At 48.9% G+C, this 138,693-nt stretch overlaps 8 protein-coding genes and 1 long non-coding RNA gene across 13 annotated transcripts in view; 5 read left to right on the top strand and 4 right to left on the bottom strand.

Moving 5' to 3' along the window:
- The window catches only part of DCHS1 (dachsous cadherin-related 1), a gene marked incomplete at its 3' end in the record, with an annotated part of 20,301 nt that extends 6,731 nt beyond the window's left edge, over positions 1–13,570 (top strand). The window contains exons 2-20 of the mRNA XM_082844226.1: positions 865–1,053; positions 1,144–1,375; positions 1,505–1,741; positions 2,073–3,098; positions 3,320–3,513; positions 3,724–3,820; positions 3,923–4,080; positions 4,251–5,115; positions 5,211–5,450; positions 5,545–5,670; positions 6,455–6,664; positions 7,694–8,572; positions 8,697–8,810; positions 8,982–9,193; positions 9,283–9,437; positions 9,633–9,763; positions 9,879–10,162; positions 10,492–10,630; positions 10,959–13,570. Of these exons, the coding sequence (XP_082700352.1) occupies positions 865–1,053; positions 1,144–1,375; positions 1,505–1,741; positions 2,073–3,098; positions 3,320–3,513; positions 3,724–3,820; positions 3,923–4,080; positions 4,251–5,115; positions 5,211–5,450; positions 5,545–5,670; positions 6,455–6,664; positions 7,694–8,572; positions 8,697–8,810; positions 8,982–9,193; positions 9,283–9,437; positions 9,633–9,763; positions 9,879–10,162; positions 10,492–10,630; positions 10,959–13,570 (8,100 nt within the window). The remainder of the gene's footprint in view (positions 1–864; positions 1,054–1,143; positions 1,376–1,504; positions 1,742–2,072; positions 3,099–3,319; positions 3,514–3,723; positions 3,821–3,922; positions 4,081–4,250; positions 5,116–5,210; positions 5,451–5,544; positions 5,671–6,454; positions 6,665–7,693; positions 8,573–8,696; positions 8,811–8,981; positions 9,194–9,282; positions 9,438–9,632; positions 9,764–9,878; positions 10,163–10,491; positions 10,631–10,958) is intronic.
- A 1,267-nt stretch (positions 13,571–14,837) lies between these two features.
- Positions 14,838–21,544, top strand: TPP1 (tripeptidyl peptidase 1). The gene is made up of 13 exons (XM_082843857.1): positions 14,838–14,896; positions 15,012–15,083; positions 15,347–15,486; positions 16,315–16,465; positions 16,672–16,799; positions 16,900–17,111; positions 17,293–17,491; positions 17,621–17,809; positions 18,049–18,118; positions 18,547–18,667; positions 18,752–18,910; positions 19,079–19,204; positions 19,378–21,544. Exons 1-13 carry the CDS (start codon positions 14,853–14,855, stop codon positions 19,516–19,518), a joined length of 1,752 nt encoding a protein of 583 aa, XP_082699983.1. The 5' UTR covers positions 14,838–14,852; the 3' UTR covers positions 19,519–21,544.
- Positions 21,545–22,237: 693 nt separating this feature from the next.
- On the top strand, positions 22,238–23,633 carry TAF10 (TATA-box binding protein associated factor 10). Its single transcript, XM_082844798.1, has 5 exons — positions 22,238–22,510; positions 22,650–22,804; positions 23,045–23,109; positions 23,198–23,312; positions 23,496–23,633. The coding sequence occupies exons 1-5, from the start codon at positions 22,279–22,281 to the stop codon at positions 23,583–23,585; spliced, it is 657 nt and encodes a 218-aa protein (XP_082700924.1). The 5' UTR covers positions 22,238–22,278; the 3' UTR covers positions 23,586–23,633.
- Positions 23,634–23,896: 263 nt separating this feature from the next.
- On the bottom strand, positions 23,897–30,189 carry ILK (integrin linked kinase; the record flags this gene model as incomplete). 2 transcript variants are annotated; one of them, XM_082844790.1, is made up of 13 exons in its annotated part: positions 30,143–30,189; positions 29,573–29,753; positions 26,298–26,463; positions 26,025–26,120; positions 25,741–25,837; positions 25,559–25,642; positions 25,362–25,447; positions 25,119–25,228; positions 24,881–25,008; positions 24,668–24,789; positions 24,469–24,568; positions 24,230–24,360; positions 23,897–24,046 (listed from the first exon to the last, which is right to left on the bottom strand). In XM_082844790.1, the coding sequence occupies exons 2-13, from the start codon at positions 29,659–29,661 to the stop codon at positions 23,897–23,899; spliced, it is 1,359 nt and encodes a 452-aa protein (XP_082700916.1). In that variant the 5' UTR covers positions 29,662–29,753; positions 30,143–30,189. The 2 variants fall into 2 exon arrangements, with proteins under 2 accessions (XP_082700916.1, XP_082700917.1); XM_082844791.1 differs by lacking the exon at positions 30,143–30,189 and having other exon boundaries at positions 26,298–26,491; positions 29,573–29,699.
- A 180-nt stretch (positions 30,190–30,369) lies between these two features.
- On the top strand, positions 30,370–34,140 carry RRP8 (ribosomal RNA processing 8). The gene is made up of 7 exons (XM_082844789.1): positions 30,370–30,555; positions 31,758–32,127; positions 32,331–32,784; positions 32,875–33,004; positions 33,157–33,263; positions 33,348–33,444; positions 33,673–34,140. The coding sequence occupies exons 1-7, from the start codon at positions 30,457–30,459 to the stop codon at positions 33,790–33,792; spliced, it is 1,377 nt and encodes a 458-aa protein (XP_082700915.1). The 5' UTR covers positions 30,370–30,456; the 3' UTR covers positions 33,793–34,140.
- A 22,389-nt stretch (positions 34,141–56,529) lies between these two features.
- On the bottom strand, positions 56,530–124,786 carry DNHD1 (dynein heavy chain domain 1; the record flags this gene model as incomplete). Its single annotated transcript, XM_082844993.1, is given in 44 exon segments — positions 56,530–56,880; positions 57,062–57,849; positions 58,073–58,222; positions 58,384–58,475; positions 59,277–59,478; positions 59,564–59,686; positions 59,881–60,067; positions 60,267–61,229; positions 61,362–61,540; positions 61,716–61,868; positions 62,113–62,169; positions 62,335–62,394; positions 65,673–66,144; positions 66,361–66,792; positions 66,918–67,100; positions 67,350–67,499; positions 71,274–71,376; positions 71,473–71,677; positions 71,878–72,086; positions 72,280–73,879; positions 75,041–75,329; positions 75,560–75,752; positions 75,923–76,100; positions 76,301–79,190; positions 79,295–79,392; positions 79,700–79,825; positions 81,211–81,418; positions 81,955–82,049; positions 82,421–82,619; positions 82,721–82,848; positions 88,036–88,349; positions 88,351–88,520; positions 89,002–89,159; positions 93,594–93,837; positions 93,928–94,193; positions 105,000–105,051; positions 105,185–105,322; positions 105,432–105,686; positions 111,549–111,705; positions 113,703–113,813; positions 113,893–114,096; positions 118,548–118,721; positions 122,019–122,685; positions 124,756–124,786. Coding segments are annotated over 44 exon segments (14,004 nt in total).
- A 110-nt stretch (positions 124,787–124,896) lies between these two features.
- LOC309964984 lies at positions 124,897–125,581 on the bottom strand. Its single transcript, XR_014326367.1, has 2 exons — positions 125,521–125,581; positions 124,897–125,264 (listed from the first exon to the last, which is right to left on the bottom strand). It is a non-coding gene; the product is annotated as an uncharacterized lncRNA (long non-coding RNA).
- Positions 125,582–126,488: 907 nt separating this feature from the next.
- TIMM10B (translocase of inner mitochondrial membrane 10B) lies at positions 126,489–132,027 on the bottom strand. 4 transcript variants are annotated; one of them, XM_082844130.1, is made up of 5 exons: positions 131,968–132,027; positions 131,681–131,776; positions 131,351–131,483; positions 130,989–131,077; positions 126,567–126,583 (listed from the first exon to the last, which is right to left on the bottom strand). In XM_082844130.1, exons 1-4 carry the CDS (start codon positions 132,007–132,009, stop codon positions 131,034–131,036), a joined length of 315 nt encoding a protein of 104 aa, XP_082700256.1. In that variant the 5' UTR covers positions 132,010–132,027; the 3' UTR covers positions 126,567–126,583; positions 130,989–131,033. The 4 variants fall into 4 exon arrangements, 3 of the variants coding, with proteins under 3 accessions (XP_082700256.1, XP_082700255.1, XP_082700254.1); XR_014326366.1 differs by having other exon boundaries at positions 126,489–126,587; positions 130,173–131,483; XM_082844129.1 differs by lacking the exon at positions 126,567–126,583 and having other exon boundaries at positions 129,977–131,077.
- Positions 132,028–132,236: 209 nt separating this feature from the next.
- Positions 132,237–136,826, top strand: ARFIP2 (ARF interacting protein 2). Its single transcript, XM_082843856.1, has 8 exons — positions 132,237–132,307; positions 133,111–133,251; positions 133,509–133,605; positions 134,337–134,455; positions 134,632–134,853; positions 135,372–135,529; positions 135,679–135,853; positions 136,299–136,826. The coding sequence occupies exons 2-8, from the start codon at positions 133,153–133,155 to the stop codon at positions 136,452–136,454; spliced, it is 1,026 nt and encodes a 341-aa protein (XP_082699982.1). The 5' UTR covers positions 132,237–132,307; positions 133,111–133,152; the 3' UTR covers positions 136,455–136,826.
- The last annotated feature ends 1,867 nt before the right edge of the window (positions 136,827–138,693 follow it).

Below are 138,693 nucleotides of genomic sequence, written 5' to 3'. Positions count from 1 at the left end.
AGTCTCAATAACTCTATCGGTCAGCCAGTTCTCTGATTGGAGTGATATGAGACTTGGCGATGGTTATTAACTCCCTGTGACCCACCTGGAATTTGCTATCACAGCCCTTAGCACTCTCCTTTTAAGTACAGTTGGTCCTCATCATTTGCAGATTCTGTATTTGTGAATTCGCCAACTCTCTAAAATCTATTTGTAACCCTTGAATCAATACTCATGGAGCTTTCACAGTCATTCCCGGACATGTGCAGAAGGATGGAAAATTCAAGTCTCTCGACAAGCACATTCCCGGCTGAGGTCGAACAAGGCAATGCTCTGCCTTCATGTTACAGCTCTTATATGGTAAACAAGGGTCCTTTTCGTGGTCTGTTTAATGCCACGTTTTTTGCATTTTTGTGCTTTTTGTTTGGTGATTTTGCAGTATAAAATTGTCCCCAACTGTAGTGCTGAAGTGATGTCTGTTTTCCTAAACACAAGAAGGCTGTGCTGTGCCTTATGGAGAAAATACATGTGTTAGATAAGTTTCATTTAGTTATGAGTTGTGCCATTGGCCATGAATTCAGTGTTAATGAACCAACAATATATATTAAATAAGGTGCCTTTAAACAGAAACACACATAAAACAAAGTTCTATATTGACCAGTCGACAAAAATGTTGTGATCAGAGTCTCACAGGAACCTAACGCAAGTGGTGAGGTCTGAGCTGGGTTTGGATTTTGGCCCGTGTCCTACTAGTCCCTTCTGTGTGTCCACCATCCCAAGACTCTGGGCACCAACTGGCCCAGGGCCTGCTCCTTCCAGTTGCCCCTTAGTTATGGCTTTTCTGGCCAAAAAGATGGGGCATTACTCACCCCAGCCTCTCCCCAGGTGACAGCCACAGATGCAGACAGTGGCCCATTTGGCCTCCTCTCCTATTCCTTGGGTGCCGGACTTGGGGCCTCGGGGTCTCCCCCATTCCGCATCGATGCCCACAGTGGCGACGTGTGCACGACCCGGACCCTGGACCGCGATCAGGGGCCCTCAAGCTTCGACTTCACAGTGACAGCTGTGGATGGGGTGAGTGGACAGTCTGTGGGCAGACTGGGGTAGGGCATTCAGCAGGGCCAATCAAGGGCCACCTGACTTAATGGCTGCATGTCTCACCAGGGAGGCCTCAAGTCTATGGTGTATGTGAAGGTGTTTGTGTCAGACGAGAATGACAACCCACCTCAGTTTTATCCACGGGAGTATGCTGCCAGTCTGAGCGCCCACAGTACCCCAGGCACAGCTGTGCTGAGGGTGCGTGCCCATGACCCTGACCAGGGACCCCACGGGCGACTCTCCTACCACATCCTGGCTGGCAATAGCCCCCCACTGTTTGCCTTGGATGAGCACTCAGGTGAGGATCTTCACATTCCCAGGGCTTGCCTCCCCATCTGCCTAAATGAAGCACTGCCTGCCCCCCACCCCCCAACCTTTCCAGCTCTATTCTGTTTCCTTATACCTCTCCACTTCTCCGTCCTCCCAGGGCTGTTGACGGTAGCCTGGCCCTTGGCCAGACGGGCCAATTCCGTGGTGCAGCTGGAGATCGGGGCTCAGGATGGAGGTGGCCTGCAGGCAGAGCCCAGTGCCCGAGTCAACGTCAGCATTGTGCCTGGAACTCCCATACCACCAGTATTTGAGCAACTACAGTATGTCTTTTCTGTGCCAGAGGATGTGGCACCAGGCACCAGTGTGGGTGTAGTCCAAGCACACAATCCATCAGGTATCACTTATCATTATATCCATTCGGTGCCGTACCCAGACACCCCAACATAACCCTCGAGTATCACACCACTGATAGCCCCAATACAAAACACTCTGGTTCCAATCCCCGCCACCTCCGTGGGCATGGTACAGGCACTCTGCTTCATCCCCAGGTACACGAATGTCACCCTGGTGCCACCCAGCTTCTCTGCCAACACCTGCCCCTCCCCCTAATACTTCGAAAGGCCCAGGTGTGGGCACTGCCTAGCCCTTTTGGGGATCAGAGTCTGGGCTCCAACTCAATAGGTGCCCTCCCATCTCTTTTCTGACCCTTCTTTCCTCTTCCCTAGGTCGCCTGGGGCCTGTGACCCTCACCCTATCAGGTGGGGATCCCCGAGGACTCTTCTCCCTAGATGGGGCCACAGGGCTGTTACAAACGCTTCGAGCTCTGGACCGGGAGCTGCTGGGACCAGTGCTAGAGCTGGAGGTACGGGCAGGCAGTGGAGTGCCCCCGGCTTTCGCCGTAGCTCGGGTGCGTGTGCTGCTGGATGATGTGAATGACAACTCCCCTGCCTTCCCTGCACCTGAAGACACGGTGTTGCTGCCGCCAAGCACTGCCCCAGGGACTCCCATCTATACACTGCGGGCTCTGGACCCCGACTCAGGCGTTAACAGTCGAGTCACCTTTACCCTGCTTGCTGGGGGTGGCGGGGCCTTCACTGTGGACCCCACCACAGGCCACATACTGCTTATGGGACCTCTGGGGCCTCCAGGGGGGCCAGCCCATGAACTGGAGCTGGAAGCCCGGGATGGCGGCTCCCCACCCCGCACCAGCCACTTTCGACTGCGGGTGGTGGTACAGGACTTGGGGACCCGTGGGCTGGCTCCCCACTTCGACAGCCCTACCTACCGTGTGGACCTGCCCTCAGGCACCACCCCTGGAACTCAAGTCCTGCAAGTGCAGGCTCGAGCACCAGATGGGGGCCCTGTCACCTACCGCCTTGCAGCAGATGGGCCAAGTAGCCTCTTTGGCCTGGAGCCACAGACCGGGTGGCTATGGGTGCGAGCAGCACTGGACCGTGAGGCCCAGGAGTTACACACGCTGAAAGTAATGGCAGTGTCTGGGTCCAAAGCTGAGTTGGGGCAGCAGACAGCCACAGCCACCGTGAGGGTCAGCATCCTCAACCAGAATGACCACAGTCCCCGCTTGTCTGAGGAGCCCACCTTCCTGGCTGTGGCTGAGAACCAGCCCCCAGGGACCAGTGTGGGCCGGGTCTTTGCCACTGACCGAGACTCAGGACCCAATGGACGTCTGACCTACAGCCTGCGACAGCTGTCAGAAGACAGCAAGGCCTTCCGCATCCACCCCCAGACTGGTGAGCACTGGGACCCAAAATCTGAGAGCCCATAGCCTCATCCTCTGACTGGGTGAGCACCCAGACACACTCCCCAGAGCCTGGCCACGAGGACCAGGACTGAGCTAGAGTTTTACCCGGGCATTCCCTTCCACACTCCCCAAACCCCAGCCTCTCATGGACCTCAGGCTCTGCATCCCTAGCTACCCCATACATGATCTCTGTCTGTCCTGCACTCCCAGGAGAGGTTACCACACTCCAAACTCTGGACCGTGAGCGGCAGAGCAGCTACCAGCTCCTGGTGCAGGTGCAGGATGGGGGGAGCCCACCCCGCAGTGTCACAGGCACCATACACATTGCAGTGCTCGACCTCAATGACAACAGCCCCACCTTCCTGCAGGCTTCAGGGGCTGCTGGTGGGGGCCTCCCCGTACAGGTATGTGAAGCTGCAGTACTCTGCCCTGAAGAAGTAAGAGGGTATGTGGGTCTCTGCTTAGAACTGTAGGTGTAAGTAAGAGAGTCTGCATCTTGGAACAGGTTTGAGAGCAAAAACGGGGCTCTGCCTGAACATAGGTGATGGGAACTCCATCCCGAGTTGTCTCAAGAACAGGAAGGAGACAACTGTAGATGAGTTGTGTTCCCACAGGTACCAGATGGTGTGCCTCCAGGAACGCTGGTGACAACTCTGCAGGCCAGGGATCCGGACGAGGGGGAGAATGGAACAATCCTGTACATGCTAACTGGTATGGGGGCTGGAGAGAAGGGAGTTGGTGGGTGATGGCAGGCCCTCATGACACGCCCAGCTCTGGAACCCAAGGCCTCGCCCTTCCTCTGCCTGTCCCCAGGTCCTGGCTCAGAGCTCTTCTCTCTGCACCCTCACTCAGGGGAGCTGCTCACTGCAGCACCCCTGACCCGAGCAGAGCGGCCTCACTATGTGCTGACGCTAAGTGCTCACGACCAAGGCAGCCCCCCTCGGAGCTCCAGCCTCCAGCTGCTGGTGCAGGTATGGCTGCCCTTCCTCCAATCTGTCCACGTCTCCTTGGTCACCAGTGTGGGCATCCTCTCCTCTAGTCAGGCCACTCTGACCGCCCTTCCTGCTACTCAGCAGGGCAGCCCAGATTCCCTTTTACATGGGTCCGCCTGATTCCGTACTCCCTTCTGGGTCCACAACAGGTGCTTCCCTCAGCTCGCTCGGCTGAGCCTCCGCCGGAACCCTCAGACCCAGACCCGGCCGCACCTGTGCCTGTCGTGCTGACCGTGACAGCAGCCGAGGGCCTCCAGCCCGGCTCTCTGTTGGGCTCGGTGGCGCCGCCAGAGTCGGCGGGAGTGGGCGCACTCACCTTCACACTGGTGGGCGGCGCGGACCCGGAGGGCACTTTCGCGCTGGACGCGGCCTCCGGGCGCTTGTACCTGGCGCGGCCCCTGGACTTCGAGGCGGGCCCGGCGTGGCGCGCGCTCACAGTGCGCGCCGAGGGGCCGGGAGGCGCGGGCGCGCGGCTGCTGCGAGTGCAGGTGCGCGTGCAGGACGAGAACGAGCATGCGCCGGCCTTCGCGCGTGACCCGCTGGCTCTGGCGCTTCCGGAGAACCCAGAGCCGGGGGCGGCGCTGTACACTTTCCGCGCGTCGGACGCCGACGGCCCGGGCCCCAACAGCGACGTGCGCTACCGTCTGCTGCGCCAGGAGCCGCCCGTGCCCGCGCTTCGCCTAGACTCACGCACCGGGGCGCTCAGCGCCCCGAGAGGCCTGGACCGGGAGACCACTCCCGCTCTGCTGCTGCTCGTGGAAGCCACCGACCGGCCTGCCAATGCCAGCCGCCGCCGCGCAGCACGCGTTTCCGCGCGCGTCTTTGTCACGGATGAGAATGACAACGCTCCGGTCTTTGCGTCGCCCTCACGTGTGCGCCTCTCTGAGGATCAGCCGCCGGGGCCCGCAGCGCTGCACGTGGTAGCCCGGGACCCGGACCTGGGCGAGGCTGCACGCGTGTCCTATCGCCTGGCAGCTGGCGGGGACGGCTACTTCCGGCTACACCCCAGTACCGGTGAGTTGGGCCGGGGGTGGGGGTGGGGACGAGGAGGGTGCTGATGTGGGGCGAGTGTTGAGGTTTCCTTCCAACCCGCCCTACCGCTCAACTAGGAGCGCTGTCCGTGGTGCGGTCCCTGGACCGTGAACAGCGAGCTGAGTTCTTGCTGACTGTGGTGGCCTCCGACCACGGCTCCCCGCCGCGCTCAGCCACACAGCTCCTGACTGTCAGTGTCGCCGACGTCAACGACGAGGCACCCACTTTCCAACAGCAGGAGTACAGCGTCCTCTTGCGTGAGAACAGCCCGCCTGGCACATCTCTGCTCACTCTGCGGGCAACCGACCCAGACCTGGGTAAGGCCTGGGGGGATGGGTTGAAAGAGGGATGGACTGGGTCAAGAAAGGGTATATTCACCCTCTGATCTTCCCCCACGCTGCCCCTCCTCAGGGGCCAATGGGCAAGTGACTTATGGAGGCATCTCTGGCGAAAGCTTCTCCCTGGACCCAGACACTGGAGTTCTTACAACTCTTCGGGCTCTGGATCGGGAGGAGCAGGAGGAGATCAATCTGACAGGTGCGCGTTTGCAGGATCCCCAAAACCTGAGGCGCTGTAAACAGCAGTGTTACATGGGCAGGACCCGCAAAGTACATTTTATAAGCTTACAGCACAGTTTCTATTATATATATTATTTTATTTTATTTTATTTTATTTATTTATTTTTGCGGTACGCGGGCCTCTCACTGTTGCGGCCTCTCCCGTTGCGGAGCACAGGCTCCGGACGGGCAGGCTCAGCAGCCATGGCTCACGGGCCCAGCCGCTCCGCGGCATGTGGGATCTTCCCGGACCGGGGCACGAACCCGTGTCCCCTGCATCGGCAGGCAGACTCTCAACCACTGCGCCACCAGGGAAGCCCTCTATTATATTTTTAATCCTTTTGGGGAGTCAAGAGTTTGGCAGAGTGCAAGTTGAACTGACGTCTAGGCTGTCACCAGTGTGATCACACTAACTCTCAAATGCATAATGTCGCAGCTATGCCCTCTAGGGTTCCCTCAGGTTACACTGCAGCCGTTTAACAGAGGAGCAAGTGGATATTGAGTACCAAAGAGATTAAGTAACTTGCTTAGGCTAACACAACTTGGAAGTGGCAGAGCTGGGACTTGAACTCAGATCTTTTGTTACCTCACTTAGTGCCTTTTCTGTCACACCACCACATATATGTATGTGTGCCTGTGTGCTTGTGGGGTGTGGAGAGAGGGACATATTCTGATTTTTGTGTGCACCTGGGGAACACTATGTGGTGTGGATTCCTCCATGGGATGGGAGCAGGCTGGATCTCACTGATTTTGCTTCCCGATAGTGTATGCCCGGGATGGGGGCTCGCCTCCGCTGTTGACCCATGTCACAGTGCGAGTGGCTGTGGAGGATGAGAATGACCACGCCCCAACCTTTGGGAGTGCCCATCTCTCCCTGGAGGTGCCTGAGGGCCAGGACCCACAGACCCTTACCACGCTGCGGGCCTCTGACCCGGATGTGGGAGCCAACGGGCAGCTGCAGTACCGCATCCTGGGTGAGAACCTTCCCGCACCCACTTGCCCAGGTGTACTCCTTGTTGGCCTGTGTCAGACCCAGCGTGCCCGGGTCTCCTTTTCCTTCTCTTTATGTTTCTGTGTCTCCAAGCATCTATTTCTGTGCCCCTCCAGTTCTTGATCTCCTCTTTGTCTCTTTTTATCTTTTTGTTTCTTTTCTTTCTTTTTCTTTCTTGATTGTCTCTCCCTGTAGAGCAGTTGTTCTCAAACTTTTTCGTCTCAGGAACCCTTAACATTCTTAATTTTTGAGAACTGTAAAGAACTTTGGCTTATATGATGTCAGCATTTATTGATATAATAAAATGTGAAATAATAATTTAATATATAAAATATATAGTAAACAAATTATATCAGTATTTACAATATTTGATATTAAAGATGAGAAAATTTTAAAATATCATTGCAAAACAAGCCAATGAAGTATACCACTTGCTGTATTTCTGCGTAGGCCCAAGGAAATGTTAGGGTTTCAACTAACAATTTGTTGGACAGTAATGAGGTTACAAAGATTACAGCATGTATAACCGAACGCAAGCCAGCAAAAACGAGTGAATCTCTGAAAACAACACATATTTATGCTCTAAACTTTCTACCTAGAATATTCTGGGAAACACAAGACTACACAAGCACACACATTCCATTAACCATCCAAGTCATGATGTCATCACATGTCATGTAGCATCCGGACCCCACCCTGCATTTGTGAGTTGATGAGAATGAAAAAGTCATATAATGTCTTAGTATTACTATGAAAATAGTTTTGATCTTATGTACTCCCCAAAAGGGTCTCAGGGGAATCCCTGGGGTCTGCAGACCACACTCTTAGAAAAGCTACTTTGCAGTGTCCTTCTTTACCTTCTGTGTTTCTCTTTGTTTCTCTGCCTTTATCCCACTTTCCCTCTTTTCTCTCTCCCTCTCTCTTTCTCTTTCTTTGCCAGGTTGCCTGTAAATCACCCCCACTCCCATGGGCTGACACATGTATGTTTATGTGTGCATGCCCTTCTCTGCAGATGGGGACCCATCAGAAGCCTTTGTTCTGGACCTAGCTTCAGGGGAGTTTGGCACCATGAGGCCACTAGACCGGGAGGTGGAGCCAGCATTCCAGCTGCAGATAGAAGCCCGGGATGGAGGCCAGCCAGCTCTCAGTGCTACTCTGTTTGTGACAGTGACAGTGCTGGATGCTAATGACCATGCCCCCGCCTTCCCTGTGCCTGCCTACTCTGTGGAGGTGCCTGAGGATGCACCTGCAGGGACCCTGCTGCTGCAGCTACAGGCTCATGATCCTGATGCTGGGCCCAATGGCCGCGTGACCTACTACCTGGGTGCAGGTGCAGCAGGAGCCTTCCTGCTGGAGCCCAGCTCTGGGGAATTGCGCACAGCCACAGCCCTGGACAGAGAGCAGTGTCCCAGTTATGCCTTTACCGTGAATGCAGTGGATGGTGCAGCTGCTGGACCCCTAAGCACCACGGTGCCTATCACCATCATGGTGCGCGATGTCAATGACCACGCGCCCACCTTCCCCACCAGTCCCCTGAGGCTGCGCCTGCCCCGCCCAGGCCCTAGCCTCAGTACCCCAACCCTGGCTCTGGCCACTCTGCGAGCTGAAGACCGTGACGCTGGTGCCAATGCCTCTATCCTATACCGGCTGGCAGGCACACCACCTCCTGGCACCACTGTGGACTCTTACACTGGTGAAATCCGTGTGGCCCGCTCCCCTGTATCCCTGGGTCCCCAGGATCGTGTCCTCTTCATCGTGGCAACCGACCTTGGCCGTCCAGCTCGCTCTGCCACTGGTGTGGTCATTGTTGGGCTGCAGGGAGAGTCTGAGCGTGGACCCCGCTTTCCCCGGGCTAGTAGTGAAGCCATGCTCCGTGAGAATGCACCCCCAGGTGGGTGCCCAACCGTGTCGCCCCGCTTTGTATCCCTGGATGGGTTGGGGTTACTAACTAAAAATAGTCCCCAGACTCCCTCAGTCTAGTGCTCACATTTCAACCAATATCATCCCCTCTGCAGGGACTCCCATTGTCTCCCCCAAGGCTATCCATACAGGGGGCTCAAGTGGACCCATCACATACAGCATTCTCAGTGGGAATGAGAAAGGAACATTCTCCATCCAGCCTAGTACAGGTAAGGGGCGGGAGCAGGGGGCTCTGTGAGGGGACAGGCTCCTGGCGGGGGTCCTCTTTGGGCCCGAGGAGTCTCTGGTTGGGGAGAGGCTGCCCTTGAGTAGCGGGCCGCAGACAGGAGGCTCTAGGGCAAGCAAGAGGTCTGTCGGTGATACATTCCACCTCCCTCCAGGAGCCGTCACGGTTCGCTCAGCAGAGGGGCTGGACTTTGAGGCAAACCCACGGCTGCGACTGGTGCTGCAGGCGGAGAGTGGAGGAGCCTTTGCCTTCTCCGTGCTGACCCTAACCCTGCAAGATGCCAATGACAATGCTCCCCGCTTCCTGCGGCCCCACTACGTGGCCTTCCTGCCTGAGTCCAGGCCCTTGGAGGGACCCCTGCTGCAGGTGTGGGGTGTGACGGGAAGATGGGGGGCAGGGCTGGGCGGACTTTGTCTGTGGCCAGCCCAGTGCCAGCAGCCTCCTGCTTTCCCCAGGTCGAAGCAGATGACCTGGATCAAGGCCCCAGTGGACAGATCTCCTACAGTCTGGCCGCATCCCAGCCAGCCCGGGGATTGTTCCGTGTAGACTCCGCCACAGGCACTATCACTACCACAGCTATCCTGGACCGTGAGATCTGGGCCGAAACACGGTGAGGCTTGGGTGGGTCTGTAGACCCTGAGACTCCATCCCAGGTCCATCCACTTTTGAGCCCCGCATGGAATCCCCTTCAATCCCTAGGCCACGTCTTGAGTTCCCCACCCCCCAGCCTGTCCTGAGCCCTCCTATCCCTGCCCAAGGTTCTCCCTTATCCCCAGGCCCCACCCCGATTGTGCTCTGTGTTCAGGCTGGTGCTGATGGCCACAGACAGAGGAAGCCCAGCCCTGGTGGGCTCAGCTACCCTGACGGTGATGGTCATCGACACCAATGACAATCGCCCCACCATCCCCCAGCCCTGGGAGCTCCGAGTGTCGGAAGGTGAGGACTGGGTAAAGTGAGAGGTACAAAGGGCGGTAGGGAAGCACTTTTCCCCACTCTGGGGCTCCAGCGGCCTCTGGGACCATGCCAAACACACTTGTCCCATGTATTGCAGATGCACTATTGGGCTCAGAGATTGCACAGGTAACAGGGAATGATGTGGACTCAGGACCAGTACTGTGGTATGTGCTGAGCCCTTCTGGGCCCCAGGATCCCTTCAGTGTAGGCCGCTATGGTGGCCGCCTCTCCCTCACGGGCCCCTTGGATTTCGAGCAGCGTGACCGCTACCACCTGCAGCTCCTGGCACATGACGGGCCTCACGAGGGCCGTGCCAACCTCACGGTGCTCGTGGAGGATGTCAATGACAATGCACCCGCCTTCTCACAGACCCTCTACCAGGTACTGATGCCCCCACCTCTGGGCCCAGAGTTGTTCACAACGGAGGGGAGTGACAAGGCTGGAAGGATCTGAGGTGGGCTGGATGTCAGAACTGACTTGGGGACGGATCTTTGGGGATATAAGACCAGCCTTATAAGTCCTGGGAACTGTGTCCAGGTTCTTCATCCGGTGCCCACAAATGGGGGAAGGGGCACAGTCCAAATTCTAAGGGGTAGATGCGCTCCAAGCTGGGACGGATGCCGAGCAGAGCTCATGAGACCAAGCTCCGGAACATAGGCTGAGTGGGCAGCTGGGACGCTTGGCCTTAAACCCTTGTCCTCACACCTCAGGTGATGCTGCTTGAGCACACACCCCCAGGCAGTGCCATTCTCTCCGTCTCTGCCACTGACCGGGATTCAGGTGCCAATGGTCATGTCTCCTACCACCTGGCTTCCCCTGCTGAGGGCTTCAGTGTTGACCCCAACAACGGTGCGTCCTTCCTGGGATCTACCCCTTATCCTTGACTGTGCTGGGCCATGTTTTGACCTCATTCCTGGAATTTCTTGCCTGAACTCTTAACTCCCTAGATCTCTGACCCAGGGAGGACATTTTCTGCCCTTTGTCTCTATTTTAAGCACTGTCCTGACTGCATGCCTAGAAGCCATTCTCTGAATCCTGGAGGCCCCTCTGTAATCTCCTAGCACACAGGCCACTCCCTGGAGTCTGACTTCCGAGGCCATTTCCCAGTCCTCGAAGGGTCACTCTGCTCACCCACAGCCTCTGCTGATGGCATATTTCTCTTCCCTTCTCATCTCAGGGACCTTGTTCACAACAGTGGGGACAATGGCCTTGGGCCATGAAGGGCCAGGAGTGGTGGATGTGGTGCTGGAAGCACGAGATCATGGGACGCCGGCTCGGGCAGCACGCACCACAGTGCACGTGCAGCTGCAGGACCAGAACGACCACACCCCGAGCTTCACATTGTCACACTACCGTGTGGCGGTAACTGAGGATCTGCCCCCTGGTTCCACCCTGCTCACCCTGGAGGCCACAGATGCCGACGGAAGCCGCACCCACGCCACCGTGGACTACAGCATTGTCAGTGGCAACCGGGGCCGAGTCTTCCAGCTGGAACCCCGGCTGGCTGAGACTGGGGAGGGTGATGGACTAGGCCCCCGGGCCCTGGGCTGCCTGGTGTTGCTTGAGCCTCTAGACTTCGAAAGCCTAACCCAGTACAATCTAACTGTGGCTGCAGCTGACCGGGGGCAGCCACCTCGAAGCTCGGCTGTGCCGGTCACCGTCACTGTGCTGGATGTCAATGATAACCCACCTGTCTTCACCCGAGCATCCTACCGTGTGGCAGTACCCGAGGACACACCTGTTGGAGCCGAGCTGCTGCACGTGGAGGCCTCCGACGCTGACCCAGGCCCGCACGGCCTTGTGCGTTTCACCCTCAGCTCAGGCGACCCTTTTGGGCTCTTTCAGCTGGATGAGAGCTCGGGTGACTTGCGACTGGCCCACCCCTTGGACTGTGAGACCCAGGCTCGACATCAGCTTGTCGTGCGGGCTGCCGACCCTGCCGGGGCACACTTTGCTCTGGCACCAGTGACCATCGAGGTCCAGGATGTGAATGACCACAGGCCAGCCTTCCCGCTGGGCTTGCTCAGCACCAGCCTGGCAGAGAACCAGCCTCCAGGCACTCTCGTGACTACTCTGCATGCGACGGATGGCGATGCTGGGGCTTTCGGAAGGCTCCGCTACGACCTGCTGGACGCTGGGCCGGGGCCTGAGGGCCGTGAGGCATTTGCGCTGAACAGCTCAACAGGGGAGTTGCGGGCACGAGTGGCCTTTGACTATGAGCACACAGGAAGCTTCCAGTTGCTGGTGGGTGCTACTGATGCTGGGAATTTGTCAGCCTCAGTCACTGTGTCAGTGCTGGTGACTGGTGAGGATGAATATGACCCAGTGTTCTTGGCTCCAGCTTTCCACTTCCAAGTGCCGGAAGGTGCCCGGCGTGGCCACAGCCTGGGTCACGTGCAGGCCACAGACGAGGATGGAGGTGCTGATGGCCTGGTGCTCTATTCCCTTGCCACCTCTTCCCCCTATTTTGGTATCAACCAGACTACAGGTGCCCTGTACCTGCGGGTGGACAGCCGGGCACCAGGCAGCGGAACAGGCACCTCTGGGGGTGGGGGCCGGACCCGACGTGAGGCACCACGGGAGCTGAGGCTGGAGGTGGTAGCACGGGGGCCTCTGCCTGGTTCCCGGAGTGCCACAGTGCCCGTAACTGTGGACATCACCCACACTGCGCTGGGCCTGGCACCTGACCTTAACCTGCTATTGGTGGGGGCTGTGGCGGCCTCCCTGGGAGTCGTAGTGGTGCTTGCATTGGCAGCCCTGGTCCTAGGGCTGGTGCGGGCCCGGAGCCGCAAGGCTGAGGCGGCACCTGGCCCGATGTCACAGGCAGCACCCCTGGCCAGTGGCTCTCTACAGAAGCTGGGCCGAGAGCCACCCAGCCCACCGCCTTCAGAGCACCTGTATCACCAGACTCTCCCCAGCTATGGTGGGCCAGGAGCTGGAGGACCCTACCCCCGTGGTGGCTCCCTGGACCCTTCACACTCAAGCGGCCGAGGCTCAGCGGAGGCTGCAGAGGATGACGAGATCCGCATGATCAACGAGTTCCCCCGTGTGGCCAGTGTGGCTTCCTCTCTGGCTGCCCGTGGCCCTGACTCCGGCATCCAGCAGGATGCAGATGGACTGAGTGACACATCCTGCGAGCCACCTGCCCCCGACACCTGGTATAAGGGCCGCAAGGCAGGGCTGCTGCTGCCGGGTGCAGGGGCCACTCTGTACCGAGAGGAGGGCCCCCCAGCCGCTGCCACAGCCTTCTTGGGGGGCTGTGGCCTAAGCCCTGCACCCACTGGGGACTATGGCTTTCCAGCAGATGGCAAGCCATGTGTGGCAGGAGCACTGACGGCCATTGTGGCTGGGGAGGAGGAGCTCCGTGGCAGCTATAACTGGGACTACCTGCTGAGCTGGTGCCCTCAGTTCCAGCCGCTGGCCAGCGTCTTCACAGAGATCGCCCGGCTCAAGGATGAGGCTCGGCCGTGTCCCCCGGCTCCCCGTATTGACCCACCACCCCTCATCACTGCCGTGGCCCACCCAGGAGCCAAGTCTGTGCCCCCCAAGCCAGCCAGCACGGCTACGACCCGGGCCATCTTCCCACCAGCCTCTCACCGCTCCCCCATCAGCCATGAAGGTTCCCTGTCCTCAGCTGCCATGTCCCCCAGCTTCTCGCCCTCGCTGTCTCCTCTGGCTGCTCGCTCACCTGTCGTCTCGCCATTTGGGGTGGCCCAGGGCCCCTCAGCCTCAGCACTGAGTGCAGAGTCCGGCCTGGAGCCACCCGATGACACGGAGCTGCATATCTAGCTGTGGCCCAGGCTGGGCCCCGACCTGGGATGCGCACAGTGTCCCCAATGCAGGCCCCATCTGAGCCTGCCCTGGGCAGCCTCGGACCATGATTGGCCGCGGGGGAGGCCAGATCCCCACCCCAGAGTCCTCCAGTGGGGACAGGTCTCACGTCTCACCCTGGCCCTGTCAGAGCACCAGCACCACGAGGCCCTGTTGGGCACTGACCTGTGGCCGGGTCCGGTGTGGAGAGAAAGATGATGAAGTAGGCAGCAGCCCTGGGTCCTCCTCAGTGAGGGCTTCTTGCCCTGTGCCAGCACCCTGAGATGGAGCTGAGACTTTATTTATTGGGGGGTAGGGGGAATGGGGGCAGTCCCTCTAACTTGTTTGGGCCCAGCTCCTTTGGGTTCCACTGACACCCCTGCCCCTGCCCAGAATCAAGTGCCAATTCTCACTCTGGAGCCTTAATAAACTGCAGTTTGTACCCAGTGTCCGGCTCTGTTCTGTGGGGGCCGTAGGGGTGGGGGGATGATGGGAAGCCACCTGGCACACTGTGGACACCTCAGGAGTCACAGAAGCTGGTGGACACAGGGGCATCTAGGGTGGGAGCGAGTGGGGATGGCACTGGGAGCCCGAGCCCAACCTGAGGCTATCACATCTCTCTGCAGTTGACCTTTCCCTCTAACGTGGGCAGGAGGCCAGAAGACGGCAGACAGCAGGGGCTTGCTTGTGGCAGTGACCTAGAGAGGGGTTGGCTGGCTGGGGAGAGATCTTGGAGATGACCAGCTCTAGGCCTGAGGGTCTTCAGGGAGGTGGGGGTGGGTACAAGAGCAGCCACGTGGTGTATTTGTTTTCCGTGGGGCCCCTATATACTCGCGTGTAATAAGAGCACACATTTGTTGAGCCTTTGCCATGTGAGGCTCTCTGCTGAGGGGTCCACCTGCTTTATCTCTGTAAATTTTCACTGCAACCCTCTGAGGCAGAGCACTTTTAACATAATAGTCTCCATATTCTACATGAAGAAACCTAGGCTCCGTACAGCTCGTAAGAACCTGGGTCTGTGGGCCTCCAAAGCCCCTTTCTGAAGCACCCCCTACACTGTGGTGAGTCCTGGATTCTGGCAGCAGGTGGGGAGCCCTGAGCGTACCCAGTGTTTGACAGTCCACAGAGGGAGCATCCGAGGAGCAGCCCCGCCCCTTCTTCAGCATTCAGGACCACCCATTCAAGGGAGGAGCCAGCATCGTCACTAGTTTCTAGGCAGAGACGGGAGGTGGTGCACTATAGGGCTCATGTGATCTGTCACATGACAGCGGATCTGCAGAAAGGCAGAATGGGCCCCCGAGCCTGGTAAGAAACTAGGGGGCCCTGGGAGAAGGGAATCATGTTGGAGGGAGTATATGTTGGAGGGTGGGAACATAATGACAGTCCAGCTCCTGCTGAAACCCATGTGCTGCCCCTGCAGCCTCCTAGGGCTCCTTGGCCTCTTTGTCGCCGGCAAATGCAGTTACAGCCCGGAGCCTGACCAGCAGTGGACGTGAGTTGACTTAGCACCGACAACCCCTACCCCATGGCCTCTCCTGTACCCGTTTTCCTGGTTCTAGCCTCCCTCACCCCCCTTACCAGCTCCTGGTACCCACTCCAAAGCCTTATTCCCAGGTTCCCAGATTCAGTCCCCGATAATCCACCTACTGTGATCCATATCTGCTTCTGGAATCCTCCCCAAGTTCTAGGTTCTAATGGTGAACCTTCCCATCCCTACTCTAATGAAGGCCATGTGCCTGACCCCTGACCCTACAGGCTGCCACCAGGCTGGGTGTCTCTGGGCCGTGCGGACCCTGAGGAAGAGCTGAGTCTCACGTTTGCCCTGAGACAGCAGAACCTGGAGAGACTGTCCGAGCTGGTGCAGGCTGTGTCGGATCCCGGCTCTTCTCGCTATGGTGCCTGATGGGACTGGGGGCGGGATGTGGGATGCAGTAAAGGGACACAGGACTGGGCTGAGTGTGGGACGGTGCAGGTCATGTCAGGGATGTGCTCTTGGGGCCTGTCGAGGGGGTGGTATAGGACAGATGAATGGCAGTGACCCTCATTAAAGAGTTTCTGAATAAAAAGGTGAATTGGAACTAGAGTGTCCAAAACTAATTCACATTCTTTCCTCCAAAACTTTCCACCTATGTTCATCAGGCTGAAAAACTGAAAGTGGGTATGGTTAAGAGCACAGGCTTGGTGATCAGATCTGGATTCAAATTCTGACTCTACTATTTACCAACTACCAGACAAATGGGGAAGTAGCATCCAGTACATATAAGTGCTCATTACCTCAAATTTCACCTCCCCCCACTAAATTCACTCTCATTTACTCCTCCATTCGACCCTAAGGCTGCCAGTTCCAGCTCTGAAATACTCCACTGTCTCACCATTCCTTGTTGCCACCAACTCAGCTGATTACTCTTTCACCTGGACTGCTGCCAGCCCCCTCACTGGTCTGCAGTCTCTTCCCCTCCACTCTTCTCCCCACTTTACCCCCCACTATGCTCCAGAATGTCCATGGTTTGCTCCAATGGTCAAGCTGGACGGTGGGCTTCCCCTGCTGGAAGCCCTGCGTGGTGAGGGGGGCAGTCTAGGTTCACCCGGGAGGTGTATTGATCCACACAGGAGAGCAGTGACTCGCCATCATGTTAAGCTCCAGTGTCTCCTGGTTAAAGTTCAAAAAGGGCAACTTAGAAAAGCAAGGAATGAAGGCAAGAGCCTCTACTGAATCCCTGCAGGAAAGTACCTGACCCTAGAGGATGTGGCTGAACTGGTCCGGCCATCACCACTGACCCTCCACACAGTCCAAAAATGGCTTTTGGCTGCTGGAGCCCGGAACTGCCACTCAGTGACCACACAGGACTTTCTGACTTGCTGGCTGAGTGTCCGGTAAGAGGGAATAATTGCCTCATGGAGGGCACCAGTCATCCCATCAGGGAGATTTGTCACTGCAGTGGAAGGGAGCTGAGAGCTTGCCAGGGCCTGTGGGTGAAAACACTTGGGGAGATAACGACTAACTGCCCCGTGATGCTCAGGCAGCCTCCTCAGCTCTGTTCCATGCTTTCTGACCTCTGTTCTCTGATCTCTGACTTCAGACAAGCAGAGCTGCTGCTCTCTGGGGCTGAGTTTCATCACTATATGGGGGGACCTGCAGAGACCCATGTTGTAAGGTCCCCACATCCCTACCGGCTCCCGAAGGCCTTGGCCTCCCACGTGGACTTTGGTAACACCCAGTGGGGTTGGTGGCGGGGGGGGGGGTCAGTGATAAAATGGGGGGTTGGAGGCTAAAGGATCTCTTCCTCAAGGCTGACTCCTCCCCACAGTGGGGGGGCTACACCGCTTTCCCCCCACATCAACCCTGAGTCAACGCCCCAAGCCACAGGTGCCAGGGACTGTTGGCCTACACCTGGGGGTGACCCCAGGAACTGTTGGCCTACACCTGGGGGTGACCCCATCTGTGATCCGTGAGCGGTACAACTTGACGGCACAAGACGTGGGCTCTGGCACGACCAACAACAGTCAAGCCTGTGCCCAGGTGAGCCACGCGGAGAGCCTCAGGGTCCTTACCACCTCCCCAAGGTGCCTGACCAGCTGACTCTCTGACTCTAACCCCTGGGCTCTCACCCCCAATCCTGTGATCTGGGACAGTATCCCCTCACCTGACCCTTGGGGCTGTGTCCTCTGACCCATGATATCTCCTCTGATTCCCTCCATAGTTCCTGGAGCAGTATTTCCATGAGTCAGACCTGGCTGAGTTCATGCACCTCTTCGGTGGGAGCTTTGCACACCAGGCATCAGTAGCCCGTGTGGTCGGACAGCAGGGCCGGGGCCAGGCCGGAATCGAGGCCAGCCTAGATGTAGAGTACCTGATGAGTGCTGGCGCCAACATCTCCACCTGGGTCTACAGTAGCCCTGGTACTGCCAAGGGGACTGGCTGGTGGGGATAGAGGTGGGGGTGAGTGGTGGTCTTTGCTTCCCCAAGGGAATCCCGTGAGCTCCAGGGAGATCCTGACAACCTCCCAAATGACTGCCTTTGTGACCCAGGCCGGCATGAGTCACAGGAGCCCTTCCTGCAGTGGCTCCTGCTGCTCAGTAATGAGTCAGCCCTGCCACATGTGCACACCGTGAGCTACGGAGACGATGAGGACTCCCTCAGCAGCGCCTACATCCAGCGGGTCAACACCGAGCTCATGAAGGCTGCTGCTCGGGGTCTTACTGTGCTCTTTGCCTCAGGTGACCTCCTACTCTAAACTTAGACTCCCACACCCACCCAGCCTCAGAACTTTGACCCCGCAGTGACTCCTGGACCTGATCTCTACCTCATAATCTGAACTCAACAGGGACCACTGACCTGACCTCAACTCTGACCTCTTGCAGTAATGACTAACACTTGAATTTCCTCTCCGACATCTGAACCCACATTCCAAACTCTGACCAATTAAACTGAGTGGCAAACTTGGTCTCTCTCCCAGGTGACAGTGGGGCTGGGTGTTGGTCTGTCTCGGGAAGACACCGGTTCCGTCCCAGCTTCCCTGCCTCCAGGTAAGCACCCCAGCCCACCACTTGCCTGTGGCCACCAATTCTTCTATGTCCTCATGATCTGGAACCTTTGTCTTGATCACACCAGGTGCTCCTGTGGCCCAACCCTCAACTTTACCTGCACCCCCCTCTTCTTCCTGTAGGTCGCAGGCCCCGAGTCTCCTGAGTAGGACATAGCTCCCAGTGTTCCTCTTCCTCAGTCTCCAGGCATTTTAGGGGGAGATTTGGTGGGTGTTCCGTAGGAAAAAGTGTGCAGTCACCTCAGGCCATGCTTTGAGGACCCAAGATCTCTCAGTCATCCCCATGTACATACTTTACCAGAGTGCTTCCCCAGTCCCTCCAGCAAGACCCAGACCCATACTCACCCATCCCCATGCATTTTGGAGGTGCCCTTTGGACCCTGCAATCTGAATGCTGTCTTCTGTCCTCAGCCCCTATGTCACCACGGTGGGAGGCACATCTTTCCAGAATCCTTTCCGAGTCACAGATGAGGTTGTTGACTATATCAGTGGTGGCGGCTTCAGCAATGTATTCCCACGGCCTTCATACCAGGTATGTGTGTGTTTGTGCGGATGGAGGGGGGACGGGTGGGATCCTCAGTTCAGCAGATGATACTCACTCAAGAATGCCTTTTAGGAGGAAGCTGTAGCCCAGTACCTGAGCTCCAGTCCCCACTTGCCACCATCCAGTTACTTCAATGCCAGCGGCCGTGCCTACCCAGACGTGGCTGCACTCTCTGATGGCTACTGGGTGGTCAGCAACCATGTGCCCATTCCATGGGTGTCTGGCACCTCGGTGAGAATTAGCCTGGCTCCAAACCCCCACCCAGGGACTACCCTCACCCTCCACCCCCAAGACCTTACACCCAGAACCCCTGATTCCTCAGAGACTTCTGATCCATCCCTCCCAAAAAGTCCAATCACTCTGAACCCCTAACCTCTACTTGTACCCTCACCCTTGCAGGCCTCTACTCCAGTGTTTGGGGGACTCCTATCCCTGATAAATGAACACAGAATCCTCAGAGGCCTCCCCCCTCTTGGTTTTCTCAACCCACGGCTCTACCAGAAGCATGGGGAAGGACTCTTTGATGTGAGTTTGGAAGAGAGGGGTGTGGCCACTTACGTAAGAGTATGTCGAGTGCTAAGATGAACTTGAGGACAATTCTGATGGGGTGGGATAGCCTCTGGAATGTGAATACAAGGTGAGGTGCTGCAGTCTCCTAGTATCAGCAAGCCGGGATCTGATGCCCACCTTCTCCCTAGGTAACACGTGGCTGCCATGAGTCCTGTCTGAATGAAGAGGTGGAGGGTCAAGGTTTCTGCTCTGGCCCTGGCTGGGATCCTGTGACAGGCTGGGGAACACCCAACTTCCCAGCTCTGCTGAAGATACTAATTAACCCTTGATCCTTTCTTGCTAGAAGAGTGGGCCTGTCCACTGCCCCACAGCCGGTGGCTTGGTCCCTGGTTCTGCACTGTTGGGAGCCCTGCTAAACCCTCAACTGTTGACTGCCGCAGCTTATCTCCCTAACCCAGAAATGCCGTGAGCTTGACTTGACTCCCAATGCTACCTGCTCCTTTATACTCAGGTACCCCTGCCCCTGGCCCAGGTTCCTCTACAGATGCTATAACCTGCACTGTTTGGGAGCGTCCTCCGCACACCGCCCCCTCTTCCATTTCTTCTTTTATTTTTTTTTCAACTTTTTTTTTCAGTTGTTTACACTGTCTGTGTAGTACACTATTTCACTTCATCTTCACTCCTCAATTCATTGCCATGAGACCTCTGCTCTTATTTTTCACTCTTTCCTCCCCTGAGAAACACTGAGAAATGAATGCCTCCCTGCTGCTTCATCCAGTGGACACTTCCCAATCTTTGCTTTGTGGGCTGTCACAGTAGTCTACTGCCTCTCCTTCCTTAGCGCCCAGGGCTTAACTTCTCCTCTGACCACTCCCTATTCCTCCTTCATTCCCTCTTCCCTCTTCCCTCTTTCTCTGCTTCCTCATCGAATGTTGTTGTATTTCATTGCTCCATCCTTAGTCTTTTGCTCTTCTCACTCTACTCATTGACCCTGGAACAAATCAATCACTGGCATCCACAGCCATCACCATATCAGAGTTTTTATCCAACAGTGATCTATACCTCAAAAATAATATGTGTGATACTCAATATTTCATCTCCCTTCTTCCCAATCCCAAACTGTTCTCTTCTGTTTCTTCTTTGTAAATGACACTATGCTTCTTCCAACCAAGCCAGAAACCTAAAGTGTCATCCTAGACTCCCTTTTCCTCACCTCCTCCCATCATCAACTTCAATCAACAAGTCCTGCTGACTTTAAAACTCTTAAATATATCTTTACCAATCCACAAGTCCTGCCATTTGTATTTCCTAAGTATATCTAGAACTCATCGAATTCTCTCCATCTCTACTGCTACGACATTAGCCCTGAGCCATATTCCCTCTCCTCTGAATTGAGGAGGCCCTTGCAAGAAGTGTCCTTACTTTCCACCCTTCCCTAAACCATCTACCAGAGTAAGATGCAAATCCCATAAGGTCATTTACTTGATTAAGACCCTTCAAAGATTACTGGATATAGTTCAGGCTTTTTATCATGACTTAAAAACCTAATCCCTTACTTGCCATTTGTTCCTGAGTAACAAATTGTTTTTCCTTTCCTGCCCTCCCCACAGACACTTTCACTTTTGCTCAAGATATTCTGGGCCCTAACATTACACCTGGCTCCCTTTGCCTGGTTGACTTACAGAATTCTTTCGAGAGTCAGCTCAGAAGTCACCTTCTTGTGTGAACCTTTTGGCTCCCTGAAGCTAGTTGATTTTGGTATGACAGAAAAATCCTAGATTCTTGAAAACAAACCTGTTTGATTCTTGGTTCTGATATAGACTAGGCGAGAGCCTTGGACAAGTAAGTTCAACTCTCTGAAGCTTTTTCCTCATCTGTTATGTGAGGATATTTATACCTGCCTCTAATATTCAGGGAATCATTAAATGGGATAAAGTTAATAGAATGCCTAACACACAGATACAGGCAGCAGCTGTTAGTTCCCTTCCTCCCTTGCACTGTACGCTCTGTGTCTACCTCCAGTATTTAAACCCCCATATATTGTTGAAATGGCCAGTTAACTCTTTGCCTCCCTTTCCAAGACTATTGGTGCCTAGAGGACTAGAACCTTGTCCTACTTAACTTTGTATTTGCAGGCCCTAGCTCAGGACTGGCAAATAGGAATTAAATAAATGTTTGCTGCATTGAAAAACCCACTCTTTCACTAGCTGTGATTTTTCAGATCTTGTTTATTCAGGCTGAAAGACAGCCGTCCCTCTGTATCCTCACATACCACAGCCACAGATTCAACCAACCATGAATTGAAGATATTAAAAAAAAAAAAATTCCAGGAAGTTATAAAAAGCAAAACTTGAATTTACCAGCAACCATTTACATAGCATTTACATGGTATTAGATATTATAAGTAATCTAGAGATGATTTAAAGTGTACAGTGCAAATACTATGCCATTTCATATAAGGGACTTGAGCATCCAGGGCTTTTGGTATCCATGGCGGGGGAGGGGGGGAAGGGGGAAAGGGGGTTTGGGGGGAGGGTCCTGGAACCAATACTGCCCACCCCTCACCACCTATACGGAGGGTGGACTGTACCTCCCTCCCCATCTGCAGCAGCACTTTCTCCTGTTGCCCTCACTTCTTTGGGCAGCTGCCAGCGAGAGAGGCCATCCAACTCCACTACAAACCCTTAAAAGGTTGAATAAAGGGACTAGGAAGGATGCAGACTGGCAGGCGACCAACGGTCGAGAGGTGTCGGGGCGATGGGCCCCAAAGCAAGGTTTTCGGGCGTCAGGCTGGGTGAGGGGGTCCCAGACCTACGGAAGAGACTCCTCGACATTCAAGCGTTCCCACCCCAGCGGATCAGCCTAGGAGAAATGTTCGCGCTATCGCGGTTCTCCAACACTTTGTCTCCGCCCATCGGCCTTCGTCATCTAGCCGCCAGAGGGGCCGCGGAAAGAGACGAGCAGCCTAAGGGAGGAGCGAACGTGACGTGGGAGGGGCGAGTCGCGAGGCGTGTGACGCCAACCCTGGTGCGTGCGTAACGTGAACGGAAGCGGAAGCGGTTCTGTTCGCCGCCTCTCCCACCGGCCCGATGAGCTGCAGCGGCTCCGGCGCGGACCCCGAGGCGGCGCCGGCTTCTGCCGCCTCGGCCTCGGGCCCGGCACCCGCGGTCTCGGCCCCCGCCGCGCTGCCCGCCGGCGTCGCTGCGGAGAACAAGGCCAGCCCCGCGGGGACAGCTGGGGGGCCTGGGGCTGGAGCCGCGGCAGGGGGCACGGGAGCCGTGGCGGCGCGGGCCGGGGAGCCGGCCGAGCGGCGCGGAGCGGGTGAGGGCCGGGACGGGTGAGGGCGAGGGCCGCGCCTTGGGCTGGCCCCAGCGGCGGGTGAGGGCAGAGGGTTAAGGCAGACCTAGCTGGGCCCCCGCGCCTCCCACCTCCATGTCTCAATTTGCTGGTTCTCCTCCAGCTCCGGTGACGGCGGGCGGCGCGGCGCCTCCGGAGGGGGCCATGTCTAACGGGGTTTACGTGCTGCCAAGCGCGGCCAACGGAGACGTGAAGCCGGTGGTGTCCAGCACGCCTCTGGTGGACTTCCTGATGCAGCTGGAGGATTACACGCCTACGGTGGGCTTCCCGCCTGAACAGGCTGCTGGCCCGCTGTCACGTCAGCTTCTGCCACGCCGCCTGTGTTTGCAGCGTCCTCTTGCGTTTACTCCCCTACTAGCTCTTGTGATTTATCTCTTCTGCCCACCCAAATGAGGAGCTTCCTGGTAGCCAGGCTTGCCCTCCATTTCCCTTACCCTCCCACTCTCAGCCCCACAGTACACAGGGCTAACACTGACAGTCGTCTAATTGACTTCTCAGATCCCCGATGCAGTGACTGGTTACTACTTGAACCGTGCTGGCTTTGAGGCCTCGGACCCACGCATGTGAGTAAACTCCGGGCAGGTTAGAGCCTTGGGTGCTTGTGTGGAGTTTGTTGCCCACCTCCTTCTCATACCATCTTTTTCTCTCTAGAATTCGGCTCATCTCCCTAGCTGCCCAGAAATTCATCTCAGATATTGCCAACGATGCCCTACAGCACTGCAAAATGAAGGGCACAGCCTCTGGCAGCTCCCGAAGCAAGAGCAAGGTGTGAGGCGAGGCTCGTTGAGTCAGTTATTACCTCCTACAGCAGCAGAGGCTTAAATTATACTGAAACCCCTTTGAGGGAAACTAAGCCCTAGGGGAGGTGAAAGACCTACTCAGGGTCACCCACCTGGGATTGAAATCTGGAATTCCTGTGTTCAGTTGGTGCTCTTCCCTTTTCCCTCAGGACCGCAAGTACACTCTAACCATGGAGGACTTGACCCCTGCCCTCAGCGAGTATGGCATCAATGTGAAGAAGCCGCACTACTTCACCTGAGCCACCCAATCTAAATGTACTTGTCCATCCCCTTGTCCCCACACCAGCCTGTTTTCATAATAAACTTTATTGTGACAGGCAGGGCTGATCCCTCCCATGCTGGGAGACACCGTGTGGCAAGTGACAAAGCTTTAAGCCCATTCCCTTTTTGGGCCACAGTGGTAGGGATGGGGGCAGGGGATGGGCCCCATGGCTGGGGTAGTACCATGACTAGAGGCAGGGGAGGCAACCAGAGGCCTGCTGCTTTGGGGAGGTGCACTCCCCTAACCGTGTCCTGACACCTCTGGAGTTTAGACAAGGACTTTCCAGCTCTACTTGTCCTGCATCTTCTCCAGGATAGGCACAATCATGTCAAACTTGGGCCGCTTAGCAGGGTCTTCATTCATGCAGATCTTCATGAGTTTACATACGTGGGGGGAAATGCCTGGTGGGATGGTAGGCCGAAGGCCTTCCAGTGCCACCTGCAAGCACAAGGAAAAACAACGTGGGTCTCAGAACTTGAGTCTCATGTGGGGAGCGGGCTCTAGCCCTCAGGACAGGATTCTGTATATTTGAACAAATGTAGGAAGAGCCCAGCCCCACTACAATTATTGTCACTACCACCACCATTCCCCCAACACAGGTATATCCAGTTATGCTCTCACCTTCATTCCAATTTCCATGTTGGAGAGGTCAGCAAAGGGTACCTCCCGTGTCACCAGTTCCCACAGAAGCACTGCAAAACTCCACATGTCTGCTGAGCGTCTGTTTGTGTCTTCAGGCTTCTTTTGCAGAGCTGGAGGGACAGGACTTAACTGTTCCAGCTGCCTATCCTGTCTCTGCTTCCCTTCCATTACTACTGAGCTGCCCCTTCTCTGCCTCCCAATATAATGCACTCACTCACCTTCAGGGGCCACCCAGGCAGGTGCATACATGCGTCCGGGGCACTGGAAGGAGAACTTGACGTCGGCCATACTGATTCGAGCAGTCATGTCCTCATCAATCTGAGGAGGAGAAGATAGTTGTGTGGAAGGAGGTAAGTCCTATTCTAGATAGGGAAAGGGCTTCTGGGGCCTGGGCCGGGAGTGAAGTTGTGCCCTCACCATTACACTACGACTGTTGAGTGCATGTCGTGGGATGAGGGGCTCTAGTGTGTGTAGGAAGGCCATGCCCCTTGCCATGTCCAGCGCAAACTTCACAGCCTGGCTCTGGTCCACAACGAAATCTAAAAGAGGAGGCAAGAGTTAAGTAGTTCGGAGAGGCTTACACTTCTCTCCCCTCCCCCGCCACGACGAGATTTGGCATCCCCTACTCACTGGTGCCTTCGTGTAGCACATTGTACAGGGATCCATATGGCATCCAGTGTGTGATGAGGGTGGGGTGAGGAGCAGGTGGGGACTGACAGGCACCGAGCACTGGGAGCACATTCGGGTGGGAGAAAATCCTGGAAGAGGGAGAGAGTGTCCCTGGCTGAGACCCAGCATAAAAGATCTCCCTCTGGGTGCTGGGCAGGGATCCTTGGAACCCAGGCTTCCAGTTTAGGCCTTGCCGCACCTGAGCCGGGGACACTCCTCGTTGAAGTCCCTACTCTTCCTTGTACTCCAGTCTCGAACCTTCAGCATCTTCACGACGATGTCATTCCCCTGCCAGCGGCCCTTCCATAGCTGAGGGACAGATATGGGTTAGAAGGCTTTAACTAAGGCCACTGCTTTCCTGCCCACTAACTGGAGGAAAAACTTAAAATGAGTGCAGAGCAGGTAATGTGTCGGGGGGTGGGAGGGCAAGGGCAGGGGTCACCTCTCCAGAGTGATTCTCATTGAGCTTCGCCAGGAAGTTGAGTTGTTTGAAGTCAATGCCGGAGTGTTTGTTCAGAGTCCCATTTCCTGAGAGTACGGGCAGGTCAGGTACTTCCCTCTAACCAGGCTCCCTCTCACCCAGCCCCAGGAGCCCAGGATTATTCTCTATCACCACCCCTCCCCTCACAACTGACTCACGGGGCCGAGTGCGGGTAGTCCCCTTCCAGAATGTGTCCTTGTATGGAATACGGTTCAGATTCTGGCCCATCTTCTCTGCCCGCTCTAAGGAAGAAAGACAAACAGTCTTGACCTCAGCTGTTGTGTGGTGGGAGGAGATAGGCTGAAACATGATAAGACATGAGCGGTGGGTGGGGACAGACCTCGGAGAAGCTCTCTCAAGGGTGCCTTGGCTTTGTCCACAGGCATCTCTCCATACTTGTTACAGATGCTGACAAGGGCCCCATTAGCCACGAGGTCCTGGAATTAAAAGGTGGCTGTGATGAGGGCAGTCACAACTAACCATCAATGTAGATGCAGTACAAACCCTGTGAATGTCGTGAGTACCGGGCAGTACTTATAGGATGGGTTGAGGGTTCTAGAATCTCCCACTCAAGCTTAGACTTTGCTTCCCACCCATCCCAGAACTCTGGGCCTGAGTACTCACCTCTGCCACCTGATCTTGGCCCCAAAAACAGGCATAGTGCAGGGGCACATTCCCATGCTCATTCACTGCATTGATGTCAGCTTTGTACTGCAGCAGCTGGTCCCCATGGCCAAACAGAAAGAGGCAGAAGGTACAGTCAGTCCCAAATGACAGATGTGTGTTGAGGCATGCAAGGAGGGAGAAGAGTATACATACTTTCTATGATATAGTGCCTATGGCTGACTTCCAGGCAGGTACGTCAAGTAGATGACAGAGGCAGGGGTTCATACATACCTTCTGTACAATATCACGGTGCCCATGACTGGCTGCCAGGTGCAGAGGGGTGTCATCCCCACGGTTCATCACATTGATGCGTGCCCCGCGCATGATCAGCATCTCGACCACAGCAGATCGGCCTTCTCGGCAGGCCCAGTGCAAGGGGGAGAAGCCATGATCGTCCCTTTGAGGAAGGGGCAATGGTCATTGATCTGGAGGTGGGATGGGGGCAAAGGCTTTGATACAAAAAAAACTGACAGTCACTCTGCATACTCTCCCTGAGAAACTTTACCTCTAGGACTTTGATTCTCATTCATGCCAGCAACTCCCAAAGCTGTCCAATTCAGACCTTCCCCTGAGCTTCAAACCCAACCAACCACTACCTGAAATCCCAACAAATCCACATGATTCATTGTCTCCATCACCACCTCCCACTAGCCTTTCTTCCCTGGCATGCCTTCATTACGTGGTAACATTCTTCATCTGGTTTCCTTTGCACCCCTTTTGCAACATCTGTTGGTCCTTTCTGTTTTCCACTGCATCTGGCACATCCCCCTACTACAGTACTTGTCACACTGGATTGTAAAAATCTGTTAGTGGCCTGTCTTGTCTATTAGACTGTAAGCTTCTTGAGAGAAAGCAGTGACGGCAGCTGTTCAGTGCACGTTAATGGGAAGGAGGAGTAGGTTTGAAAAGGAAAGCCGCAGCTCATGGGAGAGGAAGCAAGCTTACTGATTGGTTCTGATACTGAAATTAAGATCTAAAAAGGAAATGGAATTAAAATGATGGTTTGGAAGGGTTTATAATGAAAAGGAGAAATGCTTTTGATAAGTCATTCATGATGAAGTAGATACCACCACATAAGACAAGATTCCTCTACTCAAGCAATCCTGGGCACAGAAAACAAGAAAATGAGAATGGCTTCTTTAGAAAGAAACCTACACCTGACTTTTTTCTTTTCTCAAGAACTTGTATTTTATAAAGTAAAAGAAATGTACAAAAAACAAAAACAAAAAAAACCCAACTGTGTGGAAGCTAGGCCGGCCTGACAGCCTGGGGCCATAAAAGGAAATTCCCTCCAGTCCTGGGCTGCAGATCCAAGGGGCGGAGCAGGGGGGCAGTCCGTGGTCTGGGCCGGGATGCCTTAGTGCTGCGGTCACTTCCCGTGTGCGGGCTCTGGGCGGGGCCTGGAGCCACCACCGCGGGCCACCCAGATGTCCCCACAGCCAATGTGGGTGGTGGGTGTGGCCTTCAACTTAGATTTCCCTCCACAGCTGCCCTCATCTGCTCCCAAAGATAGCCAAAACCTTTCCTGGGAGGTGGGTATTCCCCTTCCTCTTCCTAAAGCAATCACCACCCCCTGCTTATCAGTCAGTTTTGCATCCCAGCTCTTTAATTTGTGCCTAGCTTATCAGCCTCTGGCAGTCTGTAGCCCCAGGGCAGGCCAGAGCCTGAGAGCAAAAGTATAGGCACAAGGGTTCTGCCCACTGTCAGGCCGCTGGTCACCTCAGAACCTGAACTTTAGTCCCGAAGAGGCCAGCAGGAAGTTCACCCTCACTTCATATCCAGCATATAGCCAGTTGGGCCCCCAAAGCCTATCTACTCAAACCAGCACCGGTTACGCTAATGCCACCCCTTCACCTTTTGGCAGCTGAGTCTTCCTAGATGCCAGGCTCACTGGACAACCTCACCTGACCCGTTATAACCCCACCAACAAAATACTAACTGCACTCGCTGTCTTTATCAGAGCACCCTTTGAAGAATTATATGAAAAACGGAAGGAGTGACTGCGAATTATGGAGAAATAGCATAGAAGCCTAATGGAAACCTGTAAAGCCTGGATGAAGATGACAGGTGATCCTTACCTCTCAAACCTAAAAAATAAAATCTCCCAACCTCAAAAACTAAAATTTTAAAATAAAATTAAAATCTACCATGCTGAATCAACATCACTACAGCTTTTCTTGTCCTCCTGTCTCAGCCAGCCTTAAAGAACTTGTCTACATTCACTTTCTCTACCTCCCATTCAACCTGTCACAGGGCTGCTGCCTTGAAGGCGAGCACTATGTCTGATTCTGGACCTCTAGCACCCAGCACAGAAGTTCAGTATAGTTCTTTAAATGAAGGAACCTAGTCTAGTTTCTTCACTTGTTTTCCTCTGAAACAGCCCTCACAGAGATCATCAAACATATAATTAATTGTAAATTCAGTGGTTACTTTAAAGTGCTCAAGTTCTTTGACCTCTCAGCAGTCTATAGTACCGTTGACCACTCCCCTTTTGTTGAAACATTCCCTTCTCCAGGCCTTACTAGCATATTTTCCTGTTTCTCCTTCAACCTCCAGTTGCTCCTTTTTGGTCTTGTAGGTTTCTCATCCCCTCTGTTTCACACCCTCCTCTTCAGGTGCCACCTACATGCTAATATCTCCCAAATCTGTCTCCAAGTCATATCTCTCTCTTGAAATCCAACAGCCTACTCAACATTTCCACTTCACTGTACTGTCACTTTAACATGTCCAGAGTGGAACTCATCACCCTTCAGTCTTGTCCATGTCAGTAAAAGGAACCACCATCTACCCAAGTGCCCAAGCCACAACCCTGGTCATCATCTTTGACCTTCCTCACTTCCCCCACCAAGTCTCACCAATTCTTTATCCTAAAGATTTCAGGAATTTGATCATTTTTTTCTTTTTTACCTGCCCCAATTCCAGTCCAAGCTATCACCACTTCTGGTGCCACTCTTCACATCACCACCTGCTCTTCACAAAGCATCCAAGATGACACTTAACAAATGGACAGTCTCATCATATCATTCATTACATGGCTTTAAACCCTTGTTCTTGGAATAAATGCATTATTATAGTCTAAATATTCTTGCATGATCTGGCTGACCCTTGCAGACCTTTCCAATCTTATCTCCTGTCGTTCTCCGCTTGTACCCAGTGCTTCAGCTCACAGAAGCCCACAGAGGTCTTATATCCTCTAGCCATATGGAACTTCGGACAATTTCTGGGCACCCTCTTCTGGGTGTCTTGCCCCCTAGCTTTTGCCCATGCAGTTTACTGAGGCTAGAAAAGTTCTCTGCAGCCTCTGCCTGTGAAATTCTTATTCAGTCCAGATTCAGCTCAAACAACAGCTTCCTGTGTGGAGACCCTCTGCCCCGCTGACTGGCTGTGCTTAGCCCTCATCACACTGGATAGGAAAGTCAGCAGCCCGCACCAGACGTGAGCACCCCACATCAAGGAGAGGAGCATGTCTTTACCCTTCCTCTCCCCCACCAGCCACTTCAGCTCACCCCTGGTTGAGGTCGTTCTCCGTGTTGTCCAGCCACAGGCGGACGGCAACCGCATTGCCCTCCCGGCACTGAGTGAAAATGTCGTCCATAGCAGCGTCCCGGCGCTGAGTCCCCTCGATTGGGAAAGCGTGGGGACTGTAGAAGGATCCAGGGAAGGGGGGGTGAGCCCCAAGCCTTGTCCCTTAAAGGAGAGAAGTGTTTGTGTTGGGGTGGGGGTCTGGGCACTGCGTCCCCGGCTACTGGAGGTCTGTGAAGGGGTTAGGGGGGCAGCGGGATGATCCCGTACTGTGTCCCCTGGGCGCGAGGGAAAGGCGGGTCGGGCGAAGTAGGGGGTGATTAAGAGGCAGTACCTCCCGAAGGGATGTCAGAGAGCAAGCACAGAGACCCTACCCGCGGACAGAGCTGGGGGGAGGGGGGAGTTTAGGCGCCCTATACCCTGGGGGAGGGGATCGGAGGTCCTTCCCGGGGATGGCCTTCGTTCCCCACTCAGAATGGAGTAGGCGGAGTGAGGGGTGACCGCCTGGTAGAGCTTGAGACTTGGGGAGGGGGCACGGGTGCTCCCACACTCACCGGGACTCGGGCTGGAGGAGCCTTCTCCGGGGAACTCCCGTCCGGCCGCGCCCGCCGCCCGGCCCCGCCCCTGGCCCTCTCTGGCTAGCGCGGGCCTCTTTCCCCCAGCCCTCCAGCCCGCCTTCCTTGACCTTCTAGCCCACCAGTGTCTAAACTCGATGGTTTTCGGCGCTGAGCCGGCTGCTCTAGCCGCCTTAGCTTTCACTCTTTGGTTTCCGGCCCTGTGTTGGAGGCTCTGAGCGCTTTGACTCCTGGAGACTAGCTGGGCACGTGGAGAGGCTGGTGGACCGCGCGACCTCGCTCTCCCCAACCCCATGTTCGAGGAGCCGGAGTGGGCCGAGGAGGCCCCAGTAGTCGCGGACCTCGGGTGTGTAGCCTTACGGCCTCGGACCACGGCCGACTCGCAAATCAAGGTGAGTGGACCCGCAGGGGCACTCGGAACGGACCCCGCTGGATCCCAGAGCTGGGGCGCGCCGCAGGTGTATTAGGGGGAGGGGGACGCCTGCGACCGCCCGAAAATCCCGGAACTTCCAAAAGAAAGTGACGTTGGAACTGAGAGAGACTTGGTGAGTAGAAGTTAGTGAAGCAAAGAGGGTTTCTTGGAAGGAAAAGCACGTGCAGAGACCCTGGTGTGAGAGAGCATGTTCTGCTAGGGTCACACACCTACACAGAAATAATCTGTGTAGTTGGAACGGAGAGAGTGAGAGGGGGTGCCGTAGAAATTGGAGAGCTAGATTAGAGGCTTTGCATACGGTAAAGAGAGAGAGAAGCCAGTGGAGTGTTTTAGCAGAGGAATGATTTCTTCAGATTTGCATTTTGAAAAGGTCATTGGGTGCTGTGTGGAGACTGGAGAGAGCAAGAGTAAGCGACGTTGAAGGGTTGTCAGTACTACCTTTCAAAGGGAGGTGGTGCTGAGGGGAGCTCCAAGATAAGTGCCTGGCTTAGGACCACCCAGTAGGACTTCAACCTAGAATGGCCTCCCAGACACCAGACCTTTCTCCTTTAAGCTTTTGCCGATGTGAGGGCTGCTGCACTTGCTCAGGCTCTTTCCACCCTTCGGTCAGCCTCCAACATGGAATCTGTCTGCTTTATTCCCTCCTCTTCAGCCCCTCAACCCATTGCTGTAGTCCGTGCCACTGGCCTCTGTCTACAGCTTGTCCTTTTTAGTTTGTTCTCTACACTACAACTATTAAAGGAGGCACCTTTAATACACACACGTGTGATCCCGTTACTCTTGTTTTCAGAAACCTTCCTAACTTTTATAAAAAGGTATTAGTTAGAGGTAGAAGCCTGAGATTGAGGGTTGGAACTCCTGGTCCCTGGCCTTGATCTTGTAGCTTGGAAGGAAAAGCACGTGCAGAGAACATTTCTCTGGGGAACCCCATTACCTCATCTGCACAATGAAGAAAGTGGGGTGGCTGATTTCTCTGCCCTCCTTGGGATGGCGACTTGAAAATTCTTCAGGGTCCGGCAGTCTTCATGACAAGTTAAGTTGACTGGGAATAATCCATATGCCTCTAACCAGTGTCTGAATGAGGTCCCCATCTCTCCTTTCTTATTCTCCAGGCCCCATCCATTCTCCTCGCCCCTGCTCTCATCCCTTGTTTTCCCCCAGGGCTCCAAGCACCGCCAGCTCTTGGCCACATTACGGGCCCTGGAGGCAGCATCTCTTCCCCAGCAGCCCCCCAGTTTGCCTGGCAGTGACGAGGAGGACGAGGAGGAGGTGGTGCAAAGAAAGAAGAAACGCCCAAAAAAGGTCTTGTTTGCCAGCACTTCTCCTGAAGTAAAGAAGAAAAGGAAGAAGAAACGTCAAAAACAGGGCCCACCTAGCAGTGACTCCAAGGAAGGGGAAGTGGAAAGGAAGAAGTGCCACAAAGGGGCTCTTCTTGGCAATGACTTTGCTGCAGAAGAGAAAAGAAAGAGGAAATGCCAGAAACAGGACCCTTCAAATCCTGCCCAGCCCCTGGACAATGTTGACCAAACTGGTATTAGTGCATGTGGGACAGGGAGGGGGGATCAGCTGATCCTACATATGACAGAGGTTATCTGCCACCACTAGATTTGGGGTTAGGGAATAAGAAGTACTTTCATCTAGGCCACAATCTCTGTCTCAGGTTTAGTCTCTTGCTAAGCCTCTGAATTCAGGGGATATTGCCCCAAATATGCCTTCCCATCTCACTCCCTGCAGGTTCCAAAGCTTGGAATTCTAGTGCTGCAGATGACTCCACCAAGCCAAGCCCTGAGACCCCTTGCTCTAATCCTCCGCATACCTTGAGTCGCAAGCAGTGGCGGAACCGGCAGAAGAACAAGCGTAGACAGAAGAACAAGTTTCGGCTTCCTCGGGCGCCAGAGCAGGCCCCAGCCACAGCCGCCGCAGAGGAGACAGAGGTGCCTCCTGCCTCCAGTCCAGACAGCCATGGAGCCCGGGCGGAGGCTCTGCGAGCCCGCATGGCCCAGCGGCTGGATGGTGCCCGGTTCCGCTACCTCAATGAACAGCTGTACTCAGGGCCCAGCAGTGCTGCGCAGCGCCTCTTCCAGGAAGACCCTGAGGCCTTTCTCCTCTACCACCGTGGCTTCCAGAGCCAAGTCAAGAAGTGGCCACTGCAGCCAGTGGACCGCATTGCCAGGGATCTTCACCAGCGGTGAGTGGGAGTTGGGCATTGTGAGAAGCGAGGTGTGTCAGTCACGTGCTCAGACCAGACCAGCGAGCTCTTCCTCCCTTCCGCTTCCAGGCCTGCGTCCCTGGTGGTGGCTGACTTTGGCTGTGGGGACTGCCGCCTGGCTTCAAGTATCCGGAACCCTGTGCACTGCTTCGACTTGGCCTCTCTGGACCCCCGGGTCACTGTGTGTGACATGGCCCAGGTAAACCCCACTCCTTCCACGTATCTGGCCTGTGCCCTAGGCCCAAACTTCATGGGCTAATCTCTAACATGCCCTCTCTGCCCAGCACCCCTAGCACTCGGTGCTGGCTTTCTCCTCCCCATAATGTGTGCTTCATACGATACTCTTCATAGGTGCCTCTGGAGGATGAATCTGTAGACGTGGCTGTGTTCTGCCTTTCACTGATGGGAACCAACATCAGAGACTTCCTAGAGGAGGCAAATCGAGTGCTGAAGCCAGGGTAGGAGTCCCCAGGAAACAGATGCATGTATATGTGCACGTGCGTGTGTCTGTGCATTTACCCAGAACTTTCCATCCTTTTCAGGGGTCTCTTGAAAGTGGCTGAGGTCAGCAGCCGCTTTGAAGATGTTCGGACCTTTCTGGGGGCTGTCACCAAACTGGGCTTCAAGGTCATCTCCAAGGTGAGGGCCCCAAGAAGTCTGTCCGCATTTTTGTCACATGTGTGGCCCTTCAGGGTAGTAGTGGTGTTCAGGATGGAGGTCATAATCAGACACAGACGTTTGCTCCTTGAAGGCATGACTTGTGGGAGAGCCCTGGGAAGCTTTCTGAGCAGGGACGGGATGTGGACGGAGGTGGTTTGAGGAGCTGGGGTGAGGATTTAGAGCTCACTGGGTCTTTTCTGTCCCTAGGACCTGACCAACAGCCACTTCTTCTTGTTTGACTTTCAAAAGACTGGGCCTCCTCGGGTCGGGCCCAAGGCTCAGCTCTCAGGCCTGAAGCTCCAGCCTTGTCTCTACAAGCGCAGGTGACCTCTGGACCCCCCTTGAAAGGGGAGGCAAGTCTTAAACTCCAGGCTCAGTACTCTGAAGTACTCAGGCTGTGACCCGGGGCCTGGTACCACCCTTACTCCATCCCAAGAACAAAATGTAATGAAACCCCTGGCTCAGCCCTGCTCTAATGAAGGCTTCTTGGTTCCAGGAAGCATAAAGTCATTTGGGCTAGCTAAAGAATAAGGAGTTACTGTGAGAACGCAGGAGTATCTGGGAATTGTGGATGCCCTTAGTGTCATGGAAATGACATGGTTTGGAATTCAATGCATCTCTGGGTGTGGCTCCTCTTTCCATCTCTCAGGAGCCACGTGGGCTTTCTGTCCTAGCATCTCCACTCTCCTCTATTGTCCTTTTCCTGTTTGCGCATCACCTCCTTCTGCTTACCCATAGCTTCTACAGCTTTGGTCTGCCCAGGCCTTGAAGGCCTGGGGCAGGCATTGCTTCTTGGCTCTGGGGCAGCTGGTAGCCCACCAGCATCCTGGCTGAGCACGTCAGTCTGGGCTTCTAGGTCAGGATGGTTTGATTGTCCCTGTACTGAGTGCTTCTTTCCCCTGATCCTTATCTCCATCTTTGGAGCTGTATGGCCCAAACTACTCCTAGTATCTGTTGTCCCATAGGGCCCTGGTGTGTGGCTGAGGGCACAAATTTGGAATCAGGTAGCCTGCCACTGATTGCTGAGTCTTTTAATCTTTGAATGTCATATTACTCATTTGGAAAATGGTAGGATTCTTGTCTCATGGGATTGTTGTGTGGTGTGGGTTAACGAAGAAATCTGTAGCTAGGGCTGGGTGCACAGGAGGTGCACAATAAACTGTAGCTGTGGCTGCTGTGTGTTGTAAGCATTACTGTTTTCTAAAGACCTTCTGCAGGCAGGGTTAGGGGTTGAAGAGTAAAGAATGGACTTGTTGACTGAGGAAGACTCTGGGAGAGCTCAAGATAGGCCTTTCAACAGGCTTATTTTATAGGATTTTTAGAGATTCTTGACAGATTGTGAGCTGTTCTTGGAGCGGGGGGTGGTGCAGGAGCTGGGCCTCTTCATAAATCACAACTGATTGATGCTATTTGTGGTGGAGATTGGGCTGTTCATTGGCAGAAGGGTCTGTCTGTTGTTTCTGCCTTGTAGTGGGCCCAAATCAGCATGTCTTAGGAAAGCTATGGGCAGGGAAGGCTAGTGCCGGGAGAAGATGAACTGGGATGATAGGTCCTTGGCCCCTTACAGAAGGCATCTGCCATGAGCCCAGGTATAAAGATATAGCCTGTTCTACCTATTTCAAAGAACAAGAACTGAGAGTGACCACTGGGACACAGGTTCCAGGGCTCTGAGCCAGTTGGGTGCCTCCAGTAAGGTGGGTGTTTTGAGGCAGGCTGTGTAGGCCAGAGGGCATGTTTGGAGACTGGGCTATGAACCATCCAGCAGCTACTGCTCAGTACCTTTGCATGTGCTTCTCTCTGCTGAATACTCATCTGATCAGCAGAGTCTTACTCATCCTTCCAAACAGCCTAGTTGTTTCCTACTCCGTTACTCCCAAAGCAGAACTAACTTCTTCATCCGCACTCTCAAAGCGCTACGTGAAATTTCAGCATTTAAATACTGTGTGGTAATTGCTTTGTGCATTAGGCTGCAGTCTTCTCAACTCTTATTTATCTTTGTATTCCTGAGCTGGTCACTTGAGATCCATCTAAGGCGATGATAAGGATGACAGGGTCCAGTTGAGTGGGACCGATGAGAAGCAGGGGTGTTGCAGGAGCCCAGGTTCGGGCACATGATGAGGGCACTGTGAACTAGTGACGGTGGAATAGGCGGAGGCGGTTGGGAGAACTTCAGTGAGTGGAACTGGTGGGACATTGCGGCTTGGTGAGAGAAAGGAATCTGAAGCAAGTCTTGGGTTTCTGGCTTGAGCAACTGGTTGGGCTGGTGACGCCATTCAAAAGGTTGGGTTTTTGGTACCTTGATGTTCACTTGGAAGTGGGACAGAAACTCAGCAGCCAGAGGAGGTAACTCAAGTCATAGGAATAGGTAAGATATCCAAAGTAAGATAACGAGAAGAGAAAGTGGCTTGGAATAGAACTCTCAGGAGCATTTAATGGATGAGTAAAGGAAAATGAACCAATAAAGGGGACAAGAAGAGAAGGTGGGGCCAGAGATGGAGGAGTAAAACCAGGAGAATGAATTTCTTAATGTGGAAGGAGTGGGGAGGTTTTAGGCCGACAGATGCTGTTGAAAGGTCTATTAAGATGAGAGAGAGGTCAGGTCGCAGCAGGGAGAGGATTGCTGCATAATGTTGAGGGCCTGGGGTTTGAATTTATAGTGGTATTATTCATGAATTTATAGTGAGCCCAATGCTGTGGTTCTCTCTACGTACTCAGGAATCTAGGTGTAGCTGTGGAAAAAATGAGTACTGAGGGATCACCCAGGGTTGGAAACTTGCCATGCAATTGAAATAAATGAGCAAAGGAATTTCAGACCGTTCGTAAGTAAGTGATTGCTATGCTGGACCATGGAATTTGGTAGAACAGGTGAGTGGAGCAAAGACAGGAGTAGGTTGTTGCATTGGGGGTAACTGAACAAGTAACCTAGAAGGATGGGAGACTGTGGTCAGAAACTGGAATGCCTGAATAATTCATATTGGAAGCAGAGCAGCTCCAGGCAATGGCTAAGTTTAGAGTGTAGTTATAGGGGTGAGTGCCTGAGAGGTGTGCAAGGGAGGTTGCCCGGAGATTGGTTAATGCATGGAGGCCTCAGGTATTGAGAGAGGTTCTGCGTGGACTTTGAAGGTCTCCAGGATGATGGTAGACATAAGCGTGGAACAGGTGCCAACCTCTTGAAGAAGGGGGCAGATCCAGGAGATCTGCAAAGAGTAGGAGAGGCGGGATAGCGTGAATTTCAAAGGGACAGAGGGTTCACACAGCCTACTAGAGAGACTTCCATCTTGGGGGTGATGTGAGGCTGGTGAGTGGAGCTGGCTACCAGGCAGCCAAGACAAAATACCCTGACAGTCCTCTCCAGCTTGGCGGGATTCACTGGGGATTGTTGGGGAGACAACTGTTGTGGCAGCTCCATGGGACAGGATCTCCTGGGATAACAGGGAGGGAGGCAAGCCATAAAGTCTAAGGGATGTTTTGGAGTAGCAGGGCATCTGTCTCACTGTAGTGCACACGTCACCTTTTTATAGCTCCATATCTCTGTTTCCCAAGTGTTATTTATATTCCTAGATCTTGATTAATTTTCCCTGCTCTATTATCATGCTCAGCAGGACAGCTGGGGTCTGCCTTCCTCCCTCTTTTGCTTTCCTCCCTTACTTAAAATTTGGGTTCTTTCTTTGCCTGTTCTGGCTCCAGCCACCTACGTAAACATCTTTCTGGGTCTCACTCAGGACCCCGGCTCCCCCTAACTCAGCCAAGCCTCCATCTGCGTTTCTATCAATTCTGAAAGCAGGACTTTCCTGAGTCTGGGTCCCCCCCTGCTCCATCGTCAGCTTCAGGACAAGCTGTTCTTCAAGTCCATGCCTGGGCTTCAGTGTCTAATGTTGAGAGCCTAGACTGAAGAGAGAACAATATATATTTCTTTAAGAAATAACAGCATGCCAGCTGTTTAAGGAACAGTGAGATCAGTTTAAGGAACAATTGGAGAACAGAATGAAGGAGTGCAGTCATAGTAAGAAGTAAACAAGAGTGGGAAAGAGTGTAATTGGAGATTCCACTGGGAGCATTTGGGAAGCCTGAGGTATTTATTCCTAAAGCCAAGAAATGGTGAACCTGGAATCTGACTCCTGCCCTGGAAATGCGGAGGGCAAACAGAGATTCATTAACTGTTTCAGGGGTGGAGCCAGGGGAGTGCTGCTGCTTTTGCATTGGCCTGTGTTCCCAGAATTTGCCCTGGTAAGCCATGCATGAGTGTATCCTTTGCACCTTGCAGGAGAGGGAAGTGTCAGCTGGTCTTGAGTCCTGTCCGGTAGGACCATTTGAAGAGGCAAGGAGACCTTAGCACAAAGAAGCTAGGAGTGTGCCATGTGGGCTGAGGGGGGAGTCTCAGGAAACCACCCAGAATAAAGCTGCATCCACCAAGGTAAAGGGGACTGCAGAAAAGGGACAGCATGATGCTCCCTTTAAATATCTAGCAGGCCCGCGGGGCACAGAAACACCCAGTCAAGCAAGCACTGTTTTATCCCCTTCCTCTCTGCAGCTGGGCCCAGAGCAGTCAGCAGCTCTTAGGTGGAGAGGAGGTGAGAAGAGCAGAGAGCATCCAGACCATTCCTCCCTTCCCCAGTGCAGGCTCCTTGACTTAAATGGGACAGAGCTGGGAGGCAAAAATAGGTAAAGCTACAATAGGTGCAGATTAATTATTGTAACGTAGGATTAGACATTGCAATCATCTGAGACTGGTTTTGTATCTTAAACTGATTCTAAGACATCTGTGAACTAAGAATGAGCTGAAAAGTCACAGGCTTGCTGCAGCTTTTCTCTAAATGAAAAAGGGTTGGAGGCGTGGTGAGAGACGAGAATAAAGTTGGGTTTGGCTAGCAGTCTGTGCTTATGCTTCCTCAGCATCCCTTTTAGAGGCTTATTGCCCCTGCAGTCATCGGGGTGCTCCAGCTTTTGTTCCTGTAACACTGTTCTAAGGGAGCACAGTTCCCAAAGAAGCAACGTGGTCTTGGCAGAGACACAGCTCGGCTCCAGTCACTCAACCACTTACGTAATTTCACGAAGCCCTTTACAGATTCTCACAGAGACCTCTAATTACGTTGTCCTCCATCCCTGGTGACCTCCCAGGCTGTCCACCTGGTTCTAGGACATTCGACTACTGCAGTAACCACCTTACTGGTCCAGTTGCTTCCACTCCGGTCCCCAGAGCAATTCATTTTCCACTCAGCCAAGTGAGCTTTTTAAAATGTAAGTCAGATATGTCACTTCTCTGCTGAAAATCCTTCAGTGGATTCACAGTGCTCTGAGAACAAAAGGCAAACTCCTTCCCAGGCCCTGTGTGATCTTGCCCAGGCCTCCCTCTCCAGCTGCACCTTAACCCACTGCTTCCACACGAAACTGCAGCCACACAGGCTTTCTTTCCATTCCTCAAGTGTTCCAAGCCATTTCTACTTCTGGGTCGTTACATTTGCCACTCCATCTTCTCAGGATACTTTTCCCTGGTGAGTTCATTTTCATCTTCCAGATCTTCACACCAGCATCACCTTTTCTTCTGTGGAAAAACCAGGCTAGATGCTCACCAAAATGTCCTTTTCCTGGACACACAGTTAAATTACATTTCCCAGCGCCTTGCATCAAGGTGGGGCTGTGTGCATCGTCCTCCCCAGTGGAAAGGGAGCAGAAGTGACGTTTCACTACCAGACCAAGACAGTTCAAGAGTGGACGAGCCTCCTCCGTGTTCTCCACCCCCTCCTCTGCCTTCCAGGGTGACCTTGAAGCACATGTTTTGAAGATGGAGTCAGAGCATAGAAGGAGTCTGGATATTTAAGTCCCTGCTTAGAGGAGAACTGCTTGATCGAGAATATCCACACTTCTTTGAACAAGGAATAACCTCTGTTGCATTAGTGTTTAGCATGATATGCCCTGGCTAATACAGCTTCTCTGGCCACCCTGTCCACCTTGTCTTGATCACAGAACCCTTTCTGTTTCCTTCAGGGTGCTTCAGACATTTAATTAGCTTACCAGATGCCGGTCAACACTTCCCCAGTCCTATGAATTGGGCTCCTAACTGGGGAAAAAAATGCTCACATGAGGAAATTGGGATACTGATTTTATCAGTTTATCAGTTACATTTTGATTGTGACAAAAGAAAAGCAACAACAAAAAAAGGAAATCCCCCTAAAGAATATCTTAAACAAATTAGATTTTTCTTCTTGTAAAACTAGAAACCTGATGGTTGGTGGTTGTTGGCATTGGTTCAGGAATTCAAGGATGTTAGCAGTTAGGTCTGTGTGACTCTCTTGATCCTCATGGTCACAAGATGATGTGTTTTGATTAAGCAGAGACACCCTACTTACTATTACCCTTCTCAGGAGTCGCACAGGTAGCCACAGGCCCTATCTTTTTAGCCTTACTTCAAGGGTCCTTCTACATTGTTAGTACTCTGGTGTAAATACGTTCCATTTATTCCCTATAACATGGCTGAGACCAATCTGAAATATTACTATTTTAAATATATTTGTCTCCCCCGCCCCTTCCCACATCTCAGTGGCCTGGCAGCAACTCATCCAATTCAAAGCTGTTCTCCCTCCAGCTCAGTGGGGTGGGGAAACCTTCATGGTCTGTTTATTTCACTCATTCTCTACCTCCTCTATCACTTCTAGGACTGGGATGGGGGAAGGCACGTTAGAGGCACAAAGGCTAAACTTTGATTTAGTTTAGCTTCATCAGTGTGTTCTACTGAGACAGGCATTTAAATGTTGGCTCAGTGTGTGGGGTATTGGGGTTCTCTGGAGTCCCGCCATGGCACTTGCGCACTAACTGGTTTTGGTTCCCTGCTTACAATACTCAGCCCACACTCCCCCTCGGCTCTTCAGTTCCCGACACTGACAGCGTATGCACAGCGTCCTAGTGCTGAAGTCCCTCACCCTGGCGGGCAGCCCTCCTGGGAGAGGTTCCAACAAATACCTTAGGAGTGGTTACCTTTTTGGGAGCTGTCCTGCCAAACAGCAGCAGTGCAGCCCCGCCAGCAGCTGACTCCCCTTGCCCTGTCCCAGCTAGCCTGACTCTGACCTCTCCATCTCTCTCTCTCTGGCTCCAAACCCTCACAAGTGACTCAGGTTACTTTCTCCCAAGAAGCCTCTGCCCCAGGCTCCACCCCAGTGGCCATATGGAGCCGGGTCTATAAGTTTCTGAGTGTAGCAAGCGTCTTGCTAGAGAATGTAATGCTGAATGAATATAAGGTCTCTCCCTCTCCTGGGAACATGAAATGACTGTAAGTGGTTGTGCTGGAGCCCTCCTCGCTTGATTTAGGATGGAGGGGACAGCGCTGCTGCTTTACCTTTCAGGGAGAAGTTCTCTCTATTCCTAAAAATTCCCGTCATTTCCCGTCAGTGAAGCTTGCATTTCTAACTTCATGTACAATAGGAAGGTTGGTGGGCCTGGATCAGCTTTATTACCTTAGAGTAAATTCTATGTAGGTGTATCTAGCACCCTTATTTAACGTCTTCTTACTTGTGCAAGTATTCTTGTAAAATGTGAATTGTTCTCATGCATGTGCTTTATTTATAGAGTATTGTCAACAAATCTTGTCTTCTTTTTTTCCATCACTCAACCGTGTTTTTAATATCCATCTATGTTATCAATCAGGGCCCACTCAGGGAAATAGAAACCGTACTAAGTGTTTCAAATAGAGGGCATTTAATGCAAAGAATTGATTACAAGTGTTAGAGGCTGAGACAAAAGAAGATGCTTGATGTAATTAAAAATTAAGAACTGGAGAAATCAGATAATGTCCTAAGGCCTGGGAAAACAAAAGGGAAGAAGGGAAATAATTACCAGAAACTAGGAGCTCAGAAAAGGGGCCACTTTTAACTGGTCAGTACTCAGATCTCTATGGGGAGGCTCCCTCCACATACCTGGTGCTTGGACTTCTGAGGAAGGAAATGGCCTTGAGGGTGAGGGAGCAAGGTCTGACTGTTCTCTGACTGCCGAGGGGGGAGCTGATCTGCTGCTGGTGTCTCAGAAGTGTAGCAAAGCTGCTGCTGAGTACAAAAGAAGCTAGTAGCCAGAGACAACTGTCTGCAGCTGAAATACTGTGACAGCAACCGGAAAACAGGAATGAAGACTCTCCCCCCATGTTTCATTTTCAGTTTCCCTCTATGGCATCCTTTGGCAGAACCTAATGGAACCGCCTGCCAGTGGATTCTGGGAAATACACTCTGCAGAGTCACAGCTGCAACAACACAACTCCAGAGTGTGTGTACGTGGGGGCTGAGAGGGAGGTGTGCTGCAGAGGGAGATATGGAGAGTGTAGGAGCCAAAAGAAAATAGGTAAATAGCCAGTATATTCCATGTAGCTGCTCATACATCTAGATTGTTGCTTCTGTCAGCTGTGAAGTACTTCATAATATGCATCCACCGTAGTAAACTTATATATTGGCCTGGTTGCCTCAAATTCTTTGCCATCTGGAGAAATTAAAATCCTTGCAGCTAGGGTTCTGCGTACAAAATAAGTGCCCCCGACTGGATGCACTCATTTGAGATTTGGGAGGTAAGGGTCATCTTCCTGCCGCTTGGCTGTTATTGCTGGAGGCAGGTGTAAGCGCTGGGCTTTCTGCAGCAGCGTCCTGCCGAAGCCAGGGACAGAATAGGGTGCCTGCTGTAAGGGCGAAAGTTCAGCATATTCTGGAAGTTCAGTAGGTAAAATAAATCTGCTCTGTACAAATTTGGCTTTAATAAGATGGTTAAGAAGAAAAATTATTGGAAGGGTGTCAATAAGTTACTCAGAGAACTAATGGAAAGTCCAGGGAGTGAGGCTTAGAGAACAGACAGGAGCCAAGGGAGGATGAACAGGTGCAAAACCTAAGGTCAACTTTAGTCAGTCTGGTTAGGATGGCACTGCTGTCACCATTGCTACTTGACTTTACTCTCACTGTTTTGGGTACATAGATTGATGCTGAGAATTGAGATAATCCTCCTCTATGTTCATGGCTCAGAAAGGCCCCTCTCCTGTTCTTTATTTTGTTTGTTTACTTTATTCCTGATTCATACTTCTCCTCCTCTTGTACCCCACAATGTGTTTGTTGTGTGCCCCTGGACACCTGTGTATCTTTGGCAAAATAGATGGTGGTTTTGGTATATGCATGCTGTGGTAGAGACTTGCCAGCTGTTCCTCGCACCCATTTTCTTCTTCCTGGGAAATTAGCTGTATTCTTTCCCAGCTTCCCTTATTCTTAAGTCGGGCCATGTGATTGAATCTAGCCAGTTGGATGGTAGTGGAACTAAGGTGTGCTACTTCTGTGACTTGGGTCCTTAAATTTTCCTATGCACAGTCCCCCATGTTATTTCCACTTTGGCCTTTGAGCATATGACCTTGAAAGCTACACGTTGAAGATGACGGAGCCAAAAGGTGGAAGGAGCCTGAACATCACTTAGAGGAGAGCCACCCACCAATTAAGAACATCTGTTTTGGATTTCACGTGAGTGAAAAAGAAATCTCTATCTTTTTGAGCCATTATACCCTTGGTTTGTTGTTACAGCAGCTAGTAATCTTTTTTTAAATCCCTTTTAATTGAACACATCAGAAAAGTAAACAAAACACACACCCATACAGAAAAGTAAACAAAAATGTTAAGCCTAATGGTTTATCACAAGGCCGGTACCTGTGTACGCGCCACCTAGACTAAGAAACAGAAGGCTGTCAACACCCAGAAGCCTCTTTTATGTCACCTCCCAACTTTCTTCTCTTGACTTTGCGAAGTTACCACCATCCTGACTTTCATGACATTGATTTCCTTGCTTCTCTTTATAGTCTTACCAGTTGAGCATCCATACCTAAATTGTGTATATTTCCATGTGTCTGGCTTCTTCCCATCCCATGGATGGGATTCATCCATGTGTTGAGTGCAGCTGAATTTCATTCATTTTTATTTCTGTAGAAATATATCCCATTCTGTGAAGAAACCACAGTTTATTGATTGATTCAACTGTTGATGTACATTTGAGTTATATATCAATCAGAATGGGCTGGATCATGCTACAGGAAACAAAAACCCAAAATATTAATGGCTTAACCCCACAAAAGATAATTTTTTACTATTGCTGTAGGTTGGCAGGGACTCTGTTCGTAGTCACTAAGGTACTCAAGCTAATGAAACTCCATTGCAATACATGCTTCCGTAATCACTAGGCGAGAAAAGGGAACAAGACAGATCACACCCTGGCACCAAAAGCTTCACTCTGGAAGCGACACATGTCCTCTTTGCCCCGTTTAATTAGCCAAAACAAGTCTCATTGCCATATATACCTCCCGTACGAGCCTACCGTGTACCCGGAAGGAAGAGAAACAGAATGTGAACTGCCTAATGATTAGTTTGTGGTTCCTACAAACAATGCTGCTGTGAACAATCTTGCAAGTGCCTCTTGTGCGTGTGCACATGCTTCCTTTGGGAATATAACTAGGAGAAAACTGGTCATAAAGTATGTATATCCTCAACTTTAATAGTTAATGCCAGACTGTTTACAAATTTTTCAATTTATACTCCCTTCACCAGGGAAATGAGTGTTCACTTAATCCACGTGAGAATTCACTTTATTCCATATCTTTGCTATCTTGTGGCATTGTCCCCCAATTCCAGTATATGTGTTATGATATGTCCTTTGTTTTAACTTTTCATTTCCCTAATTACTAATGGGATTGACCTTTTCATATACTGACTGCTTGAAAATTCTTTTCATATACTGACTGCTTTAAAATCCTCTTCGATCAAGTGCCTGTTGAAGTCTCTTGCCCATTTTTTCTAATGGATTGTCTTTTCTTTGTTGATTTTGTATTTTACACACACACACACACACACACACACACACACACACACACACACACACACACACACACACACACACACACCATAATCCCTTCTGGTTATATGTACTGCATGTATCTTCTCCCGTTCTGTGGTTTGCTTTTTCACTCTCTTAATGGGTATTTATTGATGAACAGAAGTTTAATGTAGCCTGGTTTATCGATTGTTCATGGTTAATGCTGTGTGTGCCTATTTAAAGAATCATTCCTACCCCAAAATGATGAAGATATCTTACTAACTTATCTTCTGGATGTGTTAGTATTTTGCTTTTCATAGTTCTACAACCCATGTGCAACTGATTTTTCTGTGTGGTTAGAATAGGAGCCAAGTTGAATTTTATTTCCATCTAGATATCCAATTAATACAAAACTGTTCATTGAAAAAAAATTTTCCTGTTACTCTCTACCTTTCCATATTTTTCTGTTAAGTGCGAGTTTGTTTCTGGGCACTCTAATCCATTCCTTGGTCTGTACGTCTATCTTTACAGCAGTACCTCACTGTTTTAACTACAGTAGCTTTCTAATAAGTCTTAGTATGTGGTACAGCAAGTCCCACACGTTTTTCATCTCCAGAAGGACTATTGTTGGACCTTTGCATTTCCATGATTGTCAAGTTCCCTGAACACCCTGATGGGATTTTCTTATGCAGGATCAGTTTGGTGCGAATTGATACATTTGTAATACTGAGGCTTCCAAATCTGTGGTCTGTGTGCTCCATTTCATTAATTGCTGTCAATAATGTTTTATAGATTTATGTGCAAAGTTCTTCTTGCACATCTTTTGTTATATTTATTCCTAGGCATTTACTGTTGCTTTTTTAAACGTCTTGCAAATGGGATCTTTAGAAATTTCATTTTCTCCTTGCTTTTATATAGAAATATAACCAATTTTTGTGTGTTGACCATGGAGCAGCACCCTTGCTAAATAACCTCACTTACTAACTAATAATTTATCTGTATTCTTTTATGTTCTACATATATTATACTCATATCGTCTCTGAACATCATATCAGTTTATTTCACCCTTTCTAATTCTATAGCATTTATTCTTATCCATGCTGTACTCCACTGGCCAGGAGATCCATCACTATGTTCAAGAAGAGTGATGTTGGTGGAAGTCTGAATCATTATCAGACTTGAAGGAAAAGCTTTCAGTATTTTGTCATTGAGTGTGGTATTGGAAGTGAGATTCTGATTAATGGTTGTCAGATCAGTAATGTGCTCTACTTGCTATTACTTGTATCATGAATTGGATTTTGAATTTTGTCAAATGCTGCTTCTGAATTGAGATGATCATATATTTTTAAAAATTCTGTCAGTGTAGCAAGTAAAAGATTTATTTCCATATGTGAAATCAACCTTGAGTTTTTGGAATAAAATTAGCTTAGTTGATTATATCTTTTTTATATATTGATGAAATCAGTTTAATAATACTTCGTATAGGACTTTTTAATCTGTGCTCATGAGTGAACATAAGTGATATCTTCCTATAAATCTTCCTTTTCCCACTCAACACAGTGCTTTTAAGTTCTCTTCGTGTTGCTATATGTACCTATAACTCACTTTAACCTCTTCTTCACATGCTCTAATGGCTTCCCATCTCATTCATAATATAGCCCAGAGTTCTTACTATAACCGAAAAGCCCCTTGTATTATCTGGATTCCAATTATCTCTCTAACACTCGCCCCCTTCATACACACCTTTTCAGCCATACTGTCTACTTTGCTAATTATTGAATATTCTAGGCATGCCCCTGCCTCAGGGCCATTGTACTATTTCATCTACCTGGAATATACTTTCACAGTTATCTTTATGGCCTACTTCCATACTATATTTGGATCTCTGTCCAAATGTCAATCTATCAGGTAATCCCTCTCTCTAGCCAATACTTTTTTTTTAACTTTTTTTTTTTAAGCCAATACTTTCTACTGCCTTACCATGCTTAGTGTTTCTTCAAGGGACTAATCACCACCTTTTAAATTACATATTTATTTGTTTATATAGTTATTATGTATTTCCCCACACTAGAATGTAAATTCCAAGAGAGTAGGGACTTATCTGTTTTATTTAATACTGTATCCCTGGGATCTAGTACATACTTGCATCTGACATCTGTTTAGTGTTCCAACATGTATTTGTTTAGAACATTTAACATAACCATTCCTCTAAAGACATTTAGATTATCCAAATCCTTGTGACTACAAAAAAATGGGGGAAGGATTTTCTTATAAATGTTCTCTTAAATGTATACAGTGTATATATGAGTCTTGGTTCCAGATTTCGAGTTACTTTGTCAGGCCAGTTATGCCACAATTAACAACTATAAAATCTGAGCAAAATACAAACAAAAAACAATATTTGAAGGCCCTGGAAAGTGAACAAAAGCAGGCAGAAAGCAGAGGAGAATTTACCCATGAAAGACTTTAGCTGCAGTGGGTAAGAATTGTGATTTTTGTGGTCTTTCTGTCTGAAGGTTTTCCTTCCCCACCGCATTTTCCAGCCCCACCCTATCCCCCAGTTCCAAACACAGAAAACCACAGTCTTACTCACTCAAAACAGCAGAGGACAGAGTTCAAGGCTGGTAAAAATGCTGGAAATTTAAGAGCAGAAATCCTGGAAGAGAGAGTGGTATAAGGGGTGAAACCAAAATTTGGACAAACTCAACCCAAATCTTTGGATGACTACTAAATTACACATGCAAAGGGGAGACTCAGTCGGACCTAGCAAAAATAGCTGGCAGAATCCAGTGTGGAGTCTATCTTCGAATGACAGAAATGCACTGGAGTGAGATATGCAAATTTGCTGCTTTTTTTGCCTGAATACATTTCCTCAATTCATGTCCAGCTTGGGTGGCAGCTGAAGTGTCAGAAGACAGGGTTTGGCAGTGGAGAGCAGCTGGAAATTTAAACGGAAAATCCCAGAAGCAAAAGCACTATAGAGGAGCTGAACCCCCAAAATCTGTCCAAGTCTTTGGCCAGTGACTAACCTATGTAAATGCAAGTGAGATGCTCTGAGGCTAGGCTAAAAAAGCAGCTGCTAGAAGCCAAAAGAACTAAGTAGATATGTCAACTGTTGTATGCACAACATAGGAAATATAAAATTTGCATTTTGAGGCCCCCCATCCCAAAATTCCTTCATAACAACACCAACAACAAATCTTCAGAACATAACAGAATGAAAATTTCCATTTGGTTCTTTCTTGTAGTTTCTGTTTCTACACCATATTATTCACAATATCCGGTTTTCAACCAAAATTATGAGACATGCAAATAAATAGGAAATTATAGCCCTATTATAATTATAAAAATATGAAATTATAAACAGTAATTTATACTCAAGGGAAAAGACACTTAATAGAAACTGACTCTAGTGGGCTCAGATATTGGATTTAGTTGTCACAGAGTTCAAAGTAGCTGTTATTAATGTGCCCAAATAATAAAATGAAAATATGGATAAGAAATTCAAGGAAAATATGGCCTCAACGAATATACAGATGGAAAACCTTGCCAGAACATAGAAACTACAAGAAAGAATGAAATGGAAATTCTAGAACAGAAAAATTAACTAAAGGGGAAAAAAAAAGGATAATACGAAGTACTTGATTTGTACAACAGAGAAAATAGGCTGAAAAAATTGACGAGGCCTGTGGGATTATAACAAAAGGTCTGACATTGTGTCATTGAAGTCCCAGAAGAAGATGAGAAGGAGGATTTAGCTGAGAAAGCACTTGATGAAAAATATCCAGAAACTTCCCGAGTTTGGTAAGAAATCCATATGGATTCAAGAAGCACGTGAACCCCAAACAGAATAAACATGAAGAAATCCATTTAAAACATATATAATTAAACTTATGAAAACTAAATAAAAAGAAAAAGTTTGAAACAACTAAAGAAAAATGACACCTTACCTAAAGGGGAAAAACAATTTGAATGACAGCAGAGTTCTTACCAGGAACCATGGAAGCTATAGGGGAGTGGCACAATTTTTCTCAGATTTTGAAATAAAAGAACTGTTAACACAGAAACTTATACCCAGTGAAAATAAAATATCCTTTAGGAGTGAAGGGGAAATTTGGATATTCTCAGATGAAGGGAAACTGGGGGAATTTGTCACCAGCAGACCTACCCTAAAAGAATGGCTAAAAGAAGTTCTCCAAATAGAAAGGGAATGATAAAAGAAGTCTTAGAACATCAGGAAGGATGAAAGAGCACAAATACATGTGTAAACAAACATGTGTGCATGTACAGCTAGCTTTCCTTCTCTTGAGTTCTCTGAATTGTGTTTGATGGTTGAAGCAAAGTTTATAACATTGATGTGGTTCTAAATGTATTAAGACAATTACATTATAAACAGGGAAGGATAAAGGGAAGTAAGGTTTCAGTACCTCACTTGAACAAGATGACAACACCAGTAAACCATGTTAAGTAATGTATATATAATGTAATACATAAAACAACTACTAAAAAGCTATATAAAGATATAAACTCAAAAACACTATAGATAACTCAAAATGGAGTTCTAAAAAATATGCAGTTAACTCACAGAAAGCAGAAAAAAGAAAACAGACAAAAATCAGAGAGAGTAAACAAAAACAAAAAGCAGATTTACTCCCTAGCATATCAATAATTATATGTTAATGAACTGAATACACCAATTAAACAACAAAGATGGGCAGAGTGATTTGAAAAAAAAAGACCAAAATATATGTTGTCTACAAGAAGCTCACTTTAAATATAACAATATAGGCAAATTGAAAGTAAGAGGAAGAAAAAGATATATCATGCAAACATTATTTAAAAGGAACCTGGAGTGGCTATATTGATATCAGATAAAGTAGACCTCAGAGGAAAAGATTTTGACAGAGAGTGAAAGGGACATTATATAATAATAAATGGGTCAATGCAGCAAGAAAGCATAGCAATCCTAAATGTGTACACACCAAACAACAGTGTGCAAAGTACATGAAGTAGATCTGATATAACTGAAAGGAGAAATATACAAATCCAAACTTGCAGTTGGAGACTCTCAACAATTGGTAAAACAACTAGACAGAAAAACAACAAGTACATAGAAGAACTCAACAACACCTTCAACCAGTAGGCTCTAACTGACATTTATAGAACACTCCACCAACAAATCATTTTCAAGTACCCATGTAACATATCATTAAGATAGGCCACATCTTGGGCTATAAAATAAATTTCAACAAATTTTAAGATTTGAAATCATATAGAGTATGTTCTCTGACCACAAAAAAATCAAGCTGGAAATTAGTAACAGGAAAATTTCCAAACATTCAGAAACTAAACAATACACTTCTAAATAATCTATAGGTCAAAGCGGAAGTCACAAGGGAAATATAAAAATACATTGAATGTAATGAAAATAGAACATATCAAAATTTGTGAGGCATAGCTAAAGCAATGCTGAGAGGAAAATGTATAGCATTAAATGTATACATTGGGAAAGAGATAGCCTTAAATGAATGTAATGAAAGTTCCCACCTCAATCTAGGGGAAAAATGGGGGGAAATAAATCCAAAGCAAACAGAAGGAAGGAAATAATAAAGGTAAGAGCAGAATTTCATGAAATTGAAAACAACCAACCAACCTGAATAGAACAAATCAATGAAACAAAGGGCTGTTTCTTTGAAAAGATCAATAAAATTACAAACTTCTAGCAAGACTAACAGAAAAGACACAAATTATCAGTATCAGGAATGAAACAACAAATATCACTACAGACCGTGCAGACAAATATAAAGGAATACTGCAACTCTGGACCTATATTTGACAACTTAGTTGATATGGAACAATTTCCCCCCAAAAAAAGACACCAAAATATTACAATTCATGCAATATGAAATAAATAACCCTGTAACTATTAAGGAAATTAAACTTGTAACTTTAAAACTCCCAAGAAAAAAGTCTCCAGGACTTCTGTGCTAAAAACTACAACACTGATGAAAGAAATCAAAGATGTAAATAAATGGAGAGACATGCCATGTTCTTGGATTGCAAAACTTAGTAAAGACATCAGTTGTGTACCCACATGGGTACGGAGGTTTAAACACAATTCCTGTCAAAATCCCAGCATGACTTTTTGTAGACACAGGTAAGATTACAGTAGTCCCCCTACACACGAACCTTCAAGTTTTGAACTTTCAAAGATGCAAACATGCGTTCAGATGTCCAGTCACGTGAGTTAGTTCACATGTCTGGCATACATAGTCACATGCAGCTTGCCCTCCGTTTTCTATTGCTGACGGTCCTTCAGCTCTACCATCTCCCACCTCCTCTCCCTCCTCCAGTCAGTAACTCTTCTTGCCTGTTCACTCGATGCCAGCCCCTGTATGCCACCTGTTGTACAGTACTACTGTATTTTCAAGGTACTGTACTGTAAGATTAAAAATGTTTTCTTTATTTTTTGTGTTTGTTTTTTATATATTATTTGTGTGAAAAGTATTAGAAGCCTATTACAGTGCAGTACTATATAGCTGATTGTGTTAGTTGGTACCTAGGCTAACTTCGTTGGACTTACGAACAAGTTGGACTTATGAACGTGATCTCAGAACGGAACTCATTCGTATGTAGGAGACTTACTGTATTCTAAAATTTGTATGGAAAGGCGAAGGAACTAGAATAAATAGACAGTTTTGAAAAAGAAGAATAAAGTAGGAGGAATCAGTTTACCGAATTTCAAGGCTTAACTACATAGCTACAGTAATCAAGACTGTGTGGTATTGATGGAGGGGAGGGTAGATACATAAATCAATAGAACAGAGAACCCAGAAACAGACCCATACAACCATGCCCAGCTGATTTTTGACAAAGGTGCAGGCACAATTCAATGGGGGAAAAGTAGCCTTTTCATCAAGTAGAGCTGGAGAACTTGGACATCCATAGGCAAAAATAAATGCATACAGAAATACATAAGTTTTAATCTATCTGTCTTGACCTAGTCGCACACCTTGTACAAAAACTACCTCAAAATGGATCGTGGACTTAAGTGTAGAATATAAAACGATAAAACCCTTAGAAAAGAGACACAGGAGAAAATCTTTGATATCTAAGGTGAGGCAGAGTTTTAAACTTGACATCAAAAACATGATTCCTAAAAGAAAAAATTGATAAATGGTGACTTCATCAAAATTTAAAACCTTTGCTCTATGAAAAATCCTATTAAGATAGGAAGGTACAGACTGGGAGAAAATATTTGCAAACCGCCTATTTGACAAAGGATTAGTATCTAGAATATATAAATAACTCTGAAAACTCAGGGGTAAAAAAACCTGATAGCCTTATATCAGGCTACCTTATAGCCTACTAAAGAAATTGAATTTGTTATTAAAAACTTCCTCAGAAAAACAAAACAAAAAAGGTGGCTTTACTGGAAAATTATATCAACCATTTTAATAATATCATTCTGACACAAGCTCTTTTAGAAAGCAGAGTCGGACAGAACACTTCCCAACTCATTTTGTGTGTGACTCTCTAAGACCTAAACCTGGGAGTGAAATTGCTAGGACATATTGTATTTAATTAATTTCACTACGTGCTGCCAGATTGCTCCCCAGAATACACTAGTATACCCATCTACCAACAGTGCGTGAGGATTCATGTTTTCCACTGTCTACCCAACGTTTGTTACATTACAGGCAATAGAATGCCATAGCGAGAATGGATTCTGGAGACAAATGCCCGGATTCAAAACCTGGCTCTGAATACTTTATAATAAGCATAAATGGAGTATGACCTTTACAAATTGTGAACCACTATATTATGTACCTGTAACGTACGTAATATTGTACATCAGCTATATTTCAATTTTAAAAAGTGCAAAAAGGTGGGGGGGGGGTTGACAACACTCGCAGGATTGTTAAAAGGATTAAAGGAGAAAACCGATTTGAAAGTGACTCCTCCAGTACCTGGCATATGGCCTGTAGGATCTGCTTCCCAGAATGGGTTAATCTGTTCAATCTAAAAAGACTAAACTCTCAAAAGGCCCATGTCTCTACCTTCAGTGCTGGCACCAACCAGTCTTCCAGCAGACCCATACTCTCCGGGGTTGGGCTAATCGTTCATCCAAGATCAAAGAGGGGCCTCCTTCCCCCAACTCACATACACCTAGAGAAAGCCATATTCAGTGGGGCGAACTTGAATCCCCATTCTAACCAGTGGCTCAGATCCTCAGGGCCAGTGACGACTGTGCTGGATGTTTACTATCATGCAGAAAAAAGTTCAATATAAAGTAGTGCTGTCTTAGGTCCCATCCAAGAGGATTTGTCATCCTGAAGTGTTTAAAAATACTCTTATTCAAAATGCCATTCCTTGCATGGCTCTCAAGCACAGGCTCATAGTCATATGGTCTAAAATGGTCCAATTTTCTCTCACAAAGTGAGAAAAGTATGTCAAGCAGAGTAAGAACTTGAAACCTGAGTAAGAGTATACTTAGCCTAAAATAAGACCCAGCTATGATTTTGTTGTAATAACTATTAAATTTTTTTTTTTTTTTTTTTTTTTTTTTTTTTTTTGCGGTACGCGGGCCTCTCACTGCTGTGGCCTCTCCCGTTGCGGAGAACAGGCTCCGGACGAGCAGGCTCAGCGGCCACGGCTCACGGGCCCAGCCTCTCCGGGGCATGAACCCGTGTTCCCTGCATCGGCAGGCGGACTCTCAACCACTGCGCCACCAGGGAAGCCCTGACTAAATTTTTTTTTAAGAAAGTATAGACAATAAAGTAAAAAACAAACTGGCTCTGACTTTATGACCTTGAATAACTGACTGAATTTGTATCTCAGTTTCCTAATCTGTAGTACGGAATAATAATAGTACCTATTATAGCTACTATAACAGCTACCAGGGCTTCTTAGGCATTAGTGGGTGAACTGGCACTTTTTTTTTTTTCTATTTCAGACATTTCTCCTATATATCCTATTTCTGAATGAGGATTTCAAATTAGACTGAAAAGCTGAAAGAATATGAGTTTCAGGTGAGCTGCAGAGCACTAATGAATGAAATTTTTGGTCTTTGGATTCTTAGTGCGTATAGTGTACAGAGCAGGTCACAAATTTCCTCACAAATCTGGATACGCAAATAAAATTTAGCTCCTTTCTCAATTACTGATCTGATTTTCCTCACAAGTCTCACTCCCATTCTCTACTCTGCTGGACAGTAGAAGAGGCTAGAAATCAATTTGTTTCACTCTCTTTAGGTTTCATTTTTTCTCTTTGAAATACAGGCTCAGAATTTCAAATTCTGAGCATTCTACCTTTGCTCCTCTCCAGAGTGGCATCTAGGTGTAGACAGGAGGGCTTGTGTGGCATTTTGATGTCAGAAGGAAGGGGTCCCTGGCCCAATACTGGTTCTTGGGTGTGCACAAGCTGGAATTCTCTGGGTATGGTTGGCCCAGTTCCACCCGTGGGCATCCTGCCAGAATTTGCTTCTGAAGTTGATGAATCCGTGGTCTTGTCTTTTTCAGCTGTCAGGGCCTTTTGCCCCTCCCTGCCAATTTGGCCTCCTCTCAGCAACTCTGTTTGGTGCTGCAGACCCCAGTGATTCTCTGCCTCGTATTCCCTCGAGCCTAACAGGTCTCTGTTCAGTTTCCACACCATGTAGGGATCAAGGGACACTTCTTCCTTTCCATGTCCCTCTGCCTTCTTTATCCTCTTGGGGCCACAGTAGGTCCATGCTGCAGAGCAGTTCCCTTCTAAAGTCCCAGGTAGGGAAGAGGGCAAAAGCCTCTGCCCTCACTACCTCAGTTTACTGCTAAAGTCCCAGATCAGGTTGATTTTGTCATAGTCCTCCCTCCCTTGATTCCACTCCTTCATCCATCCCCCCCACCCCTGCCACCCCATCTGTCCAGACAGGATGGGACATGTTTCTCCCCTTTGTCATGTGTCTTACTTCCGCCTTCCTTTCATTGAGACTTGACTTCCCTAATGAAATTTTTTTTTTTTTTTTTTTGGCCACACCTAGCAGCATGCAGAATCTTAGTTCACCGACCAGGGATCAAACCCAGGTCCTGGCAGTGAAAGCACTGAGTCCTATCCACTGGACTGCCAGGGAATTCTCTCTAATGAGATTCTAATTTATCTGCTAGACAATTTCAACAGTGAAATTGTCAAATCTGGAACATTTTTACATGCGTTCATTGTATTTGAGCGGTGCTGTCACTTGGTACTTATTTTATAATCTCTGATTGACTAAGTTTAATAATTTGCTGGGCATAATTCAAGAATGAATTGCAGTCAATTATGCATCAATAAAGCTGAAATTTAAAAAAAGAAAAGAAATACTAGGTTACAAAAAAGAATAAATTTTGGCCTAGAGAAGGATGTGGATTTGTAGAAACTATTCTCTGCTAACCAATTTCAGATGGTTTTACTCGTATATCACTATTGTTCCCTGTTCCCACTGGGGAAAATAGTACTGATGGTAAATATGGACAGAGGGTTCATTTATCCAGAAGGACTTCTTTAATACTCTTCTAATCTCCTCTCCTGAAGGAGTAGGCATGTCCCTGGTTGAGTGTGGAAAGGAAAAGGGAAGAGTTTCTGAGGAAGGAGAAAGCTTTTGCCTCTTTGCTTAGCCTTTCGTTAAAGGAAATCAGTTGCACCACAGTCACCAGCAAGTGGGATGACTGTGAAGAGGTTGTGCACTGATGCTCAGTATACACCTCTGTCTGCATTTCCTTCCACCATGTAGCTTGTACCGAATCATACAGCAAGGGGAGTAAGTTGTACCTAGTAAGATTTGGTGCTTGGGGGCAAGGAGAGGAGCTGTTGTTGGCTTTTAGCTGGTGTTGTCTGCTATACTCTAACCCAGCTTTTGTCAGAGAGGTTTGCCCTGGGGTAGCAAGCAATCATGCAACTGATAATAACTGAACGTATCAAAGCAGAACGCCTGATTCCCTACCTCCAACCTGTCTCTCATATTTCTCTCAGTTAGTGACACCACGATCCACCCAGTTGCTCAGTCATCCTACGGTAGATTTGCCCATTTCCCTCACTCTTCGCATTCAATCCATCAGCAAGTTCTGCTGGCTTTGCCTTCAGAATATTTCCTAAATCCATTAATTCTCCATCTCCACTGTTAATGACCTTAGTCCAAACTCCATCATCTCTCACTTGAATTACTTCAATAGCCTCCAAACAAATCTTCCTCCTTGTTACTCTGGGTTTCCTTCCATCCATCCACCCACCATAGAACAGCCAGAGTGATCTTTGATAAAGCTCATTTCCCAACTAATACTAATAGATTCCTTCTTTTAAAAAATACAAGCTCATTCTCATGAAAAGGCTCTAGTGATCTGCCCCTTTCTATACCTTTCCATCCTTTTGGCTTACTCTGACCCTCACTCACAGTGCTCCAGCTACATGTTCTGTTCCTTGAACACCCCAAGGTTGTTCCTGCCTCAGCACCTTTGCATCTGCTGAGGGCTCTACCTGAAACCCTCCTAGATCTTCAAATAGCTCTTTCAAATACTCCTCAAGCCTTCCCTGAACACCCAAACTAGATTAACTGCTCCCCTCTAGTCACTCTCTGACACATCAGCCTGCTTTTTTTTTTATAGCACTTAAAAGTCATCAAATTTAACTCATTTATATGTTGGCCTTTTATTATCTGTCTCCCGGCATTAGAACAACCTCATCAGTGCCTGGAAGAGCACCTCGTTCAGAGGAGTGCTCATAACTAATCGTTGAATGAACATATGACCTTGTGTCTTATTTCGCTTGTGTGTGTGTGTGTGTGTACGACTCACTCAGGATCCATTCTGGGGGAGGGGATGACCAGTAGGGCAGGATTGGGGCATTCCCAATAGTACTGCTAAGTGCCTGAAGAAATTTTCCTGAGTTCTAATGTTCTCCCTTTAAAAATATCGCTTGTGGGTTTAGCACAAGAGCTGAGAGCACAGTCGAGAGCTGGGTAGGGATTCCAAGTCCTGTGTGTTAGCCATCCTGAGATCTGCCTAGCCCCTTGGATACAGGACTAACCCCAGGCCCATCTCCCCCACAGTGTACCCACACTCCCCTCTCCCCATCGCCAGGCACACACCCTCTTCTGCCTTCACTGTGAACAGACCACCTCTCTCGTTCGTGTACACTGTGCTTTCCCCTCAGTGTGTCGCATTTTCAGTGGGCACACACCTGCATTCCTTATTAAGTCTCAGAAATCTTTCATCAAAGCACTCCAACTTTATTTTGGCGGAGGGCTCAGGGCAGCGGTGGGCTGCACACATGGACTCTCCGTTGGGCACAGGTGGCGGGGCTGAGCTTCGTGGGCAGGGGCAGGTGCATCAGGATCTTCCTGCTGTGCAGCCTAGTGGTGCCGAGGGGCCCTTCCAAGTACACAGGACAGGAATACACGGCCAGGCCGGCTCGGGGTGGCACGTCATTGGCCCCCGGGGCCTGGGCGCTGACTCTGACCAGAGGCAGAGGGCTGGGCTGACTGGAAGAACTGTCCTGCAAGGTCCCTGCGACCGGGTCCCACTCGGCGTTCCGGAGCTGTAGCCCAGTCAGCAGCAGCCCCACCTCTGGAACCCTGGGGTTTGGGCCGTTCACCACCTGGGGGCGCCAGAAACTGGTCAGGCAAGGCTAAGAAGCTGGGGGGTCGTGGTGGAGCGGGATTAGAGAAGCAGATGGGGCTAGAGGGAGTAAAACCAAGAAGAGGCAAGGTGGGGTAACTAAGGTGTAATCAGGGACTTCAAGGGGCGGGATTGGAAACGAAGGGGCAGCACGACGATACCTGGACGTGCAGAGGGCTGTTTAGCTCCTGACGTTTATGGGGGAGCTGACTGGAGCTAGAGCCTTGGCGACCAGGGAAATTCGTCAGGTCAACCCCAGCAAAGGCAGCCTCCCAACGCAGTGACAGCAGCAGGCGGCGCGGGCGGCAAAAGGCTGACAGGTGAAAGATGCGCTCTGGTACTTGGGTTCCCACACCCAGGTAGCGAACCAACAGCTGCCCACGGCGCGATAGCTGTCGCAGCCAGTGCCAGGGCGGCTGAGGCCCGGCAGGCGCGTGGGGTCGCCAAGGCGAGGGTAGGCGGCCAGTCCAGAGAGCGTGAGCCACCGCGGCACAGCGCCGGGAGGCACACGGGGGCGCGCCCTTCAGCTGCTGCAACAGGCAATCAAGGTCCCGTTGCAGCGCGCCCACCAGCTGGCTCAGTTCCAGCACCTCCATCTTGAGGAAGCCCTCCAGAGGCCGCGGCGCGCTCAGCCCCAGCTCCCCCCACCCCGCGCCAGACTCAGCTTGGCGAGTGGTGTCGGTCAGCAGAGCCTGCAGTGACTCCAGCCTCCGCTTGGCTTGCACCAGGCGCTGCCGCAGCCGCCTTTCGGCGCGCCGGGAGCCTCCGCTGGCTTCCGGAACCCAAGTGGGCGAACACCGCTGCAGCGCGCTCAGGACAGCGCGACTCTGGCGTCGCAGCAGCCAGGTCTGGGGGCCAGCACTCAGTCCGCAGGTCCGGGGTTCAGGTGGTGTGGGCAGTAGGTGCATCTGGGCCTTGCACTCTTCCATAGCATCCGGCTCCCCTAGTTCTTGGGGGTGGAGGTGAGTGAGGGGTGAGAGATAAGACTGTCTCTTCCCACCCCAGACCCAAGGGAGTAGGCCTTTCTCTGACACTTTAAACCATCATCATCCCATAACTGTGAATATTGCCCCCTTCTACACCTTTATTGGTACCTCTGTTACATTCCCTTGAGCAAGGTGGTATTACTGGGCTGTTCCCCACCTCAACGCAGATACCTGACTGGAGCTTACCGGGGCTGGGCATCAGAGTGGCCAGCAGATACTGGGGTGTGTGTGGTTGGGCCTGGTTCCTGCTGCTGGAGCTCAGGCAGGCTTGCGTGAGGCTATTCAGGACCTCCCTGTCCTTCTCGTCTCCCACAGGACCCCCATAGAAAACTGAAGCTGAGGATGAGGTCAGAGCCCCTCAGTTACAGCCCCTCCAGTTTCCACCACCTCCCAAACCAAAGTTGTAGGTTATGTCCCCATCTCAGTGCTCCCCTCCCTCCCCCTTTCTGGGCTCTCCTGGGGGCTGGTGACTGCATGGGGGACAGGAGGAGTCTCACCAGCCAGCTCCTGCATGGCAGCACTGGGATTGCTCAGGCTGGCCCACAGGTGGTCTTGGATCTGCAGGATCCGGGTCAGCGTCCCTTGACTCCTGGGGGTGGAGAGCAGGAAGTAGGCTTTCAAAACCATCTATATGCTGAGGACTTTCACATCGTTCTCTCCAGCCCAAACGTCCCTCCTGAGCTCCAGACCCACGAGGGCTCACTAGTCATCGCCACTTGGCACCACAAATACGACTTCCTTTCAACTGAAATCATCATTTCCTCCCACACCACCCACCCAGTTGTCCAAGGCAGAAATCTGAGAGCCTTCCTTGACTCTTCCCTCTTCCTAACCCCATATTTACTCTCTCCCCACTGTGACTACCCTAGTCCCTACCACCCATACCATGACCTCGTTCCTCAAGCCTGCCAGAGCCTCCCAAAACTATTGTGCTTGCCTCCAGCCCTGCCCCATCTGGTCCATTCTCCACGCTGCAGCCAGCGTGATCTTTCCAACACACAGATGGGATCATGTGTCTTCTATTTAAAACCCTTCAGTGGCTTCCCACTGTCCTCAGGATCCAATCAGGTCCCTTGTGATGGTCTTAAAGGCCCTTTACCACAAGCCTCACCTCTCCCCACTCAAGCCCCAGCATGTCCACCTCAGCCACATTGAAGTCCTCTCTCCTGCTAAGCTTAGTTCCTTCTGCTCAGAAAGGCCTCATCTCCACCTGATCTGCCTCTGCTGTCAGGACTCAGTTCAAAGTGAGACCCCTAAGTCCTTGGAGAAGCCTTCCTTGACTTCCCCCTGCCCTCACATTTTGGAGCTCCCCAGAGATGAATCCCAGCATGTGAAAAATATTCAGTGTTTGCTGAGTGACTGACAGAGTAGGATGGGCGGGGTCCCTCACCAGCACCCCCTGTGAGCCTGCAGCTTCATTCCATAGAGCTGCCGGTGTAGCAGGAGGCCATGTAGGAGGAGCAGAGGCAGCACCCTGGTTGGGGGTTGCACACAGAGTCCTTGCTGGACTAGCTCCACACTGTCGACCAAGACATGGGACAGCTCCAGGGACCGGTCCCAGAAAATAGGCATGGAGTGCAGAGTCAGCACGGCTGGGGAGGAAGGAAAGTGCTGAGTCAGCACAATACAGTTACCTCCCCGCTCCAATCTGAGAGCCTGTGGGGGGAAGCTCCTCACCTGGTAAGGAAGCAATAGCCTCTGCAGACACAATAAGCCAAAGACGGAAATCTCTGTGGACAGTGGCCACGTTCTCTCTTGCTTGTTGAGCAGAAAGCAGTTCTAACTCCAGGTCGGAGACCACTAGGGGTCAGACATGGGGCTGAGATCAATCGCTGGGTAAAGGGTCAGACATAAGCCTAGAGATCAGACTTGAGGCTAGGGGGTTAGGAGTCAGATACAAAGGTGATTAGGGGATCAGCCATGAGATCTGAGTTCAAGCTCAGGCCCAAGTGTAGGATAGGGTCCTAGAAGCCATCTCTAGGCAGCAAACCCACCCTTGGCTCTGGCCAACGGCCCCAGCAAGGGCTGTAGCAACTCTTTTGGCCAGTGAGGCATCAGATGACAGTTCTCCAGCACCAGCCAGTGCCCGCTGTGCATAGCCTTGCGGAGAATGCCGACCACATCCGAGACCGGGTCCCAGGCTTCAGAGCCCAGAGCTATCACCTTCAGATGCTTCTGCCCCTGAGGACCAACAGCAAAATGGCAGGGTAACTCAAAGGGATCCTAGGGTGACCCAAGGGACCCAGAGTAATGCCACAGATGACCTGAAAAGTCCCTGAGTAATCCAGAAAGATCCATGAGAATGCTGGGAGGGGAGACCCACACCCCATCCCAGCCCTAAGAGCCCGGTGGCTCTGTGGCCGAGAGGCCAGGCTCGAACCTGCTCGTGTTTGGCAGCCAGTTTCTGGATGACGGTCAGGGGGTGCACGGTGGCGGTGGGGTGACCAGGTGGTGGCAACAAAATCAGCGTGGGCTGAGTAGCCTGACTGTGTTCAAAGGGTATGGTGGGAGCACGCAGGTGTTCATCCAGGGGCCGGCCCAGGAGGCTGGTGGTGAAGGTTGCCAGGGCACTGGCCAGGCACTCAGGGCGCAGCACACGCCACAGGATCAGCTTCTGGAGGAGGCTGAATGGGTCAGTCCCAGGCCCCGGTGCAGGACCCAGCACTGTGGATGACAGTGACAAGTAAGCCTGCCAAGCACTGGAGTGGCCTGCCAGGGATGCACACAGCCCAGCATACGGGGGCAGTACCTCCAACATCTCACATTCGTGCCAGGCTCTCAGCCCTAGCCAGGCCGGTCGAGCCACACCTGGGTCTGGTTTTCTGTAGCCTGTGCTGGGAGAGGCTGCCAGTCCAGGCCAGAGGGCCAGCCTCTCGAGCTCCGGTGCCTTCCTTGCCACTTGCAGCAGAGCCAGAGCACCCAAGGCACCCACCAAGGGTACTTGGGTTAGGCCCAGTGTAGCGGCAGTGCTGCCCAGTAGCTGGCGGGTCAGCTGTCTTTTTAACTGCATCAGATGGCAGGGTAGTTCTTCCTGCTGATGAATCTCACCTTTCATGCTGTTAAGAGCCCGCTTGGTGGCTGCCAGCCAATTCTCTGGACTCATACGGAAAAGCGGTAGCAGGTTCTGCAGTGAGCTAAGAGCCTTTATAATGGCCATTCCATGCCAGACCACATGCCGATACGGTGCCCACGATGCCACCTCCTGCCTCCTCAGCTCTTCTAACTCCTCGAAACGGGCACGCAGCCGACACAGCTCTGCCTGGGCCCTCACCATGTCTCGCAGGAACTTGGCTGGTTTCTGACGCCTTGGGTTCTGGAGCAGCAGCATCGTCAGCAGCCGCTCCTGCAAACAGTCCCTTGTTGCGCGGATCCGGCCCTTTCCCACGTAGCTCCCGATCAGCAGCGCTCATCTCCACCCCCGTACCTGGGCCGCTGCAAAGCTCATCCCAGCCCACAGACCGGACCCCCCAAGTACCTCAGCAGCCTTCACAGCTTCCCAGGCGTCCAGGAATCTGATCCTCAGGTCCTGCCAGTGGCTCTCAAGCTCAGGACGCTCTGTGCACAAGATTTCACGCAGCATCTGTTCTTCTAGGATTTCCATGTTCATGCCCAGGTCCAGCACATTCAGCCCTTTCAGCAATTCACAGCCTAGCACTTGGAATCACATGGGAGATGCTTAACCTCTTCCCTGGGGCAGAGCCAGGGGTGAGAGGCACAGGGAGTGTGGCTCCCTGCTACGGTCCTGAGCCCGCTCTGGGCCAGACTGAGTGAAGCTCAGGCCCTGGTGTTCCCACAAAGCTGTGCTGGCGACTTACCCACTGGGCCTCACCTTTTTCCAAAGAACTGAGGGGAAGGGTAGTGCTCAGATAGAGACAGAAGCCAGGCTGCAACTGGGGTGGGCACAGCTGTTCCCGCTGCAGTAGCCATTGCAGTTCTGGGCACTCTAGGCCCAGCTCCATGTTGGTCAGTAGCACCGGCAGGCCTGCGAGAGGGAGGCAAGGACACCCTACCCACCATGCCAGCACCTGGGCACCCCCATGCACAAAATCGGGCTCCGATTTTGCTCCCCTCTGGCTGACGGGAAGGCTCCCTCAGGGCTCTTCCACTGAGTTAGTGCCCAGGGTAGAGGTGGGAGCTGAGGTCAGACTGGGGTGTTGGAGTCCTGTGGGGCCACAGAGTAGGGGGAGGACACAGGAGACACGTGGGTGCAGGGGACGAGTTCTCACCACCGGCAGCTGCCTCCCGGAGCTGAGGCCCCAGCTCTGGGTCAGCGCCTGAGAGGACTCGGGGTTCGGGAGGGGGCGGGGACTGAGTCACAGTCCCCGCCCCCTCCTCCTGTTCTTTCTCCTCTTCCTCCTGCGACTCTTCCTCTTCCTTGTTCTTCTCCGTGATTCCCCTTTCTCCTGCCTTCTGTTCTTTGGTCTTGTAACACTCGTCGCTCTCATCACCTTCGTCTTCCGTGTCCTCCTCTTTAGACTCTTTTCCTTGATTTCTCTTGAAGCCCTTCCCTGTGGCAGAAAGAGGAAGAGGGGCTCTTCTCAGGGAGGGACTCAGGCTCCTGGGGAGCCCCGTTCACCCAAGGGCTCCAGCTCATGAAGGAAGTTCTGCGAGAAGACACCTTAGGAAAGTCACTTAAGCTCTCTGTGACACAATTTCGTCATCTGCAAAATGGGGTTGATAGTAGTGAGTACCTCATAGGGTTACTGTGAAGATGACATGGAACAATGCATACAAAGCACTCTGCTGGTACCTACCAAGCACTCAGTAAAGGGTAGCTCTCATTATTGCTACTCTAAAATTCCAGGGAGGGGTTCTAGTCACCCCTGACATCAGCTCCATTTCTGCTTTTCTGTAGGTTGGTTAGAAGAGTCAGTGCGTTTCCCTTTTTGCCTAAGCAAATTCTGTCACTAACAACTACAAGAGTCATCACTAGCATAGAGGTCATTGCCTGGAAGTAACAGCTGGTAGGAGAAAGGCCATAGACTGTGGCATTAGCCATGCCATGGACAGTGCTGTGCACCGGGTGGCTAGCTGACCAGCAGCTGTCTGCAGCCCCCTTCTCCTTTGCCTCCTCTATTGCAGGATCTGGAAAAGATAAATACTTATTTTTTTAATTGTCAAGAAATTTTTTAAGGATTTTTAAAAATATTAAGTGTTCAAGAAGTGGGCAAGTGGAGGTTGCCAGGTCCACAGTTTGGTGTGTTCATTTCCTATTTCTTAACAAGTTACCACAAACTTAGCTAAAAACAACACCCCATTTATTATCTCTCACTTCAGTAGCTTAGATGCCTGATCAGGCACTCTGCTCAGAGTTACACTGGGCTAAAATCATGGCTAAAATCGGGCTATCCTGGTGGTGCAGTGGTTAAGAATCCGCCTGCCAGTGCAGGGGACACAGGTTTGAGCCCTGGTCTGGGAGGATCCCACATGCCGCGGAGCAACTAAGGCCGTGTGCCACAACTACTGAGCCTGCGCTCTAGAGCCCGCGAGCCTAGAGCCCATGCTCTGCAACAAGAGAAGCCACTGCAACGAGAAGCCCACGCACTACAACAAAGAGTAACCCCCGCTCGCTGCAGCTAGAGAAAGCCCACGTGCAGCAACAAAGACTCAACTCAGCCAAAAATAAATAATTAATTTTTTTTAAAAAAGGCTAAAATCACTGGGGCTGCAGTGCTCATCTGGGACTTGTGTGCTCTTCCAGGCTTACTATTTTGGAGTTTTTTGTTTGTTTTTGTTGTTTTATTGAAGTATAGCTTATTTACAATGTTGTGATAGTTTCAGGTATACAGCAAAGTGATTCAGATATATATATACACACACATATATACGTATATATATATTTATTCTTTTTCAGATTCTTTTCTATTATAGGTTATTATAAGATATTGAATATAGTTCCCTGTGCTATACTGTAGGTCCTTGTTGTTTATCTATTTTCTATATAGTGGTGTGTATCTGTTAATCCCAAACTCCTAATTTATCCTCCCCGTTCCTTCCCCTTTGGTAACCATAACTTTGTTTTCTATGTCTGTATGTCTATTTCTGTTTTGTAAATAAGTTTGTATTTTTTTTATTGATTCCACATATAAGTGATGTCATATATTTTTCTTTGTCTGACTTGCTTCATTTAGTATGATAATCTCTAGGTCCATCCATGTTGCTGCAAATGGCATTATTTGTGCATGTATATATATATATATATACATATATATATATACACACACACACACACACACACACACACCCCACATCTTCTTTATCTGTCGATGGACATTTAGGTTGCTTCCATGTCTTGTCTATTGTAAATAGTGCTGCTATGCATACTGGGGTGCATATATCTTTTCAACAAGGGATTAATATCCAAAACATACAAACAGCTCATATAGCTCAATATCAAAACACAAACAAACAAACAAGCAAAAAGCAGGGACTTCCCTGGTGGCGCAGTGGTTAAGAATCTGCCTGCCAATGCAGGGGACACGGGTTCAAGCCCCGGTCCAGGAAGATCCCACATGCCGTGGAGCAACTAAGCCCAAGCGCCACAACTACTGAGCCTGTACTCTAGAGCCCGTGAGCCACAACTAGTATAGTTGTGCAGAGTTCTTGAGGAGAGGCATTATTTTTATATATATATATATATATATATATATATATATTTATTTATTTATTTATTTATTTATTTATTTATTTATTTATTTTTTTTGCCGTACTCAGGCCTCTCACTGTTGCGGCCTCTCCCGTTGCGGAGCACAGGCTCCGGATGCGCGGGCCCAGCGGCCATGGCTCACGGGCCCAACCGCTCTGCGGCATGTGGGATCCTCCCAGACCGGGGCACGAACCCGTGTCCCCTGCACCGGCAGGCGGACTCTCAACCACTGTGCCACCAGGGAAGCCCATGACTAATGTTTTTGAGAACTTATTATGTATTAGGCACTGTGTGAACTCTTTTTTCATGAATTATCTTACTTAATACTCACAACAATTTATGAGATGGGTATAATTAAGACCCTCATTTTATTGGCAAATACACTTGGGCTTAGAGAGGTTAAATACCTTGCCTGGGTCACACAGCTAGCAAAGGACAGATAATTGACCCAGATAGTCTGCTTATAGAGCCCCTGTTACAGACAAATTTATTATACACCTTCTATTCTAGATGTCTGTTGTTCTTACCAGTACAACCCTCAACTCCCTTCCCCTAGGAAATGCTCCCTCCGAGCTCTACCCAGATGGGTCCCTGATCCAAGCAGGACCAATAGAAATATTTCCCCAGAATTCCTGAAGATTGGATAAATTTGGGTAGTAAAGCTCTGAGTTGTAGTTCAAGTTTCTAATAGTGCTGAGCAGATCAGGATGCGGAAGATCACCGTCAGCCACGTAGATTCAGAATCATTGCAATATGGGCCCCAAAATGTAAATGTGACCTAATTTATTAATATCATGTTGGCTGGGGACTTCCCTGGTGGTCCAGTGGGTAAGACTCCGTGCTCCCAATGCAGGGGGCCCGGGTTCGATCCCTGGTCAGGGGACTAGACCCCGCATGCATGCTGCAGCTAAGATCCTGCGTGCCGCAACTAAAGATCCCGCGTGCCGCAACCGAGACCCGGCAGAGCCAAAATAAATAAGTAAATATTTTAAAAAAATATCATGTTGGCTGATGAAATCTGGGATACCCTGGCCATAAAAATTTAGTGTCTTCATTAGGAAAGGGAAGAGCACATGTGGCTGAGAGTGTTGGGCAGCTCAGACACCCAAGATGCACTGTGTTTACTCTCCCTGGCTTTACCTCTGTCTTTGGTGGGACCTGTGGCCGAGCATCCAGCCTCTTCTAGAGGCAGTGGATTCAGCCAGGTGAGGGCCTGGTTGCTGGGGTCAAGCAGCAGGGGCCAACGGCAACTGAAGTAGTGAGTGTAACTTCGCAGAAGAAGGCCTGCCAGGCGGGCTGACTTTGCCTGGGGCTTCAGGTCTCGGTCCCACTGTAACTGTTCCGATTCAGAGCTCAGCAAGGCCAGAAGGCTGAAGGGAGAGCGTGTGGAGAGCAGGGCTTTCTTTGGTGGCGTGATGACAGATTTCTGCATCTGCTTCAGTGCCTGTGCCACGTCATCTGGGCCCAGCGGCTCCTCACAGCCCCTGCAGAGAGCCAGCCACTTGTCGAGTAGCTCCTGGCGCCGCATTGGTGGGAAGGGACCCAGGTAGCTGATGGCAGCTGAACACAAGACAGCATCTCCGAACACAGTCGTGCAGTGTCCCTTCAACTTCTGGTGCGGAAGGGAAGACCGGAGGGTGTGTAGGCCAGCGGGGAGGGTAGAGGCAGAGGGTCTGGCAGAGACGGAGTAAGGCAGGGTGTGGAGGAAAGCGTGGCAAGGAGGGCAGAGTGGGACAGAGGAAGGCAGTGAGGGCACGGCGAGGAGCAGAGGAGTGGGACTGTGGTGCAGAAATGAACTTTAGGGGGCAGCCTAGGAGGGGCTGGCTACCTGGAGCTCTGTAGTCCAGGAGTGCATGGGCGTGAGCAGTGCAGCCTTGATGGGCCACTTGTGATGATGGCCACGCCGAGCCTGACCGAGTTTCTCTGCCACATGCTTGTGGGAAGCCTGGGCATCTTCCAGCTTCTTGGACAGGGCCAAACTGTACGCTAGGATCTCCTGGGCCTGCAACTGGTACTGGCCCAGGCGGGCCTGCTCCCGAGCCAGTGTCGCCTCCGCCTGCTGCAACAGCAGGCCCGTGGGCAGTCCTCGGCGCCGTGCCAGCCCGTAGTCCAGAACGGCCCAGAGCCAGGCTGCCAGCCGTGCTGCAGGTGTGCTCACTGCTCGCAAGGCTGCATCGCTCATGCCTGGAGCTTTCAGAGCTAGGTTTAACTTTATAATCTCTGAGTCTGTCATCTTCTCCTTAGGGAAGAACACCAGCTCCTGGGAGAGTGTGTGTTAAGAAGGGTGGGGGAAGACATAGGTGCTCTGAACCTTGCCCCACAGCCTTGCCAAGTCTCCCCTCCATGCCTCCACTATCCTCCTCCATGGCGCCCCACATTCCCTACCTGATAAAAGTCCTCAGTGCATAACAGCTGCTTGGCACTGGCCCAGCCTGTTTCACGGTGGAAGAGGTCACACAGAGCATCGGTCACCTGGACCACAGATTCTGGTGGCACTCGATAGCTCCGTATCTCCTCAAAGTCAGCCACCTGTAGCTGGCTCAGGGGCCCCAGGAATGCCTTGCTCATCTGAATGAGGAGAGATGGGCTCTTGAAGTGAGCTCCCAGAAAGTCCTCTTTCTTCAATGTATTTCCAGGAGGGATCATCTTCTCCTAGGGTCCCCAAAGGGACCACACCCCAAGCCATCTTATTACCTTTACCCCCTCCCCCGGGAGACTTCATGACAAGTCAACCCATCCTCTCCTCTGGGCATCCTGTGAGGGGTTGTCCTCTTCCAAGAGAGGAGCAGTGCAGGGCAGGCAGCAGGAAGAGCCCACCTGCTCCAGGAAAGCCTCATGCTGAGCCTGCAGGGCATCCCGCTGCTTGGTCAGTTTCTCAATGAGGTTCTCCTGCTGCTGACACCCTGCCAGCTGCCGCTTGTACAGAAGCTTGTTTTGGTCTAGCTGCTGATGCAGTCTGCCGAGGCTCTGTGAACAGAGTTCAGGCTCTGTAGCTCTAGATCCCGGGCCAGGTGGGAAGACCCCAAGGGAAGACCCCATGGGCCTGGACTCAGGCATACTCCTCACTCGATAGTCAGGGTGACCAAGTTGAACTCCACATAGGCCACAGATACATGCTGAGCTCTGAAAGTGTCATTTTCTTATCTGTGAGTTATACATCTAGTAATGCAGCCCCGAGTGGGTGGGTGCTTCTCCTGACCTACCATACAGGCCCAGGAAATCTGAATACAAAGCCTACACACTTAACCACTGGGCTACACTCTTCATCTTACTTGACCCATCAGTGGCATTTGCCGCAGAAGGCAGCTCCTCCCTCTTGAACATTCTCCTCTCTTGACCTTCATGAGCCCATGTTCTTCTTTGTCTTTCTCCAACTTCTGTGGCTGCTCGTTCTCAGTCTCTTCCGGTGCCATCCCTTAAATATTTCTCAGAAATGTTTTCAGGGCCCCCGTCTCTTCTCAGCCTACACTTCTGGGCATCCTCCTTAATCTCATGTCTCTGATTACCACTTATACCTTAACAACTTCCAAATCTGTATATCTAGCCAGATTCTTTCCCAAGACCCACACCCCCGTATCCATCTGCTTAGTGGGAATCTCCTCTTTGGTGTCTCACAGGCCCCTCAGACTCCACGTGTCCAGAAGTGAACGTATTAGCTGTGCCTCGTCAGATCTCTTGCAATCTTACTCATCTGTTCGTGTGTTCTTTTCTCAGAGAACTGCGGCAAAGTACATGGAAGTTTCCCAAGGAAGAAACCTAATTGTTACCCTGACTCCATCTCTTCTAGTCCCCCAAACCCAACCCATCTTCAAGGCCTTTTGGTTCCACCTCCTAAACGTCTCTCGTATCTACTCCCATCCCCAACGCCATCATTCACGCTCATGCTCTCTCACTCCTGACCTTCTGCACTGGCTTCCTAACTCCTACTCCCATCCTCTAACTGGCTTTTCATGCTGCAGCCTAATTGGTTTTCTCAAAGCCAAATACCATATCATCAGGTCCCTTAACACTTTCCACTTTTTTCATTTGGTTTACAATGCCTCCATGACCAGGAGGCCTCTACTCATCTTTCCAACCTCATTTCCTTTTCCTCTCCCAGCACTCTGCTCTCCAGCCATTCCTGACTTTCAGCTCCTCCAACGTGACACACATCCTCTTGCCTGTGGGCCTTTGCACCTGCTGTTACTTCAGCCTGTGACACTCTTCCCAAACCCTTTTATACGTAATCTTACCTAACCTTCAGGTATGGACCTTGATACTTCATTCATTCGTTTACATATTTAAGGAATGCTTTTGAACACCTGCCATGTTCTACACGTGCCTCTGTGTTACATACTGTGTGGCACTGTGTTTTCTCTAGAAAGTCTTTCTTGATACTTCAGAGTATCTTGGACTTGCTGGACTTGCTGGACTTGCAGAGTATCCTGGACTTGCTCTGTCATAACACACTGTTTTGTAATCGCCTGCATGAGCCTATATCTTCCAGTAAACTAGGCACCACGAAGGCAAGGGCAGTGTCTTATCTTTCTTATTAGGAGGCAATCTAATACATGATAACATTTATCGGGCTCTTGCTATGTGCCGGCACTTTGAAGTGCTTTACATGTAAGATCTCATTTAATTCTCATCCTAACCTCTCTGGATCTGAGTTTTCTCATCTGTAAAACGGAAGAAAGGATGGCCTCCATAGAAAAGTTGAGGCGAAAATTCTGTCTACCTATCTAGATGTAAGCATAGATGTAGACATGGACAAAAATATTAATGAGTGCTCGGACAAAAAGTATGGAGTTCAATTAAGTTTTCTGAGTACAGTAATAAATAAATGAACCAACTGAATATGAGAGGGAAAAGAGATGGAGGGGGCCAGAATGACTCCTGGGATTTAGCTTAATTCACTAAGTGGATGGTGGCCATTTCCTGAGGTAGACAACGTTGAAAGAAGTACACACCATTATGGCTGTTGAGTGAATGCCCCTGAGCCTATGAAAATCTCATATCCAGATTTGGGGGTTCTTATGTTGTGTTCTGATGCAACTGACCCAGGGATCAAAGAATAATAACGTCCCTAAGCCATATCAACAATTCCTGGTATTATCCATTTTGGGAAAACGTAAGGCCCAAGACAAGAAACTGGAATTTGGAAAACATGGGAAAGAGGACTCCTGTGCATCTATGAACTTCTCAATTTTTTTGCATCTCAACTGAGTCTTCATGTTTCATCTAAGCTAGTGATCCTCTGTGGCTGATGGTAGGCGGGCACCAGTACTATGAGGACTGCACAGGACACATGTGGAGTAGATACGTGCACTTAGACACAATGTAAGCCATGCCCCTGGAGTTGCGCAACACTGGATGACAGCCCTGAGGGCACCCATCAGAAGAGGCGGGTTAGGCATTGGGAGCTGGAAGCCCTGAAAGTCCAGTAGAAAGTAACTCAGATTATCTGCTCATAAGTTGATCACTAGTTTACTTCACTGTAGTTATCCCTGAAACTTCATCAAAAAGTCTTGCGGAAAAAAAAAAAAAAAAAAAAGTCTTGCGTAGGGCTTCCCTGGTGGCGCAGTGGTTGAGAGTCCACCTGCCGATGCAGGGGACACGGGTTCGTGCCCTGGTCTGGGAAGATCCCACATGCCGTGGAGCGGCTGGGCCCGTGAGCCATGGCTGCTGGGCCTGTGCGTCCAGAGCCTGCGCTCCGCAACGGGAGAGGCCACAACAGTGAGAGGCCCGCGTACCGAAAAAAAAAAAAAAAATCTTGTGTAGCAGGAAGGAAAAAGAAAATGCAATTTCAGAATTCCTCTTATTAAAAACAAAAGAAAAAAGTCTATTTATTTTAGGAAAACACTATTAACTAAGAGTGTTTGACTACAGGAGGTGTGATGACCCCATTGCTACCAGTTTTAGCCAGATATGAGCGGTTTGTTTATTCAAAGAAGAAAATTGCTCTGTATAAGAAAGCAACAGGATTTAGGGTTTGGACTAGAAAGAAAAATCTCTTATTACATGAGCACTGTATTTGGGGAGCTCTAAAGGGAAAGTGGGGTGGCTGAATAGCATTGCGGAACAGTATTGTGGAGATGGGAGGAGGATAGAAAAGTCCGTCACTAGCAAATGCCCTGTAGAGGAAGGTGACAGAGAAAAATTCAGGACACTGAGGTCTAGTATGCGATTTAATCTATTTCTGGCTCTGTTCTAGAATGTAAATGGCCCCCACAGCCATCTCCCACCCGCTGTACATAACAGTGTATATTTTTATATATACAGTGTATATATTTGTGTATTTGGTGCTTTTGTGGAAGGAAGCCGTGCAGGGACAAAGCAGCATGGGAAGAGAGGACAGCTACAGGAGGTGTGCCAACTAGCAGTGATAGAGAATCCAGGAGAAAAGAGGATTACAATGAGAGGGGACCTTGAGGATGTAATCCTGCCCCATCCCCAACGGGGATCTCTGGAGAGCTTGGGGAGCATACTGAAATTCACACAGTCAAGGTACCAGGGACAACAAGAAGCGGACACTTGGGTTTCACGTGTTTAGAGGAACCAGCCCGATCTCAGCTGTGCCATGGGGAACTTTGAGCCTGAGCTCTAAAGGAGGAGGTGGCAGGAATTAGAGAGATCCCCTGGGGAAAGGGGGACTCTCAGGAGACAAGAACTAAGGTTCAGTCTGTATGGTTCCTCCAAAGTCCCCGTTTGGGCTCCCGCTTTGACCCTACTGTGCATGCCTCAAAATCCTCTCCCCTTTACCTTGCGGGAGTCTTTCAGCTGCTGCTCCAAGCTGACGACCAGGTTGGCGTGGGCACTGTGCTGCTCAATCAGCATCCTCAGAATTCCCAGGGCATCCTGGATCCTGAAGACACAGTGTGCCAGTGAGTGGACCTGAGGGAGCAGAAGGAGGTACTGAGGGAGCAGAAGGAGACACAGGGGAGGGAATGGGGCCACTCACCACTGGGCCTTGTTCTTAATCTGCAGGGTCATCTGTTGCTGCAGCAGCAAGAAGTTGTCCAGGAAGTCCAGGAAGGTCTTGGGGGTGACGAGAGGCAATTCCGGGCACAGGTGCCCGTGGTAGCTGGCAGCCGAAAGGTGGATGAGAGCCATGGATTTGGCCACACTGGGAATTGAGGCCTGAAGATCTGGGCACTTCAAGAAGTCTGCAACAGGCATGGCTTTAGCCTGGACTTGTGAGTTCGTAGGGGAAGAAATGACAGAGACCCTCTCTCCTGGCTCAGGAAGGAGAGCAGAAAAGGTGAAGGGGGCTCAACTAGGTTCTGGAGAGAGAGACTGACCTAAGTAATAATCCTTTTTAGAACCTGGTCAAGATGAGTGGCAAGGACAGGTAAAAAGGGCTCACCGTCATCAAGGGGTGGGCTCTGAGCCCCCTCCAGATGGTGCTGGGCCACACTGACCAGGGAATCTTGGTCCCAGGGTTCGTAGCAGTCGGTGCTGGCGATGGCCAGTTGAAGGAGCCTCAGGAAAAGGGTGGAAGGCAGCTGTTTGTGGGCCTGGTCATCTCCGATCAGGATGAACATGTGCAGGTGGCTGCACACCTGCTGGTAGAACCTGTGGGGCAGGAGCTCAGATACCGTCCTCCCCTTTATCCCTGTTTGCCCATCGAGGCCCCCATCCCAACCTGACGCCTCAGCCCTGCTCTCTGTGCCCTCACATCAGCCCTTAGGTTGTGTGGGGGATTTGGGCCTTTGGCCAGGGTGGGGCAAGGGCAGAGCAGCCCCTAGCTTGGGGTTCTGGGCCTCACCTCTGCAACAGCATTTCCTTCTTGACGTTCTGCCTGACACTAAGGTTGTCCCTGGGGAGATGTTCTTCAATGTTGTCCAGATCTGCCTCTGTGTACTGGTCAGGGAACCTGCCTGAGGTTGCCAGGGCCAGCAGGCGATGAAGGGTAGTGAGATCCACACCCTTGGGCACCAGCAGGGCCACTGGCTGGCCTAACACGCCAGCATGCCAGCTGGCATCCCGCAGACACTGGAGAACGGCCTCCTCTGATCCACGTGGCAGATGGAAGAGGCGGGCCTGACAAATGCTAGCAGCCAGAGTGACGGCAGTACGGCGCCCAGTCCCCTGAGCCCCCGAGAGCAACAGGCCATGCTGCCTGGGCCTGGCTAGCACCCGGACCAGGCGGGCCACATGCCGGGCCATGGAGCGGCACCGGGCCAGGTGGGGGCTCAGCTTCAGCTGCGCAGCTGATGTGGCCAGCTGCTCCTCCAGGCTCACCCACTGCCGTTCCACGTACAGGTTGGAGCTCTCCGAGTTGGACCGCAGTGTCAGTTCCTGACTGAAGACCAGGTCTGAGGGCTTTTCCTGGGGGCAGAGCAGTAGCACCGGGAGCAACAGCGGGGAGGTCACATCTACCTGGCTTGTCTTCTGCCACCAGTTCTTGGCTCTATTATTCAGCTGGAGTTTGCAGTTGGAGGTCCTTGTGCCTTCCTCCTGGCTTATCTTCTGACTTAGGCTCCCTGTGGCCACCCTCTTTACTGGTGCTCTGGACGGCGCTGAATCATTGGACACGGAGCCTGTGCAGACCTGCAGGCCGTACGGGTCCTCGTCCTCCTCGGTCTCACTGCCGCTGTCGCTCAGGTCCCCCCACTGGTCCAGCTCCCCTTCGGACTCCACTCCAGGCACCTGCTCTTCCCCCTCCTCCTCCTCGTAGCCCTTGCCCAGGCTCGGGGGCGCTGGCCCACAGCAGAAAACATTCTGAGCTACCTCTAGGAGCAGGTTGGCACAGAAGGAGCGTTCCCCGGGGCTGCTCAACCGGTCACAAAAGGTTCTCTGTGCCTCATGCAACCAAAGACGCACTATGTTGCACGTGGCCATCGTGACTGCCAGGCGGGTGCCGCATAGGCCGGACACCTGGCGCAGGTGCTCCTGGTGGCTGGGACAATCCACAAAAGCCCGGGAGCCCACCCTGATGGGCAGCAGCTGCAGGCTGCCCAGCAGCTGGCTCACAGAGTGCAGGGAGAAGCGGTAGTGTGGGCGGAGGGGTGAGGGCAGAAAGCGCTTGCGCACCGCCTCCCAGGCCTCCACCGACGCCTGGACCAGGGCTCTTGCTAGAACACTCTCCCGCTCCACAGAGGGGAAGCTTTCGAGCCAGGCCTGGATGCTGGGCACATGCCTGCTCAGCAGCGTGGCCAGGGTCACGCTGCCCAGGGCCAGCACGGTGAAGAGCCGAGAGAGGCGTGGGCACAGCGGGAGCTCGCAGAAACCTGGCACTGTGGCAGTGGCAAGGAAGTTGACTATAGGCTGCAGCGTCTGCACTTCCAAGGTGCTGTGGGCGTACACAGTGCCATCTATGGCCTGGCGCAGAGTCTCCAACACCGGCTGACAGCTCTTCTCTGGGTCTGTGGGCCGTGAAGAATAACAGAGAGAACAGGCGTTAAGTCCGCATGACAGTGTCACCCCACTCTTCCTCTCCCTGCCTCACTGGGTCTGCTCCTGGCACACACGGGGTTCTAAGGAATTTTATGCATCTGGTGTGTTGGGACTTGGTAAGTTCTTCTCTCTCCCTTGCACTCTCCTTAGGAGTGAGTGACTTTTTTCCCCCTCTTCTGCCCCAAATCCTACCTCTAAGACCAATTACATATTCCTTAATTGAAGGTTAATGAGTAGGAAGGTTTGGAAACCGAGACTGGTGGAAACATGCTCAGAGTGGGATGGAAGAGGCAGGCTAGTAAACGTACAGTCATAAAACCATATTTGTCATAGATTTTTGTACAGAGCACAGGATGAGTATCGAACCTAGCCTGGAGGCCCAGACCTCCTGGAGGAGATACTGCCTGAGATTATTTGTAAAGAATAAGTAGGATTTAGCTAGATAAATGCAGGAGAGAAGGCCGAGAGGATGGCGATCCCAGAGGCTAGAGGAAGCCTAACTTATTGGATGCCTGCGTTACAAAGTTGAATCCAGTTAGAGGACAGAGCATAAAAATCTACAGAAGAAAGACTCATCACAAGAAACCTAGAAGAGCATTTGCCAGAGCTCCCGGTAATGACTGCCTGAACCAGGGAAGATGGAATGGAAATAGGTGGAGAGGTTTGAGAGATACTTGGGAGGCAAAATGAAGACACATGGTGACTGGATATTGGTGAGGGAGGGGAAGATGTCAACAAGATTTCTGGCTACAGTGACTGGATGGATGGTGGTACCAGGTACTGAGAGGGCACGTGAGAGCAGGGTTTTGGGGGAGGATGATGAGTTCAGAGTTGGATCCGTGGTGTCAATGGGACAACCAGGTAGAGACATATAGCAGACTGTTAGATAAACAGATCTGGTGCTTAGAAGGGGATCTTGGAGACGGAGATTTAGCAGTCAGAGCATAGAGATGGTGGATGAGGCCACGCAAAGGACAGGATTATTCAGGGAGCGTACGTAGACTGAGAAGATATTAAGAATGGAACACTGAAGTTTGGTCTGTAGGTATATGTTTGAGAGTCGAATATTGCTAGGGCTTTTCCAGTCTCAAGAGACGACAATGACACCTTCCCTCCTCCCAGCTCCTCACCGGAAGCAGCCAGGTGCAGATCTTCCAGCAGGAAGAGGAGAAAGCCTTTGCAGTCCACGTGCTGCCCAGGCCACGGGCTGGCTTGTGATTGGCCCTGGACCCCCCGGCTCAGCAGGAGGCGAAGGTGGGTGGGACTGACGGCAGGGTGGATGGGGCTGGACACGTAAGGGTGCTGTGGCTCCACTAGCACGTGCACAAAGGCTGACTTCCCCGTGGCTGCCTCTCCAGCCAGCAGCACCGGGTGTCCCTCTGACAGAAGCAGGTCCACCACGTACAAGAGCCGTTCGGTCTATAGGACAGGAGCAGGGCTTACTGTGGCAGCTCCAGGTTAGCACAGCAATCTAGCCGAAAGTAAAGGTCTAGGAATCTTGTATTAAAGCTGTATTTGCAGAACACTGCATGCATTCTGGAGACTGTGAAAACATTTCAAGGAACGGGAGCAGGTAGGCCTAGGACATGGACCGCCCCAGGATATCTCTTTGAGCCCCAGCCCCAGCTACTGCCCCACTGTCCTCACACCTGAGGAGAAGGGTTGAAGGTGCCCTGAGTTCCCTTGATGCGGCTGCGCAGGTATTGGCCAGTGAAGGGGGCCAGCGTCCCATCTTCAGGGCATACATGTAGATCAAACACCAAGGCTGAGGCTGGTAGCTCAGGGTAGTTGGAGAGGCAGCTAATAGAATCCCTCAGGAAGGTATCAAAGAGGGGCCAGAGCCTGCTCAGATGGACATACAGGCAAAAGTGTCAGACGGTTACAACAGTTCCATTTGCGATACACTCACACACTCCACCCTCCCCCAACAATGTCACCTGGGTTTTGACTCCCATGGGCCACTCACTCCATCTCAGCCCTCTGCATGCCCCATCCCCCATCCCTGTAGATACCTGGAGGGAAGGTGGGCTCCAAAGCCCCAGATCAAAGCAAAAAGAAAGCTGCTGACAGCCAGCAAGTGCTCCCTGCGCTTACGAGGCACAGCGTCACTGTCAACCTGGTACAGGCGCAGAGAGCTGCTTTTCGAGGACTTGAAGCTTCGGGCCACAGGGTCACTATAGCTGAGGTCCTCTGCAAAGGTCACCACGGCCAGAATCGGAGCCCCAGGAGGAAAAAGGGGAGGGAGTTGGGGGAAGAGAGTAGGGGTTGGCTATTACTTTTCACTTTCAGTCCCCAGGCCCAAGTCCACCTAAGAACCTGGGCCACAGGCTCGAGCTATATCCCAGCTATCCTCAAGGCCACATAGCTCTCACATCAGCCCTTCCCTTCACCTGGGATATGGGCCTTCTCCTTCTCATCTGTGCGCAGGTGTGGGTCAAGCAGACAACGCAAGATGCGGGCCAAGCTGGTGACTTCAGCCACACCTGGGCAAACGGCCTGCTGCCCATGTACCTGCAGCAGGGAGCTGGCACCCTGGCAGGTGAGGAATCGGAACGTTGCAGGCACCAGCACTTCTGCCAGGTGGTTGAGCTCAGTGACAGTCTGGAGCTGCAGGTGGTACTCCTGGGGCAGGGCTGCCATCAGGGCGCTCAGCATAGCCTGCCAAGTCTGCTCCCCACGGCACCAGACTAGGGCACAGCGGCCCACCGCTGTGGGAGACATGCCTGTCGCATCTCCCACCTCCATCAGAAGAAAAGTACCTGGGGGTCGTGCTATTTGCTGACCATTGGGGAGGCTAAGCTGGGGGGGGTCACCCAGGAGGCAAGTGATGGAGTCCAGCCAAGCACCACCGGAAGCCCCATCGCATATTATCCAGTGATGAATCCCCACTGATTCCTGCACCTGCCCCCTTGCGCCCACAGTCTTACACCGACTGGCTTCACGAAGCAGCCTGGGGAAGACACCGTGGTTCCAGCAGGGGCCCTCCAGCCACCCCAGGAACTCCTGGGGGCTGAGGACACTGGGATACAGGTGGGTAATTTCCACAGGCTGGCAGCAGCTCTGGGTCAAGGGGTCCTCCATGGCTGCCAACCAATTCTGGATCTTAAATAAGCTGCGCCAACATGTGGTCTTGCCACTGCCTGCGGGGCCCAGGAGCAAGACACCTGAGGCCTGGCCCAGGGCCTGACTCAGCTGCTCCAGGGACCCCAGAATATCAGGGCTGGGATGCAGGCCTCCTTGCTGCAACTCCTCCACCAGCAGTGAATTCCTCAGCCCGGGGGCTATAGGCTCTGCCAGCACCTCGCTGGCGGCAGGGAAGAGCCCACAGAGCAGCTCTTGGAGGTTGCGCAGGTGGACCCCATCCGGGATGCTGAACAGCGGGGAGCGCAGCAGGGCGCGCAGTAGGGCGGCCTCCTCGATGGCGGCTAGGCTGCAGGGCTGCTTGGACTTGGGATCCCCCTTGGTCACGTTTAGAGCCTGTATCATGTCTTCCAGCACCTTCTTGAGCAGGGGCAAGCGGCAGGGCGGGGGCCTAGACACCAGCTCACGCTCAAGGAAGAAGAATTTGGATAGCCGGGTAGCCATGCGGGAGGCGTCCCGTATCCCCGCACCCAGCAGGGTCAGCTCTGCCACTTGCCGCAGGTCAGGCAGTGTCAGTGCCACAGGCCTCAGTAGTTGGCGCAGGTTGGCAGGCACGGCAGGGCTCAGGGCACGCAGTGTCAGGAGACAGCCGTAGCCGAGGCGCACGTCCACGCGATGTTTCTCAAAGAAGCCGCTGCCGAGGAGCTGGGGGTGGGCGGGGTCAACGGTGCTGGTACTTCGGGAAGCTTCCTGGTACAGTGGGGCGTAGAGGTGGCGCAGTTTGGCCAAGCGCTGGCCCAGGGCAGAGAGTAAGCCAAGGGGCAAGCGCTGAGCTGCTTCTAACAGGAGCCAGGCACCACCCTGCAGGGCACCGTTCAGGTAATTGCTCAGGCTTTGGGCCTCTATCTGAGGCAAGCAGGGCACCACCACCAGCTGGCGCCCCAGGGCCTGCGCTAGCGTCTTCACCATAGCTGCCTTGCCCACACCATCAGGGCCCAGTAGGGTCCCACAGGCCACCTCTTCCAGGGCCAATAACAGCACTAGGGCCGGCCGCTCAGGAAGCAGGCTGGGTAGAGACCCCAGTCTGGGACCCAGGTACTCGTAATTGTACAGGAAAGACCGACCCAGCACATCTATCCAGCATGCAGCTGGTGACAGAGAAGTCTCAGTAGGTGCGAGAGACTTGGGACTCTGCAGGGGGCTTTGGGGAGCGGTGTGGGGTGAAGCCAGGCGGTACTTGAGTTGGCGGGCCCAGTGGAAGTCCGTCAGATCACTGACCTGGCGTTCCTGCAGCAGCTGTGCTATATCCCGGTGAGTCACTGTCATGACCAACAGGGCACTGAGCAGGCTGGTCTGGCGGACAGAGGGCAGGGGCTGCTCACCCCGAGAGGCCCTCCGGGCCCGCAAAAAATTCACCAGTACGTCAAGCTTGCGCACGTGCATGGGGACTGCGGCCGGGGCCTTCCCTTCAAGCAGAGCCTCCTCCATGTTGGCCCGCCATACCACCTCCTCTGCCACCAGCACACACTGCCACGGGAAGGCCTGGACTAGGTCCAGCCAGTGCTGGACATACATCTGCGGGGGCGACTGGCTCTGCTGGGGCAGCTGCCTGAAGGCCTTGTCTAGGGACGGGCCCAGAGCAAGACGGGCAGCCACACAGTCCTGCAGCAAGTGCACCAGGGCCAGACGCAGACCCTGCTCCAGGGAGGCCAGCCACCTGGGGAGATCTGAATGCAGAGGAAGGGACCCCGGCAGCTTCACCTCCTCCCCACCTGCCCCGAGCACTGCAAGCGCCTCCACCTGAGTCTGTGGGCTTGGGCTTGACTCCCGGTCATCCGTGTTTCTATCAGTTCGGCTGGACTGGAAGCTCACGGCATGCACGTGAGGAAAACAGCGTCGTGCCCATAGCTGGGCCTCACAGGACTCCAGCGGGGCAGCTAGCAGGGCCACCAGCTCACTGCCACTGAGGAAGAAGAGGCGGGGGAAGTGAGCACATATGGCATAGAGCACGCTCTCCAGAGCCACGATGATGCCCTCCAGCTCCACGGAGCCCGCTTGCAGCAGCTGTTGCAGCTGCTGGCCTTGGAAAGAAGGGCTCCGCTTGGCACTGGGCACTATAAGTGACAGAACCAGGGGGTCAGCTACAGAGAGCCTCATCAGGGTCCGATACTGTTCGTCCACAGCCTCGAAACGGGAGCGCTGTGGTGAGAGAGAAGGTGAGAGTGAGGGCGGCATCCCCCTCCCGCCCTGAGCCCCACTGTCCAGTAGCACTTGTCCACCCTGCCACACACCCCCTTCCCTACCAGGTCAGAACTAGGAAACTGGATCTTCATCTCATGCAGAACTTTATTCAAAAAGATCCACTTCTGCTGGAAAGTCACCCACACCTGCAGCAGGGCACCTGTGAGAAGCAGCCAGGGGAACACTGGAGGGAGACTAGGGTTCCAGCTTCTGCAAGGGGGTCCAGCCTGCTCCTGCCCTCTTGGGATGCCCCACTCCCAAAAAACTCTGCTCAGCAGGACCCAGGGACCTTGCTCGAAGGAGAGAAAACCTGCAGCGTGAATAAAGACCTGGTCACTTCAGCCCAAGAAGTGGCCCTGGAGGAGGTCCTCACTCTGTCCTCACCCACCCCCGACCTCTCTCCCCATCCCTCTGGGCCATCTCACCTCAGGACCCACCCATCAGCCCAGCTAGAGGCCTGCACTCACTCAGGCCATGCATGATAGTCACCCACTCCAACGCCATTTTGTTTAAGTCTCCTGACTTCTGGGTGGCCAGGAACTTGAACAACACCTGAAGACTTTCCTGGATAGAATCCTGCAGGTTGCTGTAATCTAAGGAAGAGTGGGCTCGAGCTGAGCTGAGCTGGCAGTCAGATGGGGCAAGGGCAGGGGTGACTGATACCCAAAATACACTGAAACTCACAGATCTCAAACTACTCTCTAGAAGACACAAACTTTTTTGCTTCTACTAGTTGAACCTAGTATGCTCACCAAGAGTCAGAGTGTGTTTGCAAACTTGTTTACGTGAGTTCCGTTTGTGTGAGTTATAATTTTAATTACAGAATTTAATCTTATATCATGTTAACCACTGAAATATGGGTGGCAAAATAGTTGCTGGTTCTATGGAAACTATGGAAGGGCTTCAGTAAGCCAATAAAAACATGATATTAAATTAGATATAGGCAAGGCGATTTTTTAAGATTGTGAAATTATAATAAAAATCTAGAAAAGTTCTGGATTCAGATAGCTTTACAAATGTCCTCACGTCACTTCTCAACTTTACAGAAACTGAAAGTGGAAATAGCAGATGATGTATTAACGCAAGAAAGGCAGTGAGGAGCTTCTATCACTTGACTGCAAATCAAAGAAAACCTCGTCTTTAGATTAAAAGGTTAGTAAATAAATGTACATTATATGATTTAAGCTAAAATAAAAATCTTAAGCCATGTATGCATATTTTATGATTTCCCTGTTTAACTAACTTTTTGAATTTGCCAGTTGGGTTTCAATTAGGCTGGATAAGAGAATTTCTCCTTTACTTGCCTAATTGTACCATCTTGAGTGCCCGTACATATGCTGCTCCCTGTGAGTGGCATGCCCTTCTCCCCTTGCAAACTTGGCAAACTCCTACTCCTTCAGAAGTCAGAATGAGGCCTTTGCCTAAGGGAAGGGAAGATTTCTCTAACTCTCCCGGTCCTTTGATGTTGGTCCTCTTTCTGAGATGCTACTGCCCTCAGTTAGGTGCTCTCTCATGCACCTGTCTCTGTTCTCTTGTCCCTCTCTCACTGGACTGGGAGTCCGCAAGGGATGGGACTTCGGTCTGTAACTCTCAGAGTCCCCTGCATTTGGTTCAGAAGAGGCAGGTGAGTTTGATGAGGGAATGACAAAGGAATTAATGAGTGGGTCCAGTCTAGAGGACAGAGCATTGAAAGCTGGAGAGACGTGACCACGAGGAATTTCTTAGCACACCCAGAAAGGGGAGGACCTTTGCTGAAGAGGCCAGGCATTGGGTGGGAGGGAGTGGATGGGGGGCTCCCAAGAAGATTAAGACTGTACGAGGGCTACATGGAAGATATTGTCTCAGAACAGACTGATGGCTCAGGCTGTCCAGGGGGGAGGGGGCCCTGGCTAGAGAAGCCAGATCTGGCAGGGCTTGGGGGATGAATACGTTCCCCAGCAGCAGGGGCTTTCACTGGGCCACGAGGGCTGGGTCTCACCTGAAAGGATGAAGGTGCCACTATCCTTGCCCACCACCTGCCACTGGGGGCTGCGGGGCGCTTGTCTCTTGGAGCGCTCTGAAGCTGGGGGCTTATACGGCACGTGCAGGATGAAGTTGAGCAGTCGCAGCTGTCGTGCCTCCCAGGCCCGCTGCAGCTGCAGTAGGGCCTCCTGGGCACGAGTCCGTATGTTTTCACACCGCCAGATCTGGAACAGTTGGGTCTCAGGAACCAGGACTGGCTAATGGCTCAGGGGATAGCCTTGGAGCTGGGACTCAAGGGCCAGGGCCCAGGAGAGTGGAGGTCTCAGAGATGGAGAGTGGGACCATCAGGCTTCAAAGACAGGCTACCAGCATCACACTGTGACCTAGGGCTGCTGCCCTGAAACCCACTTTTTTGCAAGGCTCCAGCTGAGCAGACAATGCCTCAGTCAGCTCATGCTCTTTTGGGCCAGGGGACATCTGCCATCCTGTGTGCCCACAACTTCAGGGCTGCCACCCATTTCCTTCCCCTGGGAGGGAAGGGACATACTTTCCGTCACAGAGCGTCTGGAACTAGCCATCAGATCCCCATACCCTCCAGGCAGGCTAGCAATCTCAACCCCACCCCACTACAAGCCAACACCCACTGTCCCCCTTGTCTCAAGGGGCTGCTAAGCCTTAACTGGCTCTATTAGAGCTTAGCAAACAGGCCCTGGGCTTGGACCACCTTTCCTCTGTGGGCGCAGAGCGGGGGTGAGCCCACCTGGTTGATTCGATCTGTAAACTCCAGCAGGGGACAAGAGAGCAGCTGGCCCACTGTTAGGAGCTCTATGTTGTGGAGATCGCCTAACCCTAAGTCTGGAGGGGGAGGGACAACAAGTCAGAGCAGCTCTCGGTCTTTGGCAGAGTCCAGCCCAGCCCAGCCCAGCTCCCAGACAGCATGACACAGAGGCAAGGGCCCAGAACCTAAGGTCCAGAGCACAATTCAGTCCAGAGGTAAGACTACAGCCCAGCGCAGCCCAAGTCAGCAGAGAGGACCCACATGGTAGTGTGAGAGGTTAAGAATGTTTGTCCCTGTGGGGGAAAGGAGGCTGTGGTCCATGAGGGAAGGCCAGGGCAACCTGGGGAGGAAAGGTGTTTCCAAAAAGAGCAATAGGGAACTTAGTTGTCCCATTGTTCAAACCCTACGTCCTTCCCTTCCCCTCCCTTCTGACTCTACCCAAACCCACCTCGCAGGAGGGCTTGGAAGTTGACGTTCTGCAGCTGGAGGCTGCCCAGCCTGGTGAGCAATGGCAGGAGGCTGCAGAACTCCTCCAGCACGTGCATGCAGCGCTGCAGAACTGGGCTGTGCAGCCCCGGGGTTGCACTCATCTGGGCCGCCTCTGTCAGCCAGCCATCTGTCTTCTCCTGGGCCATAGCCAGATTGAACTGTAGGGAGAAAGGCACATTGGCAGCTGGAGACCCTTCCCCACCCCGACCCATGCAGACTCTCCACTCCCAGGCAGGGGGTCCAAGGAGGGTGTCAGCACCTTGGCAAAAGCCATGCACTTCCATTCGCTGATATTTTCAGAGACGACTCGGTACAGGTGCCAGATGCGCTGCTGCTGCACAATAGGACGGGTCCCACAGGCTGGCAAGGGCACAGGACTCTCGTCCCCTGTGGGATAGGGCTTGATGAGGCCTGGGCTATGTGCAGGGCTGGGGGTGGGGGCATGATGGGGGATGGTCAGTCAAGAGCCCATAATGACAGAAGGGAGGGTCCTAAAAGTGCCAGGGACGGGGCGGGTGTGGTTGTCCAAAATTGTTCAGTACAATAATCCAAGGGAGAGTTAGTCCAAGGAAAGAATATCTAGGAAAATGTGATAGTGATGCAAGGGAAGGATTCCTCTTCTATTAGTCTCTGTCTCACTTATGCCACTCTGGCCACACCACACTCTTTACTGTTGCTCAGATACACCAGGCATGCTCCCTCCTGCTGAGGGCCTTTGACGGGCAGTTCATTCTTCCTGGAACACACTTCCCCTAGAAAACCACATGGCCCGCTCCCTCACCACATTCAAGTCCTTGCTCAGGTATCACCTTCCGAATGAGGCCTACGCAGCCCACCTCATTAAGAACTGCTAGCCACCCTCCCTGGCATTCCCAGCCCCTCCTAACCTGCTCTACTTTTTTTCTATACTGTTTACCACTTTCTAACATATTCCATCATTTGGTTATATTTTATGTTTATTATTTGTTGTCTTGCTCTCCCAGCTAGAACGTTCAGTTCATGAGGGCAAGGGTTTTGTCATTTGTTCACTGATATACTTCACGCATGGTGCACAGTAGGCACTCAACAAATATGTGTTGGACAAATGAATGAGTTCAGTGAGATGCATATGAGAAAGGATCTGGCCCACAGGGAGGACCGTGGGGCAAATGGTGACGCTCCCTATCGTGTCTGTCTCTGACCATTATTCCCTCCCTTCATCTCACAAGCTTCTGCGTTAGTTCTTAACCAAAATTTATATTTATTTTTGAGATATGTGTCAAAAATAATTTGTTATTAATAATAATTATAGTACTGAGGTTTGCAATTTACTTAAAAGACATCAGACCAGATTCAAGAATATTGCAATAAAACTGTCATCCTCATTCACTTGAATTCCACTGTACCTTCTTGAGTGACAGAAGAAGTGAAAAAGCTACACCCAAACGCTGAGAACCATGCATCTTACATGATGCGTCATCCACCATGGAGGTCTGAGAATCACGAGGCTATCAGAGCTCCGATCTAACCAAAAAACGAAACAAAACAGAACCCAAAACCCACACATACAAAGTAAATTAAACTCTTTAATAAAATCTTCCTTTGTCTGAACTCGAAAGATGCAGCTAGAAACCCATATAATCTTTTTTTTTTTGGCTGTGCCACGAGGCTTGAGGATCTCAGTTCCCAGACCAGGGACTGAACCCGGGCCAGAGCAGTGAGAGAGTTCCGAAGCCTAACCACAAGACCCCCAGGGAACTCCCCCCATATAATGTTTGATAGCAGTTGTCTTAACATTAAATATTGAGCAAGTAAAGAACTCTCTTTGTAAGAAGGAGCAGACATAGTATCTCCAGACACACGAGAAGATAAAGACAAATTTGAGGATTATCTATTTCGTAAATTCCATTGCATTTTAAAACTTTTTATTTGGAAATGCTATCCAACTTTTTAAAGTTGCAAAAAAAAATAGTAAAAAGAATTCCTGTATACCTTTTATCAAGATCACCTTTTGTTAACATTTTACCCATTCTCTTTACCATTTGTGTTTACATGCTCTGTGGGTGTCTGGGCAGGTGTGTACACACACACAAACGCATAATTCTTCTCTGAACTATTTAAACTAAGTTACATATATCATGTCCTTTTACCCCTGAATACTCAAGTGTGTATTTCCTAAGAAAAGGGATATTCTCTTCTACAACGTTGGTACAATTATCAACTTCATATATTACATGGATATAATACTTTTATCTGATCTACTGTCTATATTTCAGTTTTGTCAGTTGGCCTAGTAATGTCCCCTATAGCATTTTTTTCCCCTCAAGTACAGCAGCCAGTCTAGGGTCAAGTACCATATTTACTTGTCATGTCTCCTCAACTTCTTTTAATCTGGAACATTCCCCACAGTCTTTTGTAACATAGACATTTTTGAAGTAGACAGTCCCCTTTCTCCCTTTTTTGTTAACAGAAAGTTTCTTGCGTTGTGTTTGTATGCTTCTTTTCATGGCTGAGTTTGTAAAATCACTCCCAGCTGGACTGTTGAATCGGTAATGTTGTGTCCTCTGGGTATCACATCTGGAGGTACGTGATGTCCATTTGTGTCTCACCTGTCCCTCATTGGAGATATTAATTTTGATCACCTTCAAAATGTTGCTTAATTTCTCCACTGAATTATTACCTTTGCAACTAATAAGTAGTCTCTGAGGGAGACTCTCTTAAGACAGTACAAATATTCTGTTCCTTGTCAAATTTGCCCCCAAATTTGGCATTCATTGATGATCCCCTCACCCAATCCAGTATTTACCATGATGGTTGGCAAAATGTGATGTTCCCTCTCCAGCCCTCCCTTCACACTGCCCAGCTGGCTCTGGCATTCTACTATAAGCACAAGTCCTCATTTCTCCCTCACTGATTTATCACCTACTTAGTACTAGTATGGATAATACATTCCTGTTTTTTTCAGTAGTTTACTTTGTACTTACCCTGGTGGTCAAATTGTCCCAGATTTGTCCAGTTAGCATCCCTTCTGTGTCCTTGTGCCATGTCCCATCACTTTTATCAGGATTTTTTTTTTTTTTTTTTTTGCAGTATGCGGGCCTCTCACTGTTGTGGCCTCTCCCGTCGCGGAGCACAGGCTCCGGACACGCAGGCTCAGTGGCCATGGCTCACGGGTCTAGCCGCTCCGCGGCATGTGGGATCTTCCCAGACCGGGGCACGAACCTGTGTCCCCTGCATCGGCAGGCGGACTCTCAACCACTGCGCCACCAGGGAAGCCCATGTCCCATCACTTTTAAAAAGAACTTAACACTTCCTTACTTTCTGGCTTAAAAAGATATTCCACTCTCATCTTGTACCTACCCTGCCATGGCCCTGGAATCATTCATTCTCTGAGGAGCCCTGATTTCTTTTAGTGGGGAATGGTATTAGAAACTACGATCTGGGCACAATGTGGTTCCTTGCTATTGGAGTGTAGTTCCTTCTTGGACTCTTCAGTAGACAGAGCTAGGAAATATGTTCATGTATATATACTCATATACATACACTTATATACATATACATGTGCACTTAATCATACAAATACAACATGTGTATGTGTGTTTTAAAATGCAATGGAAATTGCAGGGACTGCCCTGGTGGCGCAGTGGTTAAGAATCCGCCTGCCAATGCAGGGGACACGGGTTCGAGCCCTGGTCCGGGAAGATCTCACATGCCGCGGAGCAACTAAGCCCATGCGCCACAACTACTGAGGCTGCACTCTAGAGCCCATGAGCCACAACTACTGAGCCCACGTGCCACAACTACTGGACCCCGTGCGCCTAGAACCCGTGCTCCGCAACAAGAGAAGCCACCGCAATGAGAAGCCCACGCACCGCAATAAAGAGTAGCCCCCACTCGCCACAACTAGAGAAAGCCCACGTGCAGCAACGAAGACCCAATGCAGCCAAAAATAAATAAATATTTTTTTAAAAAGAAAGAAATTACAGAGTAGACACCACAGAAAATGGAAGCTTATAAGACAAATTCACATTTCCCCAGAACTCAAAAAAAAAAAAAAAGAATAAAAGAAGTAATGATGAAGCAGATGAAAGAAATGGAGGAGAGATCCAGAAAATCCAACATACAGATAAAAATTCTGAAACGGGAGCAGAGCAACTGTAAGAGCCATTATCAAATAATCGAAAAAAAGATTACCTACAAAGGAAGAAAATCAGATTGATATCAGATTTGTCCAAAATGATAAATGTCAGAAGACAGTGATGTAATATCTACGTCTGGACAAAAAAGTGTTGTGACTTCAGAATTCAATATCTAGCCAAGCTGTGATATAAGGACATTATACAGTCATTCTTAGCCATAAGAAGTTTAGAAATTTTAACACCTCCAACTCCCTTCTTAGAAAAAAGAAATACTCAAAGAATTATTGCAGCCATCCAAGGAAGGAGTGAAAATAATGAAAAGATGTACTACTTTAAAAATTGGCAGTGGGTAAACAAAACCATTAAACCTTAGATATCAAAGTAGTTGTTAACACAGTTACAGAACAAAACAAATGTCAAAGGTAGTAAGTAAAATAAAAGATATGTAGTGGAAAGTAAAGAGTAGTATTAATGGTCTGGATCTAAGATCCTAGATTATTTTTAAAAACCGGAAGTTTGGTGAGGAGACAGGGATGGAAGAAGGAAGTAAAAGCAATGCTGTGGGGTTTCCTGGGCCTAACCCCACAAGGCCTGAGTCCCCTACTCTGCTTCTCCACAAACACCCCAACCACTAGCAGGAAAGGTCAAGGTCTGGTCTACATCAGTTAGAATATAGGATGAGGGTCTCCCAATACTTGACCAAAGAAAAAGCCCCTTGTTTGAGGATGGTCCCAGAGTGTCTTCCACCTCACATCTGGTCAAATGGCCCTCCCTGGGATTGAGGATCCCATAGGCAGGGATAGTAACGGTTGGCGGTTGGCCAAGAGGCCAGTCAGAAGCAGTGTGCCCTTCCAAGGGATACGAGTGACCGACAGAAGTGACGGCACCTGAGAAAAGAAACTGGAGCCTGCAAAGTTCTTTACGTGCAGAGGGGAGCCAGCCTAGCTGCACCACTGCACAGAAGGGCTAAGGCCAATAGTTCTGTCCCGGTCTCCTCCTAGGGGCCGGTGAGGCCTTCAGCAGCCACCTCTCTCCACCACACTGGCTGGAAGCAGTGGCCGTGGAGCATCATGACCCGTTTTTATCTGGGACCTGGTGCCTGGTGTAGGACTGGGTTGAACAGGGCTACACAACTACGATGAGGACACCTTTACATTTCTCCTGCACAGGCTTTTAGCCCTCTGACCCCATCACATTCTGATGGAACGCTCACCTATTTGCCTTCTCTACCAGACCGTGTGCCCCCCTATCCCCACCCTAAGCACAACACTTGACATACCCAATGTATTTAGATTTTGTCCTGCAATTTTCACATATAAAATAGACTAAAATGAAGGTATGTGATTCCCAAGACTTGCTTCGGGTCACCCAAGATGCAGGTCCCTAAGTCCCAACCCTGATCTCAGTGGGAGGGGGCATCCCAGGGTGGCGATGGAGGGGGCGGGACCCTCGGTACCAGTGAAGGTGGTGTAGGCATGGTGCAGTTCACTGAGGCCGCTGGCTGTGTTCTGGAACTGACGCTCCAGGGAGATGAGCTGGCATTCAGTGCTCCTCTGCTCCTGCTCAGGGTCCATGAAGGGACCGGACAGGGCCTTCGCAATCAGGCCCTCCAGCTCCGCCAGTGCCGCCGCCATCAGCTGCTGCAGCTTAGGCACAATGGCGTGTCGCTTACTGAGCAGGAACCCCGAGGCCTGGCTTTTCTCAAACTGGAATGACTCCCACGTGTCCAGAAGCTGCGGGGCAGGCAGAGGGTAGTCAAGCAGAGGTGGTTATGGGGGAGGGGCACTGGGAGAGACGGGAGAGATGCCTTCTCACCGAGATGTCCAGTGCCTCATTCTCAGCACTGAAGACGCCAAAGTGGTTGCGGACGAGCTCACAGAGTGACCGCGTATATTCCATTCGCTCCTCCAGCTCTGTGTACCGCTCGTTGGCCTCGTTCAGCTGCAGGGACAACAGTATGAGACCAGCACTCCCACAGCCCTTTACATCCTGAGGGACACTCCCACCTGCTAGAGGCTCCAGGCCCCAGCAGCCGCCTTTTAACTAACTGGGATCAGGGCAATCTGGGATCAGATCCCCCATCTGACCTAGGTCTCCCTGAAGACAGCACAGTTCCTCCCCCATCAGATTGTTGCCCTGATGGCAGGGTTTGGATCCCTACTCGACTGTACAGAGAGCAGAACTCGGTCTCTGAAAGCCAGATTTTCTCCCTCTCAAAACACCAGGACCTCCCCCTCTCATGAGGATGTTGAGGGCCACGTTTGAACAGGATGAGAGCTGGCAAGGGCAGACCACACATGTGAGCACAGTTTAAGAGCGTCATGCCCCACCGAGAGCTCAGCTGAGACTTGAAGGGAGTGTGCTGGGCATGCGAGCGGGACGGCCCTGGATGAGCTGGGAAAGGAGGATGGGGAGAGCCCACCTTCTGGGAGCACCACGTGAGGGCGTGGATGTCGGTGTTGAAGGTTCGGAAGGCCTTCGTGAAATCTGTGAGCTCTGTTATTAGCTGCTGACCGCGGCTCCGGCATTCGTTCTGTATCTGTTCAAGAATGTCCTTCCTGATGCCCACCAGCTTGGATTCTGAAGACAGGAGAGAGTTAGGCATGAGGGGGTGAAGTACCAGGGGAGCGTGGCGGGGCCGGAGTGGGAGCAGGTTGAAGGGGCAGCCAGAACGTGAATTCGTTCCCCCAGTCGCTGAACACTTACTGGACCCCTGCTTGGTGTCCAGTCAGCTGCAGTGCACTTGGGCCTGTGCTGGGCACCGGTAGACAAGAGTGATGAGTAAGACAGAAAGTGTTCCCACCCTCAGAAGCTCACAATATGGCAGCAGAGACAGACATAGAAGGGGATAATCACATACCAGTGTGGTAGATGCTCTTCAAAGAGCCCTCAACCCGGCTCAGTGAAGGGGCAGGAGGCCTGAGGATGCTGGGGAAGGCCTCCTCAGGGAAGGGGACATTGGAGCTGACTATACTGAGTGGTTAAGGCTTCCAGGGGCACGCCAAGTGGATGAAACCATGTGCAAAGGCACAGGGATGCCGTGTCCATGAAGAGCAGAATGCCCACCACAGATAAACATTTTCTATCTGAGGAGTCTTACTGCCTCTGCTCTAGTAGAAGAGGTACCAAGAAGAGTGTGTAATCTGCCTTTTGTTTTTAAGGATTAAAGGAAAGAGGCTGTCAGGTGGACTTGGGGCGAGAAGATAATCTTGGAAGCTGGCTTTGGCAATATGAACACCTCCACTGTCGCCGAGGACAGGAATAATACCAACACGAAACCTCGTCAGATCTGAGATACCACTGATTGTAAGAAGCACCACTATTTTACACACACCATGAAAAAAGAAAAAATGATGCCATCAATTATAATACACCTCTTAAGTTCAGAGATGTTAAAATATGCACAGAGCAGCAAAATACAATATAGAAATAGGGCATGGAGTATGCCACAAAATATAGTATAGAGTACTTACTACATGCCAGACACAGTGTCAACTACTTTACCTGTATTAACCCATTTAATCCTCACAAAACCCTTTGAGGCAGATACTATTATTGCCCCTGTTTTAAAGATAAGCAAAGTGAGACTCAGAGAGTTTAAATATCAACATCACACAATGCTAGAGCAAGGATTCAAACTCTGGCAGTCTGGCTCCACTGTGTTACATTTTATGCTTTGAAGGGTGAAAAGTAAATTAACTCATCCTCCATGAGCATCTCTGCAACTGGAAAGTAGGACAGTGAGTTCCAGGCACAGATAATTGAGACATACAGGGAATGGACCTGTGGGAGCTTTGGAGGAGGTAACGAATAGGACTTGGCACCAACAGCTGAGACTGAGAAAACCAAGACAAGGGAACCTCTGAGGGGTACCCAAGGTTGAACAGAACACAAAGATGTGCACTTATGCTTTTTCAAACTATCCCATTGACCTATGACAGTAGCTAGGCCATTGCAATGGTGCCGCCTTCTGACCAGCAGCACGGGGCCAGTGAAGACAGAGAAGAGCTCAACAGTGACACCGTGTGGAATAAGGGAGCAATGGACTGATAAAATACCAGGGCTCCTCGGGGTTGGAAGTTGGAGATGGATGGGAAAACACATTTGAGAGATATGTAGGAGGCAGAAGAATGGAAAGGATTTGATGACAGGCTGGACGTGGTGGAGTTAGGGAGAGGGAAAGAGTAAAGTGTGAAGTCAAGTTTCTGGTGAGGCCAGCTCATAACAGTAGGTGATTCAAGTATTCAAGGGAGCCCAAGTAGAAGAGGAACGAAGTTGCAGGATAAGAAGATAGAATTAGATCAGCAAGAAGGATGAGAGTGGACAGAAGGGAATAGGTGAAATGAAAACAAGTAAGCATCTACTGCATGCCATACTCAATGCTAGGAACATTGCAAATAATATCTCATTTAATCCTCCTTCCCATAACCCTGTGAGCGACTACACTGTTATGCCTATGTTACAAATAAAGAAACTGAAGCTCAGTGATCTGAAGTCATGCAAGCCAGTAAAAAACAGCCAGGATTCTGAGGCCTGTGCTTTAACCTCTCCATCTGCTCCTCTTGAAGAGGCCAGTTGAGCCTGGACTAAGGACCAAGAAGCCAACAGACTAGAAAGCACGCTGACTTCCTGAGCAAGAGTGGAGCGAAGCCTGCCCAAAACAGGGTCAGAAAGAAAGCAGGCCAATCACAGGTCCTCCTTCTTCTGCCTGGCCAGCCTGAATCCCCTGTGCATTTAGGAGCGAGGCTTGGGGAAAGAGCGGGGAGTTCTGTGGTCTAGAAGATACCTAAGGAGGTATGTGCTTTCATCTGCGGAAGAGCAAAGGCAGGGAGGGCTAGGCAGGCAAGCACTTTCAGGCAAACTCTTTCAGGCCCAGCTCCAAGGCCTCCCACCTTATAAAGAAAGCAGGCCTGGAGACTTCCCTGGCTGTGCAGTGGGTAAGACTCTGCGCTCCCAATGCAGGGGGCCCGGGTTCGATACCTGGTCAAGGAACTAGATCCCACATGCATGCCGCAACGGAGAGTTCACATGCCACAACTAAAGAGCCTGCCTTCCGCAACTAAGGAGCAGGCGAGCCGCAACTAAGGAGCTGGTGAGCTGCAACTAAGGAGCCCGCCTGCTGCAACTAAGACCTGGTGCAACCAAAGAAAGAAAGAAAGAAAGAAAGCAGGCCTGGAGGCCATGGATCTGAGAGTATCTAGTCTCTGCAGGAAGCAGACACGATTGGTTACTGCCGTTCATGGGTGTTAGGTGACAAAACCTCTCTGTTTCCCAGAAGAACAAATCACCAGCTTCCCAGTCTACCCCTCTGTGTGTTTCTCCACAGCCATCTCTGGGGGGAGGCACTTAGCTAGTAACCAGTAGTACAAGACATCCTTCCCATGGAAAGGGAGGAAGAGAAAAGACGAACAAGGTTAGGTCTTAAACCAGATTTCTCAGAGACCCAGGGAGACCAACTAGGCCTTGGCCTCGTGGGGGTAGGTAGACACATGAGGTGGGAAACTGAGATGGGCTGAGCAGGGAACAGACAGCAGAGTGGGCTTGAGCTCCACTTTCCGTGTATCACTTTGGGAAGATACCTCCTTGCAGGGCGCCCTCATGCTCATGTGGCATGAGATAGTCACAGCAGAGCAGAAATCATGGTGTGATGTGTTGTGGCAGAAAGAGGGCCAAATATAACGTTCCCAAGTCCGCCACAGCTCCCAAATGGCAGGGGATACAGGAGATAGTGGTGAGTTGATAGCCAGTGGGTCCAGATAGGGTTCCTGTGTTGAGGGGCGAGGGACCCTTAAGCAGAAGCTATGGGGTGGCCAGCCTAAGACAAAGACTGGATGAAGGGTTCACTAAAACCCTAAGGATATGTAATGTCAGCAGAGCCAATGCAGAGCTGAGTCAGCAGAGGTAGACACTCTGGGCTCCTATTAGCCAGGAGAACACACGCCAGCTACACCAACTCAGGACACAGCTACACCAGGAGCAGCAAGGTCAGAAGGAGGGCAGAGACCTCAGGCAAGTCAGCAGAAGCCAGCAAAGAAGAGCACACAGCCCAGAAGCCCTCTCTAATGCCGGGGGCCACCTTGGGGAGGAGAAGGAGTAGAGGACACTCGAAAATCAAAACAATCAAGAACTGTAGTATGAATTTTGAATTGACCAAATACCCAAAATAGACTGAATTAGACCAAAAGTGCTGCTTTAAATAAAAAGAAAAAAATGTGCACTTTCAATTGGAATACAGCTGTCCCTTTGGGGGATTGGTTCTAGGATCCCTGAGGATACCAAAATCCACACATTTTATAAATGGCATAGTGTTTGCATATAACCTATATATGTCCTCCTGTATACTTTAACTCATCTCTAGTTTGCTTATAGTACCTAAAATAACATAAATGCTATGTAAATAGTTGTAAATACAAGGTAAATGCTATATAAACAGTTATCGGTTCAAGTTTTGCTTCTTGGAACTCTCTGGAATTTTATCCACAGACACAGAACACGCAGATTGGGAGGGCCAATGGTCTCTTTTTTCACCATCAGCAGAATTTAGGGCTACAGACTAAGCCAAGATCAGTTAAAGAGAGTAACTTTTTATACGTGCAAATTGTAGTGTCGATTCTGACTGCCACATGTGGGCAGAGGGCACCCTTGATTCCTGGGAATCTCTATGAAGAAACTGAGTTCTCCTAGCCTAAGGAGCGGGCTAGGATTTTTCTCAGTCACATTTGGTTTGAACTACTTCCGTGCCATAAGAGTAGAAAGTGCTAGGAGACAAGGACACACAATTCCTAGGGAGTGTGGTGAATGAGTAGAGTCGAGACAGGCGGAGAGGCTGTCCTCTGCAGTGATCGCACCTTCAGTTGCAAAGGGAAGGGCCTGGGACCTGGGGCTTTGGGAGGCTCTACAGGTCCAATGAGGGGCCTGCACCCAAGGTCCCTGGAGGACACTGAAGGCCCAAGAAGGGCTGTGCGGATAAGGTACAGAAGGCAAAGGAGGGGGCGGGGGGTAAGCAGCGCTCACCCATCTCCACCTGTATGTCACGGCAGCTCAGCCGCAGCAGCCTGCCTTTTGTGATCAGCTCCACGGGGATGCTGGAGACGCGGGCCCGCCAACCATCCAGGCAGCTCACCAGCATCGCGTAGTTCTTGACAGGACAACCTCTCATAGACTCCAGCTTCTGAGGCCCCCAGGCTTGCAGGAACTCATAAATGCCTTTCATCCAGTGATGGTCCCTGCAGAACTCCTGCACCTCCCGCAGCATGCCCTAGGGGCAGACAAGGTGTTTAGGGCAGAGGTGGGTGGCTATGATGGGAAGTGGTGGCCACCGTCCCATTCTTTAAACCTCTGTCCTCACCTCCAGCAGGGCCTGTTGTACAGCCAGTGCCTGCTGGATTCGAGCGCTGTTGTCCAGATCCTCTTGCAGCTGCTTATAATTGGGGGGCAAGTACTGGCCCCGCAGCCGGTGCCCACAGACCTCCAGGGCTTCAGTAACTGTGTGAGACTTCCAGGGCCACACCAATCCTATGCTCGGGCCGCAGAAGATGTCCACAGCATCTCTGGGTTGGTCCTGCAACTTGGGCATCATGAAGTCCATGTCCAAGTCCTCCTCTTCATGTTCTTCTAGTGGGGTACATGCCATAATTGTCCCTGAGTGTCCTCCAGGGACCACATACAACCTCTCCCTCTACCCTGAGTGTGTACATACACATTACACACACACACACACACACACACACACACATTCTCTGTTCATGAGTGAGTTTACACGTACATCTACATCATAAACACAGTACCAGACCCACCAAGGGAACTTATTAGTTAGGGTTCAGGTGCAGAGAACAGAATTCAGTCTAGCTAGTAAAAGCAGGGAGGAAATTATTAGAGATTATTACATGGGTTGTGAATAACTGCAAGAGCTGAAAAACAAAAACACTCTAGGCCAAGTGTCTATGGCTCTGTGCTGCCTGGCAAACTGGGATGTCACTGCCATACCACCAGCTACATAAGCACATGAGCATAAGCGATTACGAGCCCCACCAGCAGAATGGACGGCATATGCCCTGCCTCTCTCCCCTACTTACCTCAATTCTGAGCTGAAGTCACATATAGATCTAAATCACATGTGACTTCCAGCCGCAAGGGGGTCTGAGAAGCACAGTTTATAGCACTCTAGCCTCTGCAGAACAGAGGAGGAGGTGAGAAAGGAAGGTGAGCAAGCCGGTCCTCAGTATCCGTCGTAAGGAATATCCTTGAACTTGGCCTCCCCCTTGATTCTTAGAAACTGTTTAATTGCCAATTTTACTATTTGTGTTAAAACTTTGCACAAAAAGGGAGAAGAAGCATCAAAATGTTCAGAAATTAGATCCATACTGCCAACACCTAAGCACCACAGTGCCCGCAAGGGCCCATCCTCAGATCCCTTCTCCTCCCCGTCAGTACTCACTTTCTAGGAGAGCACATCCAGTTTCATGGTTTTAAGTACCACCTATTTGCTCTGAAATATATGTCTAGCTCAGATCTCTCCCTGCATCCCAATCCCACTTAAACAACTGCCTAGTCTACATCTCTACTTAGATGCCTAATATGCACCTCAAACTTTCAACAGCCCAAAATGAGCTCTGATCTCTATCCGCCCCCAGATTGCTCCTCATGCAGTCCTCCAACGTCAGTAAACAGGAGCTCCATTCTTCCGGGTGCTCCAGTCAAAAACTTTAAAGCTATCTTTGGCTCTTCTCTCACATACAACACAGCCAGCCATCAGAAAATCCAATTGGCTCTATGTTCAAAATATATCCAAAATCCAACCGATTCTCACCACCTGTACCACTGCCTTCTTCTCTTTCCCCAGCCCAAGTCACCATCAAATCTCACGGCATTATTGAAATACCCTTCTAACTCGTCTCCCTGCTTTGGTCATTGCCTCTATCCCTTTGCAGTCTGCCCTGCATAACCAGAATGATCCTTTAAAAAATAGTGCCAGAAGGGGTTCAAGGAAGATGGTGGAAGTGGCAGCATAATTTTGAAATCTATTCCAAATTCCCACATGAATTTGGTATATAAAATCGACAGAGCAATTAGACAGTAAAACGAAAAACCCATCTGGATAACATTTTTTAACAAAATGAAGACAAAGGATCCTTACAAACACTAAAATATAAGTGGGTGGGAACAAACCACCTACAGCCTCAAGTCCCAAGTGGCATCGCCATTTATGGGGAAGGAAGCAGAGGAGAACAATGGTTTACCAGACTGACCTGAGACTAGGAAAACTCCGCAACAGCCAACAGACATTTTGTGGAAAGAAGAGGGCTAATTCGAGAACAGCAGGTAAAAATGGAAGGGGATTTGCCCGCTCCAGTAGCAGGTAGGTAAGGTCCGTAGAAGCTTTAGCAGTCTATGCCCAATGAGCTCCTAAAACCAACCGGCGAGGGCTCCCTTCTGGGACAGTACTCAGCACTAAGGTGAAACTGCTGGGGGTAAAGTAAAAAGGGAGCAGAATGGAAGCAATAGAGAAAAAGAAAAGGTCCAAATAAAACTGGGAGAGAGAAACAGAAACCAGGAAACCTCAGAAAGTTAGCCCCCATTTTTGGAACACTACAGAAAATCAACAGAAAAGGAAATTGAAAGGTTAGAGAACCCAGCTGTCTCCTAAAAGTTAGTAAAAGAGAACTTTTCAGAAATGAGTAACAGAAAAGTACCAACATCAAACCCCATACAAAGCTAGTATAAGGAAAAAGAGAACGGGGAGTAGAATAACATCTTTATAGACAATGAAAGCATGTCAGGAAACAGATCAAGCCCATTTCAAAACAAGTCAAAAGACACCAGGAAAATGGCATAACCCATGAAAGAAAACCACATATCGGAGTTAGAAAAACTCAGAAATTATGCAACAGAACTCAGGAAAGAATTAGAAATAAAAGAAAGCATAATTTTGGAATGGAAACTGAACTAAAAGGAAGATAAGAGCAAATAAACTTAACAGGTAAAAAATGTCTTAAGAAAAATAGAAGGTAAAAATAAGGATAATTACAAAAGAAATAAGGATTAAAAGAATATATTTCAAGAGAAAGGAACATACATTGGGGGAAAAGTGATAAGGATCTAAAACACATGTAATAGGAGTCCCTGAAGAAAAATCCAAAGCAAGGGAAGAGAACAATACTAAAAACCTTAATTCAAGAATACTTTCCTGAAATAGAAAAGGCTTAAAGCTGCATTATAAAGGAGCATACCTGAGAATACTATCTTAGAATGTTCAATACCAAGACATATTCTACTAAAATTACTGAATTTCAAGGAAAAAATATTTTAGGTATCTAGGCAAAAAAAAAAAAAAAAAAAAAGCAAGTGATTTATAAAGGAAATAAAATTAGATTATTATCAGATTTTTTTTGACAACAACTTTTAATGCCAGAAGAAAATGGAGTAATATCTTTAAGATATGGAAAGGAAGAACATATGAGGCAATGATTTTACAACTGGTAATACTAACTTTCAAAGGGTACAAACTATTATCAACACAGAAGAACTTGAGACTTCTGCTCCCACAAGCCCATCCTGAGGAATCTAAATAGAGAATGAACATTGGACAAACAAAATGACTAAAAGAGACATCAACATAAGGACTGCTGGTGAGCATATTGTTACTTGTAGAACTCAACTTAAATGAGGTTTTATTCAATAATAAAATTATTAAAAGGGTAAGAATATAGCAGAAATGACAATGTAGAGAATGCTGGCGATTCTCTTCCTTGCCAGGAGGAGAGAGCCTATCTGAAGAATGAAACCTTGGAAGGCATATTGCTTGACCAACTAATAGCCATTCGCTTCTCCCTTCTTCCATGGTGGTAGAGCCTATCTTCCACGAGAAACTAAAAATATCAGCCCTTTGATTTCCCACACCTGGATTTTTACAATGAGATGTAACAGTGCATCTGCTGGGGAGTTTCTGGAGAAGATTTATTTTTCTGATAATAAGTGAGAGTCAGGCAAGGAGAGCTTTCTCTCTAACCTTGCCTCCCCTTTTTAAACATGACTTTGCTTGAGAATGGGATGCATGGAGCTGCAACTTGTCTTGCAACTACAATGTAATAGCCTGAGGATGAAAAAGGATTTTTGACTGCAGCTTCCCCTAGCACACATACCCTTCCAAGAGGATCTGTCGTTACCTAGAGCTAAACCCAGAATGGAATTGGGGAAGGATATAAAGAGCCTGGTACTTGATGACATTTCTGAGCCACTGAACCAACCCTGAAAGCTACCTGGAGACTTCTTGTTAGGTGAGATGATTGTATTGTTTAGGCTGCTCTTAGGTCTTCTGTTACTTCCAGCTGACAGCATTCTCAGTGATTTAGAATTCAAACTCACAAGTAAAATCAAAGGACTAAGAGAGAGAGAGAAAGCCTTGATGACACTGCCTGAGCCCTGAATCCAGCTGAGCCTGAATCCAGCTGTATTCATTAATTTCTTAGTTATAGGAGCCAGTAAAAAATCTCCCCTTTTCCTTAGCTAGTTTTGAGTTAGGATATGCAATCCAAAACCAACTTGCACATTTAGGCCCATATAATAGATGTTTAGAGCCAGGACAAGCATAGCTGAAGATTGGAGCCTCCTCCACCATATACACCCTTCTAAGAGGATATGCTCTGACCTATAGCGAAAACCAATTAATTTGTACGATGGCCCATTGCTCTTGCCAGATCTTATGGATACATGACTCTCTGTAGGGTAGGCTGAATCAATCATATTTCTTGTCTGGAAAATTTGAACTAAGTCACACAATCAGGAAAACTTAACTGAAAGATCATATATAGAGTCAAGAATGGAGCTGGTGGCATAGAAAGTCTAAGTCATTTGGAAGCAATGGTTATAAGGGAGCAGAAAGTTTAAAGGAAGCAGAGACAGCTAGTGTTAGGAGAGAATCGGGAATTGGGAAGAAGCACAGGCAGAAGTAGAGATGAAAGGCTAATCAGCAATTTGAGAGACAGGGACTCTCTTCCTGACTTTCTAGTTTCAATTTCTCTGAAGTTTGGTGCTGCTACATATTTTCTGCCTTTGAATTTGGTAACTCTCTGTTTTGTGAGCTCCAAAACAAAGATGGGGTTGAAGAACTGTGATTCAAGGTGCCGAGACCCATGAGAGCACTCAGGCAATATGGTGCTATACAGTCAATTCATGTGTGCTTCTGAGCAATGGAAAGAAAAGCTAGTGCATTTTTAATATAATTTGGCGAATGCAATATCCCAACAGCACAGAACACTAATGACTTCCTAGCCAGAGTAAGAGTGAAATAAAGAGAACTGATATCAAGTAAATCAAAGAAACATAAGTTACCTGTCACTGCTGAGTGATTTGGGCTTCCATTTAAAATATATATGTTTTAGTATAATACATATGAGTCAACATGGAGCTGCATTTTAAAATATCCATCCAACTTGAAAGACCTAAATAATGATAGGTCTTTACAGTAGGTTTCCTTGAAGGAGTAACTCAGACATTTCACACAGAGCAAAGCAACTTGTCAAACATATTTATAGGACTTTTCATCGTTTCAAAATTTCTTACAGAGTGGCAAGAAAAAAAACTCCTTCCCCTCTCATCTATGAATCCGCTCACTGTTACACTGCTTCCATCTATACTTCCTTTTGCTGGTCACACTCTTCACACCTCACATTCCCAAGAGACCCTCCCTGCCATCTGCAGCCCCCTGGAAAAATATATACTAAGGACAGTTTCGTTCTTTGCATTATATCTCTAAGCTAACTTCAACACCATTCCAACAAAAATCTACTTCAAGAAATTTTTATAATAAAAATGAAGTAATCCTTTGTCCCTTTTCAGGGTTACAGATTTATCTTACCACAAATATCAAAAATATATTCTTTTATTTTTAAACTTCTTTATTGGAGTATAATTGCTTTACAGTGTTGTGTTAGTTTCTGCTGTATAACAAAGTGAATCACCTATATGCATATGTATATCCCCATATCCCCTCCTTCTTATGTCTCCCTCCCACCCTCCTTATCCCACCCATCTAGGTGGTCACAAAGCACCGAGCTGATCTCCCTGTGCTATGCAGCTGCTTCCCACTAGCTATCTATTTTACATTTGGTAGTGTGTATATGTCCATGCTACTCTCTCACTTCGTCCCAGCTTACCCTTGCCCCTCCCCATGTCCTCAAGTCCATTCTCTATGTCTGTGTCTTTATTCCTGTCCTGCCCTTAGGTTCATCAGAATCATTTTGTTGTTGTTGTTTAGATTCCATATATATGTGTTAGCATATGGTATTTGTTTTTCTCTTTCTGACTTACTTCACTCTGTATGACAGACTCTATGTCCATCCACCTCACTACAAATAACTCAATTTCATTTCCTTTAATGGCTGAGTAATATTCCATTGTATATATGTGCCACATCTTCTTTATCCATTAATCTGTCGATGGACACTTAGGTTGCTTCCATGTCCTGGCTATTGTAAATAGTGCTGCAATTTGAACATTGTGGTACATGACTCTTTTTATAGTTTTCTCAGGGTATATGCCCAGTGGTGGGATTTCTGGGTCGTATGGTAGTTCTATATTTAGCTTTTTAAGGAACCTCCATACTGTTCTCCATAGTGGCTGTATCATTTACATTACCACCAACAGTGCAAGAGGGTTCCCTTTTCTCCACACCTTCTCCAGCACTTATTGCTTGTAGATTTTTTTTCTTTTCTTTTTTTTTTTTTTTTGCAGTACGTGGGCCTCTCACTGTTGTGGCTCCTCACGTTGCAGAGCATAGGCTCTGGACGCCCAGGCTCAGCGGCCATATCTCACAGGCCCAGCCACTCTGCGGCATGTGGGATCTTCCCGGACCGGGGCACGAACCCATGTCCCCTGCATTCGCAGGTGGACTCTCAACCACTGCGCCACCAGGGAAGCCCTCATTGTAGTTTTGATTTGTATTTCTCTAATGATTAGTGATGTTGAGCATCATTTCATGTGTTTGTTAGCAATCTGTATATCTTCTTTGGAGAAATGTCTATTTAGGTCTTCTGCCCATTTTTGGATTGGGTTGTTTGTTTTTTTCATATTGAGCTGCATGAGCTGCTTGTAAATTTTGGAGATTAATCCTTTGTCAGTTGCTTCATTTGCAAATATTTTCTCCCATTCTGAGGGTTGTCTTTTCGTCTTTTTTATGGTTTCCTTTGCTGTGCAAAAGCTTTTAAGTTTCATTAGGTGTCATTTGTTTATTTTAGTTTTTATTTCCATTTCTCTAGGAGGTGGGTCAAAAAGGATCTTGCTGTGATTTATGTCATAGAGTGTTCTGCCTATGTTTTCCTCTAAGAGTTTTATAGTGTCTGGCCTTACCTTTAGGTCTTTAATCCATTTTGAGTTTATTTTTGTGTATGGTGTTAGGAAGTGTTCTAATTTCATTCTTTTACATGTACCCATCCAGTTTTCCCAGCACCACTTATTGAAGAGGCTGTCTTTTCTCCACTGTATATTCTTGCCTCCTTTATCAAAGATAAGGTGACCATATGTGTGGGGGTTTATCTCTGGGCTTTCTATCCTGTTCCATTGATCTATATTTCTGTTTTTGTGCCAGTACCATACTGTCTTGATTACTGTAGCTTTGTAGTATAGTCTGAAGTCCGGGAGCCTGATTCCTCCAGCTCCGTTTTTCTTTCTCAAGATTGCTTTGGCTACTCGAGGTCTTTTCTGTTTCCATACAAATTGTGAAACTTTTTGTTCCAGTTCTGTGAAAAATGCCATTGGTAGTTTAATAGGGATTGCATTGAATCTGTAGATTGCTTTGGGCAGTGTAGACATTTCCACAATGTTGATTCTTCCAATCCAAGAACATGGTATATCTCTCCATCTGTTGGTATCATCTTTAATTTCTTTCATCAGTGTCTTACAGTTTTCTGCATACAGGTCTTTTGTCTTCTTAGGTAGGTTTATTCCTAGGTATTTTATTCTTTTTTTTGCAGTGGCAAATGGGAGTGTTTCCTTAATTTCTCTTTCAGATTTTTTATCATTAGTATATAGGAATGCAAGAGATTTCTGTGCATTAATTTTGTATCCTGCAACTTTACCAAATTCATTGATTAGCTCTAGTTGTTTTCTGGTAGCATCTTTAGGATTCTCTATGTATAGTATCATGTCATCTGCAAATAGTGACAATTTTAATTATTCTTTTCTGATTTGGATTCCTTTTATTTCTTTTTCTTCTCTGATTGCTGTGGCTAAAACTTCCAAAACTATGTTGAATAATAGTGGTGAGAATGGGCACCCTTGTCTTGTTCCTGATCTTAGAGGAAATGGTTTCAGTTTTTCACCATTGAGAACGATGTTGGCTGTGGGTTTGTCATATATGGCCTTTATTATGTTGAGGTAGGTTCCCTCTATGACTACTTTCTAGAGAGTTTTTATCATAAATGGGTGTTGAATTTTGTTGAAAGCTTTTTCTGCATCTATTGAGATGATCATATGGTTTTTCTCCTTCAATTTGTTAATATGGTTTATCACGTTGATTGATTTACATATATTGGAGAAACCTTGCATTCGTGGGATAAACCCCACTTGATCATGTTGTATGTTCCTTTTAATGTGCTGTTGGATTCTGTTTGCTAGTATTTTGTTGGGGATTTTTGCATCTATGTTCATCAGTGATATTGGCCTGTAGTTTTCTTTTTTGTGACATCTTTGTCTGGTGTTGGTATCAGGGTGATGGTGGCCTCATAGAATGAGTTTGGGAGTGTTCCTCCCTCTGCTATATTTTGGAATAGTTTGAGAAGGATGGGTGTTAGCTCTTCTCTAAATGTTTGATAGAATTCACCTGTGAAGCCATCTGGTCCTGGACTTTTGTTTGTTGGAAGATTTTTAATCACAGTTTCAATTTCATTACTTGTGATTGGTCTGTTCGTGTTTTATATTTCTTCCTGGTTCAGTCTTGGAAGGTTGTGCTTTTCTAAGAATTTGTCCATTTCTCCCAGGTTGTCCATTTTATTGGCATAGAGTTGCTTGTAGTAATCTCTCATGATCCTTTGTATTTCTGCAGTGTCAGTTGTTACTTCTCCTTTTTCATTTCTAATTCTGTTGATTTGAGTCTTCTCCCTTTCTTTTCTTGATGAGTCTGGCTAATGGTTTATCAATTTTGTTTATCTTCTCAAAGAAGCAGCTTTTAGTTTTGTTGATCTTTGCTATTGTTTCCTTCATTTCTCAAAAAGATACTGCGATCTTGGTAGGATATTGCCATAGTAAAGTTAAAGTAAGAACTTTAAGGTAATAGTTCCTGAACTTGACACCTGCCAGATGAGGAAAATGATTATCTGATTGTATTTCTCAGTTTTAAACTGCAGAATATTCCTGATAAGACTGTAAGAGCATCCGATAGTAACATTAATAACCTCTTTTTGGTCTCAAAATGTTCCAGTTCTAAGACTGTCCTCTGGAAAATGTCATAGAACGTAGCTTATGAACAGAGAATATGTTACAAGCACTTTATTAGTAAAGCACTGGGTATTCTTCTAGGGACTAGAATCTAGTAAATATATAATTTTCTGTTATAAGTGGCTTATTTTTCATATTTTTGGGTATAAATGGAGGTACTGAAACCATTTTGTAATTTGGTTAAAATGCCATACAAATTTTGCCTCATTTAAGTAAAAGATTTCTCAGATGAATGTATTTCTTAAAGACTACTTGTAGTGTTTTACCTGCTACATGTTTATTGTATATTACTCCAATTTTCATAAAGAACTTACAGAAAAATCCCAAATCAGAACTTTGATTCTGGTTCCTCCACGATATTAACTTGATTTTCCATGCTGGCCTTGTTTTTTTCCTTCAAATTCTGATTTTGAAAAATCTCAAACATGTACAAAAGTTTAAAGGTTCTACACACTCCTTTCTTTATCTATCCACTTAGACTCAACAATTATTAACATTTTGCCACATTGCTTTTTTTGTTTTTCCTTCCCTTTTTCCTTTCCCTAAACTATTGGTTTGGCCAAAAAGTTCATTCAGGATTTTCCATACTTATGGAAAACCCCAAATAACTCTTTGGCCAACCCAATACTTGCAAGATACGAGTAGCGTGACACTTCACCCCTAAATACATCAGTCCCTGATGCTTTTCTAAAAGTAGAAGGGATAACCCAAGACATTGCAAGTGAATATTCTCCCTTTCACTAGGATTTAGAATAAAAGTTGAAGGGTTTTTGTTTGTTTGTTTTGCCATTCAAAGGAAAATACTGGAGCATGTGCACAGTATGCATTAGTACATCATATAATGAGGAAGCACTGTGAAATGTATGATTTACCTAAATCTGTAATACTACTACTAATAAGATACTATCTGTAACATGTACTACTATGTGCTGGGCACTATTCTAAACATATTACTCTTTTATTCTTCAAAACAATGCTGCAAGTGAGGTATTTTTGTTTTCCCATTTTACAGATTAGTGAACTAGCCTGTCTGATTTCGGAGCCCTTCCTTTTTCCACTGTACCATGTAAAACAAACATCAATAATCTCTATTGATTAATCTAGATTCACTTGAGAAAAAAATGTGCCGCAACTTGTGTGATTTGTCAAAGACACAGGCTCAGGAATTCCCTGGAGGTCTAGTGGTTACGACTCCGAGTTTCCACTGCAGGGGGCACTGGTTCAATCCCTGATTGGGGGAACTAAGATCCTGCATGCTGCGAGGCGCGGCCAAAAAAACAAAGGAAAGAAAAACACAGGCTCCTTTCAATGACTCTTTTTCTTCCTTGTCACCTAATTCCTAAAATTAAGCTGGTGTCTTTACATCATCTTAATGAAAACGTACTAGTTGAATGGGAAAATGAAAAAGCACCTTCATGTCAGAGGTGACTGAATGCATTTAATGGTTTTATCTGTGACAGCGTGAGTATTCCAAATAAAGGGAATGTGAAGGTGTATTTCCTCCCTGACGATTTACTAGTTTTGAGGATTGATAATCAATAACTGGTAACTATAAAATAGCTCAATAATACTAATGAATTATTCTATATGAAATGAAAAAGAGCTGCATGAAATAAAGCAAATATTGAACAGGCAGAGTTCTTCAAACAAGTACAAATTAACTTAGCAATCAAATCCAACTGTAAATGAAACGCCATTATGACATTAGAGAAAAACCTCATGGAGTTAGGACAAATCAGAGGACAATGTATTCATACTCTTTCATACACCTCTCACTACACTCAGGTGTGTGCACATACATACACATAGGCACATGCACGAGTGAGCAAAAACATGCCTCCACTCTCCTACCCCCCAACACATGTGCAGACCCAGGTTAGAGCTGCTCCATGCATGCCCAGTGCCCGACTCTCTGGCCATTAGGACACTGCACGTGCCCTTCTCCCTCCTTCCATCCTTCCTCCCCGCTGCCTAGGGCTCCTTAAATACCTTCAAAATACAGGGAATCCCAGAAGGTCTTCGGGTCTGTACACTGCATTACCTTCATGCCAAGGTACAGAGAAGGGGCAGAGATAGCAAACAATGAGGGTTCAGACCAGGCTGAGAGCTTCTGATTATACAGAGGATAGGAAGTGGGAATTCCTACAGCCAGCCCCCTGTCCAATCCAGAATACCTTCAGGGCAGAGACCTTCGTGGACCTTAGGCCCCCAATTATAATCTGGATCATATTTTCAATACAGGGCTCATGAGACAGCTGGCCACAACTGTCAAAGACCAGCTGCGCTGAGAGAAAGGGTTTCTGCCTTGGAGCCTGTAAAGGAGGGTCAGGAGAGGTGGCGGGGCTAGATGTCAGTATCCGCTCCCTACCAGCTGGCTCCTGACTGCCCGCCCACCTCCACACGTGCCACCCACCACCTCACTTGCAAGATGTTGGCCACAAAAGAGGTTATCTCGTCCTCTATGATGGACACGAGGTTCTGGCAAATCATGTAGTCTACCAGGCGGGCCAGTTGTCCCATCTGCAGCAACCAGGCTTCTGCCTGCTTCAGCTTCTGCTCCAGCTGCTGGCACTGCACCCTCTGAAGGTATAGGGAGCCGTGGCCTGTCCTGATCCCTTTGCAGTTTTTCACTTGCTCCTGCAGGCCCTGTTGCATGTGGTAGGTATCCTCGTGAATCTGTCAGAATAGAGAGTGGAAAATTCACTGGAGAAAGGGGTTGGAGACCAAACTGGCCACCCACTGGCCCGTTGCAAAGCCCTCAGGTCATGGAGCCTAAAACCTAGATATACACATGAATGGCTGCTTTTTAGTACAGATTGGCCCTGGAAATCTCCAGGCGACCAGGGAAGATGTGAAATGGAGAAGATACATTGAGAAGCTACAGTGAGTTATTTTGATAGGCCAGGCCTGTCTGCCAAGAGCCCCCAGGATGGAACTCAAATAGAAAATTCGTGCATGTGTAAATAGAGAGATTCACAATGCATAGATTAGACAAAGAAAAAGAGAGACTGGCTAAGGAAGGCTCAGCAATTATTCCAGGATATGGAGTCCGATCACCAGGCCTGGGTGACGTGGCCTGCTGACCAGCACAACACTGCCTTCTGTGAGAGTAGAAGCTGTCTCTGGCTACTGACATAGACTTTCTAGTGGGGGACAGGGAACAGGGTTGAAAGCCTGGGGACCTCTTTGTGGGTTCTCCTCACAACTGGGGAGTTCCTCAGCCTACACAGGCGGCTGATAGTTGCCACCTCTGGGCCTGTCCTGTTGAGGAACAGAGGGGAGACACCAGAAAGACATATTTGGCCAGATGGACCTTTTGTCCTTGCTGCTCTCCTATTCTTTCTGATGCTCAACAGAACTTGTGATTAGAACTACGAGTGGTCTGTGGATTGTATTCTGCTAACTCTGAGCTCAGATCCCAGTCTTCTGAGATCCAGACCCAAGGCAGTTGAGACCTAAGCTAGGCGTGTCATATACGGACATGCCTTGGACTTGGCGAGGTGTCCTCTCCTGTGCTCTAGCAATACCCTCAATACCCAGTGCTTCCCACGTCATAGTCCTTAGTCCAGTGTACCATTATCTACTCGTGTGACTCATCCACTACACTGTAAATTCTCCAAGGAGGCCTCCGTCACACCTTATTTCATGTCTCTACGGCTTAACACAGTGCCTGGCATGGCCCGTTCCACAGTAAATGTTTATAAAAAGAATGTACCACCTCACACTGAAAGGGCTTACTGAGTGACAACTAGGATAAAACCATAAAAACAACAACAACAATAGTTATTGGGTTGGCCAAAAAGTTTGTTTAGGTTTTTCCATAACATCTTATCAGTATATGTTTTTAAAACCTCATCATTAGGGGCAATATCTTTAGAGTTCTAAGGAAATTTTTACAACCTAGGATACTGTATCTAGCCACAGTGTCACTGAAGTTTGAGGATGAATAAAGACATTCTTAGATATACAAAGACTAAAAATTCACCATCCACAGATTCTCTCTGGAAAAAAAAAAAACAACAGTATATTTCTGACAGAGGAAAATGAATATAAGAGGATAAAGTGGTCTACAAGAAGCTCTGATGAGCAAAAAACAATTTGTGAAACACATCATTAATTCTAAATGAGTAGCTGTAAAACAAGAATGTTCATAACAATCTAGAACTAAAATTCCAGGAGATATCAATAAAAGCATAATGAGAAGGGTAGAGAGTGGGGAGAGGAAGAGAGGAGAGAAAGGAAATTAGAAGAGTGCTAAGGTTTTATTCTGCTTAGAAGAAAGATGTAGACGCAAACTCAACTTGGCATTCATTCAGTCAACAAATATTCACAGAGCACCTACTACATGGCATACACGATAGTAAGCAATAGAGACATGTTAGTGAATGAAACAGATAAAAATCCCTACCCTCTTGTTGGGGGGCAGGAATACAAGAAACATAATAAATAAATAATATACAATAAACATATAAATAATAAATTTATATTGTATGTGAAAATTATAAGTGCTGTGAAAAAAACAACCGAGCAGAGAAAGAGGAATCAGGAGTTCTCGTAATAATGGAGCTTTCACAATCTCAAATAGGGTGACTAGAGAAGGCCTCTCTGAGTGGGTGTTTTTAGGAAAAGACATGAAAGAAACATTGTTATAAAAATATAAATTGAACAGCTACCTCTGTTAGGCAGGTGTATAAATGTCTTACATAGGCATTCAGCTGCAAGGAAGAGAAAACCAGAAAAAGTATGGCTTAAGCAAGTAAAGGTTTATTTAATGCAGTAAGGAATCCATGGATGGCATATTGCCCCAATAATATCAGTCAGAACAAAGCTCCCTCTATCTTCCTCTTCTTCCATCCTCAATATGCCTTTCGCCCTCATCATGGTGAGATGGCTTCCCCAGCACCAGAAATTTCATCTAAGGGTTAGGCAATAAGACAGGAGTAAAGGTCCCCAAAGACATTCCAGTTGGATCTGCCTCTTTTTAAAAGTTTTCCCAGTGACTTCCACTTAAGTTTCATTGCCCAGAACTGAGTTACAAGCCTTTCTCCAGGTAGGAGTCTAAGAAAAGAAATAAAATCAAGATTCTGAAACTAAGAAAGATGAGTAGACACTGAGTAGTTCCTGGGCAATCACGAGAAGAATAAAATGTATAACATCCAAATCAGAAGAGGATAGCAATAGCAACAAAAATGTAAAACAACCCAATGAAGGACAAAAAACACAAGGAAGACTCAAATGGAAAGCATAGGAAATAGAAAACACCAAAATGAGACGGGAAAAACAAAGCCAAGCCTGTAATAGACCCTCAGACAAAACGTTTCCCAGCTCTTTCTAAGAGATATATATAAAACAAAGTAACAAAGGGAGGTTGAAAACAAAGGGATAGAAGAAGATAGTTCAAGCAAATGCTTGATGCTGTTAATATCAGACAAAAGAGAACTCTAGTAGAAAAGTAGTAATAAGAGTGAAGACATTTTCATATCAATAAAGTTATGAACCTTTATGCACATAACAACATGATTTTGAAGTACATGTTGCAAACCGAAAGAACATCAAGGAGACATTAATAAATCTATAGTCATAGGAGGGGATTTTTTTTTTTTTCTTTGCCGTACGCGGGCCTCTCACTGTTGTGGCCTCTCCCGTTGCAGAGCATAGGCTCTGGACACGCAGGCTCAGCGGCCATGGCTCACGGGCCCAGCCGCTCCACGGCATGTGGGATCTTCCCGGACCAGGGCACGAACCCGTGTCCCCTGCATCGGCAGGCGGACTCTCAACCACTGCGCCACCAGGGGAGCCCATAGGAGGGGATTTTTAATGTATATCTCTCAGTGACCATTAAATGTGATGTATGATTCTGGATTGGATCATAAAGCAGGGAAGAAAACATAGTTAAAAAGGACATTATTGAAATAATTGGCAAATTTTTAATAAGGGTTGTGGGTTAGATAGTAGAACATATCAAAGTGAAATTCCTAATTTTTTATAATTGTACTATAGTTATGGAAGAAAATGTTCTTGTTCTTACAAAAAACACACTGGCATATTTAGGGGTAAATGGACTTGATATCTGCAACTAACTTTCAGATGGTTCAGCAAAATAATGTATATACACATAGAGAAAGAAAAAGAGCATAAATGATAACATAAAAGGGACAAAAATAACCATCTGGGTGAAAGGTATATGAGAATTTATTACACTATCCTTGCAACTCTCCTAATAAGTTTGAAATTATATCAAAATTAAAAGTTACACAAGGAAGGAAAGAAGGGAGGAAGGAAGGAAATGGGTTTATCCCAGTAATGCAAAGGTGGTCTAACACTGAGAATTCACCATATTAACAGACTAAAGGAGAAAAATCCCATGATCATCTAAATAAAAGTAGAAAAAAAATCATTGGACAAAATTCAACACCCATTCATGAAAAAAAACCTCTTAACAAACTAGGAATTGAAGGAAACTTCCTTAAAAATTGGTAAGAGTGTCTACCAAACATTCGCATTTAATATCATTATTTATTTGTTTCTAATCTATTTGAGTTATTCAGTAATGCTACATTTTGATGGGCAGCAGCATGTTTTTATTTAGCACAGATTACAAGCTTGGTTCTGTAACAATCCAGTTGCCAGCTGTGTTGATTACTCATCTTCCCTCACTGCCCCCCCTCACCTTTGGGGTGACTGCCAACAGGGACAGGTTCCATTCACTCCACATAGCGGCACAGAAAGAGGTAACTGTTGCATTTGCTTGTCCTTTCACTCTTTTTATGGTGATTTTTTAAAAAATTAATTTTAATATAGACAATTTATTATTTTATGGTTTATAATTTTTATATTTTAAGAAACCCTGAGATGATAAAAATATTATCCCATAATGTCTTCTGAAAGCTTTTTGGATTTTTTTTCATACTTAATGTCTTTTATCCACCATGAATTAATTTTTTTCTTTTTGTTTGGTTGCATTGGGTCTTTGTTGCTACACATGGGCTTTCTCTAGTTGCAGTGAGCGGGGGCTACTCTTCCTTGTGGTGTACAGGCTTCTCTTGTTGTGGAGCTCGGGCTCTACACGCGCGGGCTTCAGTAGTTGTGGCTTGCGGGCTCTAGAGCGCAGGCTCGGTAGTTGTGGCACACGGGCTTACTTGCTCTGCGGCATGTGGGATCTTCCTGGATCAGGGATCAAACCCGTGTCCCCTGCATTGGCAGGCGTATCCTTAACCACTGCGCCACCAGGGAAGCCCCACCATGAATTAATTTTTGTGTATGGTATAGCAACTATTAGAAAACAGTAATGCTTTAAAACACCTTTTATAATAGCAACAAAAAATATCAAATATCTAGTAATAAATCTAATGAAATATTTTCGGGACCTCTAAAGGAAACCTACAAAACCTTGTTAAGAGTAATGAAAGAGGGACATGCAGGGGACATGGGTTCGAGCCCTGGTCTGGGAGGATCCCACATGCCGCGGAGCAACTAGGCCCGTGAGCCACAACTCCTGAGCCTGTGCGTCTGGAGCCTGTGCTCCGCAACAAGAGAGGCCGCCATAGTGAGAGGCCCGCGCACCGCAATGAAGAGTGGCCCCTGCTTGCCACAACTAGAGAAAGCCCTCGCACAGAAACGAAAGACGCAACACAGCAAAAATAAATAAATTAATTGATAAACTCCTACCCCCAACATCTTAAAAAAAAAAAAAAGACATACAAAAATGTTCATAACAGTTATTCACAATAGTAAAAACCTGGAACCAACATAAGTGTCCATCAACAGGAGAGTTAACAAGTAAACTGTGGTACATTTTTATAGTAAAGCACTACATAGCAATACAAAAGAGTGAACCACTACTACCTGCAATGTTATGGATAAATCTCAGTAACATAATGTGGAGTGAAAAAAAGCCAGACGAAAAAGAGAACATGCTGTCTGATTCCATCGTGAAATTCCAAATCGGACAAAATTAATCTATGGTGACAGAGGTCAGAGTAGTGGTTACCTTTGTGGAGGCACTGATGAGAGAGGTACCGGGGAGCTTGCTGAGGTGCTATAAATGCTCTATATCTGGACCTGCTGGTAGTTACATGGGTGTATACATATGCAAAAATTTCAATAAACTGTATTTAGGTGGCATGTATCACAGATACAAAGCAGGCACACGAAGGAAGGACTCCATGACTGGATGCTTCTACCAGCCACAGTGTCCTGTCAAAGGTTCAAGATATGCTCAGACATGAGCCTAGCAGCATGAAAGATGAGGATTCCAACTCTCAAATTCTCTAATGCTCCTGGCACAAACAACTGAAAAAAAGACGTTGTTATGTTCCTTTTCCTCTCTGCTCAAGGCCTTAGGAAAAGGTTGAGTCCAAGTCTCTGCCTACCTGTTATTAATCCATCCACCTACAGCAGAGACTGCTGTTGCTGGACAGGACAATGGCTCTGAGCCAACTGCAGAGTCCAGAACACACAAGCTTAAGCCAAGAGAAGGCTGAAACACTGGCGAGTTCAGCTTGGAGAAAAAGCTCCCAATAAATCGGAGCCTCTTACCAGATGAAGGATGGATGTGCAGAGATGCAGGCAGCGATGGAGCAGCCGCAGAGCTTTGTGGTTTTCCTTGGCTAGAGCCCGCCGTAGGTCCAGCAACTCGTAGCACTGATCTGCTTCACGGGGGAGCCAGGACACAGAGCGCAGCTCCTGCAGAAGCCTGGAATCAAGGACTAAACTGCTCAGAGCCAGCGACTCTGCCCTCTTACCTTGGACACCTTTGACTTCTTCCTAGCCCAGCTCACATCAGAATGAGCAAAGGTTTAGAGAGGTTATAATATTCCCAGGGACCAACAGTGATAGCCTCCTCTTGAGGGTTCTTTGGAAGAGTTTAAGCCCAGGAAGTTGCTGGCTGGGGAACTCTTTGGGAAAGGCTTGGGGTATGTGCAAATGTTTTTTGTTTTTTTCTGTTTTATGTATTTAATTTTTTTTTAATTTTTGAATTTTATTTATTTTTTTATGCAGCAGGTTCTTATTAGTTATCTATTGTAAATGTTTACACTGAGTTACCTTTCTGCCAGGAAAGAGGGTCAAAGAGATCCCAAGGGGTGACTTAGAAGGAGAGACTGCAGAGGCTTCTTCCATGGAATAGGGGAAGCCAAGGGCCTTAACAGTCTAGATGGACAGGTAGGTTTTATTTTATTTTTTCTTTCTTTCTTTATTTTTTACTATTTTTTAACATCTTTATTGGAGTATAATTGCTTTACAATGTTGTGTTAGTTTCTGCTGTACAACAAAGTGAATCAGCTATATGTATACATATATCCCCATATCTCCTCCCTCTTGCGTCTCCCTCCCACCCTCCCTATCCCACCCCTCTAGGTGGTCACAAAGCACTGAGCTGATCTCCCTGTGCTATGCGGCTGCTTCCTACTATCTATCTATTTTACATTTGGTGGTGTATATAGGACAGGTAGGTTTTAGAATCAAAGGTGAGGAACCTCCAACTTCCCTATGGGGAAGTTTCATCCCTGACGAAACCCCACTTCTCTTATTCATTCCCCAAACAACACCCTGAAAAATCTACATCTCTAAATATCCTTGAAAAAATGAAGGACCCCCCTAATAAGCAGAGGATGATCACAATGGGTGTAATTTATTCAGTACCTCTTGGGGCACTGAACATGGTACTTTATATTCACAATCTCATTTAATTCTCACTACAGCTGTGAGTAGCAGAAATCTTCCTCTCTTGTTTTCAGATCAGGAAACTGGGGCTCAAAGAGTAAAGTCCCTTGCTAGTGTTCAGGACTTAAATTCAGATCTGTGCAGCCCAATTATGCCACGATGATTAAGCTAGACTGGAGGATACCTAGAGCAGAGGTTGCAAACTGGTAGCCCATGGGCCGAATTCAGACTGAAAAGGTTTTTATATGTACCACTAAGAGTTGGCCAGCACAGTGTTTTAATAAAAATTTTCACTAACCAGGTAAAATTAAGAGATTTGACAACAAAATGTGGATTCCCAGGTCATCCTGAAAAAATAATGTGGCTGACACACTGGACCCATGTTCCCCATGGCAACAGTCAGTTGGAACTGAGTAGTGACTGTTCTCTTTAGGTGCAATCTCCAAACTGACTGCAGTCCCACACTCCCTAAAGTCTTGACTAGAACCCACTGCATTTCTTCCATAACTCCTCCTTGGGACCTGTAGGCATCTGAGCTTGCAACTCCTATCACAGAACATAACTGGAGTGGTTGAAGAGTTGTGCAGAGAAAGCAAGAAAGTACTGAAAATAGGAGTAACTAAGCTTTTCTTAAAAAAAAAAAGAATCCAATTAATACCATAGTAAGAGCAGAGTTTCAAACACCTGCATTATCATCCTCAAATTTGATATTTAATAATTGTATGATCTGGGGCAAGTTGATGTAGAAATTAATACATAGAGCTATGTTCAGAATATATTATTCAGAGAAAAAAACTGGTTACTTAACAATATGTAAAGTATGATCACATTGGTATATGTGATGGAAAAAAAGACTACAAGGATATGCAACAAAATGTTTGTCATGGTTATTTGTAGATGGTGAGACTGAAGATTTTCTTCCTTTGTGCTTTTTTTTTGTATTTTCCAAATCTTCTACGATGAACGTGTTGTTACTTCTTGTAAAATAATATTTTAAAGTTCATTGAAGTTGTGTTTTGAAGACCTCACCTGCTAATATGGAGTAGCCCAACTCCAAAGTGGGGCACGGCAAAGAGCAGATGCTTCTCTAGGAAAGTCCGGTGCCGGTGCAGCCTCTGAAACTTCACACCCTTCTTCCAGCTACAGATCAGAGGGCAGTGACAGTGGCTGTTGCTCTTTATGACACTTCTTCCCAAATCCCATACCCGTCATCACCTACCAGGCCAAGGCCTTGCGTAAGAGGAAATACTTGAAGAACGGAATGAACTGGAGCTGTTGCCAGAGGACAGAGTGGTGGTGCCAGGTACCCAGCGTCATTGCCTCACTGCCCTCCACAGGATGTACGTGCAGGACCCCAAAGGGAGAGAAGATGTAGTGCTCAGAATTCACCTTGTTGGGTGGTACCACCATCAGGCTGTAAGGTCTTTAAGAAAGGGCACAGATCAGAGCCTTGCAAACTTGTGCAGACTCCAGGGAGGGACAAAAGAAGGACAGGAAGGGGGAAATAAGGAGGCAGGAAAGAAGGCGGAAGAAAGTGGGAAGAGGGGAGAGAGAGCAGAATGATCTTCAAACCAGAAAGATGGAATATTCAGAAGAAACAGAAGCCAAAAATAGGTGGGAAGAAAGAAAAAGACCCCTAGCCAGTCCTAAGAAGTTCCTGTCTCCAGACCCAGAGAGCTAACATCCCATCAAATCTAAGATGCCATAAATTGTAAGCTTGCAGCATTTTTAAAATTATGTATTTGTTTGTTTATTTATTTAGGCCATGCCAGGTCCTAGTTGCAGCATGCATGCGGGATCTAGTTCCCCAACCAGGGACTGAACCCTGGTTGTGCCCCCTGCATTGGGAGCGAGGAGTCCCACCCACTGGCCCACCAGGGAAGTCCCTAGTTGCAACATTTTCTTATGAAATGCTAAAATTAAAAAAATGCCACCAATATGATATGCCACCAATTTGTAAGCTGCATCACAATTTCAGAGATGTTGAAATGTGAAAAAAATGTGCATCTTAGAAATGATAAAATATGTATATCCCTAGATGCTGAAATAACATGCAGAGATAATCAGGGAATGCTGTTTGGAGTAACTGAGAATGGGGAAAAGCAAGAGTAACTAGAAGACTAGACACAGGCCAATAAAGAGGAAAACTGCCACCTAGTGAACCAGACAAGTACCTCCAGAGCCATCTTAACATCCTACTAAGTTGTCTTATTTCAAGAAAATGCACCTACATCCCACATTAAATACAATTTATATGTAACTATATAGTAGTTGCAGAAAACTAGTTGCCATAATGCTATGTTTGGGCACATTTAATAAAGCATTTATTCATTTTTAAAAATATTTATTTTTGGGGCTTCCCTGGTGGCACAGTGGTTGAGAGTCTGCCTGCCGATGCAGGGGACACGGGTTTGTGCCTGGTCCGGGAAGATCCCACATGCCGCGGAGCGGCTGGGCCCATGAGCCATGGCCGCTGAGCCTGCGCATCCGGAGCCTGTGCTCCGCAACGGGAGAGGCCACAACAGTGAGAGGCCCGCGTATCACAAACAAACAAACAAACAAACAAAACAAATCTACATGACTCAAGCCCCCTCTCTTAACCACTGGGTCAGTTGGCATCTCACAGGGTAGCTACCTACCCTAACTGAAGCCTGACTTCCCAAGGGAACACTCCTTCCCCTGTGGCCTTCTTAATGGAGGCTACTCTTCCTGCACAGGGCCAAGAGTCAGGGACAGCTGAGTAAAGACTCTAAGGAAGTGAGGGAATATGTTCTCCCCTAAGTATAAATCAAAATCTAGGACAGGGAGTTCCCTGGTGGCCTAGTGGTTAGGATTCCGGGCTTTCACTGCTGTGGCCCAGGTTCAATCCCTGGTCAGGGAACTGAGATCCCACAGGCCATGTGGTATGACCAAAAAAAAAAAAAAAAAAAAAAACTAGGACAAATAAAAGAAAAAAACATTTTTTATAAATTTATTTATTTTATTTATTTATTTTTGGCTGTGTTGGGTCTTTGTTGCTGCACACGGGCTTTCTCTACTTGCAGTGAGTGTAGGCTACTCTTCGTTGTGGTGCATGGGCTTCTCATTGCAGTGGCTTCTCTTGCTGCAGAGCGCAGGCTTCAGTAGTTGTGGCATGAGGGCTCAGTAGTTGTGGCTTGCGAGCTCTAGAGCGCAGGCTCAGTAGTTGTGGCACACGGGCTTAGTTGCTCCGCGGCATGTGGGATATTCCCGGACCACGTATCGAACACATGTCCCCTGCATTGGCAGGAGGATTCTTAACCACTGCGCCACCAGGGAAGTACCAAGAAAATTTCAATAAATGCAAATACTTTGAAAGAAAACCTGTTACATGGCAAATAAATAAAGTGAAACAAAAAATGCCAGTTTCCACTTTTACTGATGGTGCACGTGAAATTTGGACCAACACTCCCATTTGAGAACAACTAGAAAAACTGGGCAAAGTATCTGGATAAAATATGAAAATCATCAGATAACCCACAAATCAATCCCCTGGGCTTCCAGTTGGGACCCTGGTTACAACACAGGTTGAACCAGAAAACACCTCCCTCCTTGGTGTGGGGCCCCAGCTGCAACTTCTGCTGTTTAGCTTTCTGAGTCTGTTGAAAGCTCATCTCCTCTTCTCCATCTTTCAGGAGCATATAGTAAAACTGACACACCATTGCCTCTGCTGGAATCCCTGGCGAAAAGCAGAACCAAGTGCGAAACTCACTTCATTGGGTCCCTTCTGTGACAGATGTTGGCGCTGTGATTATTCACTGCCTTTTTAGTTCGCTTGCTCATGGTTTCTTGTCTCTCTCTGTGCCTAATTGTCTTTGATTGTGCTGCTTCTCTGACTGTGACTGAGCTGATAGTTGAAAGCCCTAAGCTTGTAATTTTCTTTCTGTAGGCTCTCCACCATGGTCAATAGGCATCTCATCCAGCATTGCTACCATTACTATCACTACTGCCGGACAGTCAAGTGTAGCAGCCGCTAGGTGTCAGTAGGTAGGTTATCACTTTCAACCACAGTGACTAATTAATTGTGATGCCACTATAGGTCATGGATTACTAGTATACTATTTCCCATTAAGAAGGAGGCCGGTACTGTCCAAGGCCAAGGACATTACCAAAATAATATCAAAATCCCTTGAGGATTGTTTCCTGGGACCACTCGTAATATCAGGTACTATATCAGAGTCTGGTCAGGAAAACAGAAATTGCATTAGGAATTTCAACAAAGTGAATTTAACAGAGAAAATGTGTTTTAGAAAAAGTGTCATAGGACACCTAAAAAGCAAAAAGGGAATATTAAGCGCAGAGACAATAACTGCAGGAAATGGATGCCAGCCCTAGAACCAGAGGAGCAAAAGGAAGAGGTTTCTCTAAGAAGGAGATGCTGCCTGGCTGTTACTAGTATATAAGGAGTTTGCAGGGGTGTGTGTGTGGGGGGGGGTGCCTTGCAGAGCGGTGACTCAGAACTCTGATGGGAAGATGCTACCCAGCTGGCGTTGGTCCCTCTCAGGATCAGAGGAGGCTGATTCAGAAACTGGCAGCTGCTGCCAGAGTGAAAGACATGAAGAACAAGCAAAGGAAGGACAGAGTCCCTTCTCCTCTCATCCTGCTGTCCAGTCTCCTTCTAGCACCCCGTATTAATCGAACCTAACAGGAAGCTGGCTGAAAAAGGAGAAATGAAGTTTGCAGTCTCAGCCCCAGTATTACAAAGCAGGGAGAGGAGAGCAGAACTAGAGCCAAGAGACCATTGCTTAATAACTGGCACAATGCTCTCAGTGAACTTTCGTTAAATGAACTGATCAGTAAATCAATGGATGGTACAGCTCACTAGCGCCACCTAAGTTCAGGAGGAAGAGGTCAGTGTATGCAGGAAATAAGGCTCCCTGGGAGTGGGTATCAGATACTGCTTAACAGTGAGACAGTCCTAGGTTTAAGTCCTTTTTCCATCACTTACTATGTGGTCTTGGACCAGTTACTGAACCTCTCTACGCATCAGTCTATTCATCTCATATATGGAAATAATAATGGCACCTATCTGGTAGGTGGGGATTAAATGACACATGGATATAGAAAAGCTTGATTAATGGTCATTGTTATTGTTATTTCTGGGAAGAGAAGAGACTTGAATAAAGCATTTAAAAATACTAAGATTTGGATCTAATGGAAGAAAGTGAATGAATGCCTCTCAAGTCATGTGGATTGAGACTTGTTTTTATCGCACAGAGATAAAATTAGGACGAAAATGTAGAAGTAAAAAGAAAGTAGTCTGAGGAACAGGATGCCTTGCAAAACACAAAGCTTCCCTGAGAGTGTAAAGATTTAAACAAACACCAAGATTCTTGCATTGGAGTTAGAAGAGATCACCATTAAATTCCCTTCTGAGGCGATGACCAAATGTTTCTATCACTCTAGGACAGAACAAAGAAGACAGAGAAAAAAGTAGAAAAGAATGACTAAGACAAAAAGCTATGAGAGGGCTTCCCTGGTGGCGCAGTGGTTGAGAGTCCGCCTGCCGTTGCAGGGGACACGGGTTCGTGCCCCGGTCCGGGAGGGTCCCACGTGCCGCGGAGCGGCTGGGCCCGTGAGCCATGGCCGCTGAGCCTGCGCGTCCGGAGCCTGTGCTCCGCAACGGGAGAGGCCACAACAGTGAGAGGCCCGCGTACCGGAAAAAAAAAAGAGTGGAGAGGAAGCTGAGGAGAAGGGAAGACAGAGGGAAACCTGGAGACAGAGGAGAAATGAGAGGGAAGAGAAGAAAGATAGGAGAGGAGCGGGTCTAGAGAGGAGGAGGGGGGTGGGGAGGCAGCACGGGAGGAATTCCGGGGGCGGGAGGAGTAGGACAGGGGTCTAGGCGGGCGCTCTCACCGAAAGTCGGGGCTGGGAGCCACGTTGAGATAGAGGAAGTGGATCTTGTTCAGGTATCTCTCTGTCTTCATTACGGTCATTATCTGGCTACCCAGGAGGGAAGTCTGCGGTAAGAAGCCAGTGCTTCTTTCTTGGAAGATCTCCTCCCCAGGAACTTCCGAGTCAAGCTGAGACCTGTATGATAAAAAATCAGGAGAGAAGAGGCAGAGCAAAGCGGTCAGGTGGCCACTGTCAGCCAGTGAATGAAGGAGCTAGATCAGGTGCCTGAGAGGACCTGATGTGACCTTGTCAGAGCCTGTCGACCATCTACACCCGAAGGTTCACATACTGAGCAAATACAGCCCATGAGGAGATACAGTCAGGCAACTATATTCGTACACCTGTGTGTGAATAACCTCTCCCTTTCTGATAAGTGAATAATCATTCTGGATTGATTGTGATTACTATGACGTCAGTATTACATAATACTGAGTAAAAGTAATGGGAATACTTGGCTGTCCCAACTCATCACCTTGCAAGCGCACGGTCCTGGATTTCTTCCCTCTGGCAGCCTTCCTAACATTCTTGATCTCCTATCTTTGCCCCCGTTATACCTGCTTTCCAACCCTGCGTGATCTCCATGCTTGTGATTCTTTCTTACTCTTCCTCTATCATCACCCAACTTCCAGCTTCACATCCATCTCTTCCCAGCCGGGATCCGATGAGGCATCCTTCAGCCCACTCAAGCCTGCACCAGTACCAACAATCTTCCTACACTTCTACCATACCAGTCGATAAAATTGGTATTAAAATTAATTATTCAAGAAGCCAGAAGTCAATTACCTGGACTAATAATTTTGGTTAGAGCACAAAAATAAAACTCTGAAAAATTAATCAAAGTATTTTCGTGTCATTAATTGACCCAAATCTAGATCAACAGAACAAGTTACCCCAGGGATACAGTGCAATCCTATTCTAAAGTTCACATCAACGGTAGGGTTTATGATTTTGACGTCAGATCAGGACATCTTAATGGTGTAACTGCTATTAAAGATTCATTTCCTCAATAATTAAAGTGCTACATGATCTAAGTAGGTTCAAAAGATCTCAGAACAAAGGAATGTCATCAGCTCCTCTATAGATTCCTGGTGTCCAGTCTCATCTGTGGGCTCACTCTGCTCGATGTCTTAGTACAAGTCCTCAGGGAGCTACCCCTTGCAGTCTCCTCAGCTGCTATTCCAGGCCTCAACCTACCCCCCCCCCCCACCTATGCCCAGCCCTGCTGAGCTCCCAGTCACCTTCTCTGCCTCCATCTCTGCCCAGGGGAAACTGAGGCTCTCAGCCATGAAATAACTCCCTCAAGTTCAGCTGCCTTTCCACACATTTATCTGTACATATTTCCATCCTAATCTTGTCTCCTAATTTGCGAGGAAGGAGTGACTTTCTTCTCTGCAAGCCTAACTCGTCCATTTGTGCTCAGGATCACTTATCCCGCCTTCATGATGTATTTTTTCTTTTTTTAAGATTTTTTTTTTTGATGTGGACCATTTTTTTTAAAGTCTTTATTGAATTTGTTACAATATTGCTTCTGTTTTATGCTTTGGTTTTTTGGCCCTGAGGCATGTGGGATCTTAACTCCCCAACCAGGGATTGAATCCGCAGCCCCTGCATTGGAAGGTGAAGTCTTAACCACTGGACCGCCAGGGAAGTTCCCTTCATGATGTATTTTCAATCTCTTCTTCTTTGACTGTTAGCCTATATTTATTCATTCACTCTACAAATATTTATTGAGCACTTACTTCTCAAGCACCGTCTTAAAGACTATAAACATCTCTCCATTTTTTGGAGTCCTACTCAGACACCACTATTCTTTCAATCTGCTGTCCTAATCTCTCTCTTTCCCTTTCAAGCCAAGCTTCATGAAAGAATAACAAAACGTGATTTCCACTTCTTCACCTTCCATTCACTCCTGTATGCACTACAATCTGCCTTCCTCCTCACAAAATGCCACTGAAACCACTCTCACCAACCTCTTCCTTATTGCTAAATTCAATGAGTATTTCTCAGGTTTTTCTTACTTGCCTCAGTAGCATTTAACACTACTGACTGCTCCCTCCTCCTTGAAACTTTCCTCTTTATTTCACCTCCTAATCTTCAAGATATTTTGTTAACCCTAATCTAAACCCAAACTCCTCTGACGTGCTTTCCCCTAACTCTGATGTATATATACACACACACACACACACACACACACACACACACATACTCCAGAGGAGCAGCCAGGGGAAAGGCCGTGTTCTTTGATTTTTATAGCACTTAACACAAATCGTCACGATATTTTACTTAAATCAACGTACTTAACATCTATCTCCCTTAACTAAGCTGTAAAACCCCAGGGAAGAGCTTGAGTCTATCTTACCACTTCTGTATCCTCACCATCTAGCAGTTCCTGATATATATTAGATAACCAATAATACTTCTTGAATGTATCAATGCCTGGGAGGCCAGGCCTGGGGAACATGGTACAAATTAAGTCACATTAGCTAGGCCTCAGAGGTTTACCGCCAGCTCCAAAGAGAGGACAAAGAACTTGGCTTCTTGCCAACATCTCAGCCCATTCTCACTCCAGTTAGGTTCCCCCGGGAAAGGAGACTTACACTTAGGGCCCAGGGAAGATCTTTGACAAGAAGAGTCTGCTGGGGTTACTGAAGGCATACACTGTTGGCACTGGCCACCTGTCATCAGGCCCCCAGGAGCCTGCCTATCTGCCCACCAGTAAGACTTCAGGAAAAACTTGACCCCGCCATTAACTTAGAGCAAAAATTGAGAAAGCCAAGCTAGGTTAAAGGTAAAACTACCCTTCTTCCCAGACAGTGAATATGTCACAGACAAGCTGGCCAGAGGACAAGGAGAAATTCCAAGATTAGAGTTAGAGAACTCTCAGAAGAGGGGGTCTCTGGAGGCATTCTGAAACCCTGAAGAGAGCAGTGAGAGCCAGATTGGGGAGAAAATCACCTCTCCAGGGGCCAGGATCCCCTCACTCGCAGGGCAGGAAGAAGGCTCTGGAAGGTCAGAATGAAAGTCCTACCTGTCAGTGCTGCCAACTGTAATGTGCCTTGGAGCTGGCTTAGTTCACACAGACATGAGTGGGAAGGGTCCTCAGACAAGCACTCACCTAGGAGCATCCCGAGGGAAGGACCTGGATCAAACATCCGGCACCCAGCACTAGGGAGGCCCAGAGGCCAGACTCAGGGATTACGAACAAGTGAGAAAAACAACTAAGCGCTATATGAAAAAGAAGTCTAGAAACTCTGGAAACTCAAGCTATTGTCTGAAGCTTTGGCTTCCTCATCGTTGACTTTCGATTTTCATTCATGTCTGCAGTTCCCTATGGGGATTAACACTGAGACCGCTGGGTTTATTTTGCAGACAGAAAGGAAGAGGGTTCTTCCTCTCTTTTGCTCAAAGCCCCAGACTAGGTCCCTCACTTACTTAGTCTCCCTTCCTCCGACAGGCTCCTCTTCTGCGTTGTCACCGTCACTGCTTTCATACTGTACAGGGATGTCCGTCGCTAGTGCCAAGGGCAGGAGGCTAAGGCCATCTAGCCAGTGGGCCTCTTCCAGGGCCACCTCAGTACCAACAATACCCAGGCTGTGCTGTAGCTCAGGCAGTGTCAATGGTCGTAGCCATGTGGCCAGCCCCTCCTCTACTTGCTGCCCTCCCCACCGGGCCTGCACAAAAGGGCAGGCTGGGCGTGGGGGCCCGGGATGGAACCTCTGCTTCTGGGGATAGCAGTCAACATGGGAGGTGCCCCCTAACAAAGAGGTGTCTCGGGGAAAGGCCTGGCCCATGGCACCTAGCAGGTCCAGCTGGAGCTGGGCCTGGACCCAGGGTGCCCAGCGGTATAGCCGCTCCAGGAAAGGCAGCAAATCAAGGCGACCAACAAGCAGCGCACGATATGGAGGCAGCAGACCCAGCACTGCGTACATGTAGTACCAAGCTGCAGGGCCGCCATCCTGCAGCACTGCTGAGAACAGAGTTTGGAGCTCAGCTACCAGGAGCTCCAGCACTGCAGGCCGCCCTGGCTGAGTCACTGCCTTCAGAAACTGCCTCTGTTTTCCCTGACAGGCCCAGCGCTGCTCTGCTGTGTCTAGGACACCTACGGAGTGCCGAGATTCAAGGGCTTTAGCTGACGCCTCTTCATCCGAGACCAAGAGGAGCCAGGCATTCAACTGCCGTCGGACTGACCCTGCCCACTGCTCGGGATCTGACTGCCAGTTCCAGGTTCCTGGTTGCTGGATCTCACCTGCTTAGTTCAGCCCAAGAGAGGGCAAGAGAAGGGGGCTTAGGCTCTGGGCAGGGTCAAAGGGATTGGGAGAAAGGGGAAGGGAGGGACTTAGGACAGGAAAATGGATGGAGCTGCAGGACAGAGCTAGACCAGCAGAGGGCCTTTCCTGAGACCCTCAACCGACCCCACAGATTCCCCCCAAGACTGCTAAAAAGCAGGCCCAGGACAGAGGTAGGGCCCTCCCCGCACAAAAGTCCCTTCCCATTGCCCAGAACACTGTCCCCTCACCTGGCCTAAGGGGCACAGGAGGCAAGGGAAGGGAAGAGAACGGCATCTGCTGGTGAGGTTTCATGGGGAAGTGCCTGCTGGAAAAATGGATGAACTTAGACTCGGGTCCCAGGCACAGGCTCGCTCTACTCACAGCCACCTCCACCCAGAGACTCGCACACACACGTGTGATCACTTGTAGACACACACACACCGAAAGGGCTCACTCAGAGGACCTTAGAACAGCAGGGAACTGTCACTGGGATTGGAGCCTGGCGATCGCCTGAAGGGAGGAACAGGTCGTCACTCAGAGGCAGCAAAGCCCCAGTCCCATTTGCCCATGGGCTGAGGGATGTGTTGAGGACAGAAAGCAGAGGGGTGGGTACAGAGAACTACTTGGTTGGATGGAGTGGGGCCCGGGGTAGACCGGAGAGGGCCGGGCTGGAAGGAGGAGGAAAGAAGGAAGAGGAGGGGAGGAAAGGGAGGGGAGGAGGGTCCGTAGGAGCGCAGGAGAAGGGGACACGCCTGGGGGCAGTGGCGAGAGTGGGTGTCTAGGGGGCGGTGCGAAAGGAAGCTGATCCCCAGCAGGCGAAAGGAAGCTGATCCCCAGCAGCAGACTCACCCGCAGCCCCACCCCCTCCCAGCGGTTAGAACAGTTACTGGATCGCTTGAGGCCCGAGCCTCCTTTGAGAGCCCGGGCGAAACCAGAAAGGGGCGGGGCCTAGGGGGGAGGGGCCGAGCCCAGGCCCAACCTACAGGCTGCCTGCCGGCCTTGGGAACAGGCCGTCTGACCAGTTGGGTCTGGAAAAGAGCTACGTGGTTGATTTGGGGAAGTCGCAATCCTGAGGGCTTCGTGGGCAGGTGTAATGCACGTGCCTGTTTATCTATTACTGAGCCTGTAAGCTGCCACGGGCACCAGCAAGCAGTCTTTGGGACACTCCCCAACCCGACACACACTCGCAAGTATCTGCCTAGCCCACCTCACCCCCTGCAAAAAACCCAAACAAGACACACTCCTTGATCACAGGGAGCTCAAAATTGGGGTTGGAGGTGGGGGGAACGCCTGAATGATTACAATGAATAGAAACTCAGCACGTGATAGAGTCCCACCTCTGCTTTATAAATCTGATAAGAATTCCAAACTTAAAAACTTCAAATGTCCAAAACCAGACTCCTAACTGCCTCCTTCCAAATAAACCTGTTCCTTTCACTGTCTTCCCCATCTCAGTAAATACCAAGTCCATTTTTCCAGTTGCTTGGGTCAAAATTTAGCGTCACCTTTGACTCCCCTCTCCCCCCACACACATCCCATGTCTAATGCTTTAGCAAATTTTGTTAAGTTATAGCTTCAAAATATATCCAAAATCCAACTATTTCTCACCACCCTAAGAGCTAAACCTTGGTCTAGGCCACTATCACCTCTCACCTAGATTATTCCATAGACTTCTAACTGGTCTCTGTTTCCTCCCTTGCCCCTACAATCTGCTCTTTTCAGAGCAGCCAGTGACCTTTTTCAAATACAGGCAGATCCTATGACTCCTCTGCTCAAAACTCACTAATGCCTTATCATCTCATTCCCTCAGGAAAGCCAAAGTCCTACACAGCCTACAATTTGCTATCTCATCAGCTGGCTGCTACCTCTGTGGCCTTTTGACCATCTATCCCTATTCACACCACTCCTCTGTGCCTGGATCACACTGAGCATGCTTCCCCCCCCCGCCAGAGCCTTCATACAGTACATCTCTGCTTACGGTTCATTTAGAAGACAGAGAAGTTTTCTGTGGCTGTGTAACCAATTGCCACAAACTAAGCAGCTTTAAAACAACATCCATTTAGTATCTCACAGTTCTATACATCGATGCCCAGCATGGCCTGACTGGGTTCTCTGCTCAGGATATCATAAGCCTGAAAGGTCATCTGGGCTGAGTTCTTGTCTGGAGGCTCTGGGGGAAAATCCTCCTCCAAGCTCATTCTTGTTGTTGACAGGATTCAGTTTCTTGCGGTTGTGGGACTGAGGTCCCTGTTTCCTCCTGGGCCTCAGGGGCCACTCTCAGGTCCTAGAGGCCACCTGTCTTCCTTGCCATATGGCACCTTCATCTTCAAACCAGCAGCAGTGCCTCAAATCCTTCTTATGTTTCAAATCTTTCTGACATTCTCTTCTGCATCCAGCCAGAGAAAACTCCCTGCGTTTAAAAAGTTCATGTGGTTAGGCCAGGCCCACCCGGATAATCTCCCTTTCTTACAGTCAAGTATGTCATATAATACAACCTAATCACAGAAGTAAAATCTGTCATATTCACAGTCCTAGGGATTATACAGGGTGTGTACACAGGGGGTGGGAAATCTTGCGCACCATGTTAACATTCTGTCTACTACACATATGCTGTAATAACAAAAAGACCCCCAAAATACGATGGCTTAAACATAATAGAAGCTTACTTTTTCTCTCACACAACTGTCCAGGAATAAGTACTCCAGGGCTAATATGGCAGCCTTTTAGTTGTTCTGCCTTCTTCAAGGAAGTGGTCCTTATCTTCAAGGTCCAAGACAGTTCACCACCATGTGTGTTGGGCCTCATCCCAAGTAGTGAGATGGGGCAAAGAGTAGGAGAAGGCCCACCCTTACCCTTAAGGGCACAACCTGGCAATGCATGCATCACTCGATCACATGGACACACCTAGCTGCAAGGAAAGTTGCAAAATCTGATCTTTATTTTCAGCCACCATCTGCCCAGGTTAAAGTCAGGGGTTCTATTAGTAAAGGAAGAAGGGGACGATGGATGCTATGGGCAAGTAGAGGCTGATGCCACAGTGAACACTCTTTTTCCAGATGTCCACGAGGCTTCCTCCCTCATTTCAAGTTTCTGCTTAAAGAGACCTCATTAGTGAGTTCTTCTCTGACAACCTAGCCTAAAATAGCAACACTGTCCCCAGCTTCCTTATCCTTCTTACCCTGCATTGATTTTCCCCATAGCACTTATTACCATCTCATATCAATACTTACTTAACTGCTTATTGTCTGTTTCCCCTGACTAGAAGCATAAGCTCCACGGTGGCGGTTTCTGACTGCTCTCTGCTGTACCCCCAGCCCCTAGTACTAGGCACCATGAGTAGGTGATCACAAAATATTTGTGGAACAAAGGCATAAATGTATAGCAATCAATCGTCATTAGTGAGAAACAGGACAGACTCTGGAAGTCACACTGACTGGATTGAAAACCTGACTCCACCACTTGCTAGTCGTGGGATATTTTACTGCAATTTTATTTTTTTGTGTAAAATGAAGATAACAGTAGTACCTACTTTACAGGGTTGTTGTGAGAATTAACTGAGTTAATGTATATAAAATGCTTAGACTAGAGGCTGGTAGATAGTACACACATGATATAACTGACCTGTGTGAGCTGCGTGCTTTTGTTGTTGTTTATGGCACTCTACCAAGTGCTGTGGACGTAATGGTGAACGAGACATAAAAGGGTTCAATGAGGGCACAAATAAGAATCCTTCCTGGAAAAGGCAAGGAAGAGTTACAGGTAGGCCTTAAAGTTTTAGGCCTTAAAATAATAGTTTTTTCCAGTTATAAAATAAATTATGGGGATGTAATACACAGAGGAGGGAATACAGTCAATAATATTGTAATAACTTTAAATGGTGACAGATGGTGACTAGACTTACTGTGGCGGTCATCTCATAAGGTATATAAATGTCAAATCACTATGTTGCACACCTGAAACTAGTATAACTATGTATATCAATTATACTTCAGTTAAAAAAAGTTTTCCAGACAGACAAAGCCAAAAGGGAATTCTGTTCAGTAACCTCTACTGAGCCTTCAACACTACCTAATAATCTAATTATGTTCCTTTTGTCAGTTCACTCTCTCATTCTGTGCAATGACTATTTCAAACCTTCTGCTGTACTTTCTCATCTTCCATTTTCTTTGGCTTTACTCTCTGACGATAACTTCACTTCTGAATTACCAGTGACTAACGCTCAAAATGGGGATGAAACAATCCCAGAAAAATTACACTGAGAAATAACAGGACCTTGAGAAACTTTCAGATTTAATGGCTGGAGGTGGGTAAGCCCGCAAAGGAGGCTAAGAAGCTGTGGCCAGAGGTAGTAGTGAAAACACAAGTGGAATCACAGACACCAGTGAGAGTGTCCATGAGGAACAAGTCGATAGTACCAGATGCCACTAAGAAGTGAAGTAAGCTGAGGAAATAACCACTGGATTCAGGGATATGAAGGCCACTTGGTGAGCTAGGGTGACCTCAGGAAGAACTATTTCAATAGAATAAAGGTTACAGAAGTCAAAATAGGGTGGGGGGAGAAGTGGGAATGGAGAAGACCAAAGTATCCACTGTTTTGAGTTTAGCCGTCAAATGGAAAAAAGCTGGACGGTACCTGTGAGGTAGAGTGGTTTGTTTGCTGTAACGGGAGTCTTCGGCATGCTTAAACACTGATGAGAATTTAGTAAAGTGGGAAAAAGTCAGAGATCTCCAAAGAAGGAAGGACTAGGATTCAGTGCACAGGAACAGGCACTGGCCATGAGCGATATTTGTCCTGTTTAGACAGGAGGGAAAGAGGAGAGAATGATGCAGATGTAGATGGATGACCAAGTTTTGAGTTTCAAGATGTTGCGGAAGTTCCTAACTGATAGCTTTTACTTTTGCCTATGAAGTTAAAATAAGGTTACCTGCGGAAAGTGAAGAGAATCATGGGGATAATAAGAGGCTTAAGAATATTGGTTTGGGGCTTCCCTAGTGGCGCAGTGGTTCAGAATCTGCCTGCCAATGCAGGGGACATGGGTTCGAGCCCTGGTCCGGGAAGATCCGTGGAGCAACTAAGCCCGTGAACCACAACTACTGAGCCTGCGCTTTAGAGCCCATGAGCCACAACTACTGAGCCCACGTGCCTAGAGCCTGTGCTCCGCAACAAGAGGAGCCACTGCGATGAGAAGCCCGCGCACCGCACCGCAATGATCAGTAGCTCCCACTCACCGCAACTAAAGAAAGCCCATGCGCAGCAAAGACCCAATGCAGCCACAAAAAAAATAAATAAATTTATATAAAAAAAGGAATATTGATTTGAAATAGTCATTGCAGGGAACAGGAAAGACGACTAGAAAAATCTAGTGGGATTACAGGGCTTCAGACTCCATTTGAAGTTGATAACCATGGATTCATAGCGATATAAATCTGCTCTATAGTCATTACCTTGGGCAGTTTTTAGATGTCCAAATGCAGGCACAAATGTTTCATTTTACCCAGGCCCAACAAAGAAATGAGAGGGAAGGAAATTTAGCCTATTCCAAAAGAATTACTAGAATTTCATAAGGACTTTGTTTTTGGCCACGCCCCATAGCGTTCAGGAGCTGAGTTCCTAGACCAGGGATCAAACCCAGGCCCCCTGCAGTGGAAGTGCGGAGTCTCAACCAGTGGACGACCAGCAAAGTCCCAAGAATGACTAGAATTTAAGCTCGACAGGAATCTAAAGACAGGAAGGTGTTAATGGAGAGAATGTAGAAGCAATGGCCTGAACGCTGCATTGAAATTAAAAACAAAAAATGGTAGAGGAATAGTCCAATAAACAAAGTGGAAGGAATACAGTCAGTGAATAAGATGCAAGTAATAGTGTTTTGAAGATGGAGCAGTTTGGGGTGGTGACAATGGAAAGGATGTAAGTAAGAGTAGCCGAGACAGAGTAGAAATCATTAGAGATTGGGTCAAGGAACTAAGAGACAAAAAACACTGAACGGACTGTCTTGTGTAACATTAAAGTATCAAGAGGAAGACCAACGGCTAGCTCTGCAGAGGAAAGTAGGAGAGTGGCAGTTACTACAGATAAGTAATAAGAGAGGTGATACAGTTGAATAGGCTCAAAGGAATTAGACTTTGCAAAGGAGTAGGCAGTTAAGTTCTGAAGCCACAATAGCAAGAACAACCCTGTCTCAAATATGTGTTTGTGATAAAGGGATAAAGCTTTGTCAACATTTATCCTCATGTTGTGCTTGAAACATCACATTGCTCATTATACCAATGGCTAAGACGTCATGGTAAGACCTCAAGGAGATTTCAGTGACAAAGGAAGACGGATAGTAGGAAGAAGGTACTTTTCGTTAAGTATTGAACCTATTTATAAACAGAAAGGAAAGAAGAGATTAAAAAGTCTTGGTGGATCAGACTGAGGGACACTTGTCTTTCCATGCCTAGGGAAAAGTTGACTGCAGATGAGCAGGCAAATATAAGCTCTGGAAGTTCAAAGGACATAGGCTTTAGAGTCAGACAGATCTGTGTTCCTAGCCCTTCTCCAGCAATTACTAATTACGTGACATGGAAACATAGATAATTCACAGTGGAAGTTTATTGCAGGGATATACATAAATATCGATGGAGAACAATCCTCCCACTATCAGAATATCCCAGGTCCCCAATCCTGTCTCTGGGAATTGCAAAGTTCACAAGCTGCTTTACCTGCATTTACACTTTTCAAGGAGAGAACTTTATTGGGCAGACATGAAGCCACTCAGTAGGAAAGTTCCTGATCAACAACTTTTTTTATTAAGGAAGGGTCTTAGCAAACCTTTCTGTTCAAGATTTGTTCAGCTAATGAGGCAAAAAGCTGATTAGAGCCACTTTTCTCAATAGGTAACTGCGTATAAGGTGGGCTTCTGGTACATACTGAATTCTTGCCTCCTCATCTGTTAAGTGGGGATAATACCAAGACCAGAACCTATACAAAGCGGGTGCTCAACAGATATTTTGAAAGGCAGCCTGGTGTAGTAAAAGATTTTAAAGACAGGTCTGCATTTTCAGACAGGGTCTGCTACCAGAGAATTTCAATGCCCTGATCTGTACAGGAGAGGAAACATCTGCTTTGTGGATGGTTGTAAGTTTTCTTTTATTTCGTTTTTTTTTTTTTTTAATGATTGTAGGAGCCAATGTCTAAGAAGTTCTACTTCCATTTTAAAAATCAAACATGGTCACCTGATGGGGAATAGTCAAGGATGAGGCAGGGGATTAAGGAGAGCAATGAAGGTGTAAAATAACTGCTGTAGTGATTAGGAGAGCAAACAGACCAGGAACTCACAAAGGGTTGCTTGTTTGTAACGAGGGCTTGGTTGAGGTTGGAGATCTTGAATATTTAGTGGCATTCACTACACAGCTTTGTTTTTCTCTAGCAGTGTGAATGGAGGAACAGAAATGTTAAAACAGCTGATACAAAAAGGACACAAAAATGGCAAGAAAATTCAGTGATGTATAGGCCACTCAGATTGCTGAATACAGAAGTAAATTCCACACGGAGGGAAATAATGAGGAAAGAACAGACAGGCTGGAATTAGAAATCACAGAACAGGCACAGTGGGAACAATCTGGGGTAGAGGAAGAGATGGAATCAGGAGATTACAGACAAGCAGTGAGACATTAAGGTAACATTCAAGAAGTCCTGAAGATTTGGCTTTCTTCCTTTTTTTCCCATAACCATCACCATCTACTTCTCCCTTAGGTTTTTATCCCTCGAGTCTGACTGTATTGCAGAATATGGTTCCACAAGTTTTCCCCTTTCTGACTGCTCCTGAAGACAAGCACACAGATCTTCTTTGTTTAAAGATTTTACTGCTCATCCTAAGAAGACAGAAAATATTAAGTAACAACTTGAGGAAGTGGTTGACGTTCCAGAACACCCCAGAATTCTTACAGGTTTCATCTCTGTCTGAGGCTACTGACTTCCCAGGAGGTAGCGCCTAAAAGCCCTGTGGATTCTTAATCTGCTGTCCTTAGATATCTCTAAGTGAGCCATTTAAGTCAGACAGATTTAAGGACAGCTAGACAGAGTTCCCATTTTCTGTCATCTGGGCAGAAACCAACTTCTTGTCGCTATTACCAGTCTTAAAATTGTACCCACAGATGTCGCTTTAACCAGGTGCCTGGGAATGCTGACGTTTTCCTTCTACACATTGAAGGCAATTTCTCTGCTGCCAGGGCTGAAGCATCCTGACAGAATAATAAAGATGGTGTCAATCAAGTGGGCAAAGCTTCCTTGCCCAGAATATAAACCAAACAAAGTAAAAGTGGGTTTATTAGCTCCAGGAAAAGGAGCAACAGTACCCAGCTCTCAGGCAACTCCTCACTTTCTATATACAGGTCGCACCCAGCCCAAGGTCCACTGGCTCCTTAAATATGAGGGTCCATCCAGTGCCTCCCTTCCCGGGGTTGGGGACGACTAGCTCCCTGATGGCGAGGTTTCGGGCTGTTCGGCAGCAACACCTGGCACAGATGAGGCAGCCTCGTAGTCTGCGATGCGGCGCTGTACCAGGGCAGGCATGAGCTGCACGTAAGCGGCCATGAGGCGGTGGTTGGAATGGATCAGCTTCCCAGCACAGCTGTGCAGACAGGCCTCCTGGAAGGAAGACAGAGTGGAAGTAGAAGCCAAAGGTGTCTCGTCAGGTCCGTCTCCTTCCTTCCCATCCCCAGCCTAGGGGCGAGGGTCGCAGAAAGGCCAGTGCCAGAGGTAGGGGAAGTGGCGGAACAGGGAAGCAGTCTACGGTTAACTCTGAGGATCGAGGGTAATCTCCCTACTCGGTTCCCCCACCTAACCTCCTCAGCATCCAGAGCTCGGTGGTGCAGGCTGGGCACGCAGCGCTGGAAGCAGAGTTCCGTCATCCGATTGTAGACCAACAGGAAGTCCCGCAGCTGGGAAGAAGGGGGACAAGGAACTCAGCGAAGAGGGGCCACATCTCAATTCAAGGCCGCGCAGCCCGAGCTTTCCCAGGACCGCACCCCATGGCCCGACGTTCCCAGCCCTCTGATGCCTGGTTCCTTGGGGTTCCCGCCATGCAGACAGGGATGCTAGCTGAACGCGTGGCCCCAAAGCTCCCACTCACGTTTCTGAGCTGCTGCTGCTGTTGCTGCTGCTGCTGCTCCATCACACCACCGGCGCGTGCCCTACGCCACTTCCTTCACAGCTTCTCGGTAACGCCCCGGAAGTGACCTCTCGTGACTCCCCAGGGACAGAGAGGTTGGCTCCAGGATAGCCCTGCCCCCAGATGCCAACGTCACTTCCGCCCTCATAATCTGCGACGTGGCCGGCTTCTTCTGCCCGTGAAAGGACGTCACTTCCGCCGAGTCCCTGACCTGCTGCTAGGATCGCGACAGGAACTGGAGCCCGAGGTCCCCGCGCGGCCCGGGCCTGGCGCCCTGAGGGGAAGAGCCGCCCGGCCCGAGGTGAGAGGGACGTGCATGGGCGAGGGCAAGTTGAATGCACGAACCTGACGTGAGGGCAAGATGCCTCTGAACCCTGGGGAAGGATGAGGACACACCTGATGCCCAGGTGTATGGGGGGAGGGCGGAGACTCACACACCTGGGGAGACATAACTGACTTTGGAAGGGATCACCTACCTATGTACTGGGAAAAAGAGGCTTTTCCCAGAGGTTGTGAACTTATACCAAGTGATTCAACAAAGGCCTGAAGGGGGAGGGCCCGAGGAAGAGGAGGTGCATGGGATGGAGAAAGGGGAGACCCCCTGCAGGAAAGAGGAAGAAACACTAAAGGAGTGTGAGAGGCCGAGCAGTGGAGAACATACCTGAATGGGGGTACACACCTGAGCCCTGGGAAAGGGGTTCATCTCCTGATGGGGAGAAACACCTGCATGGGCATATGCTTCTTGAGAGCACAGACTTTATCTCTCTTGTTCACTGCTGTTTCTCTATTGCCTAAAATAGTGCATGACACGTAGTAGGCACTCATTAAATGTCTGTTGAGTGAGTGAATGCATGAATGATCACCGGAGTCCTGGTAGGATAGGGGGGTTCATGAGAACATGACCTCAGGTCAGGCACACCTGAGGCCTGGGTGTGCGTGTTACAAATATGCACCTTGGAGGGGAGAAATACATATACTTCAGGGAAGAGTAGTGGCCAAACCCCAGAACACTGAGGCCGTGGGACAACCTCCGAAATGGCAGGGGAGATCTTCCTCTTTGGAGTCCTGGCCAGTTTCCAGAACTGTCTGTGTTGGGCTTTGCAGGGCGCTGGGGTAGAGACTTTGACTCCAGTCCCTTCGCTAGCCATGACGGACGGGATCCTAGGGAAGGCAGCCACAATGGAGATCCCCATCCACGGGAATGGTGAAGCTGGGCAGCTTCCTGAGGATGATGGGCTGGAGCAGGTGCTTCTGTTTGATTCTTCATATTGTTTCAATTGAGGAATCCCAACTCATAAACCCTGAACCCTCGTCCCTATTCCAGTAGCCTTCCCCTAACTTACCTAATCTCCCTTCAATCTTTTTACAAATCTTTGTTCTGATTCTGTGCAGACTTCCCTTGTGTGCTCTCTCTATGATGCTTCAATCCAAGCTTGTTTTCACCCCCAAAATGCTTCAGCTGCCCCTATGTTCCTGAAGCCCCCCTCTTCTCTGGCCTATAGGACCTCCAGCAGGTGATGGTGTCAGGACCCAACCTCAATGAAACCAGCATTGTGTCTGGTGGCTATGGGGGCTCTGGTGATGGACTCATCCCCACAGGTATGAATGATCAGAACAGGACAGGAAGCTTGAGTGGAGAGGGGGAGAGTGGTGGTTCGAGGGAGCATAGAGTATGTCTAAGAAGGCTTGAATTATGTCTGGAGATCCTGGGAACCTCTGCTAGTATGAACCCTATGGAATCTCAGCCCAAGGCCAGTTCCCAGAGTTGTCCATCTGCTCCCACTTGTCATTTAGCCCCACTTGTCCTTTCTCTGCTGTCACCACCTAAGTCAAGCAAAGAACTCTGTTTCCCAGGCCTCCCCTGCCTGCTCTGGAGCCTGAATCTGATTTGGAACTTTGTGAGGCTTCTCAGAGTTTTACTTTAGACTCTAACATTTAGAGGAACAAACAGCTCTGAATCTCACAATGACTAGTATCCACGTGGAATGTCAGCCGGGTTTTCTGTTTGATGGACCCACTATCCTTGATCAGTCACCCCATACTCAGCCTATTTCCTGCTGTTTTCTCTACCCCTGTACACTAGCAACTCCCTCTTCCCTCCTTCTTCAGTCCCCACCGCCACTTCAGAAGGAGGCCGGATGTATATTGGGTTTTGGGTCTCAGGGCACAGTGTATGAGTTCCTCCTAGTGAGTAGGAGAATCTAATTGTCTCTAGGTTCTGCTCCTTCAGGGAAGTCATTTTCATGTGCTGGGAGGGAAGTATGGGCGGAACCACAGAGGTGTCTGATTGTATCTGAGAGAGGCTGGTGTCAGAGAACTTGGTCCTTTAGGGTCTGGCCGCCATCCATCTCACAATACCAACTCTGCTGGCCCTGGAGATGAGGTGGCTCGGGGCATCGCTGGAGAGAAGTTTGACATCGTCAAGAAATGGGGCATCAACACATATAAGGTGGGATTCAGGCACCTCTCCCTTCCCCCAAACTCCCCTGGGTACCTTTTCCCCATCTTCCAGATCCTAATGTCCCATCTATGGCTGAGACTAGGAGCCTGGGGATGCTGGGGTAGGTACGTTTTGGGAGGACAGGGTGCTAGGGTCTCTGACCTATTCCCTCACTTCCCAATCAGTGTACAAAGCAGCTGTTATCAGAGCGATTTGGCCGAGGCTCCCGGACTGTGGACCTGGAGCTAGAGCTGCAGATTGAGCTGCTGCGTGAGACGAAGCGCAAGTATGAGAGTGTCCTGCAGCTGGGCCGGGCACTGACAGCCCACCTCTACAGCCTGCTGCAGACCCAGCATGCACTAGGGGACGCCTTTGCTGACCTCAGCCAGAAGTCCCCAGAGCTTCAGGTGCCTCAGCCAGGCCTGAGAGGGTGGGGGGCTGGGCCCGGGCCCGCCAGGCAGTCACCCCTCAGCCTCCCTCCCTCCTGCAGCCCAGAGGGAGAACCCCTCCAGGGCGGGCCCAGCTCTGCCCCCAGCAGCACGCACCTGTGGAGGCAGGGGCTTGTACGGAGGTCCAGAAGTTGGAGGGGGTGGGGCGGGCGGCACACCAGGTGCCTCACAAGTACCGCTCTCTGCATTGACAGGGATGCCTTCAGTGCTCAGCCTAATCGGAGCCCCTCCTTTGCCTGCTGCACTAGCTTTCCCTACTCCAGTTCTGTGAACTTCATCTGAGGCCCTCACTCCCACATTCCTGTCCCAGGCATCCCCAGGGCAGCCCCACTAACGTTCTGGCTAAGAGAGCCTTGCTGGAGGCAGTGCTGGGTTGTTCCACTTTCAATGGCTGGTTCCTCCCGGGAGAGGAGGGGAGAGAAGGGCCCTACAGCCCCGACTGTTACTCAAGGCCTGTCCCTCCCTTCTGCCCTCAGGAGGAATTTGGCTACAATGCAGAGACGCAGAAGCTGCTGTGCAAGAATGGAGAGACGCTGCTAGGGGCTGTGAACTTCTTTGTCTCTAGCATCAACACGTTGGTAACCAAGACCATGGAAGACACACTCATGACTGTCAAACAGTATGAGGCTGCCAGGTGTGGGCACTGGCAGGGCCTAGGGTTTGGGGCATTTGGCTGGCATGGGTGGAAGTTTGAGCTTTAGGGGCACAAGAATTGAGAAAAGAAAGGAGAGTATGTGTGGAGGGCAAAGGGGTGGAGACCAGCCCATATCACCCCCTCCCCAGGCTGGAATACGATGCCTACCGGACAGACTTAGAGGAGCTGAGCCTAGGCCCCCGTGATGCAGGGATGCGCGGTCGACTTGAGAGTGCCCAGGCCACTTTCCAGGCCCATCGGGACAAATATGAGAAGCTGCGGGGAGATGTGGCCATCAAGCTCAAGTTCCTGGAAGAAAACAAGGTGCTAACCCCACCCCTTTGACCCAGCCCACCTTCCCATCTGTAACACTGACCTCACCACCCCCCCAAAAAAAAACCCCTCCCCATTATTGGATGGGGAAATGCGGCCTGGCTAAGGAGTGGGATCTTCCCCAGCCCACTCAAGCCCTGGGCCTTTCCCGTCACCCTCCCTCTGATCCCTTGAGGATTTGGCTGCTGATCCCAAGAACATAACTGGGAAAAAGCCACCCCGTAAGCTTGGGTGCCAGAACCTCTGGCCCTGCCAATCAGGTCAGGTTTCTCCTATCACACTGGCTTTTATCCTTTGGCTCCCTTGATGGAGGTCAGCCCCCACTCCAAAGGCACGATCAGAGCAGAGTCCATGTGCCCCTGGTCTGGGCTCAGGCTCACAGCCCCTCAGGAAGGGTGTCTGAGTCCAGTCTCAGCTGACCTCGCTGGCCCCCCAGATTAAGGTGATGCACAAGCAGCTGCTGCTCTTCCACAATGCCGTGTCAGCCTACTTCGCTGGGAACCAGAAACAGCTGGAGCAGACCCTGCAGCAGTTCAACATCAAGCTGCGGCCTCCAGGAGCTGAGAAGCCCTCCTGGCTGGAGGAGCAGTGAGCCACTCCAGCCCAACCTGGCTGTCAAGGACATTGGGAGGGGCAGTCCCAGGGTGGGGGAGATTTGGACATGGGACATCCCTTGCCACCTGCGCTCTGGCTTGGGTTCCCTTTCCCTGGCTGGGGCCTGACAGGAGGTCTGCAGGCCCAGCAGCTGCTGCCCTGTCCTTTATCTTCCTGGCCACTGGGCTTCATTCCCAGATCTTTTCCTTCCACTCCACAGCCAAAGGCTATGACAAAAACCACTCCCTGGCCAATGGCATCACTCCTCAGGCCTATCCCAGTTCCTGGGGTGTGCCCCCTGACCAATGGCAGAGCCTCAAAAGGCCCTGTCAGCCAATGGCAGCTCTTCTTGGGCTCCCCTGGGCCAATGATGTTGCCTCCAATATCCTTTGTCCCTCCTCAATGCGTGCCCATTGCAGAGAAGGGGACTGGGACCAAAGGGGTGGGGATATGGGGAGCCCCATTTCTGGCCCTGCATCTGAATGGGTCTCCCCTCACCTACCCACCCAGTTTAATTGTGCTTAGAGCCCTGGAAGATTGGGACCTAGCACTAGGAATAAACCTTTCATAAAAGCAGGCCCAGTGAGGTCAATTTGTGGGGGACTCTAGGAGGGTGGTCTGGGTAGAGAAGCACTCAGTCTAATTACACACCAAAATCCTATCATTTCAGGAGAGCTGGGGCCAGATAGCTGAAGTCACAGGTTTCAGGAACAATCTGAGGGCCTACTCTCCTCCCCCAGCCCCAGTAGGAGCCAAAGCTTTATTTGCCCTTTAGGCTAGCACCAAGATAGCAATGGATCTTAAAACACAGGGCCCAGAGCGGGTTGGGCCCACTGACCTCCATCATCCAATCATTCATACAGCAAATATTTACTGCGTGTTTTTATTTGCCAGGCACTGCGCTAGACCCTGGCGAAACATCAGGGAATAAAACACGGTCCCTGTCCACAGTGCTTACAGCCTAGTGGGGGATAGAGGCAAGTAACTAGGCAACTACAATACAGTGATAAGTACTAGGATACAGAAATACGGAAGTACAGGGGGCTATGGGAGCACAGAGGAGGGGCATCTAGCCTAGATAGGTGGATGGGGATGTCAACTTGAAAGCTGAGACCTGAGGGTAACTAGAGGATAGCCAGGTAAAGAGTAGGGGGAAGAGCATCTTAGGCAAAGAGGCCAACATACGTGAAGGCCCTGAGTAGGAACAGGAAGGAATTCAGCTTGGGAAAAATGAAGGGGGAGTGGCTAGAGGATGACTCTAGAGGTAAGGTGGTAGACCATGCTGAGCCTCTTCAGGCTGCTTACGGACTTTTGCCCTTTGTTCAAAGGAGCTGTGAAGCCTTATCAGCAGACGTTTGATGACAGGGGAGTTTAGGACTGAGGAAAGAAGTCTTTGTGAGGCTTAAAATAGTGTTATACAGACCGGAGTGGCCTCATATTGAGTAGTCTCTTAGCCCTGGCCCCATATTCCAAAGCAAGGGTGAACCCTGTCTGAGGTTCATTCACAAGCACCAGAGCACCTGCGCTGGGTGCCAGAACTGAGGCAGATTAGAAGTCAAGGCACTTCCCAGGGTCCCTGCTGCATCCCGGTGTCGAGCCCAAATCTGAACCTTGTGTGATGCAAGAAAGCTCCCCAATAGCACTTTGATTTACTCAGGGACCAGGTACCATCACCCTATGCTCCTTGACCAAGGAATGCTCCAGATTTTTTCAGCATTCTCCCCTACCTCTGGAAGGGTGCAGTTATCTGACTGGAGCTTCATTATAGAATGAGGTGGCCCCTCACTTTATGGGCCACTGGGGCTTTTTCAACATGAAATGTACTGAGGTTCCAAGTGACTGGAGGCAGGACCTGTAAGCAGAGCTCAAACCCTGGTTCCAGCACTTTCTGCCTGAGTGATCAGGGTTCATGTCTGGGGAGCCAAGGGCCCTCAGTTATTTCCGTTGCAAAACACGGCTAATAAAAGAAGCTACCTATTAAGATTATGTGTACTAAAGAAGATAATATATGTAAAGTGATTCGTTATGTGTCTGGCACATAATAAGCACTCAGTCCTTGTTAACTGTTATACTTTTTATTATTTTCCACCGGGGCTGCTTTTCCACAAGGTGATGATTCTGAGAATTGCTCTGGTCTTTGGAGGGTGGAAGGGAGTCGCTGGATGGTCTGAACCATAATTTCCTCGCGAGGGGGCTCCTGAGAGAGAGCCAGGCACCTTGAGCCAAGTTAAGTCCCC

This window comes from Leucopleurus acutus, assembly GCF_964270905.1.
Source record: "Leucopleurus acutus genome assembly, chromosome: 8".
Classification (NCBI taxonomy): Eukaryota; Metazoa; Chordata; class Mammalia; order Artiodactyla; family Delphinidae; genus Leucopleurus; species Leucopleurus acutus.
Note: the sequence above shows the minus strand (reverse complement) of the source record. Positions and strands in the feature narration are given on the sequence as shown.

Bases quoted from the DNA above. Each gene is read 5' to 3' on its own strand.
- ARFIP2 (XM_082843856.1), top strand. From the start codon at position 133,153: ATGACGGACGGGATCCTAGGGAAGGCAGCCACAATGGAGATCCCCATC. The intron at 133,252-133,508 runs GTGCTTCTGTTT...TCTGGCCTATAG, and splicing joins AGGATGATGGGCTGGAGCAG to GACCTCCAGCAGGTGATGGT. The intron at 134,854-135,371 runs GTGCCTCAGCCA...TTCTGCCCTCAG, and splicing joins AGAAGTCCCCAGAGCTTCAG to GAGGAATTTGGCTACAATGC.
- TPP1 (XM_082843857.1), top strand. From the start codon at position 14,853: ATGACAGCGGATCTGCAGAAAGGCAGAATGGGCCCCCGAGCCTG. The intron at 16,800-16,899 runs GTAACACCCAGT...TCCTCCCCACAG, and splicing joins GGCCTCCCACGTGGACTTTG to TGGGGGGGCTACACCGCTTT. The intron at 19,205-19,377 runs GTGAGTTTGGAA...CCTTCTCCCTAG, and splicing joins ATGGGGAAGGACTCTTTGAT to GTAACACGTGGCTGCCATGA.
- RRP8 (XM_082844789.1), top strand. From the start codon at position 30,457: ATGTTCGAGGAGCCGGAGTGGGCCGAGGAGGCCCCAGTAGTCGCGGAC. The intron at 33,005-33,156 runs GTAAACCCCACT...TACTCTTCATAG, and splicing joins CTGTGTGTGACATGGCCCAG to GTGCCTCTGGAGGATGAATC. The intron at 33,264-33,347 runs GTAGGAGTCCCC...CATCCTTTTCAG, and splicing joins AATCGAGTGCTGAAGCCAGG to GGGTCTCTTGAAAGTGGCTG.
- TIMM10B (XM_082844130.1), bottom strand. From the start codon at position 132,009: ATGGAGCAGCAGCAGCAGCAACAGCAGCAGCAGCTCAGAAAC. The intron at 131,777-131,967 runs GTGAGTGGGAGC...CCTTCTTCCCAG, and splicing joins AGCAGCAGCAGCTCAGAAAC to CTGCGGGACTTCCTGTTGGT. The intron at 131,484-131,680 runs GTTAGGTGGGGG...TCTTCCTTCCAG, and splicing joins GAGCTCTGGATGCTGAGGAG to GAGGCCTGTCTGCACAGCTG.
- TAF10 (XM_082844798.1), top strand. From the start codon at position 22,279: ATGAGCTGCAGCGGCTCCGGCGCGGACCCCGAGGCGGCGCCGGCTTCT. The intron at 22,805-23,044 runs GTGGGCTTCCCG...TTGACTTCTCAG, and splicing joins TGGAGGATTACACGCCTACG to ATCCCCGATGCAGTGACTGG. The intron at 23,313-23,495 runs GTGTGAGGCGAG...CTTTTCCCTCAG, and splicing joins GCTCCCGAAGCAAGAGCAAG to GACCGCAAGTACACTCTAAC.